General features: G+C 39.0%; 2 protein-coding genes and 1 non-coding gene across 3 annotated transcripts; 2 read left to right on the forward strand and 1 right to left on the reverse strand.

The window, feature by feature from the left end:
• The first annotated feature begins 508 nt into the window (after window positions 1-508).
• On the forward strand, window positions 509-67,399 carry LOC133237418 (glutamate decarboxylase 1-like). The gene is made up of 16 exons (XM_061399443.1): window positions 509-647; window positions 1,299-1,447; window positions 18,086-18,153; window positions 44,721-44,998; window positions 47,302-47,392; window positions 48,648-48,760; window positions 49,083-49,198; window positions 50,448-50,527; window positions 53,033-53,087; window positions 53,776-53,892; window positions 54,692-54,756; window positions 54,858-54,936; window positions 58,022-58,171; window positions 65,508-65,615; window positions 66,354-66,443; window positions 67,102-67,399. Exons 1-16 carry the CDS (start codon window positions 509-511, stop codon window positions 67,273-67,275), a joined length of 1,872 nt encoding a protein of 623 aa, XP_061255427.1. The 3' UTR covers window positions 67,276-67,399.
• On the forward strand, window positions 24,106-24,177 carry TRNAC-ACA (transfer RNA cysteine (anticodon ACA)). Its single transcript has one exon. It is a non-coding gene; the product is annotated as a tRNA-Cys (tRNA).
• Window positions 67,400-88,376: 20,977 nt separating the features above from the next.
• On the reverse strand, window positions 88,377-89,162 carry LOC133237399 (S-phase kinase-associated protein 1-like). Its single transcript, XM_061399434.1, has one exon. It carries the CDS (start codon window positions 89,120-89,122, stop codon window positions 88,631-88,633), a length of 492 nt encoding a protein of 163 aa, XP_061255418.1. The 5' UTR covers window positions 89,123-89,162; the 3' UTR covers window positions 88,377-88,630.
• Window positions 89,163-144,179: the final 55,017 nt, after the last annotated feature.

The raw sequence follows: 144,179 nt of genomic DNA on the forward strand, positions 1-144,179 counted from the left end.
CCAGGTGTGTCGGGACACAAGCAGGCACACCAAGGGGCCATCGCGACATGACTGGATGTTGGGCCGCTGCCTGGATTGAGGCGCACAAGGATGAGCCCCTGTTGGAAACGCCGGCCTCTCGACACACCAGGGAACGTCTGGACACAGCGCCCACACAGACGCGCACCTGTGACAGCCTTGGTGTCGCAACCCATTCCTCCTATCGTGACAGAAGGAACCATGTTGAGACGCCTGAACCTGTTTCGAGGCCTCTCCAATCGTCGACGCGTGACCACACCACGTGTGGTCCCTTGTCCTGGACCCGAGTGCCCCCCAGGCCCGACCCCAGGCCAGGCAGGCCCCCCGCATGGAGACACAATGCGTATCGAGCCCCTCCAGCATGTCGAGACAGAAAACCACACCGCGGCCAAACCCTTTCTGCAGCGGCACGCACACTATTGCAACCCACCACCCCAGGCTACCGCACGCCCTCTTGTGTTGTGACCTAAGGGGGCCGCGAAACAGGGAGATGCCCCGACACAAAGCCTGTTGCAACACGCACGCAGAGCCACCCGGGAGACGCCAGCACACAGCGATGTGTCAGAGCATGCCACGCGGATTGCGAGAGCGCGTCACGATGGAGGTGGTGTCACAGCGCCCCCTGGGAGGTCAGGATGGATTTTCTATGTTCTGACACGCACACATGTGATTTTTCCTTCTGGAAAAGTGTGGTCTTAAAGGCTAGGGGCTTAGCTCCAGGCAGAACCCAGCTAGGTCGCCTGGCCCAGCTAGGTCTGCCCTGTAAAGGACAGCCAACTGCACTGGGAGCCTGAATGCTGTGGGTGGTGCTCACACAGAGAGGAGCTTACCAGTGCCCCCGCTTCTGGCTCAGCTGGTAAAGCATCCGCCTGCAATGTGGGAGACCTGGGCTCCATCCCTAGGTTGGGAAGATTCCCCTGGAGAAGGGAAAGGCTCCCCACTCCAGTACTCTAGCCTGGAGAATCCCATGCGGTTGCAGAGTCAGACGTGACTGAGGGCTTTTCACTTTCAGAAATGGGCAAGAAAGACAGTGAACGCTTGTCCCAGAACTCATGAGAAGTTTGCTTTGGAGTTCCGCATTGCCAGCACCTTATTAACAAACAGAATGAACGGCTTTGTTAAATGAGTCACCCATCTGGCAACATCTCATGTAGCATGCACAGAGGTTTTCTGGTTTGGAAGTTTGTATTTACCATCACAAGGTAGAGAAGGGCTGTGTAACATCTATTATATCCTAAGTCTTAATTCTACTCAGACATTTTATTCTAATTTAAATACAGTCTCAGAAAGTCTTTATTATTTTTATCAAGTTCCCCTTTTCACCAGCGTCTCAGGAGAAGTCCACTGGGAAGAGTCCCGAGTGGCTTCGTCTGGATGGGTGGTGCTGCTCTTTAGTCACTCAGGTGTGCCTGACTCCTTAGCCGCCCAGGTTGGTAGCCTGCCAGGCTCCTCTGTCCACGGGATTTCCCAGACAGAATTACTGCAGTGGGTTGCCATTCCTTTCCCAGGAGATCTTCCTGACCCAGGGATGGAACCTGCATCTCCTGCATTGGCAAGTTAGTTCTTTACCACTGAACCACCTGGCAAGACCTTTATCTAGACCGCAACCCCATATTCTTGATTATCTGCAGAGGTGACCTACTTTTTCTTTAAAAATTTATGCCAATACCTTATATATAAATATATAAATCCTTGGTTAAAGGGGTGATAATTACAGTTTCTGAGTTCATAGCATAGGTTTTAGAGTAATTCATAAATGTATTTAGTTAATCTCTGAAAATTAACTAGGTCTGTGATTTGTGTAATTTATTATTTCAGTGAAACTGAGTATATTTATGTGCAAAATGTGTCTAATAAAAGTGTCAGAGTTTTTTAGGATGAATTTAGATTAACATAGTAAATATTTAAATGGGATTAACTAATCTTTTTCTTGGATTTATTAATATATTTCATAATATATTTTTAATAAAAGGGTGAATTCATTTCCCTCTAGGTTCCTCATGAGGCCAAAGACCCCATGGCTTAGATCTGATATTTTGTCTTGGCGAGTTAAAATATTTCATTACCTCTTATTCTTTTAAAAAAATATATTAAAAACCTACAAATTGAATTCATTTAAGATAGTATTATAGAAAGCTAGTTGAAATTATTATGCCATTTCCAAATATAAAATGCTTGTGAAAGCACAAAATGAAATCAAAGGGAACTTTTGCTTTCTACCATGATGGAATCATTGGTGCTAGGTTAGCCCTATTGTCATAATTCTATTAATATAAAATAGGAAAAAAAATGCAGGTTTTGGGCAACAGGCAAAGCAAGTCTGTGGTAGAAGAAACTGAGTTTGGAGGATATGGAAACTCTCTGTACTATACTTGAAATTCTCCTATAAGTCCAAAATTGGTCTAAAATTTAAAAAAAATTATTGAAAAACACAATTCTCTCTTATATACTACTTCGCAACTTGCTATTCCCATTATTTGTAATACAGAGTAATTTCTTATGTAATATAATCAAATTTATTGAATAACCCTTTATTGAACTTCATAGTATCCAAAATAATGTTGTAATGAAATTTGTTGTACAAGCTTTTTTTTTGGCCTAGTAGTTTGAAAGGATATACTTCAAAATGTCACCAGCAGCTACTGATGGATGAAAAGGTGAAAGTGATTTTTTATATGTTTATGATTTTACATCGCTTCTCAATTTTCTTTCTTTGTTTTGAAGATGTATTATTTCTATAATCAGAAGATTTTGTCTTGGTTTCCTCAAGTTTTTCCTCTTTCTTTTTAAAAATGTGTTTATTAGATAGAGCAATACCATTTTAAGAAATATTATATCCAGGAGGAAAAAATCAAAACAATGTAATAGATGTATTGGAATTAAGGCAATCAAGTACAATAAGCCCACCCATTACAGTTTCTGAGTTTATTGTAGTCCATCACATGGTTTTGCAATCTTTTTCAGGCAACCCTGAAGGTCCATCAGATCCTTTCAGGGGGAATGCAAGGTCAGCCCCATTTTTATAATAAAACTAGTGAGTTATTTATCTTTTTCACTGTGTTCACATTTGCACCGATGGTACAAAGACAAATAAGAATAACATTAGTGATTCCTCAGCACAAATCGAGTTACGCCGAGCGGGCCTACTAGACATGAAGACCAACCCCAACGCACGCACACAGCTTCACAAAAGCCCGAAGCAGAACAAAAGAAACAAACAAATCCTAGTTTTGCTTAGGAATGTGTGGGAGGAAGCAGTGAAAATTATTTGCCTTAACAAATTTTGGTCTTTGAATGTCATGGTGCGCTCAGTCCCTCAGTCATGTGACTCTGTGACTCCACGGACTGTGGGTCCCCAGGCGCATCTGTCCATGGACTTTTCCAGGCAAGAACACTGCTCTAGGGGATCTTCACGACCCAGGGATGGAACCCCTGTACCTTGCTTCTCCTGCAGTGGCAAGTGGGCTCTTGACCACTTTGTTGCCTGGGAGAAATAGTCTATGTAATGCAATAGGACACACACACAAAGCAGTTCTGCTGGGTAGCAAACTACCAAGTTTGCCCTAAGGAAAAGCACCCGTTCAACTGAATGGTGAGCTGGACTAGCGTCTTTTTTTGGTCTAACACTGTTTTCACTTGAAAGAATGACTGACAATCTGTGGTTCTTTTAGACTTGGGTATTTGGCAGACATTTTATTACCAATGAACAGAATGAGTCTGCCATTTAGAGGAAAACAATTAAAAAAAAAATTCTCCTACATACATTTAGGAGCCAGTCTTTCAATGTGTTTATTTTTCTATCTGGAATATTCAAAGACTGGCTCCTAAAGGTATGTAGGAGAATTTTTTTTTTTAATTTTGAGGATAAAAAAGGAACTGCTAGAAAGAAAACGCACGCACAAACACACAGGCACACACAAACACAAACTAGTTGCAAAGGAAGAAACGACAGGCTTCTTGAACTGTCGAGTTCCACAAGTAACAAACACAAAGAAGCAGGTTTTCACAGGACATATTGTGACAGACATCTCTCGTGCATCAAGCTGGGTTATTATGTAATGTAGTGTGAAGACATTTTTTGTTATGCAAAGACTCAGATAATGTATTACTTTTATTATTTTCATAAAAACAATGACACAACAGCAAGCACAACACTCAGAGATTGAATGAAGATAGAGACAAAATGCAAATACAGACAGAGACGCAGAGGCGGTAGATACGGGTGCAGATAGAGACACCGCAATAGCTGCGGGGAGACGAAAAGCTCAGTGTTATCTGATAGTCTTTTTCTTAAAACCAATTCATACAGTAAAAAACAAAGTAAAAACAGTAAAGAAAGACAGTTCATACAGTAAAAGACAGAAAGGATAGAAAACAAGGTCCCATGAAATACAAATATTGCATAAAACAATTAAACAAGAGGAATAAGACCAAATATATTCTTTTAAAATTTAAGTGTAAAAAAATAAAACATACCTGTTAAAAGATAAATGTTATTAGTGCCATGTAACAAAATCCAGATATTTGAGTGTTTACCAACAAACATTCCTCAAATACAGTGCTACAGAAAGTTACCATGAGGCATAGTTGCAGTGTAAGAGATTAATGAGAAGAAACTGGATTTGGGATATATGGGAACTCTTTGTACTATGCTTGTTATTTTTCTGTAAATCCAAACTTGGTCTAAAAAGTTTATTTTAAAAAATAGAATACTACTCCATCTACTACTGCCTTGCAACTTGCCATTGTTTTGTATAGGTATATGTTGTAGAATGTTTTCCCATATTAACAATTATAGATTTACAGTATTATTTGTAATCTTTGCAGACTAATCCATCATGTAATACAATAGCATTTCTTTTAAAAATCCTTTGTTGAATTTTATATATTTAAAGCAATGTTGTAATGCCCAAAATTCTCCAAGCCAGGCTTCAACAGTACGTGAACCATGAACTTCTGGATGTTCAAGCTGAATTTAGAAAAGGCCAGAGGATCCAGAGATCAAATTGCCAACATCCATATATGTATGTGTGTATATATATATATATATACACACATATATATATATATTCTTTTTCATTCTGGTTCATCACAGGACACTGAATACATTTCCCTGCGCTACGCAGGAAGGCCTTGCTTACCCGTTCTGCGTATGATGGTTTGCATCTGCTGTTTCCAAACTCCCAGTTCTTCCCTCCTCCATCCCCCACCTTGGCAACCGTCTCTTCTCTATGTGTGTGAGTCTGTATTTCACAGGTATGCTCATTTGTGTCGTGTTTTAGAGCCCACGTATAAGTGGTATCATACGGTGCTTGTCTCTCTCTGACTCTCTTTGCTTGGTGTGATAATCCACGTATAAGTGGTATCATACGGTGCTTGTCTCTCTCTGACTCTCTTTTCTTGGTGTGATAACCCACGTATAAGTGGTATCATACGGTGCTTGTCTCTCTCTGACTCTCTTTGCTTGGTGTGATAATCCACGTATAAGTGGTATCATACGGTGCTTGTCTCTCTCTGACTCTCTTTGCTTGGTGTGATAACCCACGTATAAGTGGTATCATACGGTGCTTGTCTCTCTCTGACTCTCTTTGTTGGTGTGATAATCCACGTATAAGTGGTATCATACGGTGCTTGTCTCTCCGACTCTCTTTGCTTGGTGTCATAATCCACGTATAAGTGGTATCACACGGTGCTTGTCTCTCTGACTCTCTTTGCTTGGTGTGATAATCTGTAGGTTCAGCCATGTTGCTCTCAATAGCATTACTCATTCCTCTCACACTAAGCTGTTTCAATGTCCTATATGCAATTCATAGATTTAAATGCTGTTACTAAATCAGGAAAATCAGGGAATTAATATCCAATTAAAAACTAGTGAAAAGTAAAATAAGTGTAAGGAAATCACATCAAAACCATGAATGATACCTAATAGTAAAAATGCTATACAGTAAGTAAGTGAAATTGCTGTCTTTGAAAACACCATTACAGTACACATCCCTCAGTGAGGGTAATTAAGAGAAAAAGACAGCAAGTCTGAATTCAAGTTTTAGTTTAAAAAATATATTTACCAAAATATAGATTATCTAACATATTAATTAATATCAACGAGAATATCTTGGTGGAATTACTATTCTGCACTCTTCAAATATGGCTAAATTTACCAAAATAGAATTAAGTCAAACATTATCAGAGTAGACTACTTTCTCCATTTTAAATGACTTTGTAATCTGGACTTACAAAGTTCTGTATTTAAGTTTACACAGACCTATAAGACTCTATCTTTTCTTTTTTTAAATTTATTTTATTAAAGTATAGTTGATTTACAATGATGTGTTAATTTCTGTTTCACCGCAAAGTCATTCAGTTCCATACATGTGTGCATGTACACATGATGCACACACATGCACATACACACATGTATTCAGTCATGTGTGAACGAATATGTGTATATATACACATGCTTTTTCATATTCTTTTCCATTATGGTTTATCACAGAACACTGAATATAATTCTCTGTGCTATACAGTGGGACCTTGTTGTGAGACTGTCTTTTCTATACATTTACTGTTTTAGATCTTAAAGGAAGAATGCTTCCCAATTTTTTCCATTAAAGTAATATAACACTGATTTCCAAACTGCAAAAGACATAGTTATCTGGCATCTCATTTTCTTTACAGAGCCATGAATTGAGGCTCACGTATATCCCCAAAGCGTGCTCTCTGCAGACCAACTCGGGGGCAAGCCAGTTCATAAACTTCTATCATCCAGTGGGTTGTGACCACACTTTTTCCAATGACGTGTAATTCCTAACACCGGGATGAGGGTCTCCTTTCAAGATTTCCCTTCCTGGAGTGTGTGCCCTTAGTCCCTGCATGCCATACAGAATTCTCTTACATTTAATAGTTACTCTTAAAGTGTTAATTGCTCAGTCATATCCGACTCTTTGCGACCCCATGAAATGCATTCCACGAGGCTCCCCTGTCCATGGAATTCTCCAGGCAATAATATTGGTGTGGGTAGCTGTTCCCTTCTCCAGGAGATCTTCCTGACCCAGGGATTGAACCCAGGTCTCCTGCACTGCTGGCAGATTTTTTACTATGTGAGCCACCAAGGAAGCCCCACTCTTAAATCATGGTTTAATAATTCTTTATATTTAACTTCTCTGTAATATTTAAATCACTACATGGCTTCTGTCTCCTGATTGGACCCAGACTGATACTAGCTACCTTGGTTTTGGTATATCATTCAATGGACCCTGTGAAAATGATTGGGCAGCATTGCTTCCACCACAGGCTTTTTCTTAAAAGACAGATTTATGGAGGTTATAACAGACATACAAACATCATATATGTTTAAGATGTGTGACTTGATGTTTTGATATGTATACATTGTTAAATGATCACCACAATCAGGCTGATTATTACATCCATCAACTCTATATAGTTACCATTTCCTTTTCATGTGTGACAATCTAGTATTAATGATAGATACCGGGCTACCAGGCTGTATATTAGATCTCAAGAACTCACCTTCAATAACTAACCTCTTTCCCTTTGAGCAGTGTCCCTCTTTCCTGCGAGTCTTTGGGAACCACTATTCCACTCTCTGCTTTTATGAGTTTGTCTACACCAGGGCCCCCTTGGGCTTCCCACATGGCTTAGTGGTAAAGAATCGGTCTGCCAATGCAGGAGGTGCAGAAGACCCAGATTCCATCCCTGGGTCAGGAAGATCCTTGGAGAAGGAAATGGCAACCCACTCTAGTATTCCTACCTGAAAAATTCCGTGGATAGAGGAGCCTGGCGGGCTACAGTCTATAGAGTCATGAAGAGTCTGACACGACTGAAGTGGCTAGGCATGCAGTCCTCGCTTGTCTGAGCTCACTCTGTCTGCAGTTTCAGTGACTCTCAATGAACCGTGATGTGATGATATTAAATGGAAGATTCCAGGAACAAATGATTCCCAAGTTTTGTATTGCATACCATTCTGAGTAGTGTGATGAAATCTTGCGCTGACCAGCTCCATCCCTTGGTGTGACTCTCCCCTTTGTCTGATGTCTCCAGGCTCTTAAATGCTTGTTATCAGATTGACTGTTGATGTATCAGTCTTTTTGTACAAGTAACCCTTATTTTACTTAATATTGGCCCCTAAAAGCCAGAGTAGTGATGCTGGCAAGTCGGATATTGTCTTATTTTACCTAATTTATAAATTAAACTTTATCATAGGTATGCATGTATAAAGAAAAACATAACATATATAGGGTTCAGTACTATCTATGGTTTCAGATATACAATGGGGGTCTTGGAAGGAATTCTTTGTGGTTAAGGGGAGACTACTGCATTTTAGATTCCATATCTAAAATGAGACCACGCAGTATTTGTCTTTTTAAAGTTAGCTACAAAAAGAGACTATAAATTATCACAAAATACGTCTTGAATTAATTGACTCTTGAGGTTTCCTCTCGTCTACCCTCCAAATTTCAATCTGTTTCAATGTCATACTGTTCTCAGTTGGCAGGAATCTCAATTTTAACCTCTCAATATTTCCAGCCCCAAATGTGTTCAAGGTCCCTGGCAGAAGGTGGGGCTATATAGTGGAGGATCTTATGGATGTAGGGCTTCTACTATTATTTCAGTGTTTTCATAACCCATATGATATTTTAGAACTGATTGAATATAAGCCCTGATTATCACCAATATTATCCCTGTAGGGAAATGTATGAATTTGGAACTAGCAGCAGGAAAGACACTTGAAGCTTAAATTTGTTTAAATAAACCTCAGATATACAAGATTTGGTTTCAGGCATGAGCTGGGGATCCTGTAATCCATAGCATTGCAAAGAGTCGGACACAACTGAGTGACAAGAAAGCCTAGTGAGCAGTAAATGGAGGAAAAGAAAATATCTATCCAGATGAATGAAATCTTTTCTCATTCCTATCTTAAGATTATAAGCTATATTTATATTTTCTAAACTTTAGTCTTTATAAATTTTCTGAGAAGCCAACAAATGTTTTTCAGTAGAGGAATTTAACTATCTCACAAGAACAGAGAAAATCCTGATCTATACAAACATGCTTTTTTGACTTATCCTTCTGGAATCCAAAAACATTAAGTGGTTAACATGTAGAATCCAGGCAACTAAAAGAAGAAAAGCTCTGTTGCCTAGTAGAAAAAAATTCAGTGCTTATAAGAGAAAAGTGGTTGGTGATTTGCTACCATGAAATCAGAAATTTCTTTGTTTAAAGACAGAAGGTAAAAAATAATCGATTGCATCATCAATAATAAGACTCACAATTGTCCATTGTTATATCTTCAGATTACTGAGAGTCAGAAAGTTGATTCATAGGATGAAGCCCATAAATGACACAAATGTCTCTAACAAAGGAAAACACCAGTCTCCCCTTCTTCAATATTCAGTATCACCCTTTGATTGAACTGAACATTCTTGTAAGTGAATAGGAAATAAGCAAAGTGATTCTATTCTTGAGGTTTCCACTATGGGCCCTTCAATTGAAATGAACTAAAGGCCAGTTTATCACTGACATAAAGCAACCAAGAAATCATGTAACCAGAAATACAGAGTACATTTCAAATAATGTTACCTATATCACACACATTGTTTCAGAAATCAAGATTCTTACTAGGAGACAGAAATGTCAGCAAGCGGTCAGCATGGGCATGTTTTGGGGATAGAAGAATACCCTTATGCTCTGCACTATTAACTCATAAACCCCATTTCTTGGAATCGTGTAAATGCTATATATTTATTGCCTTTGGATGTGGTTTTGTGAGTTCTCATCACACGGTGTTCCCTGAAATTCAATCTTAGCATCATCAGTCTCACCACATTAGAGTGAGAAAATTGTTTCTGCTACATCTCATCCTGCTGCTTTACCCAGCGCATTACCAGAGGGTGATACGCCTTATTTATGAGTCTATCTACTCATATAAGCCATTAGCCATCGAGATAAAATGATTAGTCTTAGCACAGGCCTACTCACTCACTTCATGGACTTTTAGGTCCTGTAAGCATCCAGCTGTTTTCCTTATGTATATATTAAAAAATATTTGTTAAGTCTAGAGAGGCAAAGCATTTTTGTTATTACTGACCCTCTCAAAGAGTCATCAATTTCTTATTTAAACTTTTGCAGGTGTACCTCCTGTGAAGGGAAACATCCCAGGCATTCACAATGGCTTAAAAGAAAGAGTGTGTGACTCCATGCATGTGAGAACCCTGACCACGCACTCATGAATACAACCATTTCTTTCCCAAGACATCACTGCTACACAAAGAACATTAGCAATGTGTTCCCCTTTAAGAATGTGGACATTATAATGCTTTGAAAATAAGCAAAGCATGATTTTAATCCAAGCTCCAACTCTTACTTACACGAATAGGTTCATCTTTGAGCCTTATCTTCAAAGTGAAGGAAAATGACCCCACTCTTACAGGGCTTTGAAGCCCTGTAAACGAAAAGCCTAGGGCATGTGAATGGATTCGTGTCTCAGTGGACATGAGTTTGAGCGAGCTGCAGGAGATGGTGAAGGACAAGGAAGGCTGGAGTGCTACAGTCCGTGGGGTCACAAAGAGTCAGACATGACTGGGTGAATGAGCAAGAACAACAAGGGCAGGTGGAAGATACATTCCTCCAAGTAGTGATGGGAAACGAGACACAGTGTCTGTGCATCAGTAATATCACTACAGAAGGTATCCACATTATCCCTGTGGCAATGAACCTTAGCCAATTGCCACAGGCCATTTCTCCTGTTCCATACCTAACTGATGTGCAAAGACTTAGCATATAATGATAATTACTATAACTAGGGAAAATAAAGGTAGGAAATTGAATTCCTGCACTGTGCCAGGCATTTTTCAAGGCTTTTTCTATTAAAAGTACAGTTATAATGAACTTCCATGACTTTTTTAGAGAAACAATTAATTTCCTGTCTAGAGAACTCCAACTCTTCATGAGGAAGTTGTTGTTTAGTAACTAAGTCATGTCCAACTCTTTTGTGACCCCATGGACTGTAGCCTGCCACCCTCCTCTGTCCATGGGATTTTCCAGGCAAGAATACTAGAGTGGGTTGCCATTTCCTTCTCCAGAGGACTTTCCCAACCCAAGGATCAAACCCACATCTTCTGCATTGACAGGCAGATTCATTACCGCTGAGTCACCTGGGAAGCTCAAGAGGAAGAAGTACCTTTTATTTCTCTGCGGTCTTTAGCTCTCCTACATCTGGTATATACCCAGGGAAGATCCTGAAAGAGTTCCAAGAGGGGGCAAGACTTCAGGCTTTGCTTTTCTTTCCTCTAGAGAATCATACAGAAAAGACTGAGAAATGACGTGAACAAGCGTGATAATGTCTGGGGTGTGCGTCACTACCCGGTGAAGTTTGGTAGCACTTGCATGACATTCCTCTTTCCTAAGATTTGTGGAATCTTTCCATTGTCCCTCTATCTTCTTGCCCTTGAATATCATACTTATAGGCATATATTAAAATATAATGATTATTTTGTATCAATTTAGTAGAATGGTTTACTTTGGATGAAAAAATAAATCCTCACATACTACCCATTTGAGTCATAGAAAAGTATTCAAATTTGCATTTTTCTTTACTGGATTGTGTTTCTTGGCTTCTAATAAAAAAGAATTCTAATATATAAGGTGAAGATCTCATGTTACATTGTATGATTTTTACTATTAACTATAACTATAGCAAATATAACTATTTGCTAATAACTAATTATTATTAGTTATTATATTATAACTATAATATAATATAATATATTTTCCAGGACTGGAAAACGTCAGTTTTCATTCCAATCCCAAAGAAAGGCAATGCCAAAGAATGCTCAAACTACCGCACAATTGCACATCTCAAACGCTAGTAAAGTAGTGCTTAGAATTCTCTAAGCCAGGCTTCAGCAATACCTGAACCATGAATTTCCAGATGTTCAACCTGGTTTTAGAAAAGGCAGAGGAACCAGAGATCAAGTTGCCAACATCCGCTGGATCATGGAAAAACCAAGAGAGTTCCAGAAAAACATCTATTTCTGCTTTATTGACTATGCCAAAGCCTTTGACTGTGTGGATCACAATAAACTGTGGAAATTCTGAAAGAGATGGGAATACCAGACCACCTGACCTGCCTCTTGAGAAACCTGTATGCAGGTCAGGAAGCAAGAGTTAGAAATGGACATGGAACAACAGACTGGATCCAAATAGGAAAAGGAATATGTCAAGGCTGCATATTGTCAACCTGCTTATTTAACTTAGATGCAGCGTATATCATGAGAAACGCTGGGTTGGAGGAAGCACAAGCTGGAATCAAGATTGCCAGGAGAAATATCAATAACCTCAGATATGCAGATGACACCACCCTTATGGCAGAAAGTCAAGAAGAACCAAAGAGCCTCTTGATGAAAGTGAAAGTGGAGAGTGAAAAAGTTGCCTTAAAGCTCAACATTCAGAAAACGAAGATCATGGCATCTGGTTCCATCACTTCATGGCAAATAGATGGGGAAACAATGGAAACAGTGTCAGACTTTATTTTGGGGGGCTCCAAAATCACTGCAGATGGTGATTGCAGCCATGAAATTAAAAGACGCTTACTCCTTGGAAGGAAAGTTATGACCAACCTAGATAGCATATTCAAAAGCAGAGACATTACTTTGCCAACAATGGTCCGTCTAGTCAAGGCTATGGTTTTTCCTGTGATCATGTATGGATGTAAGAGTTGGACTATAAAGAAAGCTGAGCGCCGAAGAATTGATGCTTTTGAACTGTGGTGTTGGAGAAGACTCTTGAGAGTCCCTTGGACTGCAAGGAGATCCAACCAGTCCATTCTAAAGGAAATCAGTCCTGGGTGTTCATTGGAAGGACTGATGCTGAAGCTGAAACTCCAATTCTTTGGCCACCTGCTGCAAAGAGCTGACTCATTTGAAAACACCCTGATGCTGGGAAAGATTGAAGGCAGGAGGAGAAGGGGATGACAGAGGATGTGATGGTTGGATGGCATTACCAACTGGATGAACATGGGTTTGGGTGGACTCTGGGAACTGGTGATGGACAGGGAAGCCTGGCGTGCTTGTGGTTCATGGAGTTGCCAAGAGTCGGACACGACTGAGCAACTGAACTGAATAATTGCTATTTATTAATAACAAATATTGCTATTTAAAGAATCAATGATTTAGTTTTTTTGTTACTGTTGCTGATATTCACTAGAATGTGAGATAATAAATATCAATGTCTCCAGCAAAACATAGGACAGAGCCAAAATGGATCCTTTCCATTAGAAATAATAAAATGTTGAATAAAATATAAGAACACTTAAAATATACAGATGAGGTTTAAAGAAAGAAAATTTGAGTACTAGAAATAGATAAGACCCTCTATGCCAAGTCAAGAGACTAACACTGATGATTTTGAAAGCTCTGAAAATGGGAAGTGGGGACAACAAGACCAGATGTAAAGCCTAGAAATTTGCAGCAGAGGTTCTGACTCCACATGGAGCCTTGGACTTTTAATTAAGCCTTATAAATAGATTAAAAAATCCTAAGTAAAACCACAAGACTAGGACCTTGAGATGTTCCCTCTTTAGTGAAAACGAAACAGGAAAAAAATGTTTTAACCAGCCTTGAAAAGTAGAAAGAAGCTTGTAATTTGCCCCAGGTATAGGCTGCCCTATTGGAGTGGAATATACCTTTTAAAATTGAAAACAAAAAATGTGACCCATGAGCGATGTTCAAATTAATTATCAAATGATGCAGCATATTTAATCATTAGAAAAAAGAAGAGAAACATGATCATCTCAAAAGCTGCAGAAAAAAGCATTTGTGAAAGACAAACACCTTTCATAGTAAAAGCAGGCAGCAAACGAGGCTTAGAAGAGAACTTTGTCAAACTGATGAGTGTCATAAATGAAAAAAAAAACCCACAAAAATTATAGCTAATATCATATGTGAAAGACCAGATGTTTTCCACCAAATCAGGAGTAAGACTAGGATGTTCGCTGTCTTATCTCTCTCAACAATATACTGAAAGGGTGTTGTCGGTACAAGAAAAAATAAAGGCTATGGACTGGAAAGAACAGAGTTTCTCTACTTGCAGATGACATGCCACGATTTTGGATCTAGAAAATACCAGTGAATCTACCCCACAAGTCTGTTAGAATTAATAAGAGAATTAAGCAAAGCAGCATGACACGAGATCCACATTAAAAAATCAATTGTATTTCTATAAAATAGCAATCAGAAATCCAAAAATAAAATTAAGGAAATGATTAAATTTACAATGCTATTAAAAGGAATCACATATCAATACTTGAAAATAAATTTAACAGAGTAAACGCAAGATTTTCCATTGAAAATTGCAAAACCTTGTTGAAAGAAATTAAATAGGCCTAAATACATGAAAAGCTGTTGTGTGTTCATGGATTGAATGGCCCAGTCTTGTTAATAAGGCAAATCAAACCCCTATAAAAACGCCAGCTGTTTTTGTTGTCGTCGTGAAAATTAACATTCAGATCCTAAAAATTCACATGAAAAGGCTGGGAACCTGAATTCGAGCATAAACAATCTTGGAAAAGAACGAAGAAGGAAGCCCCACATAAACAAGGATGAGGGCTAGAAAATACTTTTGAATATATATAGGAATTTTTTAATGTAATAGAGATAGCAGTATAAAAAGCAATGGAAAAGTGAAAATGTTAGGGGAAGCACACTGACTGGGACCGCCCACCCTGGCCAGGCACCGCAGTAACCACTTGCATGAGTTGTTTTACGACAGGAGGTCCGGGTAAGGAACCCGGAACTGAGAAGCCTCCACCAACCGGAAGAGGTCAGGAGAGGTCAAAAGGAGACACCACCTGTCCGACCACCTCCCAGAATCCTTCTCTCTGGCATCCATCTGGGCTGAATAAGGCGTGCACCACCAGGAAGGACTCTGAGTCAGAATGATTCGCTAAAGACAACCCGGAAACTAATCCCATCACCATAAAACCCGAGACTGCGAGCCATGTGGCAGAGCTGTTCTCCTGGGTTCCCTTCCCCTCCTGCTCTCCACCCGGGTGCCCTTTCCCAATAAAATCTCTTGCTTTGTCAGCACATGTGTCTCCTCGCGATTCATTTCTGAGTGTTAGACAAGAGCCCAGTTTCGGGTTCTGGAAGGGGTTCTCCTTCCTGCAACAAAAGATGGATTGTTTTATAAGAGTGATGTTTACTATTCAGCTATATATGTGGTTAAAAGCTTAGATCCCTGCTCATAGCATAGAGAACATTAAAAATCTGAAAGTAAACAGTAAAAGTTTAAAACTTAGAAAAGTACAGATAAACTAGCAAGAGAAAGTGAGTCAATTATGAAATCAATAAAAAACACAGGCGTTCACTGAAGGGGAACCCCAAGAGCCAATAGACAGATGAAAAACACCCGATCTTACTGTTTATTAGGGAAATGGAAGTCATGACAGCAACAAAATACCATTTTCACATAATCGGCATACCTTAAAACTCTGATAAAGTCAAGTCTTAGCTAGAACATGGTGAAATGAAACCTCTCCTACTGGGCTTGTAGGAATGTAAATGTTTGCACTGTTCAGAGGAGCAGCTGGCAATTTCTAGTGAAGCTGAGCTCTGTCTGTGTTTTGATCCTGCCATGCTACTTACAGAATTAAAATCTATTTAAAAGACCAGCATGATCATTCTAGCCTTTTTTGAAAAAGCAAAAACCAATGAAAAAATAAATGTTTATCAGTATATACAAGGAACACCTTACTATGGCGCTCTTATACAGTAGAAAGAAATTTAATTAATTCCATTCAGAATTGATAAATCTTAAAATCTAACATTGAGGTTAAAAAAGGAAGGTAAATCGTATTATGGTGTAAATCTTAGAAATACACAGAGGAATTGTGTTTGTTATTTATAGATAGTGAATATATTATAAGGTTATAAATCATAAAGAGAAGGATGTGCATGGTTTCCTCATGAGGGGACAGGTTGATGGTGAGCTAGAGATTTTTAATCCTTTTTGTAATACTTTATATAAATTTTATTTTTATATATTCAAAAATCTATAAAATGGAGTATATTATTGTTCACATATACACATTTTATAATAAATGTGTATGTATAATCCCAAAGTAAATATGGTAAAGCAATTTTAAAATCTGGGTAGTGAGTACATTGCTTTATTGCTCTCTGTACTTTTATCATGTTTGAAATCCTTTTCATAATTAAAAATAAATATATGAAAGACTTCTTTTAAAAGTAAAAAATATCACTTGCTCCTGGTACTATCCAGAACTGAGTAAGCACAGGGCATGTTTTAGTTCAGTATATATATGTAATAAAAGGCATGGCTGCTTTTTTCCCAGCTCTGAGGAAGCAGTTAAAAACCAGACTGAGTAATAATATGTTCTTATCATCTTAAGTTGCTTCTAAAATACTGAAAACCAGATATCTTTAAAATGGCCATGTCTAAAATAATATTTATCTTTTCTTTCATATGTGTAGGATTTAATTTGGATTTACCCCTGTACTAAATCTGTGGTCCTGGGTTTATGAAGTAAAGATTATGAATTTATACTTTGTATATACTAGAAGAAATGTAAGCATTCTAGGGAAACAAATGTGTGCCTATAAATCACTGCTATTTACAGAATGAAACTATTCATTAGTAACTCAATAGCCAGTACACTAATACCAATGTTTTTTTCTTTTTTTTAAAGACAATATCCTTAATGCTTAGAATGGTGAATAGCACTTAGTAATCAATTAGTTATTAATTTTTTATCAAATAAATGAGAGAATGAGTGAGTGGGAACATTATTTCATTTGACCTTCAGACTGATCTTAATGAAGGTATTAATTTCTATGAAGTTAATGAGGTTTTTCTAACTTACCCAAATTCACACCATAAATCGTTGCTTCTTTCACAGTGCCCCTTGAACCATCCTCCAAGAGAGGAATAAGGGTTCCCATCCTACAGAACAGGGTTCCTGTGGATGTCTCGGCAGTAAAATCTCCAGTCGGGCTGTTTTTTCTAGCAGGTAGAGATACTGTGACCTCCGGAAGTGGGTTCTCCTGACTCTTTCCTACAGATTAGCGGTGGGAGAATCTGAAGATTTTCTCTTTGGAGAGAGAGTCTGCCCTCATCTCTGTATTCTGTTCTTCTTCTCAGTTAAGAGAAAACTAAACACAAAATTCAATCGCTTCTATCTTCCATCATTTCATAGAAATCTATCTCCCTGAGGAGCTCAGTATGCATGCACATAGTGGGTAATTGAGGCTGTATGATAAAGGACCAATAACTTCTCTTCATCTCATATGTGAATCTCAGGTTAAGTGTTATCCTGCTAAATGGCATTCAGTTTGTTAATGCAAGTTTCAGGCCTGTGTATTTTAGTAGTAATCTTTCTATTCTCAAGCCTTTAAACAGAAAATTATATATTTACCTTGGTCAAGAAGCAATGTAGTTCAGTCTGTAAAGAATCTGCCTGCCAATGCAGGAGACAGGGGTTCAATTCCTGGGTCGAGAAAATCCTCTGAAGAAGGAAAAGGCTACCCGCTCCAGTCTTCTTGCCTGCAGAATCCTATGGACAGAGGAGCCTGGCAGACTACAATCTATGGGTCCCAAGAGTCAGACACGACTGAGCAACTCGGCACACACACATATGTTTACCTTGTCTAGTGAGGACCAGCCCAAGTGACACGGCAGGGTGAGATAGAGGCTGCTCACCTGCTGGGGGAGAGGAGAATGGGATCACAGGTCGGGGGAAAGGGGGCTGAAGATGGAAGCTGTGCAAACTGTTCCACTTCTCCAAGGAGGTCCTTGCCGGGCCTTTGGTTGGAGGCTCTCAACTAGTACCCAGAAGGACAGGTGGCTGGCTTTGGTTCTGGGGTCTCTAGACTGAGGCTTCATGACCGTGGCTCTCGAGAATCTAGCGAGGGGATGACACATGCTCATAAACGACTGTGATATGACGTGTGATATGGCAGGACACAGAACCTCCCTGTGCAGAAAGGAAGAAAATGATTAGATTTCCTTTCAGGAGAGAATGTGTGGGTCACAGGTACCAAAAGACTTGGAGATTAAGGTGAAATTTCTCGTGACTGCTAACGATTTGGCAGCGTTTTTGACGTAAGGAGAAGAAATGGGATAAAAAATGCAGTTATCTCAATCAAAAGAGGCAATTAAATACACATGGCCTGCATCAAAAAATGAGTGTTATGAACAAACTGAGGATTATTGAGTGGATAAATGCTTTCTCTTATTGTGGGAATCCTGGATAATCACATCTAAAGTGTATTTTCTCTGTAAATGTGATCTCTCCAAGCCAATACATATGTTTCCCAGAACTGAAAAACATGTACACCTGACCCATTGTAAATTTCTCCACCTAATTTTAAATACTTTTATTAATACTTTTGCTATATTTGTAAAAAAAAATTCCTGTATGAATGATTCAGCAATATGATTTTCTTAATACACTGCAAAAGTGAAAAGCGCAGGTTGGACTATCAATAGTTAAAAAGTACTTTTGTCTCTTAATACACTGTAAGAGGGAGAAGCAGCCTGTAGTGGAAGCTATTAAATAGTTAAAAAAACAGTTTTGGTAAACAAAGCGAGAGACGCGGATCTTGCCGAGTTAATTGCTTGAATCCACCCTGCACGGGCTTCCCGCATTTCCCGAATCCGATTGCAAGTCCAAGAGTGCCATCTACTTCCCATTTTCTGTACAAAATTCCAGTGTTTGGAAAACAACACAGAATGATCCAGAAAACAAAACTCTGACCTCAGATTTATGATCGACATCTGCAAAGTAAAGTAAGTATAACAAGAAAAATTTAGTCATATAATCTTTCATCTAAAATACATAATTCTCAATGTTTTCTATTTCTAAATCAGCAATATCTTTTGCTCTTTTAAGAAGATAGGTGTCTGGTATAGGTTGCTGGAAAAAAATTAAGTCTTACATATTATGACACTTTTAAAGCCATATCTGAATTTTAAGTAATTTTTGGATTTTTTTTTTTTTAATGTGGTCTCTAAAGGTTGTCACTGCTTGGAATTAGATTTACAGAAAACCTGCTCCTGTACTATGTTTATCTTTGAGATCAAATAACTCTTGAGTTGCCAGCTGTTAATTGTCATTAGTCATCTTTACTTAAATTCATCATATGTTTAGAAACAGCACCCTTTTCTAGATGATTTCTCCTAATAAAAGTAACATAGCAATTTCTTTTGATGGATTCCACTTTTATTATTCAGTGTTCTTATTCAATTTGATTTTTAAGGGTACTGATGTGTGAGGAAGAAGTTTGTGGAGTACAGCCAACTCAGTTACTTCTGAGCTTGGCCCATGGTCACTGTGCCCTAATTGACATGAATCAACAGTTTCCACTAGATAGAGAATTTTATTTTGTGATTAAAGGTATTATTTTACAGGTAAACATTTTGAGTCCTGACGAAGAAGTTCAGGACTGTAAATGTTTTTAAGGAAAAAACAATAATTGATTTATTCCAGATCATTATTAGCTACTTAATAAATAACATTGGGAGGAGGGCACAGCAACCCACTCCAATCTTCTTGCCTGGAGAATCCCCATGGACAAAGCAGCCTGGTGGGCAACAGTCCAAAGGGAAGTCATTTGGTTGTATCAGACTCTTTGTGACCCCATAGACTGTAGCTTACCAGGATTCTCCGTCCATGGGATTTCCCAGGCAAGAGTACTGGAGTGGGTTGCCATTTCCTTCTGCGTCACAAAGAGTCAGACACGACTGGGCGACTAAGCACAGCACAGCATATACCATTGGGCTTCCCTGGTGGCTCAGTGGTAAAGAATCTGCCTGCAATACAGGAGGCGTGGGTTCAATCCCTAGGTTGGCAAGATCCCCTGGAGGAGGAAATGACAGCTCACTCCAGTATTCTTGCCTGGGAAATCCTAAGGACAGAAAATCCTGGCGAGCTACAGTCCATAGGGTCGCAAAAGAGTCGGACACGACTTAGTGACTAAACAACAATATACACCATCACATCCTGGGAACCAGAGATACAGAAGTGAATACATTGAGAGCCTCACTCTCATGGGGACATTAGAGAAGGGTGTTCAGATAATAAAATCGTCAATAATCAAATGAATTTTACACTTTCCGATAGTTTTGAGTGCTCTGAGAAATTACAGCCCAGTGACATGAGAGTTACAGGTCAGAATGATGAGGAATGGGTAGTTTACAGTGGGAGCACTCAGAAGACTTGTCTGAAAATATGAGGCAGTATCAATATTCAGAATTGCACCAAAACTCATATAACTAACATCATTGGTGTGAGAACTTAGAAATTCTTATTTTCTTCTCTACAGGATGAATGCAAGAAAAAAAAATGGGAACTGACATAAGGAAAATTTGGGATTATAGCTTGGTGCTATTTTTGCATTGGATTTAACACGGCACAGTTTGGAATTAGAATGTTTTAGCAGTCTTTCAATTACCCTTTTTGGGCTGTGAAATGATTCTTAATTATGTTATTTAAATCACATGTAAGTGGCTAGTCTGAGGTCTTTGGTTTATGTTGACTTTGTGTTTTAACTAAAAGTCTGATACTGTAACATGCTTAAAGTCAGGTGAATTTAGATAATCGATATAAAAACATATGTACTATTTATTTTTGTTTTAGTTATCTACTATTTATGCTTTCCTTCAAAACAGTCTTTTACCCTGACTATTTTTTGAGCATAAAAAACAAACTGAAATTAATTGCTACTGACCACACCTACTCCCTGATAAGGCTATGAGGAAGGTTCTATTGTTCATCTGCAAACATTGTGCTTGGTATCTGTGAAGTTTCTAAGTGAAACAATTTGCTCTTCAGTCACTAAGTTCTGGACTCTTTGTGACCTCACGGACTGCAGCACGCCAGTCTCCCATCCTTCACTATCTCCCATTGATTGCCGAAACTCAAGTTCACTGAGTCAGTGACAATATCCAACCATCTCATTCTCTGTCACCCCCTTCTCCTCCTGCCCTCAATCTTTCCCAGCATCAGGGGTTTTTCCAATGAATCATCTCTTCACAGCAGGTGGCCAAAGTATTGGAGCTTCAGCATTAGCAACAGACCTTCTAATGAATAATGGCTGCTTGTAAATACAGTTCTGTAAGGTTCATGGCTTGCATTCTAAGGCAAGAGAAGTCTAAATTAAGCCCCAGTGTTTTTAATAGATGTTGAAATTGCAGGTTTATAAAAATCATGCTGCAGTCCTTTCATGAAAACCAATAACACATTCTATATTTTTCTTGGCTGATAAGAAAATTGTAGCTAGTCTCCAAAATAACTGTAATCCATCATGTGAAAATTGGAGGTTTCAAAGGGAAGATTAATTCAGTATTTTCACTTTTGCAGGCAGGATGAAGTTATTTGGATCCCAGAGAAACTAACACAAAGGCAGATTCTGGTTTAAGAGAATATGATGTATCATTTGACACAGATACTTCAGAGGAGATGCTGTATCTTTGGTAGAGTAATTAAATGAGATGATCTCATGATGAAATGTATTGCTAACTTATTTATACTATAGATGATTGCTATAAAAATTAAGTTGAAAAACTTGCTGAGTTCTTTGCTAACATCTTGGCTTTCTGTGCATCACTGCTAAACAGAAGTACAGAAACAGTTAGAAAGGAGAAGGAAAGAATGGCTTTATTACTTTCCAGGCAAAGAGGGAACACAGCAGCCTAGAGCCCCAAGAACTGTGCCCCTCTCCCTGGTGAGGAAGGAGAGGTTATATAGTCAGGCAAGGCTATGTGATAAGGATCAAGGCAGTAACAGTAACTTTGCATTCTTTCTGCTGCACAGTTCCAAAAGGAAGAGATTGCTGACAAGATTAGAATGTGTAGAGTCATGCAAAATGCCAGGCTGGATGAGTTACAAGCTGGAATCAAGATTGCTGGGAGAAATATCAACAACCTCAAATATGCAAATGATACCACTCACATGGCAGAAAGCAAAGAGGATCTAAAAAGTCTCTGGAGGAGGGTGAGTGGAGAGTGAAAACGTTGGCTTAAAACTCAACATTAAAAAAAAACTAAGCCCATGGTATCCAGCCCCATCCCTTCACAGCAAATAGAAGGAAGGGGAGGTGGAAGAGGTGACTGATCACCTCGTCTCGGGCTCTAGGATCACTGCGGACAGTGACTGCAGCCCTGGAGTTAGAAGACGATTGGTTCTTGACAGGAAAGCTACGACAAACCTAGACAGTGTAGTAAAAAGCAAGGACCTCACTTTGCTGACAAAGATCCGTGTAGTCAAAGCTATGTTCTTTCCAGGAGTCGTGTATGGATGTGAGAGCTGGACCATAAAGAAGGCTGAGCACTGAAGAATTAACTCTTTTGAATTGAGGTGTTGGAGAAGACTCTTGACAGTCCTTTGGACAGCAAGGAGATCAAACCAGTCCACCTTAAAGGAAATCAACCCTGAATACTCATTGGAAGGACTGATGCTGAAGTTGAAGCTCCAACACTTTGGCCACCCGATTTGAACAGCTGATTCATTGGAAAAGACCCTGATGCTGGGAAAGACTGAGTCTGAGAAGGGGGCAACAGAGAATGAGATGGTTGGATGGCATCACCGATTCAATGGACATGAACTTGGGTAAACTCTGGGAGACAGTGAGAGACAGGGAAGCCTGGTGTGATGCGGTCCATAGGGTCCCAAAGAGCTGGACATGACTTGAGTACTGAATACACAACACAGAGTCTTGGGTGATGAGTCTCCTAATCTTAATGAGCCTCCCTGGCCTTTTTAATCTTGCCCCAGGTAGTTTCGTTGCTGGAGCTCCCTTGATTAGCAACTGATCTGCCCCTTGGAACTCAGGAAAAGTCATGGAGGCTGGAGTCTTGCCTGCGAGAAATGCAGGACATGCCGGGAAGTCCAATAGGGTACTGCTCAGCATCAAGTTGATATAAGCCATCCAGTCGAGTTATTCGAGTTTATTCTGCTCATTACTATTCTCTCTCTCTCTCTTGCTGTCTTTCTGGATACAAGTCTTCAAAAAGTAATGGAAAATAAAGTCAATTTAATTATAGGATATTAATGCCAATTATTTCTTTCAACTGGAAGACACTGTACTTCCTTTCCATATGGTAAATTTTATAAAAGAACAAAGGAATAGTTCAAACAATACTTGAATGAACAGTAATTGAATTTCACGCCCCATCAGCCAAATTTAAGGATATTCCCATTGTCTCAGAGCACAAAGCGTGGATTTCATTATATTCAACATAGAACAATATCCTTTAGAATGGGCGACTTTCTGAATTTTGGGAGACTGTGGGTGTTTATGAGTGCTCAGTTGTGTCCGACCCTATATGACCCCAAGGACTATAGCCCAGCAGGCTCCTCTGTCCATGGGATTTCCCAGGCAAGAGTACTGGAGTGAATTGCTGTTTCCTACTCCAGAAGATCTTCCCAGCCCAGGGACCCAGCTGCGTCTCCTGCAGCTCCTGCAGTGCAGGTGGATTCTTAGCCTCCGAGCCATCAAGGAAACCTGCTAACCTGATCTTTGAGAGGCTAAATAAAGACAAATATATTTTGTAAAAAGCAAGTTTCTTTCTGACAGTTCATCTCACAATAGCTGCTGGTAAAATTAAACTCCACCTAACATTCAACTTTCCCACACATGACCCTGAAACACATTAGATAAATACCTGTACTTTTCAGCATTAGCAGTAATTTGGAGGTAAAATAGTTATGCTTTAACTCAACTCTCTGAGTGCCCACGTTGTGTGTGCATGTGTATGTGTTAGAGACTGAATCACCTGTAGTCACCTTCTTCTTGGTTTTGAAGAATGGTAAGAAATGGTAAGAAAATATTTGGCCCTTGGTCTTGACAGAGCAACCTACTCCCCCTATGGGGGAGCCTGGAGGGCTGCCATAGAGTCAGACACGACTGGAGCGACTTAGCAGCAGCAGCCGAAGCCTCTAGAACTGAGAGAAAATAAGTTCCTGTTGTTTAAGCTACTCAACCTATGGCAATTTGTTATGGATGCCCTAACAAACTAATACAGATTTCATTGGTCCTTATAGAAATTCGGCCTTCCCTGGTGGCTCAGACGGTAAAGCGTCTGCCTACAATGCGGGAGACCCAGGTTCGATCCCTGGGTTGGGAAGATCCCCTGGAGAAGGAAATGGCAACCCACTCCAGTACTCTTGCCTGGAAAATCCCATGGACGGAGGAGACTGGTTGGCTACTGTCCATGGGGTCGCAAAGAGTCAGACACGACTGAGTGACTTCACTATCACTATAGAAATTCAAAACTTTTCCAACTTCAAAACTTCCTCTATTTTTGAACCCATATGATTCACTTTTATCACACAATTTTTTTCTTCCTCTTGAGAATCAGGCTTCTTAACTTGTAGGGCATTTTACCTGTGTTTCCTCCACTTTTAGTCAATTATTCAATTCGTTTCAATTTGCATTCTACCTCAAAGGTATTGAAACTTTTTTCCTTTCTTGTCTCTAGATTTTAATCCTGATGACCACTCTCTCCTTTCTCAAATGCTTCCTTAACTTGTTTTTTATAATATCATATTATGTTGATTTTCTCTCCACCTCTTACTGATGATCACACCATCTTCAGCTCTACTGGGCTCCTGTTTCTCTTTGATATTTGTTTATTTAGAGTTCAAGCCATGACTCTCTTCAATTCTTATTTTACTTTCCACGCTCATCATTTCAAAGTTCTAGTTCAAGTTCCCGGGTTTTAAAGTCATTGGGAAAATAAACTAATATTCTAAAATGACATATTTAAGCCAGGACTCATTTTCTGTCCTTCCTGACCTTTCTCCTATTCCTGTGAATAACAGCATTGTATATTCACTTTCCCAGATGAGAAACGTGTTGACCCTTACTCCTTCTTCTCCCCAACATCTCCCATTAAATAGTTAAGTACTTTTGGCTTTTCTTCTTCAATAGTTCTATACTTTTATACTTCTCTTAATTACATCTCTATTATCTTCATTCCCTAACTTCCATTCTTGACAGACACTGCATTTATAGTCGTCAGTTTGAAGCATTAATATGACTTTAAAGTTATCCTACCTAAAATCTTTCAGTGGTACAAAGGCCCAAATTATTTAGTATGATATATAATGTCCTTTCTGGTTCTGTCTATGCCACCAAGTTTAACACTTCTCTTTCCCCAGCCTTCATAGTCTATTTTCAAGGGGAATCTGTTTAACACAATTTCACGTTCTCTGATCTGGTCCATTTAAAATGTAATCCCTTTAGTCTGCATCCTCCTCCCTCACCCTTTGCTTAGCTAATTGGTATTCATCCTTCTGGTCATAAATTCCACATTTTCATTTTCTGTAACTTCCCAGAGCATACAAGACGGAATTAGGTTCGCTTCCTATGCAATTCCTTGGGATTTTATGCTGATATGTTTCAGTATGTAGATGGGGAAGCAGTCACGGCTGCTTTGAGGTGATCATTTGTCAGTGGTCTTTCAGTTTACATCAATTTCTGGACTTCTTAAGAGACAATAAATAGCTATTAAATGAAATAATAAGTCAATGCTTGAGTTTTGCATTAGAGGATATTTCTTAAGCAAAACTCATGCAGCTTGTAAAAAAAAAACAACATCTATTTTCAACATTTCCCTATTGTGTTCCACACAGCATGGAGCTTGGCATATTATAAATTTTCAAGGACAATATGAACTTGATAAAAACAAAGAAACCCTAATAAATATAACTATTTTAAAATTAGCTTCCCTGCTTCTATATTAACAATGATATATATTGTTAGGAAATAATTGACAAAATATTTTGGGAGAAAATTATTGAGAATTAGCAGTGACATTTCTTAAACACTCTACTCTGGTGTTCCATTAATAATACCCTAGACACAATCTTATTGTGCTCTTTTCCTCTGTTTTGACTTTGTCAGTCTTATATTTGTGTCTCCTAACATGTCATTGTAGATAAAATAAATAGCAACAAGTCTCTTATATGACTTCAAAAATCCATTTTTCTTAAGTAGAGGCACGTTCATAAAACTAGGCTGTTTATGATGGGTAAAGAAAATTGCTAACTTTAAATCTTAACATAAATTCAAAGAGCTAGGGTGTGTCAGTGACATCCATGAGAAAATGTTTTACAAAACAATGTAAATCTTCCGATAAAAGAAAAAGAAATGTATTTACTTAGCTAAAAACATGTTATAAAAATAAAATACACACCAAAAATAAATACTATAAGGCGTGGCAGCAATAGATTCCAGACTTTGAAGGAGTGAATGGAGACAGAATGACAGTCAGCAGCCAAAAACAGTCAACAAAGAAGCAGCAGGAAATGCTAAATATTTGCAAAGCTATTTACATACATGAGCAATCGAAACTACAGAGACTGGTGAGTTTTTGCAAAACCTTTGAGATGCAGTTAAGTTTCTAAAACTCTTAAAGTCAAGTTTCTCATTGGTGAGATTGGTTTAGTAATAGTTGCTGAAATCTCAGAAAATCACACAAAATTGTGAATATCAAACTAAATAATCTGTGGATGCTCTTAAAAAAAAATACAAGTGCAAGAAACAAACATCGCCTACTATGGGCCAGGATAACAGGCTAAATTATGGGAGTAAGGGTGAAAAACATCTGCTGCTGCTGCTGCTGTTAAGTCGCTTCAGTCGTGTCCGACCCCATAGACAGCAGCCCACTCAAGGCAAGAACACTGGAGTGGGTTGCCATTTCCTTCTCCAATGCATGAAAGTGAAAAGTGAAAGTGAAAGTCATGTCTGACTCTTAGCGACCCCATGGACTGTAGCCTACCAGGCTCCTCCGTCCATGGGATTTTCCAGGCAAGAGTACTGGAGTGGGGTGCCATTGCCTTCTCTGGTTCTAGAGGCTAGAAGTCTTGAGATTAAGATGTCAATAAGACTGGTTTCTTCTGAGTCTGCTCTGTTTTCTTGGCTTTGTAGCTGGCCGTCTGTCTCTGTCTTACTTGTTCTTTTTTCTGTGTATTTCCGTGACCTGATTTCTTTTTCCTATAACAACACGAGTTATATTGGATTAGGATCCATCCTAATAACCCCGTTTAACTCAATCAGCTATGTAAAGACCCTATTTCCAAACGCAGTCGCATTCTAAGGTACTGGGGGGAAAGACTTCATCATATGAGATTTGTGGGGACACGACCCCACCCACAAAACATTCTGTTGGAGCTATGTTTCCTGTAAAGGGGAAGGAGTTGGAGTCAGAGGAGAAAGAAGGGAATCAAGAGGGAGTGCAGTCCCCATGGGAGATAGGATAGAAAAAGATGCAGAAGAGGATCGGGCATCGAGGAGGGGTCATTAAGGTAACAGAAACCGAAAGCCAGATAGATGCAGGTGCCCTTAGTGTGCAGAGATACTGGAGCTCGATGGTTGCTATCACTGCAGGAAGAAGAAATATGGTAGAGGAGTTGGGCTGAAATTTTGAGGAAGATCTACTGGGTGTGAAAGAGGCTAGAAAACAATAAAGCAAGATGTTGAGAATATTGACAAGACTACAGTAATGAACCATGGGGCCTCTGCTAGCTGGGGAAGGGACTAAAGATAGGAAGTAGTTAATGGGAAGGTATTAAAGCAGGTGTTGAGAACTTGAAGCTCTCAAGATTTAGTATTGATTGATTTGAAAAATAAAATCTATGGGATTTTGCTTTTCCTAACTCTTATTATTAGCTAAATCTATCAGTGTTTTATCATCTTCAAACATCATTAAACTCTCCATGTAAGAAAGTTGTTTGTTCTTTCATAGAGGTTAATACAATCACCCAGTACCTCCTTTTATATCAGGTATGGCTTATTTACAGTACAAAGCATATTTGCTTACTATCTTATGATGTTTTGAAAGACATTGCCCTTGGATTTAAAAACATAATACTTATTTTGAAGGAATAGAACTGAGGGTTAAAATGTCCATGACTACTAATGAAAATTGTTTGCTGCAAAGGATGAGAGATTGCAGAGGGCACCTACAAGTGGAAAGCAGAAAAATAATTTGTTAAGAAATCTCTGGAACAGAAAACAATGGTGGGTGTGGGGTGGGGGAATAAATCTCCCCTGCAGGAGCATCAAAGTAAATAAAACGAGAGCTAAAGAGAGTGACATAATTATGGCTGGGTTGTAAATATCTATTTTAAGTCTGCTTCATGTAGTTTAAACAGTTTTTCAGCTCCTTACTTGTTAGTTAGTACTGCACAATATTAAAGTCCGTTAAAATTCATACCTATAAAGCAAGAAAACTAAGATATGAATTTATTAAGCATTTAGGTCAAGTGCTGCTGCTGCTGCTGCTAAGTCGCTTCAGTCATGTCTGACTCTGTGCGACCCCATAGACGGAAGCCCACCAGGCTCCCCCGTCCCTGGGATTCTCCAGGCAAGAACCCTGGAGTGGGTTGCCATTTCCTTCTCCAATGCATGAAAGTGAAAAGTGAAAGTGAAGTCGCTCAGTCCTGTCTGACTCTTAGCGACCCCATGGACTGCAGCCCACCAGGCTCCTCCATCCATGGGATTTTCCAAGCAAGAGTACTGGAGTGGGGTGCCATCGCCTTCTCCGTTAGGTCAAGTAGTATATTCTTTAAAATAAAATTTATTTTCCAAAAGTACAGCTAGTGTGTCATGTGATACAAAAATCCCACTGATGATTCGTCACTTTGACCACCTTCACTGCTGGCTGACCACTATTGCTCAGATCAGATCAGATCAGATCAGTCGCTCAGTCATGTCCAACTCTTTGCAACCCCATGAATCGCAGCACGCCAGGTCTCCCGGTCCATCACCAACTCCTGGAGTTCACGGAGACTCACGTCCATCGAGTCAGTGATGCCATCCAGCCATCTCATCCTCTGTCGTCCCCTTCTCCTGCCCCCAATCCCTCCCAGCATCAGAGTCTTTTCCAATGAGACAACTCTTCACATGAGGTGGCCAAAGTACTGGAGTTTCAGCTTTAGCATCATTCCTTCCAAAGAAATCCCAGGGCTGATCTCCTTCAGAATGGACTGGTTGGATCTCCTTGCAGTCCAAGGGACTCTCAAGAGTCTTCTCCAACACCACAGTTCAAAAGCATCAATTCTTCGGCACTCAGCCTTCTTCACAGTCCAACTCTCACATCCACACATGACCACAGGAAAAACCATAGCCTTGACTAGACGAACCTGAAGAGGAACTAAAAAGCCTCTTGATGAAAGTGAAAGTGGAGAGTGAAAAAGTTGGCTTAAAGCTCAACATTCAGAAAACGAAGATCATGGCATGTGGTCCCATCACTTCATGGGAAACAGATGGGGAAACAGTAGAAACAGTGTCAGACTTTATTTTTCAGGGCTCCAAAATCACTACAGATGGTGACTGCAGCCATGAAATTAAAAGACACTCACTCCTTGGAAGGAAAGTTATGACCAACCTAGATAGCATATTCAAAAGCAGAGACATTATTTTGCCAACAAAGGTTCGTCTAGTCAAGGCTATGGTTTTTCCTGTGGTCATGACCACTATTGCTGGTGTGATGTAAACTCACAAATATCTCTCATGAAATGTGAGTCTTCCTTCAATCTCCTGACTTTGCAGTTTCACTCCTGCTCCATCTGTCCCTTGATGACAAAGAAATAAATTATTTGATGATTAAAAAATGGAATTAAATGAATTGTACATGGTTATGCTCATCCAGTCTTTACCTCAAAGAGTTCCACTCTTAGATTCCTCACCCTTTTTCAGATTCCTTTCTCAGCTACATTCCTTCAGCCTTCCATGGATGCAAGGATCCTGCTGAGATGGACTTAAGTGGAATCTGAACCTCAGAGTGAAGTAACTTTTGAGCATCAGCGTTAATTTAGAATTTGGATTCATCAGCTGGACTTATTCACATTTGCTTTACGGGGACCAGTTTGAGCAGATGGAAAATCTGTTTTGGGATGGATGGAGAAAGCCAGGTAAAATTCAGTAAAAAGAGGATGACGTAGGGATCCTCCTCACAGCTTATTTGAAAGTAAGCAATCCAGTTCTGATCCAGCTCTGAGGCTGAAATAATTGTTTTGTTCATTTGAAAAGTCTTAATTGAATGTGTACTAGGTCCTAGGCATATGCCAGAGCCCTGAGATATGGAATAAAGCAAGCGCTATTCCTGACACTGAAAAGGCCGCAGTTGAGTCAAAGATATTACTTGGTTTGTGCTTACTGGTTGCCATGGCTCAATCAATTACACACTTGTAGTGGTTCATACTGGAGAAGGAAATGGCAAACCATTCCAGTGTTCTTGCCTAGAGAATCCTGTGGACAGGGGAGCCTGGTGGGCTGCTGTCTGTGGGGTCGCACAGAGTTGGACATGACTGAAGTGACTTAGCAGCAGCAGTGGTTCATATGTATCTTGGGAGGAGTAAGCTGTTAGTAATACTATAAGAAGTAGGGAATCTTCATAGATAAGATTAGAACTGACTTTGAAGTATAAATTGGCTAGGTATGAAAAAAGGAAAACATTCCAGGCAAAGGGAATAATACAGAGACACACAGAGAAGTGTATAACTGTTCAAACATAGTTTACATCTGCTCTGAATAGGAAAGTCTTTCCCCCACGATTTTTCTCCAGAAAGAAATAACTAATCTTTATGTCCCTTTTAAGATTAAAGAAGTCCTTACGATAATTCGGTTTTGAAGAATTAAGCATAGCAGAAAAGGGAAATTGATGAAATGACATTTGTAAACAAGCATCTTCAATTGTATTGTTTTATAGTAAATTACATCAAGTATGCAGCCACGGGGCTTCCCTGGTGGCTCAGTGGTAAAAGATCCGCCTGCCAATGCAGGAAACTTGGGTTCGATCCCTGGGTCAGATCCCCTGGAGTAGGCAATGGATATCCACTCCAGTATTCTTGCCTGGAAAATTCCATGGACACAGGAGCCTGGCGGGCTGTGGTCCATGGGGTTGCAAAGAGTCGGACACGACTGAGCGTGCCCACACGCACGCTTCTCTGGAACTTCCTGCCAGTGGAGAAGGCACTGGTGTGAATCTGCACGGCAACCTTACTCCTGCTGTTCCTGACAACCTCCCACAACTGTCTTCCCTCAGACTTCCAACACATTCTTTTATCTTTAGCTGAAAATGGTATTTAAGGTGGTAGCTTGGGCCATTTGGGGAGTTACAAAGGTTTTTCTGGCTAAATCTTATGTATGCAGAAGGTAAACAAGTTATTAAACTTATTATTGTTTTGACAGGGATTCCTGGCATGCTCCGGTTCATGGGGTCGCAAAGAGTAGGACACAACTGAGTGACTGAACTGAACTGAGTGACTGAACTGAACTGAACTGAATATGTCTTTATTACAGGTGAGTCTCAGCCAACAACCTGAAATTTCCTGGAAACAAAAACATTTTTTCCTCCCCTACAGACACATTACAGTCAATAAATGTCCTTTGGAGAAATCAGTGAACTAACATAACACTCACTTTACTGTGGTTTTTAAGCATTGAATAAAATTTAATTAATGTTACTTTGTTCTGAATTTTCCAAATCTCCTGTAAATGTGTATACCTTCATAATTTAAAAAAGAAAAAGAAAAAAGAAAGAAATAAAATTACAGAGAATAAATTCAGTTAGGAAACTTTTGAAATCTTGCTGGCAACTTAGAAGAAAATGAGACAAAGATATGATTTAAATTGACTTCCAGAAATGGAACCTTGGTGTCACAGATACTGTAGATGCTCAATTCTAGGTCTATATTTTGCATTTATTCCAAGACTTAAAAGCATGCATTTTATATTTCTTCTTTCATGGTAAGATATAACATGTTCTTAAATTCTTATTCAATAATAATACAAAATATAAAGATGGTATTCTTGATGCTTTATTTCCTTGGTTAAAATTTAATTTTTGTTCCGCACACCAGGTGATTTGGACTAAGCTGATAGAATTTTCTGAGGTTGTTTAATTCACTTCATTAACACCAAATAACCATCTACTAAGTTCTCAGTTTTGCACTACATCAATACAAAGGTGAGAAAGACACAATAGCAGTTACTTCAAGAAACTGATAACGTAGGCAATGAAGCAGAACATATAAAAGCAAATAATTACGTTGCAAGATAATCAACACCCTCAGGTAAAAACCCAGAATACTGAAAAAATATTCTGTATCAATAATAAGGAAACAGAAAACTATTTTATCTTATGGTATTGAGAAAGAATAAGTGAGTCCTGTAAGAATAAGTGGGACTTCAAATAATAAAGGATATTTGGGGAAGACATGCAAAATTGAGTTAACAGCAAAACAAATACATTTAATAATTAATTAACTCAAGTGACTGAAGTCCTCTCATCTTGTATATATACATCACACTGGAGACTAAGTGAATGACAATTAATAGATGAATAGAACTCCATCCTCATTCCTACTGCAAACTAGAAAGATGAGAGATAAATGTATTGTCCTCTGCTCTTTTCTGGTTAATCATGGCTATCTCGGACAGTTTTAAAGCTTTCTAATGTGTAAACAAGAATCAGGCTACTATCTCATTTTCAACCAGTGTTAATTATACAAATCTCCGTCTTTTTATTAGCATAGTGGTATCCAGCGATTATAATGGGAGAGGATTTTTAAAAACTATTCGAATGTCATTTATACAAGGAGCAACATTTTTGTATAAAGCCTATTCTACAAAAAGATGCATAGATAAATAATTCTATGAGTTTATTCATTTGTTTTATCTATAGAAGAATTAATGCACTAATAAATATTCATGAGCCAATTTGTGTTACTGGTTTATTTCATGATATCCAGATGTTATCTTTTCCTCTTTGTGTTCAGTAATGATCATTTGAGATGCAAATGCAAACACTAGATGAAGTTGGCATACCTGTCTATCATTAAGAAATGAATAATACATCTTCATGAGGAAAAAAATAACGTATTGCCTCCTTTTCAATAAGACAATACCATTTGAAATCCTGTTGTGTATTTCACAACAACTTTGTATCTACATTGAAGTTTACAAACACAAAACTTTATAACTTTCTGGTCTCAGGATCCCTTTACATACAGTCTTAAAAATTAGTGAAAACCTCAAAGAATTTGCTTTATGTGGGTTATATCTAATAATCTGGTTCTACTAGAAATATTCCAAATTAAAATTAGTAAATTTAAAATATTTATCAGTTTATTTAAAAGCAAAAATTGTAAATCTATTATATATATTGCACTTCCCTGGAGGCTCAGATGGTAAAGAATCTGCATGCAATGCATTATGTATTAACAGAAATAACATGGTTTTTATAAAAAATAGTTCTATTTCCCAAAACCAATCTAAAACTCATCATAACAACTATTTGTAGCAAACTGGATACTATTAACACTTAGCTGTTTTCCGGCTTTCATGACTGGGATAATTTGAGATTTGCCTTTGTTTTCTAAAGCTGCTGTCAGTCAGTTAGTACAGACGTTATAGATCTGGTTCAGGCCAGGTTACACTTTAACTCTGTGAAATTCAACTTGGAATTATTTGTTGCTGTTAGTCCGTATTCTAAAATCATGCTTCAAAATGTAGGCTTTGAGAAAATGTAGGAACTTCTGAGAAAAGAAACATAAAGTGCATGTGTTAACAAACAGAATGTAGCAAAATGAAATGGCCATTAATTTCCCCCAATGAGGGGCTTCCCTGGTGGCTCAGATGGTAATGAATCTGCCTGCAATGTAGGAGATGTGGCCTTGATCCCTGGGTTGGGAAGGTACCCTGAAGAAGGGGGTAAATCAGGAATTTGGAAAGCCAAGGATCAGTATTACTTTACATATTAATATTTTATGTTGAAGTGAAAACACACACCAACTGAACACAATATAAAATATTAATAACATGATAGGCTATATTTTAAAAAGTCACTAGGTGGAAAGAAATGGAAAATGGTATGCTATGTTGTTTTAATAAAATAAAGAGAATAAAGTTGGAAGATCTGCGTTTTGGTCTGGGGTTGCATCTCTGTTCTGAAAGTTGTTAGTTATACTTTATAGGGGCAAACTCCCTAAGTTTTCTGTAAAACAGTTTCTACACTGTTGGTATTTCGTTAGAATTATATATCTGAATAATGGGAATGGCATTTGTTTTGCTTTGCTACAAAAAACAAAGCACAACAAAGAAGCTCTTTTTCTGCTTTACAAAGCAAGCTGATAAAAGAAAGATGTCCTGTAGTCTAGACACAAAAAGTACAAAGAAAAATATTGGCTCAAGTATGTTGAATGATTATAATCTTTTCTCCTTACAATGTGTAAACAGCAGGTTTGCAAGTGCTCACAGGAAAACTACAGTGAAATGCAAGATGAAAGAATCACATTATTGTAAAGACCAGAACGTTCCAGAAAGCAAGAGCTGTCCTCTCTGTCCTTTGTATATTTAGAGTATTATGCTTCATGGTATTGTTAGAATCGTTTCTCAAAGACGAAAACAAATTCTCCCAGAAGAAATTAGTGACTAATGAAAACAAATGAAGTCAAACCTTACAAAGTAAACACACATCAATGTCTTCTGGGAGTTATTTGTATCTTTCTATTCCACAGTCTTAATTATTTACTCTGTCTTCAAATTTATCTTTCTATTTGAACCCAGATAATCAGACATTATATGGAAAGAAAAGCTAATAAATATTTCCAGTGAAAAGGGTAACAAGTCTTCTTTGGACTTTGTAGTATGACTAAACATCATAGAGGTATGAAAATAATTAAATGATTTTCTTTGAAAGTTTATGCAATTTAAGGGGTAGAATATCAACACAGGAAAAGTTAAAAAAATAATAAAACATTAAATGGCAATGATCCATACCTTATTTTTTTAACAATATATTGAAATTACAAACATCCTTTCTATCATGGTCCAAATATCATTTTTTTTTTCAACTCTACTGATTAAAAGCTATAAACGTGCCCAAGGTGCATGATCATTTTGTGTTTCCCATGACTTATCTAAAGGAAGTTCTACAGTAGTATCTGCGCATGGCATAGACTGTTAATTTTTCCCAGTATCCCTCTTCTCTTCTTTGTTTTAGAAATGGAAAACCCCCCTTCCCCCACTCCCCTCCTCCTTACCCTATGCACAAAGTGTTAGCAAAGAAGTTTGTTTAGAAGGTGACTATAGTTTCTAACTTTGCCTCCCAGCGGTTCTGTATGACCAGGTCAGCTATCTCTGACCATGGAACTAAGATCTGGCCAATGGGATGTATGTTAAATTCTAACTCACACTTTAAACAGTAGCCTAATTTCTTTTATCTCCTTTCGTCCCGTTCCTTGGTCTAGAACTCAGGTACAGTGCTAATAAGCGAGCTTTGTGGATAAAAAGTAGGTAAAAGAAACAATCTTGACTTGTGCTGTCCAGTTCAGTGGCCAGTGGCCACGTGTGGCTTTTGAGTACTTGAAATGCAGCTAGTGTAATTGAGATCAATTTAAAATTTTACTTCCTTACAGTTAATTTAAATATAAAAACTCATACTCAATTTAGTTATTGGAAACTTTTAAGAATCTTTGAAACAATTTATGTATGTTCATTTATTTTTTAATTGAAAATTTCATGAAAGCTAAATACAGACTAAGTATTTCAGATGAAATTTAACATTCTCATTGAGAAGCAGTTCATGCTTGAAATAATAAAACTTAAATATATTATTATTTAATTCACCTGTTTTTTTAAATTGTTAAATATGTAACTTTTCTGAGCATTTTTTTCTCTTACTTTTAAGTGCCATATAAAATAGATAGCAGAGATCAAGGGAATGTCTGTGCCACAAGAAGAAAGGAACTCAGGTCTTTGGATGAACTCATACACTCTGAACACCTTCCATCCACTGCAGATTTCTTTGTAAAAGAGAAATTTGTTGAGAGGATTGAATGAATTAATGCTCCAGAAGGGCTTAGACTAGAGCCTGCCATACTAAAGCCCAGGGCTTTCCAGGTGGCTCAGTGGTAAAGAATCCGCCTACCAATGCAGCAGATCCAAGAGATATGGGTTTGATTCCTGGGTGGACGATCCCCTGGAGGAGGAAAAGGCAACCCTCTCCAGTATACTTGCCTGGAAAATTCCATGGACAGAGAGCCTGGTGGGCTATAGTCCACGGGGTCCCAAAGAGTCGGACACGAGTAAGCCCACACGCACAGTTTACTACAAGTTTCAAGCGTATAAGATTTATCCTTCTTAATGTATTTCCAAACAGAAATAAATTTCCTCCCTCCATAATCCTATAGCCCGTTTTATATATTTGTATTACGTAGTGCCATCATCATTCAATTTCATGCCTTTGATTGGGATTCATTTTGAAGAATTTGTCAGAGAGCCTACGCTCCTGCTTCTAGCATCTCTGCTGGTCTCACAGACAATTAAAAAAAAAAAAAGAAAAACTCTTGCTCTAAGTTTTACCAAGAGACTGACCGTTTTCAATCACAATCCCTTCACAATTGTTTCTACAACCAGAAGGAAACCACGATCACGTCATTCCACAGCCCAGATCCTTGTGTGGTTTTGTAACGCTAAACGCCAAACACATTTATGTGTCTTTCCCACTTCCCCTGTCGATAACTGCTCCCTGTTGGTTTTCTGGGGTGTCACATACACTTATTTTTCCTTATTTCCTCAATTAGCATCTCAAGATATTGTGCATTTTAAAAATTTTCTCGAATGTGATTTTCCTGTCTCATCACCTAGTTAAATTCACTTAGTTCAGATTTCAGCTCACACACACCCTCTTCAGAGAGCTGCAGATGGCCCTTCAGACCATTAGTCTTCTGTGAATTCTCTCAGAGCAACCTGGTGGCACATTCATGGACCACCCTTTCCCAGGTCACTACTATAATGCTTGATTATAATTTTATTATGTGTGGCATTTTTCACATCATTCAAACATGTCGAGTTTTGTCTTGTTTGTTACTCTCCTTTCTGCTAAATTGTAACTTCCTTGAGGGTGGATTTGATGGTACTTTTTGTACCTCCCCTCCAACACCAAGATAGAACTTCTAATAAACACATTAAACTGCCAAAGGAGCTGTGCAAAAGTTGAAAAAACGTTGCTGTGATAATTCAGAGGGAAATAAAGATCACTTCAGCTCAGTGGTGGAAATATGCAAATATTTATGGAGCTACTAAGATATGACAAGAGGGTGTAACAAGAGAGCGGACTCTACAATGAGAATGATCAAGTCTGAATCCTGGATCTGCCACTTACTAGCTGTGTGGTCTCTGGAAAAGAGCTTGACTTCTCTGTGCTTTAGGTTCTTCATCTGTAAAATGAGGGAAGTAAATAGCAGTGTTTTTATAAGGCTGCAGGGAGAATTAAATGAATTAATGTGAATCTATCTTACAAGAGTGCTTCGCACATAAGTACTCAGTAAACGTGTGATATACGGGCTTCAAATTAGGAGAAAGAAGGAGAGAAGTCATTTAAAACATATGAAGTTGCTCTATATAAAGTACAAGGAAGTAAGAAGAGGTGATGTCAATAGGAGAGCGTGAGGGAACTATTTTTGAGATGCAGAAGGTTTCTGTAGGTGAGTGGTAGGCGGTAAGGCAGGAAAAGGGTCAACTTAAGAACTTTATAGTAGATATCATCATTAGAAGTTTTTGGTCAAGGCAATGGCATTATCAGAATCATGTTTTGATTGTTTTTGTTCTGTCTGTCAAGATTGTCAGGAAAAATAATTCATAGTTTGCTATAAACACTTCAAAAGCATCATCTCTTTTTATACTGAAAGCTCATGAGTAGGTATTACTACGGTGCCCACTTTATTGATGGGAGGACTGAAGTAAAGGAAGATGTGAAACAGAACACAACAGTAATAATATCTAAATCACTGAAGCTACTATGAGGAGTCAATATATGAAATATGTTTAGCACTGTATTAAATACAGTGAGTGTCCAATAGGAAAAAATCTATGGGTTTAACCTGAGTGACTGTTTTCTAAGAGTATTATCCCCATTTCCTCTTGAGGTCCTGTCTAATATAGTGTAATATAATACAAGAAATCTTGCACATGCCTTGTAGATAAAAATTATTGAGTTTTCATTTCAACTTATATATGTTTTATAAATGTATATAATTAGAATCAAGTGAAAACAACAGCAACATTAATTTCCCCTTGGGTTGGGGAGGGTCAGCTTCACGCTGTGTGTTTAGAAATAAAGGTCTCATTGTCAGGACATGAAGGGGAGGAAACAGAGTGACAGAGAGGACTCTGTGGGGGAGACCCGATTCCTCAGAACCGGGATTGACCGAGCCCGTCCGAGCGCAGAGTGCCCGTGGTTAGTGTGTGGGGAAGGAGCGGGCGAGGAGGAGGAGGAGGAGGACGAGGAGGAGGAGGAGGAGGAGGAAGAAGGTAGGGGACTTGGTGGGATGAACTGTGTAGGGAGAGGGTTCTCACAGACCAAGCAGGGCAGGGACAGAGCTGGGTTTATGAACAGAAATGAGCGGGGGTCCAGGAGTCAGGAGCAGAGCCGATTTTCAATGAAGATAGTGAGATAATCTTCCCTAGCGGATGTGGTGACGCGAGCGGTGAAGAACCCGCCTGCCAGGTCGGAAGATCCCCTGGAGGAGGAAATGGCAACCCACTCCATCTTCTTGCCTGGGGAGTCCCACGGACAGAGGAGCCTGGTGGGCTCCATCCGTGGGGTCGCACAGAGCTGGACGCGGCGGAAGCGGCTTAGCACGGCCCGGTGGATGTGGCGATGCTCTTAGCACAAGCAAGGTTTGCTGACCATCGAAGGGAACGGAAAAGCAGCTACGGACTCCGGGAAGCTTATGTTGTCTATTTTTCCCTTTTCTATGTCACAATCATCAGTCAATTTCATTGGAAGCAATGAAAGGAGGAAGAAAGACACAGAGAAAAATGATTTTCAAATCATCCAATATGTTTTTTGTTTATTTGTTAGAGGCTCTAGTGAACTCCTTGATGAGGAAAAGATTGTAATAATGGGTCCATATTAGGTTGAAGTTTGTCAATGGCTTTTGACAACCCTCATTTTTCCCCCCTTTCATTATCAGAATGAATTAGACATCACCGAATCTTTTTATTCTGGAGAAGGAAATGGCACCCCACTCCAGTACTCTTGCCTGGAGAATCCCATGGAGGGAGGAGCCTGGTAGGCTACAGTCCAGGGGGTCGCAGAGAGTCGGACAGGACTGAGCGAAGACTGCACCAAATGCACAGAAGAGAAGCTAACATATTTCCAGATCCTTTTGTTTTGTGAACCACCGATCTTCTCAGGTTCTTCCATTAACATGCTCAAAAGATGCTTAATTTTAAAAAATAGCAATGTTGACCAGCACGTTATTTAATCGTTGTAAATTCCAAAGGACAGAAATGGTATGGACCTAACAGAAGCAGAAGATATTAAGAAGAGGTGGCAAGAATACACAGAAGAACTGTACAAAAAAGATCTTCACGACCCAGATAATCATGATGGTGTGATCACTCACCTAGAGCCAGACATCCTAGAATGTGAAGTCAAGTGGGCCTTAGAAAGTATCACTGTGAACAAAGCTAGTGGAGGTGATGGAATTCCAGTTGAGCTATTTCAAACCCTGAAAGATGATGCTGTGAAAGTGCTGCACTCAATATGCCAGCAAATTTGGAAAACTCAGCAGTGGCCACAGGACTGGAAAAGGTCAATTTTCATTTAAATCCCAAAGAAAGGCAATGCCAAAGAATGCTCAAACTATTGCACAATTGCATTCATCTCACACGCTAGTAAAGTAATGCTCAAAATTCTCCAAGCTAGGCTTCAGCAATATGTGAACCGTGAACTTCCTGATGTTCAACCTGGTTTTAGAAAAGGCAGAGGAACCAGAGATCAAATTGCCAACATCTGCTGGATCATGGAAAAAGCAAGAGAATTCCAGAAAAACATCTATTTATGCTTTATTGACTATACCAAAGCCTTTGACTGTGTGGATCACAATAAACTGTGGACAATTCTAAAAGAGATGGGAATACCAGACCACCTGACCTGCCTCTTGAGAAACCTATATGCAGGTCAGGAAGCAACAGTTAGAACTGGACATGGAACAACAGACTGGTTCCAAATAGGAAAAGGAGTTCATTAAGGCTGTATACTGTCACCCTGCTTATTTAACTTCTATGCAGAGTACATCATGAGAAACGCTGGACTGGAAGAAACAAAGCTGGAATCAAGATTGCCGGGAGAAATATCAGTAACCTCAGATATGCAGATGACACCACCCTTATGGCAGAAAGTGAAGAGGAACTAAAAAGCCTCTTGATGAAAGTGAAAGTAGAGAGTGAAAAAGTTGGCTTAAAGCTCAACATTCAGAAAACGAAGATCATGGCATCCAGTCCCATCACTTCATGGGAAATAGATGGGGAAACAGTGGAAACAGTGTCACACTTTATTTTTGGGGCTCCAAAATCACTGCAGATGATGACTGCAGCCATGAAATTAAAAGATGCTTACTCCTTGGAAGGAAAGTTATGACCAACCTAGATAGCATATTCAAAAGCAGAGACATTACTTTGCCAACAAAGGTTCGTCTAGTCAAGGCTATGGTTTTTCCTGTGGTCATGTATGGATGTGAGAGTTGGACTGTGAAGAAGGCTGAGTGCCGAAGAATTGATGCTTTTGAACTGTGGTGTTGGAGAAGACTCTTGAGAGTCCCTTGGACTGCAAGGAGATCTAACCAGTCCATTCTAAAGGAGATCAGTCCTGGGTGTTCTTTGGAAGGACTGATGCTGAAGCTGAAACTCCAGTCCTTTGGCCACCTCATGCAAAGAGTTGACTCATTGGAAAAGACTCTGATGCTGGGAGGGATTGGGGGCAGGAGGAGAAGGGGACGACAGAGGATGACATGGCTGGATGGCATCACCAACTCGATGGACACGAGTCTGGGTGAACTCCGAGAGTTGGTGATGGACAGGGAGGCCTGGCGTGCTGCGATTCATGGGGTCGCAAAGAGTTGGACACGACTGAGCAACTGAACTGAACTGAGCTGAACTGAAATTCCAAGGGACTAGTTGACGAATTCTTGAGAAAAGGTTCACCTGGAAATGGGGCTCAGAAATGACGATCATTATGTACTTTTGGATTATTTTAGAATTTTCAATCCAAAAGTAGAAAATAATTCCTGTGTTACAAACATGTGAATTATACTATTAATATGCCCATGCATTATTTTTGTTTGTACCCTAGAATATTAATATACCTGATATATTTGTCGATCTATAGATAAAAGTTGTAATTGTTAAAGGGAAGTTGAAATTCGTTTTTTTTTTTCCCAGTAAATCATACTTTTAAAAAGCAAGTGATGTTTAAACACCAATACAAAGAATTATAACTTCCGTGGTAACTCAAATAGTAAAGAATCCACCTGCAAAGGAGACCCAGGTTTGATCCCTTGGTTGAGAAGATTTCCTGGAGAAGAAAATGGCAACCCACTCCAGTATTCTTGCCTAGAGCATCCCATGAACAGAGGAGCCTGGCGAGCTACAGTCCATAGGGTTGCAAAGAGTTGGAATGACTGAGCAACTAACCTTTACATACAATTCTCTCTCAGTAAATTCTCTAAACAAATAGGAGCATTGTATTGCAGCCTTTTTCAACAAATAATGGAATTGCTCCAAATTTCTATGCCATCAAAAAAAAAAAAGAACCTTGAAAGGGTCCCTTATAAATTACAGCAGTTACTCATCTTTAATAGTCAAGTTCTTTTCATTACATCAAAGCGCGCTCTGGCTACAGGAATTCTCTCAAAGTTGATATTATTTTTTCACTGTACATGGACCTCAAGGAGTGTGGATATAGCCTGGCAAGTAAGTCGAAATTTTGTGAGAAAAAGTGAAAATTAAAAGTTCAGACTCTCGAGTCTTGTTTATTTTCTATGATTATTAGTTATTAACATATTTTGACAGAACATATTAGCAATCTTTGTCTTACTCACGCATTTAAAGCAAGCATTTTGTTATTAAATATTAATTTAATTTCAGGTTGTAGATCCAATGCATGGTTGAACTATTAATGGAGTATAATTCTTATTCCACTATATCAAATCTTTTAGTTGCTACATAACTTTTTAATAAATGTTCTGTAATACTCTTTCATGTATAGAATTTTTTTATTTCACTTTTCTTGTGATTTTTGTTTCCACTATATATAAGAAGTGATGCATTTAAACCTTTAGTACTTTAAAATGTATTTATTATCAATTATCACTCATTGTCTATAGCACTGAAACTTGGAAAAAGCAATTTTCCTCTAGAAAAAAAATTGTACAAAACATTAATTTATGTCTACTGGATCACCATGTAATATGAAAATCTGTTTTTAAGTACACTGAATTTTCTGCAAATTCATCTCACATTTCTATAATCTATGCTGTCTTTTCTTATGTGCAATTTTCTAATGTATTATTGTATTCTATTGTATTTACAGAGAAAGCCACACTGAAACACTTTTGTCTGTCATACATAAACATTTAAAATGCTTGTTTTATAAACTGATAAATGTATCAATGCTTAAAAGTTAAACCAAATTAATCTTGCTGCAGTCTTAACAAATGCAATCTGGATTATATAGGGGAATAGCTTATTTTATTTCAAGAAAACTCAATTAGAACTTGAAACAATACTACTAAGCTTACAAAATAGAAGCTACAAAATTTAGCCATACATCATTTTCTGATTTGCTGTTGTTTTTTAGTCGCTAACTTGTGTCTGACTCTTTTGTGACCCCATGGACTGTAGCCCACCAGGCTACTCTGTCCATGGGATTTCCCAGGCAAAAATACTGGAGTGGGTTCCCATTTCCTTCTCCAGGGCATCTTCTGATTACTTCGTGTTTTTTCTATAGAACTATTGGCAAACAAGTAGATTTTATAAACTACAGTTTGTACTTTCTTTTTTCTCCTACATTGTTCAGGACATGAAATGATATTAACAATGAAATAGCTTGCTTGATGGGATATTTGGTTTAACAATTTTATTGAAGAAGACTCTAAGACTTATTATTTTCAAATATTAATTTTTAAAGAGGATAATATATTGATCTTTGGATTCAAACACTTGTCTATAAATTCCAGTCCAACCATATATAAAGCTATTTTTGTTAATAATAGTATCCATATCATAAGCCTATATTATGAGGATTGAATAGAATGACACATGTGCAGTACTTAGAACAGTGCCTGGGCCATAATAAGTGCTCAACAAGAGTTAGTTTATTACTGTTACTTAACTTCTTTAAATCTGTTAATCGACATACTGGGGAAATGTTCCTATATTGTATGGTTACTGTGAGGATCAAATTGTGTGCACAGAACTTAGGACTCTTAATATGTAGTAGATATGGTTGCTGCTGCTGCTAAGTTGCTTCAGTCATGTCCGACTCTGTGAGATCCCATAGACAGCAGCCCCCCAGGCTCCCCAGTCCCTGGGATTCTCCAGGCAAGAACACTGGAGTGAGTTGCCATTTCCTTCTCCAATGCATGAAAGTGAAAAGTGAAAGGGAAGTCGCTCAGTCATGTCCGACTCCTAGTGACCCCATGGACTGCAGCCTACCAGGCTCCTCCGTCCATGGGATTTTCCAGGCAAGAATACTGGAGTGGGGTGCCATTGCCTTCTCCGAGTAGATATGGTTATATGTACTTAAATGTCAATACACATGGAAGGCACTTAAGGATCTTATCCTGTAGCAGGATTGTTATTTATAGTTAAAGATAACAGGTCTTCCCTAGTGGCTCAGACAGTCAAGAATCAAGTTGCAATGTAGGAAACCAGGGTTCAGTCCCTGAAGAAGGGAATGGCCATCCACTCCAGGATTCTTGCCTGGAGAATTCCTTGTGGGCTCCAGTCCATGGGGTCGCAAAGAGTCAGACATGACTGAGTGACTAACACTTTCACTTTACTTTCATGATAGGTCTTTATTATTAGATTATTAATCCTCTATGCTAAGCTGATATGAAGCTAACATGAGAGTTATATCATTGCTCTCTGTGTGGTGATAAAAGAACCTTACATAATTTCAGTAGAGTTCATGCTTCTCTCCAGTTTATCCCTCTCCACCAGAGATCACATGTAAATAAAAATTTCAAATGTTATGAGTTTTTTTGAGGCATCTACTTGATTACAGATTTGATTACAGTAATACATTTTATTAGCATATTTTAATAATTATAAATATTTTCTTTCTCAACTTAGATAGAAAACAGATGAGAAAAAAATCCATTCATCCTTGTCAATCAACTGACAAAGATGTGATAAAAGAAGCTCACGCTGAGAATGTAATGACTAATTTATCAAATGCTTATGCTTCAGGTATGAATGCTGTTAACAAATGTTATTTGTTTTATTTTTTTAATAAAATTCTATGTTATCTACATATTACTGAAGTCATTTTGATTTTCTTAAGATCTATAGACTAACTTTTATAAGTATACTTTAACTGACTTTTAAAAGTACAACTTACCAGCTCATTTTTGACGACAGTCAAATAAGGACCACCTGGTAGAGCTTAAAGGCCAATTAATTTCATGGCGTTAATCTAAAGTGGCTTACTTTTTGGTGAAAATTGTTATTCAGTGGGACTTCAAATGAAGATTATTTGTAGGATTTGGCCAGATGCTGCTTTATTTAACTATTTGGCATGGCCTTCAAATATCTTTAACTTTCTATGATCAAAATTCTATCTGATAATGAGTTTCTTTGACTGTTTAGAAACCGACCTTGTTGTTTATTTCTTTTTTCTCTAGATTTGTTGCCATCCAAGGAGGGCGAAGATTTAACAAAATGTTTTCTGCTGCGAGTGGTAAATATTCTTCTGCACTACATTGAGAAAACTTTCAGTGATAAGAGTAAAATATTGGACTTTCATCATCCTCATCAACTTCTTGAAGGTTTGGATGGGTTTGACTTAGAACTGTCTGACCATCCTGAATCTCTGGAGCAGTTGCTGGTTGATTGCACAGACACCTTAAAATATGGGGTAAAAACAGGTAATTTTTAAATTTGTTTGTCCGAACTGGAGACTGAATGAGTAGCCTTAAGTTTACATTTGCATTGAAAAATACCCTAATTTCATTCATTTTTATTTAAAACATTTGTCTAGTTTATTTTAAACTGGTATTTTCATATAGAATTGTTTATTAATTAACAGAGAAAGTAAACAAAATGATTTTGGTTTGGAGGGATATACCCCAATGGCAAATAACATACAGTTTTTATTTACCTTTTTCATTTTTTGCTTTATTTGATCATATTCATTACTGGATGCTTGATTTATTATCTCTGTACTTCAATAAAATATAGAACGCTAAAATTAGATATATGTATAATTTATATATACAGCCTATATTTTAGAAAGTGTTTTCTGATTAAAATGACATTATTGTAACTTAATTCTTAATCTCTTAAAACAATGGTACTTCCAGGAGCAAACAACATTTGAACAAAACTCTAGAGGCAAAACAGAGATTCACAAAGAGCTATCACACACATTATCTTTAAGATAGAGTGTAAAATTAGTGCCCAGAACAATCCATTGTGGAGCTAAGGAGGAGAAGCTTAATTTAAACTGAGTTCAATATAGATTGTTCAATTTGACAAGCAATGTTTGGTGATTCTTCCTTAATATAAAATTTTGAAAGATCATTATAAGAGGAACCTGATATTTTTATAGTTGAAATTATTTATCTTTTTTTGCTGCCTGTATTTTTAAAGAATTCTTTTCCATTATGGTTTCTTACAGGATATTGAATATCCTGTGCTGTACACTAGGACCTTGCTGTTTATCCATCCTACATGTAACAGGCTCCATCTGCTAACTCCAAACTCCCAAACCAGTTCATCCTCCACCCCCTCCCCCTTGGCGATCACAAGTCTGTTATCTGTGCTTGTGATCCTGTTTCTGTTTTGTAGATAAGCTTATCTGTGTCGTATTTTGGACTCCACATATTTGTTGTTCAGCCGCTAAGTTGTGTCTAACTCTGCGATCCCATGGGCTGGAGCACGCCAGGCTCCTCTGTCCTCTATTGTCTTCTGGAGTTTGCTCAAATCCATGTTCATTGAGTTTGTGATGCTCTCGAACTATCTCAGCCTCTGCCGCCCCCTTCTCCTTCTGCCCTCAATCTTTACCAGCATCACAGTCTTTTCCGATGTGTTGGCTCTTTGCATCAGGTAGCCAAAATAATGGGGCTTCAGCTTCAGCATCCGGAGAAGGCAATGGCATCCCACTCCAGTACTACTGCCTGGAAAATCCCATGGACGGAGGAGCCTGGTAGGCTGCAGTCCATGGGGTCACTAGGAGTCGGACACGACTGAGCGACTTCACTTTCACTCTTCACTTTCATGCATTGGAGAAGGAAATGGCAACCCACTCCAGTGTTCCTGCCTGGAGAATCCCAGGGAAGGGGGAGCCTGGTGGGCTGCCGTCTATGGGGTCGCACAGAGTCAGACACGACTGAAGCGATTTAGCAGCAGCAGCAGCAGCGGTGGCTTCAGCATTAGTTCTCCCAGTGAATAATCAGGGTTGATTTCCTTTGAGATTGACTGGTTTGACCTCCTTGCAGTCCAAGGCACTCTCGAGTCTCCTCCAGCACCACAGTTGGAAAGCGTCAGTTCTCTGGCACTCAGTCTTCTTTATGGTCCAGCTGTTTCTTGCTTAGTATGATAATCTCTAGGGACCTTCTATTTCACGCAAAAAATGTATAAGCAGCTTTGGAAGGAAAATTATTTCGTCTTCTAGGTGATCTTTCCCCCATCCACTGAGGTAGCTTCCCACACCCCACCCTCGGTCTTTCTACTTCAGTTGGGTTCCTCACTCTGGTATTTGAGCCCTTTCTCATTTTGGTGCCTTCTTACAGCTGCTCCTCCTCCTCCACTGTTTGGAAATAGACTTAAGACCTTCTCTGAAAGATCACTTCCTCCAAAAGCCTTCTCTGGAGACTGCCTCTCCTACTCCTGACCCCTTAGAAATGGTCTTATAACATCCTGATCCTTTGCTTTGTAATTTTTGCTTTTTACTGTACTTAATTGCATTTGTGTCATTATTTGATTATGCCTCCTTCTTTCAATAGTAAGTGAGATCCCCATGTAGCAGCTATGTCCACCCTGTATGACCGCTGGGCCCTAATACCCAGAACAGTCCCAGCATATGATAATCGCTCAGGAATGTTCACTGAATGAAATCGTGTACTCGATCCATAACACCTGTTCACTGAGAAACTGCTATGAAATTTAACCACATTTCAGCCGTGTGTTTACACTTTGACCCATGTGTGATTTTGTCTTTTTTCCCCAGGACATCCTCGCTATTTTAACCAGCTCTCCAGTGGGCTAGATGTGATTGGACTTGCAGGGGAATGGTTGACAGCCACTGCAAATACCAACATGTGAGTATCCTTCTGGGTCTAAGGGACGTGGGACTGTGAGACATGGAGCCAGGGTGTAGGTGTCAGTTGTTGAAGTTCCATTTTGCTGGACAGGATGTTTGCTCCATCGGAAACAAATACGTGATACCAGAAAGAAATGCAAAGATGGTTCCTGTTCCCTGGGGACATTTTAACGGGTCCTCTGGACTGTCTCTCCTCTCTAGAAACTCTTAGGATCTGAATTTCCTGGTAAATAGTAAAGTTCAGTTGATTAGTCTGAGTTATTAGTGTGCAGACTGGGAGTCCAGCTCCGGGACTGAAATCACTGCAATACTACCCAGAACAGCCCGGAGCATAGAATCCAAAAATGACACACGCCAGGATAGGAAAAGTTGCCTGAGTGTTAATTGGAACTTCAATCTGCTCAAAGGTGAAGAAAGTAAACTATTAAAGTTAAATCGAGCTCCAATGTGATTCCTTAAAAATTTTGACCTTTGTCAGAACAAAACTTGCAGGTATACGAAGTGAGATACACTGCTGTAATGTTTTGAAGTAAAATTAACTTTAGGGCAATGTATTTCAAGTTTAAAGGAATAGGGAAGTGATTGGACATGCAATTGGAAGGAACAGTCTGCCTCAGATGTTAATATATAACTATAATCAAAAGAGATAGCTGGTAGAAGTTTAAACTTTAAAACCAGGAACTAAACATTATGAGAAGTGACTGCTTCACTGTGTAGGAAAGCTGTGGTTTATTTTAACTGTTTAGTTGTCACGGGGATCTTAATGGTGCACAGGGTTTTATAAATGTGAAATGCATAGAAAAACAAGCTGCACAGTTTATTGCTAGTTTTAGTTTTCATTGCTTGATTGTAGCCCTTTATTTGAACACACATAGAGTAACACTTTGGAGAGCTTCTCTGATAGCTCAGTTGGTAAAGAATCCACCTGTAATGTAGGAGACCCTTAACGAACCTATATCGTTTGTGATATATAAAATGTGATGCATTTTATTACATAAAAATCATTTTACAAATCTTACTCCATTATTTGGAATCCTATTGCTGTGAAACAATCATTCTCTGTTCAAAGAAAATATAGATTTTTGGTTTAAGTAGAGAAATAGTAGAAAAATGCAAAGAGAAAGGATGTAAGAGATGGTTCTACACGTTTGAATTATTCTTTAGTCAACGTATGTGAATACCTAGCACATGATTTTATTTATCCTCTTCCATGTAATATAATTCACAGTGGAATTTCTATACATATATTATAGGTTTACCTATGAAATAGCTCCAGTATTTACTGTCATGGAAACAGTTCTTCTTAAGAAAATGTGTGGAATTATTGGCTGGAGAGAAACAGAAGCAGATGGAATATTTTCACCTGGTAAGAAAAAGGTTTATAAGTGAAAAGAAATAATAGAAGAAAGTAAAAATGTATTTAAATTAATATGATTGTTTTTGAGTCATTGAACTAATGTGAATGTTTATAAACCATATTGTTGGCTATAATCATAAACAAAGTTTTTTGAAATCTAAAAGTTGTGGATTTTGCTGTTTGTGATTTCTTTAATACTTTCAAGGAAGACTATTTTAAAAATGACATCAGTAATTTGGCACCATTTTACTTTCAGAAAACTCTCAAATCGTCTCAATCAACATTTCAGATTTTTGAAATTAGATTAACAGTCACAATTTCTTTTCCATAGGTGGGAGTATATCAAACCTCTATGGTATATTAGTAGCTCGTTATAAGCAATATCCAGAGATAAAAGCAAGAGGCATGGCAGTCCTTCCGTGCATTGTATTGTTTGTTTCTGAACAAGTAAGTATCAAGTCTAGATTTTTCTAAGCTTTAAGAATCTTCTAAGATATACCGATAAAGTAATTTAAACATTGAGAATATTAGCTTCACTTTTATGGTAAAAACACTCTGTAATCTCTGTTTGGATCTATATATTGATATTGGAAAGGAGAAAAACAACTTTCCAGCCTATACAGACTATATAGATTAGCAATACAAATAATTCAGGAAAATTTTATTTCAATATAGGAGAAACTAACAGAAAAAAGATATGATTGTAAATGTAAAACATTCTGCTATCTTTACCAAAAAACAATCATTAAGTGGGATTTGCCTGCAATGCAGGAGACTTGGGTTCCTGATCCAGCAACTGAACCCTAGTCTCCTGCATTGCAGGCGGATTCTTTACCACTGAGCCACCAGGCAAATCCCACTGCTGCATACTTAATGTAATTTACTATAAAACAATACAATCAAAGATACTTGTTTATAAATGTCATTTTTATCATTTGACATATACTTTTTCAATATTATGAGCAAATAAGCTGAAATCCCATAATGTCATTTAAAAAAAAAACATTTCCTGTTTAATCTATGTATTGATATTCTCCATTGAAAGGAAAACATCATAAGGGTTTTAAATTTCCCTTTTCTCTCATATATGTGGTCTTTTCCAGGCAGCTAAAAATTACCCAGGAATAGTTTATCTTTGAGCTGTCACCTCCATCTTACTGATTCTGTTTATATTATCAAACTATGCCATGAGATAGTAGTCACCCAGAAGGCAAGAAATCAAATTTGATATCAAAGTTAAAATTAAAAACTACAAGCAGAGGAAAAATTGATTCCTTTCTTTAGGCCTCTCTTAAAAAAAAATTGCAAATTCAAGACTTAAAGCTGTCCATAACTTGCAAGGATTTACCTGGAGGATATTGTCAGTAAATGTATAAGTGACACGATTCATGTGGATACAGAAAACTAGAATAAGAATCACAGTCCTGTGTTTAAAGTGTTGTCTGAGTGACAGCGCCTCCTAGAAAGAGGTGCTACAGCCTTCTTCATCTCAACTAACGTCATGGTAAGGGTCTGGAAGTATGCCTTGAGAACCTCACTTCTATATGTGTGTGTGTGTATATATGTACATGTATTTATATATGCACAAATCCATTCAGAGGTATGCATATATGCCCTAATTTGAGTGATGCACTAGTGTAAGTGATGATTTAAGGCAGGAAAATTAATGCCTTTCCTGTTTTCATTTTTGCCCAAGGGTCATTATTCCATAAAAAAGGCTGCAGCAACTCTTGGTATTGGAACAGATAATGTAATTGAAGTAAAATGTGATGAAAGGTATGTTTCTTAACAGTCTCAAGATTTTTATTATCATTATGCTTCATATAAAGATTAAAACCCCATTTTTCTATTATCCCAATTTTTAGCAAGAATATTTTCCCAGATTAGTTTCAATAATTTTAACTGGAAGTAATTATGAAAGAAACACCAAAGTTATCCTATACAGTATCCTATACTGAATATAGTCCTATACAAGTGAGAGTGTCTCATACCTTTTCTTTGTTAAGTATATTGAAGTAGCAGTATAATGATGTCTGGAGACGAAAAATTCAGATGCATCAGAAATCTACAGAGTAAAAATATATTTCCACTTCTCTTGAAATGAATAAACTATATTATAAATACATATATTCTGGAAGATCATTTTGATGCATATTAAATATATGTATACATCTCAAGTTCTGTGTTACAATCTGCAACTTATTTTGTAAATTTTTTTGGCTTTAGAGTATATCTTAGAAACCTTAGCCTGTGAATGTATACAGACTTTCCTTATTCTTTTTTAATTATTTTGGAGTTTTCCATTTTGTAAATATAATTTCACGTATCTTATTTAAAAGGTTTTCACCTAGATTTAAGTATTTAAAGACAATGATTAAATGAATGTGTGTGTGTGTGTGTGTGTGTGCTCAGTCGTGTCTGACTCTGACCCCATGGACTGTAGCCTGCCAAGCTCCTCTGTCCATGGAATTTTCCAGGCAAGAATACTAGAGTGGGTTGCCATTTCCTCTTGAAGAGATGTTCCTGACCCAGGGATTGAATCTGAGTCTTTTGGGTCTCCTGCATTGGCAGGTGGATTCTTTACCACTCACAGTACCTGGGAAGCCCTGATTTAATGAATATAATTATACAAGTATACTTGAGTGTCTATATTTGAATATTTCTCACATAAATCCCTAGAAGTTCAATTACAGGTTCAAAGATTGTCTGCACTTTAAATTTCATATAGATTTTTATTTGCCCTTCAAATATTTTTGAGTTAACTGATGCTTATCTACTGGGAGAAACTTGAATATTATCAATACTTCTGTACTTGAAAATTCTGATAAATGAAGATGACCTTCAGTTGTTTGGAACTATGTATGTCTAGTATACTGACCAACCAGCTGTGTGTTACAGCAATATGTCTGTTCATTTTCATTTGCCAATTTTTTATTGGTAGTTTATTATTTATTGGCTTGTAAAAATATTTATATATTGAGATATTTTTAAATGTAAAATATATGAATATAGAACATTTTGCAAATATGCTTTATAAGTTTGTCATTCTATATGTATTTCAAGTTGTTTGGTTTTCTTTATATAAACCCTGTACATTTGCTGAGAATCTCTTTCCCAGATATTTTGTATCTGTTTTTACTACTATGAATAGGATATGTTCTATGTTTATTAAGAACAATTAGTTTAAAAAAAAATAGGAACCTAATTTACTACTGTAACCCTCCCATTGCTCAACATTCTTATAGTTTTCAAAAGTTTTTCAATAAGCAATGTTAGGTATTCCAGGTGTACAACCATATGTACTTGAATTAGGGATTTTTCTTATTTTCGTTTCTGTATATCATCTATTATCATCATGATTACCTCCCTAGATAACAGGTATTTCTTCAGAAAAAGGATGCTGTAATATTGATGGTGATAGGCATTCTTACTTGATTCCGGACTTTAAGAGGAATGCTTACAAGAAGAGGGTGTTTCAGTCTGATAACGGGGTGGAGCAGGAAGATACTGGCTTTTGTTTTTTTGTCCCAGAAATTTGCTGTGAAGAAAAATGTGAGACCACCTGAATTTTTGCCACATTCCCCCCAACAATTTGTATCTTTGATTTTTATGTCTTAATGCCAAGAAGTCCTTATGAAAGTGAAAGTCACTCAGTCATGTCCGACTCTTTGTGACCCCATGGACTATACAGGCCAGAATACTGGAGTGGGTACCTGTTCCCTTCTCCTGGGAATCTTCCCAACCCAGGGATTGAACCCAGGTCTCCCACATTGCAGGCGGATTCTTTACCAGCTGAGCCACAAAGGAAATCCAAGAACATTGGAGTGGGTAGCTTATCCCTTCTCGAGGGGATCTTCCCGGCCCAGGAATCAAACTACTGGGGGTCTCCTGCATTGCAGGTGGGTTCTTTACCAACTGAGCTATCAGGGAAGCCCTAAGAAGTCTTTATAATTAGAGGTTAATCATTAGAGAAAAAAAGGAAGAAAGAAAAGGAAGGAAGAAAACCATTATGTATCTTAGAAAAATCAGAATCTTCTGATATGTAAATAATGCAGATTTTAAGATGATTGAATAGTAAACTTAGCTTCCTTTAATTCAAATAACATGATATTTTATCTTGGTTTTAGGGAACTGCTTATTGCTTGTTTTCCACACCTATAAATACCTTTGGGAGTCACTAAAAACTAATTTTTTAATCTTGAATATTATTAATTCTTCTAACTGGTAGAATCGATATGTTTATTCACTCATAAGAAAACAATGTGTATTTGACTTTTTAAGGGGAAAGATGATTCCAGCTGAGTTAGAGAAAAATATATTACAAGCTAAAAGAAAGGTAAGTTCTGAAGTTCCATATTTAACTTGCAAATGCATCTTTATTTTCTTTACTGACTTTCATTAGTGGCAAGCAACTGATAAGAACTGCTACAGGAAATAAAGTAATCTCTAAATGTAGGAAATTTCTTCTAAAGCTGAAGTGAAATAATTAAATGACATTGCAATATTTCCCTGACCATTATGTTCCTGTTAAATATCAAAAGACAAGTTATCACCAAAAGTAAATAAAGTGGTTTATTTACTACTAAAGGAGTTTAGTCGTCTTTATTGTTGTGGTATGATCTTCTGAAAATAAATTCAGAGAGAAATAACAATAAATGGGACTCAGAGGCAATGGTATTTGTTCATCTTATGGTTAAGCTACTTTTTCCATTACTGTAGGTGCCTCTAAATATTTGAAGTTATTAGTTATCTAATGTCCTTAGTCAGGGGCTTCCCTGGTCGCTCAGCAGTAAAGAATCCGCCTGCCAGTTCAGGAGACATGGGTTCAACCCCTGAGTTGAGAAGATTGGCTGGAGTAGAAAACAGCAACCCACTCCAGTGTTCTTGTCTGGGAAATCCCATGGAAAGAGGAATCTGGTGGGCTATAGTCTGTGGGGTTGCAAAAGATTCGAATGTGAGTTAGCAGCTAAACAACAACGGGCTTCCTGAGATTGTAAGAATGATGCAGCTTTTGTCCTCCCCAGGGCCAGACTCCTTTCTGTGTTGTGGCCACAGCTGGCAGCACCGTGTTCGGGGCCTTCGACCCGCTCCATGACATCGCAGATATTTGTGAGACACACAAGCTCTGGATGCATGTGGATGTAAGTCATGTCCTAGAGTCTGGCTCATAATTTCCCTTTTTAAAAAATGTTACCTGTGAACAATCCTCATAATTTCTTAACTGACATTACTAGCAAGACCAAAATTTCTCTGTAACTCTAATTTTTATAATGAATAAATATCAAGAAAAAATAGTCTCATTTGCATAAATTACCTTAAAATAGACAATGCACTACCATAGAAAGAGCTATGTATGTATCAATATTTTTTTAAAAGTCTAAATGCCTATCAATATTCAACCAACAATTTAGAAGATCAATTTGAAGAAAGAGTTAAACCTGATTTTAAATCAAAGAAACTTAGCCCCTTACTCTAATATATATTTCTTAATTAATAGCTGTTATGGAAGTCAAAACTTTTGATGTTATTAGTATAATGACTTTGTGCAAAAATGTCTTTGGCTTTGATTAGAGTTGGACAAATGTAAAGTTATATAATATGGTAGATATTTTAATTTTTCTGTAGTATTGCCAAATCTGATGCCAACTTTTAAAAAATTCTGTCTCTGGAAATTATACAGAAGGTGTCTCTTTGCATTAGTTATCAATAGAGACCTAAACCTTTACTATGTCATGAAGAGATAATGAGAATTCCTAGGAGGAAAATTTTAAATGCATGGTTCTTTTAAGTGAGACAATTATAGCCAAGTTTGTAATTATCTAGTATAGCAATTAAATCCTCATCAACTTTTGAAATAAATATAACATAGGAAAGAGCAGTCAGTGCTATGTAAAAAGAAATCGTTAATGTAAACACACAAATCCTTTGTGTCCACTGTAGGCAGCTTGGGGAGGTGGATTGCTGTTGTCCAGAAAGCATTCCTGTAAACTCAGTGGCATTGAAAGGTGAGAACTGGGCCGCTGCTCATGCAAGTGGAAGGGCCTCTTCGGGCTTCTGTTTGTCTCCTTAGCCCGTGAGCACTAACAGGACTTGTTTTATTGCCTAGGGCCGACTCCGTGACCTGGAACCCCCACAAACTCATGGGTGTGCCCCTTCAGTGCTCTGCTGTCCTGACCCGGGAAAAAGTAAATGATCTCTGTTTTCGAGTAGTGATGTGATGGAGACCTTGGTCATGACTAGGTTCATTGTGCATGTTCAAAACCAAAATCATTATGGCCTCATTGAATTCATGTAGTGCAGGACCCTTTGGCCTGTAGAGGAAAGCTGCTCCTTAATTAGCAACCACGGGGCTTCCCTAGTGGCTCAAATGGTAAAGAATCTGCCTGCAATGTGGGAGACCCAGGTTCGATCCCTGGGTCAGGAAGATCCCCTGGAGAAGGAAATGGCAACCCACTCCAGTACTCTTTCCTGGAGAATCCCATGGGCAGAGTGCATGGAGTCGCAAAGAGGCAGACATGACTGAGCAGCTAACACTGGCAGTGGGTAACTAAAGTGTCACAAAACCCCGTGGTGTAGGGCCCCAGGTAGTAAGTTAATGTGTGGATGAGATCAGGGATAAGACAATAGACAGTGGTGAGAAACAGAATAGGTGATAGAAAATGTGGTCACTCGTGACCTCCCTTCTAAACACACCGTGAACAAAGGTAAGGTCTCTTTGGAGTCAGATTTGGCCTGCTGACCAATTTGTTACCTCAGAGAGTAAGGCCAAAATAAGACTTGTTTTAAGTAGGGATAACTATCAGTAACGATGATGTACGTTTAGCATAAAAAGCAAAAAATTATGGGTTGTATGAAATTATTTTTTGCTTATAAGTTTGTGTGTTTTATCTCTGCCAATAGTACATGTAATGCTCCGTAAGGAGATAAGCCCATGATCTCCTGCAAGAAGAGATACAATTACAAAGTTCAACTTGAATATTCCCTGTCTCTGCTTAGCTGTCAGAGGGGCAGACACACTTCACGTGGCTATCATTTATAGCTTTGTTTTCTTTCTCTCTTACTCACAAGCAATCCAGTGATTTGAATTTAAAAATAGAGTGCTTGTCTTCCCATTATCAACTGCCTGACCTGGTACTCCCCACTTTCTGCTGAGCGTTAAATACACGCCTCTTCTTCCCTAGCTCTAAGACAGTCTTTGTTCTCTCCTAACCCGAGGCGTTCTCAGCAATTCAGGCTGGAGCCGTTGGCTCTGCTCCAGCTTCTGCTCAGTTGGCTGCGTGGCGACAACCCCTCCACTTTGCTGTCGGGTCTCCAGTCCACTTGCAGATTTCTGGTACTTTTATGTTTAGGGCTCAAAAACAAATTTTCTGCAGTCTTTCTTCATTTCTTCACTCAGTGACTATGTCGAAGTAGCCCTGCCCTTCTCTGCTCAGCCTCCTACAACCCAGACTGTAAACTCAACAAGGCTAGAGTTTTTCCTTACTACAAATCCACAGTCCCAGCACACAGTATGACAGATTTTAGGTGCTTATTTTTCACCTTAGAGGCTTCCCAGGTGGCACAACAGTCTAAAGCATCCACCTGCCAATGCAGGAGATGCCAGAGATGTGGGTTCAGTCCCTGGCTTAGGAAGATCCCTGGAAAAGGGAATGACAACCGACTGCAGTATTCTTGCCTGGGAAATCTCATCGACACAGGAGCCTGGTGGGCTATAGTCCACGGGGTTGCAAAGAGTCAGACTCAACCGAGCACACACACAGTCTTTATCTAAGAACTATAGTTAAAACTCACATTGTTTACACTGTTTTAAAATATTTTAGTTCCTAGTTCCTGACAAAATATTAAAGTCCAGGTTTGAAGTAAACTACAGGGAAAATATTTCTCTGTGTACATTGGACCCTGTGGTGTGTAGCGTGTTAGTCATTCAGTCACGTCCAGTTCTTTGTGACCCCGTGGACTGTAGCCCTCCTCTGTCCGTGAAATTCTCCTGAGCCAGACGGTAAAGAATCTAAGAATCTGCCTGCAGTGCAGGAGACACAGGAGCCATGGGTCAGTCCCTGGGTTGGGAAGATCCCCTGGAGAAGAGAAGGCTATCCACTCTGGTATTCTTCTACTTTAATATTTTGTTAGATAGGAGCTGGAGACTAAAATATTTTAAAACAGTGTATGTAGTATACATATATACATATATGTAGTATATTGTGTATACACACACACACACAAAGTCCTCTCCTTTGCAAGGTATCGTTTCTTCTCTATTTCACCCCAGTCCTTCAAATCTTATCACCAGTTGTGATCCTTTCCTTAGACCCATAAGCCGCTCCAAAATAAGAGTGTGAGTTTTCTTCCCTTGGAAATTGGATTGCCACAGACTCCCAGACGAACTACCCTCTTGTCTCAAACTTAGCACTGTACAGATATATGATCTTGAAAATTCCTTACCGTGGTGAACTTTCTGTCTCTTCAATCTATAAAAATGATATAACAGTAGCACTTACGCCCTAAGTCTTCCATGAGGATCAGATGGTATATTTGTGATGTCTCCAGCATATAATAGGCACGTGATAAATATGTTCTTATTTGCTTCATATTCAAAAGGTTATAGTTGGTATAGATTTAAACTCTACCCAGTCAGTGCGCACAGGTTTAGCCTTTGTTATGCTGTGGCAATGCATATCTTTTGAGAAAAGCCTCTTTTCATCTGGTTGATGGAAACATTTCTTTTTTCTAGTGGTTATTATTTAATCATTCAAAAGGAGTATTTCTCCATTCTTCAACACCAAGGAGGAATGTTTTCAACACCTTTTATGTAAGAGGAAATGGCTAGGAAAGGGCAAAATTAAATAAATGGACTGTTTTATTCTCTGCCTCCCGTGGCCATCAGAGCCGTTTGCTTGACTGGTGTCTAAACGGTTGATTCATGAGAAAGTGTAGTTAAAATGAACCAGGCACTCAATTCTAATTAACTTCAATGCAGGCTGGTCACATAATTTCAAAAGAGCAGCGAAACTTCAAGGTTTTTAAGAAACGTTAAAGAAATATAGACAACTGGTAATCTAATTACACCATCTACTGTTCCAGCTAAATCCAAAGAACAACTGAATCCATGAAAATCCTAAGAAAGTAACATTTTTATATAAAATAAACAAAAGTTCTATTTAAATGTGCCTGTAAGGTAGAAATGCTAAGTGAACTGAAATGAATAAGTGGTTGTGGCTTCTTACTGAGATGTGGATGGCTTACACAGTAGATGTATCGTCCCTTTTTCAGGGTCTTCTGGGAGCGTGCAACCAGATGCAGGCTGAATACCTCTTCCAGCCTGATAAAGTCTACAATATTAACTTTGACACCGGGGATAAGACGATTCAATGCGGCCGACATGTCGATGTCTTTAAGCTCTGGTTAATGTGGAAGGCAAAGGTAGGAATTTGCCATCTTTTATTAGGTCCTATGTACTTGGATACCCGATGTAACTAGTTCCATATTTTAGAGCTTACTTTGGATGTCTTTCCCCAAATTATAGTCCTTTTATTTTATTAAGTGTTTCCCTTTTTTGAAGTTTATTTATTTGTGTTTGGCTGTGCTGGGTCTTCACCGCTGCGCAGGCTTTTCTTTAGTTGCAGCGAAGCGGGGCTGCGCTCTAGTTCCGGGGCTTCTCCCGGCAGTGTCCTCTCTGGCTGCAGAGCGCAGGCTCTGGGGCGCATGGGGCTTCGGTCGGTGCGGCGCGGGGCCCGGTAGCTGCAGTTCGCAGGCTCCAGAGCACAGGCGCAGTAGACGTGGCACACGGGCTTATTTGCTCCGCGGCAGGTGGGATCTCCCCAGATCAGGGACTGAATCCCTGTCTCCTACGTTCGCAGGAGGGTTCTTTACCCTTGAGCCCCCAGAGAAGCCCTATGGTCCTTTTATTTTGTTAAACTTCTGTCGAGGAAACTGCTCTAACTGCAAAGGCAAGCTTCGTTCTGAGCTCGAAATTCTACTGAGGTGGAGAAGATTTTAGCTTGTTTTACCATTAATGTATATTCTATCAAATGGTAGGAGTAAAATCTGTTAGGAATATAAATTAGCCTGCAGGTTTAAAAAAAAACAAACTTTTTTTTTCTAATTGGAATTGGAAATAGGTCAAGCCACTTAAAGTTAGTATAGATTCCCAGATGTGAATACTTATTAATTACCTGAACATTCGATCTGCCTTAGAATCAAGCTCAGGGCTTCCCAGCTGGTGCAGTGGTAGAAAATCCATCTGCTAACGCAGGAGATGAAGAGACCCGGGTTTGATGCCTGGATTGGAAAGATTCCCTGAGGAAAGAAATGGCACTCCACTCCAGTATTCTTGCCTGGAAAATCCCATGGACAGAGGAGCCTGGCTGGATACAGTCCATGGGTCGCAAAGAGTCAGACACAACTGAGTGACTAATACACACACACACACACACACACAGAGTCAAGGACAACAGATACATTCTCTCCGAAGATTGCAACAGCAGGACATGTGCTACACCCTCCCTCTGCTCCTTGTTTATAATTTTTAGCTTAAATAATGGAAATGTTTTTAGGAAGCTATTTCTATTACCTCCTTCCCAATCCTCTATAGGAAGATAGGCAGTAGGTCCTCTGAGGATGGAAGCTTTGACATGAACCAGCAGCTTCTTTAACACAGTGGTAAGCTGATCCTCCACAACACATCACCCACCCTCTGCATCGCAAGGGGACTCTTCTGGGTATCACAGGTAGTTATCCTTCTCCAGAAAAATTGCTTACATTTTTATTTGGTGGATATAGAATTCCGAGTACAAAACACAAATAGAAAAACATGTTCTGTAACATGAATCATAGATGCAAATTCATGATCCTTATTTCAGTTCAGTTCAGTCGCTCAGTCGTGTCCGACTCTTTGCGACCCCATGAATCGCAGCACGCCAGGCCTCCCTGTCCATCACCAACTCCCGGAGTTCACTCAGACTCACGTCCATCGAGTCAGTGATGCCATCCAGCCATGTCATCCTCTGTCGTCCCCTTCTCCTCCTGCCCCCAATCCCTCCCAGCATCAGAGTCTTTTCCAATGAATCAACTCTTCGCATGAGGTGGCCAAAGTACTGGAGTTTCAGCTTCAGCATCAGTCCTTCCAAAGAAATCCCAGGGCTGATCTCCTTCAGAATGGACTGGTTGGATCTCCTTGTAGTCCAAGGGACTCTTAAGAGTCTTCTCCAACACCACAGTTCAAAAGCATCAATTATTTGGTGCTCAGCTTTCTTGATAGTCCAACTCTCACATCCATACATGACCACTGGAAAAACCATAGCCTTGACTAGACGGACCTTTGTTGGCAAAGTAATGTCTCTGCTTTTCAATATGCTATGTAGGTTGGTCATAACTTTCCTTCCAAGGAGTAAGCGTCTTTTAATTTCATGGCTGCAGTCACCATCTGTAGTGATTTTGGAGCCCCAAAACATAAAGTCTGACACTGTTTCCAGTTTCCCCTTCTATTTCCCATAAAGTGATGGGACCGGATACCATGATCTTCGTTTTCTGAATGTTGAGCTTTAAGCCAACTTTTTCACTCTCCACTTTCACCTTCATCAAGAGGCTTTAGAGTTCCTCTTCACTTTCTGCCATAAGGGTGGTGTCACCTGCATATCTGAGGTTATTGATATTTCTCCTGGCAATCTTGATTCCAGCTTGTGTTTCTTCCAGTCCAGCGTTTCTCATGATGTACTCTGCATATAAGTTAAATAAGCAGGGTGACAATATACAGCCTTGACGTACTCCTTTTCCTATTTAGAGCCAGTCTGTTGTTCCATGTCCAGTTCTAACTGTTGCTTCCTGACCTGCATACAGGTTTCTCAAGAGGCAGGTCAGGTGGTCTGGTATTCCCATCTGTTTCAGAATTTCCACAGTTTATTGTGATCCACACAGTCAAAGGCTTTGGCGTAGTCAATAAAGCAGAAATAGCTGTTTTTCTGGAACGCTCTTGCTTTTTCCATGATCCAGCGGATGTTAGCAATTTGATCTCTGGTTCCTCTGCCTTTTCTAAAACCAGCTTGAACATCAGGAAGTTCACAGTTCATGTATTGCTGAAGCCTGGTTTGCAGAATTTTGAGCATTACTTTACTAGCATGTGAGATGAGTGCAGTTGTGTGGTAATTTGAGCATTCTTTGGCATTGCCTTTCTTTGGGATTGGAATGAAAACTGACCTTTTCCAGTCCTGTGGCCACTGCTGAGTTTTCCAAATTTGCTGGCATATTGAGTACAGCACTTTCACAGCATCTTCTTTCAGGATTTGAAATAGCAACCAGAATTCCATCACCTCCACTAGCTTTGTTCGTAGTGATGCTTTCTAAGGCCCACTTGACTTCACATTCCAGGCTGTCTGGCTCTAGGTCAGTGATCACACCATTGTGATTATCTGGGTCATGAAGCTCTTTTTTGTACAGTTCTTCTGTGTATTCTTGCCACCTCTTCTTAATATCTTCCGCTTCTGTTAGGTCCATATCATTTCTGTCCTTTATCGAGCCCATCTTTGCATGAAATATTCCCTTGGTATCTCTAATTTTCTTGAAGAGATCTCTAGATCCTTTTTTAGTAATCTATAATACATTGGCAGCATTTTCTCTTACAAATTTATCTTTTATCACCTGCTTTTTCCTAACCTTATAATCACCTTGTTTGAAATAAGCATTAAAAAACCCACTTTGAATAGTGTATATATATATTGATAACTCACCTTAAATTATTTCAATAATAAGGCATTGAAATAATAAAAAATCTATTCAATAGTATAGATCTTCAGTAGTCATGGGTTTACCATACGTTGAACATAGATTAGGCTACAAAGCTTTACTTAGGTAATTTAGCTTACATGTCCCAACAGTTGAGCTGGTTATATCTGGTAAATAGGTAAAGAAATTAACTTGCTGATAGATGAAGAGAATTTAATCTAAGGAGCACAGCTGACTCTCAAATTCAAAACCTATTTTCCCACAAATCCATATTATCTTTCTTAACATAACTCATAGCACCATGGGAATGTAAAACTCATCTGAAGTAGTGATGAAAAAGCAGGTTTATCACCTTTTGCATATGGAAACTATGTTCCAAAAAAAAGGTGTATAAACAGATATTATGTAAGCAAGGCCATTCCTGAGAGTAGGGAAACAAAATTCCAGCAGAATGGAAATTATTTTCATATTTAAGAGCATTTTTATATGTTAAAATGCAAGTTCAGGTAAATATCCATGGCAGGCTTGAAAGGGAGGAGTTGACTTGCAAGTTTGTTGCATGATCTATAACTACTAAATATTTAAACATTTGCTGGGTGAGTCTCCATCTGTACTCTTGACAAGATGATGGGAATTAAGAAGAAAGTCTAGAGATATAAGTGAAAAATTTATATTTTTTCCTCATTTGCTGTAATTACAGAATGAATACTTCATTGATTACAGAAAAGAGGATGCATTTTTAATGAAATTCATATTTCTTTAAAGTAAAATTAATTCCATAAAATACTGTGGTAGGTTATAAAACTAAGTAATAAGAAAATCATAGAAATATAAGATTCCACGAACACTGATTATTGTCCAAAAGCAAATCTAATGCACAATCTTCTCTTTTTGGATGGATTTTCTACAAAAGTTGGACTAGTTTTATATTCATAAAATGACTCTGTTTGGCCAGGAGAAAGCTATCGAGCTTAATTGTTCAAGAGCCCCATCTGCTTCTTCTAAAGTCAGATTGCATTTGCCCTGAGGCTGGGCTTCCCGGTTTTCTCCTGTCAGTGACTGGCAGTGCATGGCAGGGAGGCTAAGGGATACCACTCCTGAGAGACAGGAGACTGTTCCTAATAGCTGAGCTGATGTGAAGAGGTCTTAAAGGCCTTCCTACATCTTAGATTTCATTGTAGTCTAGGATGCTTCCACTCCACCTTTGCCCATCTTTTTCCTTCACTTAGAGTCATATTTGGGCTTGCCTGGCGGCTCAGATGGTAAAGAAATTGCCTGCAATGTGAGAGACCAGGGTTCAATCCCTGGGTTGGGAAGATCTCCTGGAGAAGGGAATGGCAACCCACTGCAGCATTCTTGTCTGGAGACTCCCAGGGACAGAGGGCCACAGTCCCTGGGGTCACAAAGAGTCAGACATGACTGAGCGACTAACACACACACACACACACACACAGCCATATTTTTTCACAGTCTGAAAGCTTTCCCAGTCTGCCTAACTCCTTCCTACTGTCTTTCACACAGGTATGTGTGTCCACACAGGTATGTGTGTGCGCTCAGCTGTGTCTGACTCTTTGCAGCCCCAAGGACAGTAGTCTGCCTGGTCACAAAAGCTTAAGTATTGAGAAGGTGCTGAATGCTCTACATTGCATACCCCTAAAGTAACCAGTAGTGGGTACCCTCAGCAAAGAATATCTGGGATGTACAGGCAGAAGCAGAGATCATTAGAAAGCAAATTCAGTAATGCAGGAGAGGGTGATTGGGCCAGTATAGTGGCAACAAATAGGTCAAGATATATTAGAATTTAATTACCTTTTGAAGTTAAATCCAGTGGAATTTTCCAAAATATTCTACTGGGTGTGGGTGTGAAAAAAGAAGAAAGTCAAGGATAAGATGCTGATGGTTTGGACCTTAGCAACTAAAGGATAGAATGGAGATTGGGAACACTGGGAAGTACAAGTTTGTGGAGAAAGGTCAGGAGTTCGGTTCTGGGCATGTCATTTTGAGATGTTAGTTATATTAACAGGGAATCAAACATGAATCTGAGGTTCAGAAATGAGGTCTCAGGAGGAAATATAAGTGGGAGAGTCATCAGCCTTTACATATTGCTTAGAGCCATGAGACAAGTGGCAATCACCAAGGGAAAGAAGGCGAGTGGAGACAGAGATGGGTGGGTTTCTCCGTGCCTTCGCATCCACTTTATAGCGCTCTAAGAGCGAATTAAACCAAGAGCACAAAGCACTGAGCTACATGCCTGGGCTACAGCTAAAGGTCAACAACTCTCAGTTTCAGGATATCCTATGCCAGCCAATATGCCAAGGGCTTTATTTGTCATATTTCTTCTGTTTCTCACTGCATTGTATAAAATTTTTTTAAAAAATTTGCTCTGCATACTAGACATAAAAAATTAGATGTCAAGGGCTTCCCTGGTGGCTGAGTGGTAAAGGACCCACCTGCCAGCGCAGGAGACATGGGTTCCACCCCTGGTCTGGAAAGATCCCGCATGCTGTGGAGCAACTGAACCTGCGAGCCACAACAGCTGGGCCTGCGCTCTAGAGCCCGGGAGTCATGGCTACTACAGCCCACGCACCCTAGAGCCACGCACCCTAGAGTACATGCACCACAGAGCATACTCACCCTAGAGCACACTCACCCTAGAGCCACGCACAGACTAGAGCACACGCACCCTAGAGTACACACACCATAGAGCACACTCACCCTAGAGCACACTCACCCTAGAGCCACGCACCCTAGAGCACACGCACACTAGAGCCACACGCACCCTAGAGCACACGCACCCTAGAGCACACTCACCCTAGAGCCATGCACCCTAGAGCACACTCACCATAGAGCACACTCACCCTAGAGCACACTCACCCTAGAGTATACTCACCCTAGAGCACATTCACCCTAGACCATGCACCCTAGAGCACACTCACCCTAGAGCACACACACCCTAGAGCACACGCACACTAGAGTACACTCACCCTAGAGTACATGCACCCTAGAGCACACTCACCCTAGAGCACACTCACCCTAGAGCCATGCACCCTAGAGCACACTCACCATAGAGCACACTCACCCTAGAGCACACTCACCCTAGAGCCACACGCACACTAGAGGACACGCACCCTAGAGCACACTCACCCTAGAGCACACTCACCCTAGAGTATACTCACCCTAGAGCACATTCACCGTAGACCATGCACCCTAGAGCACACGCACCCTAGAGCACACGCACACTAGAGTACACTCACCCTAGAGCACACACACCCTAGAGCCACGCACACTAGAGCACAGTCACCCTAGAGCACACTCACCCTAGAGCACACTCACCCTAGAGCCACACGCACCCTAGAGCACACTCACCCTAGAGCACACGCACACTAGAGCACACTCACCCTAGAGCACACTCACCCTAGAGCACACTCACCCTAGAGCACACGCACCCTAGAGCACACTCACCCTAGAGCACACGCACCCTAGAGCACACACACCCTAGAGCACACGCACACTAGAGCACACTCACCCTAGAGCACACGCACCCTAGAGCACACGCACCTTAGAGCACACTCACCCTAGAGCACACTCACCCTAGAGCACACGCACCTTAGAGCCCGTACTCTACAGCGAGAGAAGTCTGCACCCCACGACTAGAAAGTAGCCCGAGTCAGCACAGCTAAAGAAAAAGCCCTCCCAGCAGGGACAACAGCACAGCCAAAAACAAACAAATAAGTAAAAATATTTTAAAAACTCATGTCAAAGTATCTATCACACATTTGTAGATCTAGGCAACAGAAGCGTAACAAGGCTAAGTAACTTGCCTCAAGTTCAGCAGACAGTAGGGAGTAAAAGCAGATTGAGAAGATAGAGATAAGAATGCAGTGAGAATAGAGGATATCTACAGTTAGTAAGATAATAATCATATTTATTTAAATAAGTACATTTAAATGGATTTAATACATTTCAAGAGCTTCGTTAGTTTAATTTAAAGGTACTTACTTGAGTAAAGCATTTGATGTTTTTTTTTTTTAAACTACAGGGAACCTATGGGTTTGAGGTACAGATTGACAGATATATGGAACTTGCAAAATACTTCTATAAAGTTTTAAAGAAAAAAGATAACTTTAAGCTTGTATTTGATGCAGAGGTAAGGACTCTATTAGTGGGCTTTTTTTGGTGGTACTTTAATGTATCTATTCTTTCTTTGCTGAGTACTTTTTCTTGAATCTATTATCTGTCTAACACTTTGAGATAATTCAAAAGTTACATGCAATAATTATCATACACATTTTATTTTATCTAAGTGCCGCAAAACATTTAGATCTTAAAAACTTTTCCATTAAATTCTCTTTTTTTATAGGCCTGGGGCCTAATAGATTAATTTAATAGTTGCCTTGCCTTTGTGTGTGCTTAATTGTGTCTGACTCTTAGTGATCCCGTGGACTATATCCCACCAGGCTCTCAATTAAAAAAAATTAAGATAAAACTATTTGGTTATAATTGCTTTTCTGATTTTGATGGCACTTAATCGAGAGAAATTTAATTTTTCCTAGCATTTTTCTTGTAAGTTTGACTATGCAGTTGGGTTTCTGGAGAGTAGGTGACATAAGAAAAAGTGGTCTTTTAAGTTACCTAATAATCCTTGGTAATTACTATTAAGGTACTAAATTATAGATATTAATGATAAAATTGAGAGTTTTGCTAGTATTATATCCATCTTCCTCTTCAAGGGCCAGTCACCCCTTGGCAGCCTGATGGCATGGGTAATTAAAATACTTCTGGGATAATTAAGAAATTAGGTAGGGCTTTAAGAATATTCATAAAATTACTAAAGAAGTAAATGAAACTTTAAGAATACTTGTAAAGTGTTAATTTTTGATTTAAGCCTGAGTTCACGAATGTCTGCTTCTGGTATTTCCCACCAAGACTTAAACATATCCCAAAAAGTTTTGAAAGAGATCAAGAACTGCAAAAGGTAAGTCTGTGTGTGTGATGTGGGGTTATGACTTTAATACTGCATTAGGTAACGTGTGCACGCCCTCTGCATGCCCCAAGTCTCAGCACCACTTTGCTCTATAATATCCAGTGACCCCAGAGTGTTATGTGATCTCACGCCACCTGCGCAGTGTTGTTTTAGGAGCTGTGAAAGACATTAAACAGGTAGAATTTTCCTCTGTAGAATTTACGAAAAAACCATGTTTCACTGCAAAACAGTGACCTTGTTGAAAAACTCAAGTTGTATTGTAATAATTCAGAGAGTGAAAGTTAGAATATCAGAAGGTATTCCTATTTTTCCTTTCTCTAGTTCATTTTACCTCTCTCCCAAATATGGCTGTCTATATTGACATATAAATGTAAACAAAATGTCATACAACCTTCTTTAATGTATTCTAGTACACTTGCATTATTTTATGAGTTTGGTAATTGTGAATCATGGACTAGCAAGAGCATTAATATGTGTTTAGAACAGGCTGCTTTTTTTCTGTAGTAAGCTGCCTCTTAAAAATTATCCCTGACAGTTTTAAATTGCCTGCAATTTACCTCAAGCTAATGATAGTCATGTAGTCATCTAGGAGGTAGAACAGTATTTATTTGTAAGCTTTCTTTTTAATGATATTTGCGTTTATACACAGATTGCTCCGAAGATTAAAGCTCAGATGATAGTGGAGGGTACAGCCATGCTCAGCTACCAGCCCTGTGGGGACAAAGTAAATTTTTTCCGAATGGTCTTTTCTAATCCTGCCACAAGACAAACAGATGTTGACTATCTTATTGATGAAATTCAAAGACTTGGGAAAGATTTATGATACTGCAGTATAAACTGGAATAACAAATGTAAAAACCAACTTGAAAAATCTATTGCTGAAGACAATAAAAAAGGGATATTATAAATGGTATCCTCTCTTTAGAATGTCTGATTCTTCCTTATCCTGTGTTGTGTAAGGTGATGACGGGAGTGGGTTCACTGGAGACAGATACAGAGATTCAAGTTTCTTTACGTATTTGTTGTTTTCACTAATTCAGTAAAATTTATGGAAAGTCACAACTCTTGGGCTTCAAAATCACCGCAGATGGTGACTGCAGCCATCAAAATAAAACACGTTTGCTCCTTGTGCGAAAAGCTATGACAAATCTAGATGGCGTATTAAAAAGAAGACATTACTTTGCTGACAAACGTCCATCTAGTCAAAGCTATGGTTTTTCCAGTAGTCATGTATGGATGTGAGAGTTGGACTATAAAGCTGACTGCCAAAGAACTGATGCTTTTGAATTGTGGTGTTGAAGAGTCTTGAGAGTCCCTTAGACTGCAAGGAGATCCAACCAATCCATCTTAAAGGAAATTAGTCCTGAATATTCATTAGAAGGACTGATGCTGAAACTGAAGCTCCAATACTTTGGCCACCTGATGCAAAGAGCTGACTCATTAGAAAAGACTCTGATGCTGGGAAAGATTGAAGGTGGGAGGAGAAGGGGACGGGATGACAGAGAATGAGATGGTTGGATGGCATCACCGACTCAATGGACATGAGTTTGAGCATGGTCCAGGAGATGGTGAAGGACAGGAAGCCTGGTGTGCTGCAGTCCACGGGGTCACAAAGAGTCGGACATGACTGAGCAACTGAATAACCACCACAGCTGTCAGGGACATTTCTTGGTGCATTAAAATACATCAGTAAATTAAAAAGACAGAAATCCCTCCTCTTATAAAGAAAGAAATTCCATTGTAAAATTTGGTAAGTTAATATATATTTACATGATTGATTTCATTGCATAAAGACTTGCCAAGTTCAAATCATTTTCAGTATCATATGGTAGTATTCTGTCTCTGTAAAAAATAAAGTAGTACATATGATATTTCTCTATTTCAATAAATCAGATGAAGAAGTGTTCTCTATTTTGGAGAGTCAGAGAAGAGAATGACAGGGCTGACAGATTGGCCTTTTGATCCTTGCATTTTTATTTAGAAAGAATTGTGGCTTCTACTGGAGAAGGCAATGGCACCCCACTCCAGTACTCTTGCCTGGAAAATACCATGGATGGAGGAGCCTGGTGGGCTGCAGTCCATGGGGTCGCTAAGAGTCGGACACGACTGAGCGACTTCCCTTTCACTTTTCACTTTCATGCATTGGAGAAGGAAATGGCAACCCACTCCAGTGTTCTTGCCTGGAGAATCCCAGGGACGGGGGAGCCTGGTGGGCTGCCGTCTATGGGGTCGCACAGAGTTGGACACGACTGAAGCGACTTAGCAGCAGCAGTGGCTTCTACCAAGCTTATATGCAGTGATTCAATTAATTGTTTCTGCAATGCCATTTTTAATGTCTCTGAAGATCAACAACAGTGATAGCTAATGTCCATCTAAACATATCTATCTCTGTTCCTAATCCAAATCCCCAGCATGATGTGGATACAAATTCAATAAATATTTTTACAGAAATATCAGAGTTGATTTTCCCAATCTCACGTGAGGCTTCTCATCTCTAGGTCCCCATTTTAGTTTTCCTTTCACAAATACAAGAATAGATGTACATTAGATCTTTCTGACCTTCACTCTCACATGGAATGTCTTTTCACGTAAAAAAAAAAAACAAACAAACTTTGCAAGACACTCCTTGATAAAGTAGTGATAGTGGCTATGCTGATATGTTATTTAAACTCCATGTAGGAATAATAGACAGCCCAGTACACCACACCTGTACACTCTCAAACTAATGAACCATTTATGAGAAGCATTGTTGTGACTTAAATTCTGCAGCTCATTGGATATTTAAACAGTCTTACCATCTAGCAACTTCCACTCAGTATTCTGAATGATCCTATAAAAAATGTCTTTTAAAAAGTAGCTTTGGTGCACGTGCATGCACATCTGGGCGTGTATGTGTGTGCTCAGTCATGCAGCCGCTTAGTCATGTCCAGCTCTTTGTGACCCAGTGGGCTGTAGCCCACCAGGTTTCTCTGTCCATGGAATTTTCCAGGCAAGAATACTAGAGTGAGTTGCCATTACCTACTCCAAGGAATCTTCCCAGCCCAGGGATAGCACCTACATCTCTTGTATCTCCTGCATTGACAGGTGGATTCTTTATCACTGGCACCGCCTGGGAAGCCCAGATGCATACCTTACCGTGTTTTTAATTATAAACAATGGAATATTACTCAGTCATTAAAAAGGAGCACAGTTGAGTCAGTACTAATGAGGTGGAAGAACCTAGAGCTTGATTATACAGAGTGAAGCCAGTCAGAAAGAGATAAATATCATATATGAATACATATAAATGGAATCTAGAAAGATGGTGCTGATGAACCAGTTTGCAGGGCAGCAATCAAGAGACAAACATAAAGAACAGACTCATGGACACAGGGAGCCGAGGGGAAGAGCGGGTCAGATGGATGGAGGGAGTAACAAGGAAACATACGCACTGCCATATGTAACATAGTCAGCGGGAATTCGCTGCATGACTCAGGGAGCTCAGCCCGGGGCTCTGTATCAACCTGGAGGGGTGGGATGGGGTAGGAGCGGGGAGGGAGGTTCAAGAGAGAGGGAACATGTGGATACATGACAGAAACCAACACAATATTGTAAAGCAATTATCCTTCAATTAAAAATAAATTTAAAAAATTAAATTGGCTGTGGTCAGTAAATTCTAGCAGTATTTTAAATTCTAGCAGTACTTTATGAAGCTAAGGTCCCTGAAAGCCAAAAAAATAAAACAATTTTCAATTATACTCAGGTTTTATAATTTTATTTCCTAAGTGCAAAGAACATCACCTTTCTTATAAAATGACTGGACTTTATCAGGAAAATATAATATTAATCTAGAAAGAAGAGATATAACCGTATCAGGAAAAGAAGTTTTATACAAATTTTATCCATGAATTGTCCATGACCTGTGTGATTTTTCCTGGCTGTCTCCTGTATGTAGCACATGCATGATCTCGGTGTCTTAAAGGCTGAAATTCAGCAAGAACAAGGTTACTCATGTGAATTACGGAGACATTTATGAGAGTTGGAAATTTTTGAGACAGCCAGTAACCCACGTGGATCAAAACAATGACTGTTATGTTTGTTGAGGTTGGTTCTGTATCCCAGGCAGACCAAATAATCTGGCTGCAGAGGTATCTCACACATTTGGAAGTTGTACTTGGAACTGACCCACAATTTCAAATTTTCTCTCAGCAACTCTGCGATCTTGACAGTATTTTACCATCGTGGTCCCTTGGGAATATTTTATGGCAAATCTAGCTTTCCACAGGTAGTAGACACAGTTTTTCTGTCTCAGCTCCTATGTTTCCATTTGTCAAATCACTTAAACATAAATAGAAATAGAAGTGAAACCATACCTATCCAAATTATCTGTGGTTTATTCAAGGTCTTAAAGGCCTTCCAGGGGGCACTGATGGTAAAGAACACACCTGCCAATGCAGGAGACGTAAGAGAAGGGGGTTCGACCCCTGGGTTGGGAAGACTCTCCAGGGCAGGGCAACCCACTGCAGAGGTGTGACATAATTTATTTGTGCGTGCTAAGTTGCTTCAGTCGTGTCTAACTCTTTGCGACCCCGTGGACTGTAGCCCACCAGGCGCCTCTGTCCATGGGATTCTCCAGGCGAGAATACTGGAGTGGGCTGCCATTTCCTCCTCCAGGGGATCTTCCCGACCCAGGGATCAAACCAGCGTCTCATGTCTCTTGCACTGGCAGGTGGGGTCTTCCCCACTAGCACCACTGGGGAAGCCTGGCATAATTCACACTTTACATTAATTCCCTTTGCCCAGATCACAGAGCTGGGAATAACTTGCATAATTAAAACTAAAACTTTGTTCAAACAATTTAACTTTAGGACATGTCCTTTATTTCAGTGATTTATGGATAACTTTGAAAATCAACATTACTCAGCCCCTCTCAAATGCTATGGATTGATCCTTGTATAATTACAGCAAATGCATTCAGTAACTGTGTTATAAATTAAAATTTCCTTTGAACAGATAATTTATCATGATCATTCAACTGTGCTTGATTTTTGTTACAATGACTCCGCATAGAAAAGTTAAATGTCTCCTGCAAGTAAGTTGACAAAAATGTGAGAATGCCAACTATATAGAGTTGTTTTATTCCTTTATTAAATTTGGTTTCTATTTACTTTTCCCAGGGCTTCCCTGGTGGCTCATATGGTAAAGAATCTGCCTGTAATTCAGGAGACCTGGGTTCGATCCCTGGAGAAAGGAATGGCTACCTACTCCAGTATTCTTGCCTGGAGAATTTCATGAACAGAGGAGCCTGTCAGGCTACAGTCCACTGGGTCGCAAAGAGTCAGACATGACTGAGCAGCTAACACACACACACACACACACACACACACACAAAATCCACTAATACTCCAGTAGTTTTGTTACCATAATTTTTAAATGCCTCCAGGATGTGAGATGACAAAAATGTGTGAATGCCAACTGTATAGAGTTGTTTTATAGCTTTATTAATTTTAGTCTCTGTTTACCTTTTCCTTGACTTCTAAAGCAAAGAACGTTTCTGTGGGTTTTTTCTTCTTAAATAAGAAGAACAACTTCATATCATTTTGCTTTGCATTTTATTCTTACCTTTCACCCTGTAACTCCAAGACCATTACAGGTAGGGTTTCCTAACTGAACGCTGTGAGGCAAGAGTCAGTCTCAGTTCAGATCAGTCGCTCAGTCGTGTCTAACTCTTTGCGACCCCGTGATTCGCAGCACGCCAGGCCTCCCTGTCCATCACCAACTCCCGGAGTTCACTCAAACTCACGTCCATAGAGTCGGTGATGCCATCCAGCCATCTCATCCTCTGTCGTTCCCTTCTCCTCCTGCCGCCAATCCCTCCCAGCATCAGGGTCTTTTCCAATGAGTCAACTCTTCGCATGAGGTGGCCAAGGTATTGGAGTTTCAGCTTCAGCATCAGTCCTTCCAAAGAACACCCAGGACTGATCTCCTTTAGAATGGACTGGTTGGATCTCCTTGCAGTCCAAGGTACTCTCAAGAGTCTTCTCCAACACCACAGTTCAAAAGCATCAATTCTTCGGCACTCAGCTTTCTTCACAGTCCAACTCTCACATCCATACAAGCATAGACTGGGAGAAAAATCATGTTTCCAACAAAGCACATGTTTCCAGATTATATAAGAACTCTCAGGATCCAGCAATAAGAAAAAGAAGTAACCTGATATTAAAGAACGGGCAAAAGATCTGAACAAATACTTCATCAGAGATGGCTACTAAGCACATGAAAATATGCTCAACATAATTATTCATTAGTAAAATCCCCATCAAAACCATAGTGAAATATCACTTCAGACAACCAGAATGAAAAAAAATTGGCAATACCAATTGCTTACCAGAATGCAGATCAACTCTAACTCTCCTGCATTCCTAATGGGAATGGAAAATAGTGCCAATTTGACCTTTTCTTAGGCATAGACTTCTTATAAAACTCACTTAATTCCACTCTCAGTTATTTGTCTAAGAGGAATAAAATCTTGTTTGTGTAAATCTTGCAGGCAAATGTTTATTTATAGCAACTCTATTTCTTATCACCAAAAAACAAGAAACAACCCAAACGTCCTTCAACCAGTAAACAGATAAACCGACTGTGGTGTATATCACATTGTATACTCTCAGTAAGAAAAACTGCTGGTTCCTGTAACAACACAGATGACTCTCCAATGCATTTTGTTAAGTGAAAGCAATTATGCATGAATTGTAGGAAAAGGCAAAATTATTGGAGACAGAGATCAGATGAATGATTCTCAAGAGTTGCAAGTCGGGGGAGATGGTCTCTGAAAGAGACGATCAAACTATTTTGTGTAGAGACAGTAGTGGTGGATGTGATACTCTATGCCTTTGTCAAAACCCAGAGAACTGTATATTGTAAAAAGTTAATTTTACCCTTTGTAATTTTTAAAATAAAAAATAACAATCTGGAAAATTAAAGCGAAGTAATAACTACTTTGTCCTCCGTTGCACTTCTGAAGTAATACAATGATTTGACTCAATGATTAGAGAGTCAACCTGAGACAAACGGTAGTCACAAAATACCGAACACTGGTAAATATTTCAAAAATATTACCCTGCCACTGTACTGCTGAGATTGGGGGATTTGCCATGCTTGTTATAGTCATTTTACCAGATATATTAATTATTTACCAGATGCATTAATTATAGCTTATAACATGGATGGACTTTATTTTCACTCCATTCCATAGGCAGAAACTCCTGGATGCAAAGTAAAATGTTGGAATCCAAAGGTTCATGAGGGATTCATCCATTCATCCAAAAAGTAATATCTATTTTAGATACTATTGCCATTGGGTTTATACTTGCTTCTATTACTAAAAAAAAAACAAAATTTGCAAATCTATTAATAGATTTTTTTAAAGTATAATCACTAATGATAAGATACATGGAGACAAATAATTGAGTTGAATATTTTGTAAATAAAGGAGGGAAAGAGTTTACAAATAGAATTAAAAGTATGTTTTACAACTAGAACCATGTGGAAAACTTCCACTCTGGCATAAAATCTGCATGTCTACTTTGACAGATGATCTGAAGTCTTAAAATAAGAGTGAGTCACAAAAATTAGGGAAAGACCAGTATTTAATAGGGCCCCATTTAATGGGCTTCTGGCTGATTCTTCTCGAGCAAAGGAAAATAGAGAAACTCATATCCAACTTTCTATCCTTCATTTCAGGTGACTGATCACTCAGTGGGTCTTCTATATTTGTTGCCATGACAACAGAGATGTGGAAATGGAGAAGCTATTAACTATGTCTCTTTAGAAACTCGATTACATGTCTGATAGGGGGGTGTGGTTAATCAAAAATGGCAGCACGACACACCGCTCCTAACTCCATCTGAATCTCTTTGTGCAGGCTGACTTCTGAGCCATTCCATCAATGCTTATGATGTCAGACCTTGGCAAACTGTTTCCTCTTGATCTTGTGGTCCTCATAAACTACTGCTTCTCTGGACTGTGTGTGTGTGTGTGTGTGTGTGTGTTAGTTGCTCCAGCATGTCTGACTCTTTGCGACCCCATGGACTGCAGCCTACCAGGCTCCTCCATCCATGGAATTTTCCAGGCAAGAGTACTGGAGTGGGTTGCCATTGCCTTCCCCTTCTCTGGACTACATACATTTCCACAATATTCTCCATTGATGACCCTACTGCTGCTGCTACTGCTGCTAAGTCGCTTCAGTCATGTCCGACTCTATGTGACCCCATAGACGGCAGCCCACCAGGCTCCCCTGTCCCTGGGATTCTCCAGGCAAGAACACTGGAGTGGGTTGCCATTTCCTTCTCCAATGCATGAAGGTGAAAAGTGAAAGTGAAGTCACTCAGTCGTGTCCGACTCTTAGCGACCCCATGGACTGCAGCCCACCAGGCTCCTCCATCCATGGGATTTTCCAGGCAAGAGTACTGGAGTGGGGTGCCATTGCCTTCTACAGATGACCCTACTACTGTGCTCAATATACTGTGCTTGATATACAATTATTACCAGCTTGATGGTTTTCCGGATGCTTGTTCATCTGCAGCAGAAGAGAAAGTTCTTGCTCAACTGGCCTGGGGAGATAATCAACCAAGCTATGAATCTTAATTCTGTCTTTACATATATATCCTTATTTATAAGATTTTTTTCTAAAATAGTGTTTCTTTCAATAATATATACTTCTTATATTCAACTAGACAATTTTCTCTACAAAAATGAGGATGACCTATAGGACTACCATTTTGTAACCAGGACCAATTATATGAGTGTCGAGAATATAATTGTAAGAAAAGCTATGATAAACCCAGACAGAATATTAAAAAGCAGAGACATTTATTTTCCAACAAAGGTCCACAGAGTCAAAGCTATGGCTCTTCCAGTAGTCATGTACAGATGTGAGAGTTGGACCAGTAAAGAAGGCTGAGTGCTGAAGAATTGATACTTTCAAAGTGTGGTGCTGGAGAAGACTCTGGAGAGTCTCTTGGACAGCAAGAAGATCAAACTAGTCAATTTTAAAGGAAATCAACACTGAATATTAGAAGCTCAATACTTTGGCCACCTGATGCGAAGGGCCAACTCATTGGAAAATACCCTGATCTGGGGAATGTTGAAGCCAAGAGAAAGGGGTGACAGAGGATGAGATGGTTGGATGGTTGCATGACTCAACATGAACATGAGTTTGAGCAAACTCTGGGAGATAATGAAAGACAGGGAAGCCTGGCATGCTGCAGTCCATGGGGTGGCAGAGAGTCAGACATGACTTAGTGACTGAACAACAGTAAGAATACAATTAACATACATTTACTGACATGGGTAATACTGAATGCATGACATGGCATTGATATGCTTGGCAAACTGGGTCTCTCACTGGACAGTAACCTCTTCTGGGCCAAGGATGATGCTATTCTTCGCAAGTGATGGGTATGCAGCAATGCCTAGTACACTGCTGTGTCATGCACTTATCTGTACGAGGATGATGCTTCAAGGGTTAGATAACTATAGTATAATGAAATTTAGGACTGTTTTTCTCTATGGTATAACATGTGTCATTTCTTATTCCCTGTTCTGTAGAGAAATGGTACAGAAGAAAATGGTACAGAATAATTTAATGCAAAGAGCAAATACCACATAAACCACACACATATAAAAATTACATAAAATCAGGAGCAATTATATAAAACAAAAGTTAATTCATTCATTATTATAGATGGCCGTAAACAAGACTTTAGTATGTTGAATTCCAGGGCTATACCTGGGTGTATCATGAGGAGGCAAAGCCAGAATTTTTAAAATATAGTGACATTATTTGATTACTCTTCACACATTATATTGACAAGGACTTGGTGGCATTCTTTCTCATTTTTTAGTAAAACACAGTTTTGTACAGTGTTCTATTAGAGACAGATTACTTGGCTGGAATTTAGCACTTTGGGTGTTTGAATCTTATTTTGCCTCTGGTAGTTTTTAAATTCTGGGTCATGACCCTGTCTGTTCATTCAACTCAGTTTTCTCTGGGGGAGTTTTTTTTTTTTTTAATACAATGCAAGGAGTCACCAAGACAAATTAAATGAGAACTTTTGGGATTGTGGTCAGAATAGTTTTTAAAGCATCCCCAGTGATTCTAATAAACAGTTATAGTTGAGTCTCTGACTTATCAGCCAGTAACATTAAACAGAGAAGTCTGACCTCACTGAGTTCTATTCTCTGTACAGCCATCAATACACTGGCTAGTTTTTTGAGGGAATGAATGTACACATTTATTGTACACAATGTTTTGCTCTACCACAATGTTTAATGAAATGTCATGAGAAATACTGGGCTGGATGAAGCACAAATTGGAATCAAGATTGCTGGGAGAAATATCAATAACCTCAATATGCAGATGATACCACCCTTATGGCAGAAAGTGAAGAAGAACTAAAGAGCGTCTTGATGAAAGTGAAACAGCAGAGTGAGAAAGTTGGCTTAAAGCTTAACATTCAGAAAACAAAGCTCATGGCATCCAGTCCCATCACTTCATGGCAAATAGATGGAGAAACAGTGGAAACTGTCAGACTTTATTTTTTGGGCTCCAAAATCACTGCAGATGGTGACTGCAGCCATGAAATTAAAAGACACTTACTCCTTGAAAGAAAAGTTATGACCAACCTAGACAGCATATTAAAAAGCAGAGACATTACTTTGTCTCTTTGCTTTAAGCAAATTACCTTTGCTTACAAAGGTCCGTCTAGTCAAGGCTATGGTTTTTCCAGTAGTCATGTATGGATGTGAGAGTTGGACTATAAAGAAAGCTGAGAGCAGAAGAATTGATGCTTTTGAACTGTGGTGTTGTAGAAGACTCTTGAGAGTCCCTTGGACTGCAAGGGGATCCAACCAGTCCATCCTAAAGGAAATCAGTCCTGGGTGTTCATTGGAAGGACTGATGCTGAAGCTGAAACTCCTACATTGTGGCCACCTGATACAAAGAGCTGACTCGTTGGAAAATACCCTGATGCTGGGAAAGATTGAAGGTGGGAGGAGAAGGAATGACAGAGGATGAGATGGTTGGATGGCATCACCGACTCCATGGACATGAATTTGAGTAAGCTCTGGAAGTTGGTGATGGACAGGAAGGCCTGGCATGCTGCAGTCCATGGGGTCAAAAAGAGTCAGACATGACTGAGTGACTGAACTGAACTGAAAGTATCCAGTTGACCCAAAGAGCTCATTATCTGAGCATTTAATGTATTCATAGAAAGAACTCTGCTATTTGAATAGATGTCTGGCTTCCCTGGTGGCTCAGACTATAAAGAATCTATTATTCAGGAGACTGGATTTGATCCCTGGATCAGGAAGATCCCCTGCAGAAGGGAATGGCTACCTACTCCAATATTCTTGCCTGGAGAATCCCATGGACAGAGGAACCTGGTGGGCTACGGGGGAAAAAAAATAAGGATATGGCAACAACTCCTCTTCTCTATATAATTTATTCAACAGGTAGAGTTGCCTCAGGATTTTTTTTTTCCCTCTAGACAAAACATGCAACCAAAAAAGAGTGAATCCAATTTTTAATTTCAACTAGCATTTCAAGAGCATTTTGGAAAATATCCTTTTATTTTCAAGGTATAAAGAATAAATCTAAATTGGAGAAGTCTGAAATGTATGTCATCAGTCTGTGTCTAAAGGTCAAAAGTTTAATATGAGGTTTTGATAAAAGAAATACTTATATAAAAACTTTTACCTCTAAAAATTCTTGACTTCTATACTGCTGATATAAGTTTAGTATTGAAAAAAAAAATTCTTTTGCCAAATGATATATTCTCCTCATATTCTAGATAAAGAAAACAAACTTCTGGCAAAATGATCAATAAATGAATACAAGTACATGTTAACACTTAAGATGAAACAGAGCCTCAAATACAGATTTTAAAAATGATAATAAAATTCAAAGCAAAAACTAATGTTAATAATTTTGAAGAACATATTACCATAATACTCTCAGTAAGAAGTATAAAAATAGAAGAAAGTAAAAACATTAAATCAGTTGACACAGTAAATTTGCTGCCCTATAGTGGAGACAGACATCGGGTCTTGGTATTTTTGTAGGTGGGTTTTTTTATAGCCTCAAGAAACAGATAGTATAATTTCATCACAGAATAAGAAAAGAAAGTAACCCCTAATTCCCAAATATACATGTATTCTAACTGTTTTAGTAAGACCAAAATAGAATAGTATAATAAAACTACATTTTATACCAAACACTCTTGTGACCACTGAGCTGTATATTTAAAATAAAATACCATCAGATTGTATTCAGCAGTGTTTGCTCCCCTAAAAGAAGACTCAGTGTCTTAAAACGGAAGGTTTTCTTAAGTAATCTTTACATTCAAAGCAGTTTCAATCAAGTTCTCAACAGATGTTTTGTGTTTGTTTTTCAAAACTTGATAGCCTGATCTCAAACTTCTGATAATGGAAAAAAGAACCATGAATACCTAAGTCATTCTGAAGCATAAGTATCAGCATAAGGAAGAAGAACTTGCCTTACCGAATATCAAAACTTCCTGTAAAGCTCAAGTAGTTCAGACACAGGTAATGACAGAGGAGCAGATCAGCATCTTACTGGATGACTGGAGCTGAAAGTGAGAATTCATTTATATGTAATAGAGAAGTAAAAATATGGGTGAGCAGGATACACACCAATTTCAGGATTAATAACTTCCTTCTTGACACAGGAAACAGTCCAAATAGCATTTCAACAAAACATGGAAACTGATGTTTCTTTTTTTCCAGTTTTATTGAAAAATAATTGGCATATATCCTTCTCTAAGGTTTACAGCATGATGGCTTGATTTACATACATTGTGAAATGATTACTAACATCCATCATCTCATGCAGATACAATAAAAAGAAAGGAGAAAAGGAAAGGAAAATTTTCTACTTTTGATGAGAGCTCTTAGAATTTACTCTCAATAATTTCCCTGTATATCATGGGGCATTGTTAACCACTGCAGGAAGGTGGTAAAAAGTCTAAACTTCCAGTGGGAAGCGCTAGGGATGTAACGTCGGACAGGATATCTACAATTAACACTGCTGCACGGGGTGCAGTGAAGACACCAGTTACACTTCTTGACTATCAAGCAAATGGAAAAAACAATATTAAGCTTTGTTTATCTGAATGATGGGTGAATGGAAATTTGTTAAATCATCTTCTATATGATTAAAATATTTCACATTTAAACAAATTAGAAACTCATTTTGGAGTAGTTGGAAAATATGAACTGAAAGTCAGAAAACTTGAATTTTCATCCCTTTTCAGCCTTTAATTATCTCTATAACTGAGCTGTCAAGGATCAGTGTTCTCATTAATAAAATAAAGCCACTAGAAGAGGTCTGTGCCTTCAGCCACCAAATGGTAATGTCCCTGGCTGCTCTAACCCATGTATTTCCCAGGAATTTCAATGAGCTTTGAATTGTAGCAGAATTTATCAGCCAGCCTGTGTTTGTCAAGCAGGTGACTACAGTTCTTAACTCCTGCTCCTTAATTCTCCGAGGAGCAATTATGATAATATCATCAATGTAACTCACTAACTGGCTCTTAATGTTTATCATTTCCAAGCCCTTCCTCATCTAATTATGACAAATGGCCATGTATTCAAATATCTCAGTGGGAGAATAGTAAATGTCTACAGAGTTCCATCCAAAAGAATGGAAAGTGGGCCTGGCTGGGCTTCAAGTTTGCACTGAAAAGAAGACCTTAGCCAGATCTGTGAGGACACAGCTCACTTTGAGTCATTCATTCTTTTTCCCATTCCATAGAACGGGAGCCAGAAAAGACATCGCCTATGTGATTCTCCATACTCTTAACTTCCAGAGTGTCTGCTTTACTTACTGACCAGACAAGCCTGTTAAGAGGGGATTTAGTGGGACTTCCCTGGTGGTCCAGTGGCTCAGACTCTGAGATCCCAGTGCAGGGGCATCGGTTTGATTCCTGGTTGTGGAACCAGATCCCACATGCAGAACCTAAGGCCTGGCACAGCCAAAGAAATAAAGAAATAGAAGTATTTTAAAGAGAGGGGGGTTTAAAAAAGATACGAAACAATACTTCTGCTTCAGTCGTTTTTTAATAAGAGTAGTGATCTCTTGCTGCCTTCCAGGCAGGTCTCAACGTGGTCATTTAGTCTGGTGAGTTGGAACTAGGCACAGGGCGGAACTAGACCACAGGAAAGGAGCGGACAGCACGGCTGCTCACTCACTGTGTCTGCCCCACTCACGCGTTTGGAAAAGGCAACGGGACTTCAGGGTAACCTTTCCAGCTACATTTTCTTTGCACTGTGTGACACAGTCCACACCTTTCTATCCTCTCCAGCACTGACTCGCCATCCTGGACCTCCCCTCTCCATCACCGGGCCTCTCAGAACGTCATCGCTGCCCCTCGTGGCCACAAAGCGGAAGCATTTTGCCCATGACGCTCCCTGCCTGCTTCACTCAGAGGGTGGCCTGGGATCCCCACCAGGGGTAGGATGGTTGGCCAAGCAGATCATGGGCTCTGAACTTTTTTTTCAGATTGTATCCCTTAAAACTGAGACAGTGAACTCAGCTCTGGTTCAAATATTTTTCATTCCAAACTGAAATCCTCACAGGTGGATTTGAATTCCTTGTCTTGGAGGTATAAGGAGAATAGATTCTGTCATCCTTTTTTGGGGGGGTTGTTTTAATTAATTGCTGCTGGGCTTTAGTCGACTTCCAATGCTGTGATAGTCTGTACTATACAGCGAAGTGAGTCTGCCACATGTATACACACACCCCTCTTTGGGGATTTTCTTCCTTTTAGGTCCCTGCAGTGCCGGGGACCAGCCCTGGCTGATCCAGGGTATTCGAAGGAGAGACGGCGTAGGCGAAGATCAGGAAACAATTGCTTAATTAAACGTTAATTAAGGATATAAAGAGTAATAGAATGAGGATAGCTCAGTAGGGAAATTCAGTGGAGAAAAGAGGCTGAATAATTCAGCCAGAAGGTAAGAGAAAGAACGACATGGTGAGACCAAGTTCCGGTGAATAAGGCCCGCACTTTATTTTCCAAAGTAGTTTTTATACCTTAAGTTATGCATAGAGGATAATGGGGGAAGGGGTAGAGTCATGCAGTAAGCCAGGCTTTCTTCCTGCAAACTTATCATATGCAAAAGCTTAGGTGATTTGCATCATCTTCTGGCCCGGAGGCCTGTTAACACTTTAAGACCCTTTCTTCAGAAAACTTATTTTTCTCTAAAGGTGATTGGTCAGATGCCACCCTCCAAAAGCATTAGATAAAGTTGCATTCCTACAGAGCAAAGGTGCAGTGGGCTATAACAAGAAAAAGAATTAACTCAAGGGTCCCAGGTTACAAACACTTACACCAATTATATTAATCAATACACTGCCAGGGACACAGCAGGTAAGGGATATGGAAACTTAGCAGCAAACATTGGCCCAACAAGTGAAAATCCCTTCACCAATACAATTTCTAATCAATCTTTTAACTACTCAAAAGAATCTGTGTTTATAAAGTTTAGAACATCTCCTGCCTCTCACAGTTGGGAGGCTCTGAACAATCACATGTGGCCGGAAAAACCTATTCAGGCAGGCTAGAGGATTTCCAAAGGAGTTTGTAGGTTGAAACACTGTCACACCCAGGAATTATTAACTGGAGCTGTAAGCTAACTCTTTTTCAGAGAGAGGTAGTGGGGGACAGCCCCCTGTAAAGTCAGAGGTGTAGGTGAAAGCACAAAGCAGAAAGTAGGCAGACTCTGGTTTTGGGGGTAGATGCTCGAGGATTTCCAGGGGAACTCCTGAGGCTCGATCCGGCCTTTGCGTATGCCGAGCCTCCTTCCTCATGACCTTTGTCATGGGCGGAGTTCCTCACGCTGGCTCCCGGCAGTGATAGAATTCCAGTTGAGCTATTCCAGATCCTGAAAGATGATGCTGTGGAAAGTGCTGCACTCAATATGCAATATGCAATATGCACTCAATATGCAATATGCCGGCTCCCGGCACTGCAGAGCACTGAGCAGCTTCCCTGTCATCTTCATTGATAGAGCGCTGAGCTTTGTGTGGACAGGCACTTAGGTTACTGGAGTTACTCTGTCAGGCCTGAGAGTGGACACCTGGCTGTCTTTTTTCCAGGACTTTAAAAAAAATATTAAAAAAGGCAAAGGAGTATAGTTTCATGAAGGTGCCAGCAGATGTCAGCAAAAGGCAAGGCAATCACACTTGACTTTTGTATTGGGACATCAAATATTGAAGAATCAAAGTCAGAGCTTAACAAAACAGATCAAGTTTTTATTTTTATTTACTTTGCATTTATATTAAAAAATGGGGGGAGCGGGGAGTTGTGCTTCACAGCACACAGGATCTTGGTTCCCTGACCAGGGATGGAACCTGAGCCCCTTGTAGGGGTGGTGGTGGTTTAGTCACTAAGTCGTGTCCAAATCTTGCGAGTCCATGGGCTGTAGCCCACTGGACTCCTCTGTCCATGGAATTCTTCAGGCCAGAATACAGGGTGGGTTGTCATTTCCTTCTCCACAGGATCTTCCAGGAATCGAACCTGGGTCTCCTGCATTGTAGGCAGATTCTTCACCGACTGAGCTACGAGGGAATCCCTTATAGTGGATGGAGTCTTAATCACGGCCACCAAGGGAGTCCCTCAAGTTTTCAAATGCAGTGACTGTACCTTTAATTCCCGTTTTGGGGACAGAGGACAAAGGGGATAGCAAAAAGAGAAACTTGATCTTCCAGGGTAGAAGTTCTACTCTTTGATGCCAGAAAACTTGCTACAAGTCACTCAGTTATTCTGGCCGATTGTAGAGCTCTGAGAATTCACACTGAGAAGGCATTCACAAAGAACTCTCACACCTGGAAGGGGCCAGCATCCACGATACCTTATACCTGACGAAGCTGTCTGAAGTTTCCCTCAGTGAGACTAAACTTTAGATAGACTTCTTCCTGATGCTCAGTCAGACCCTGACTTTCCTTCTCTGAAAATATTCATTTTAGAAAATTTGTAATTGCAAATTTGTCGACGAACCCTTTGAATATAAATCTTTTTAAAACTTCTTGCCATTTTTACAGTCTAAGAATGTCTTTTGCAAAGACCTGGGAACCATGCCTTTGAAATGTCATGGAGTAAGCTTACTAAACATTTCTTTAAAGCACATTTTAATATTTAAGACTATTAAAAAAGTCATAGCAACTTTTCAAAAGGCTCTGTTAGATGGTCATGATAAAATGGCTAAGTTATCTTTCAGGAAATTTTTTACTTAAAATTTTTTGAAATATAATTATTAATATTTTATTATAAAATGCTGATGTATAAAGATCTCTCAATACAAAACCACACATCCATAGACAGTGTATTCCTGAATTAGATATAAAATCTAAGACTTTAACTTTTAATTTGTCTCTATAAGTGACTAAGCAATGTATAAAATTATACCAGATAATAGCAAAAAATACTTCCTTAATCATGTAGCTAAGAAAGTTCAGCTGGTATAAGAGCTTGATTGTGAGCACAATAATTCCTTAAATCAGTTAAAAGTTATTTAATAACCTATTTGAACAAATAAAACCAAAATATTCTCTTTTTACCAATGCCGAGTCCTACTCTAAGGGCCATGAAATTGACAAGATAGATGTGCTTGAAAACTGTGGCAACCAGGTTAGGAGATAATTACAGCTGAAAAAATGCGTTTAATTCTATGTGGATGAAAATAACATTCCATCAGTGTAAAACCAGGCATTTTGTATAAAAAGCAAAACAATGTCTGAATAAAAATATCAAGTATAACTTGATATGGGCTATTACTTAAATTTCTAATAGTTCAAAATGATGTTATCAGAAACTCTATTTGTTTACATTTTCAACCACTATAAAACATTTCAAAAATGCCTTTGATTGGAGTAAGGCATTGTTTCAAAGACAAAGCACTGTTTTATTTGCTGATATTGTACTAGGTGACTGAAAAGTTAGGAGCAGTGGGAGGTGCATGCCTGTGTGCTGAGCCGCTTCAGTCCTGTCTGACTCTTTACGACCCTGTGGACTATCGCCTGGCAGGCTGTTCAGTCCATGGGATTCTCCAGGCAAGAATACTGGAGTGGGTTTCCATGCCCTCCTCCAGGAGATCTTCCCCACCCATGGATCCAATCTTCGTCTCCTGTGACTCCTACGTTGAAGGCGGATTATTTACCACTGAGCCATCAGGGAGGCCCAATGGTAAGTCTCCTTAAAGAAATGAAGAGTCCAACTGGCTCATAAATCATGGTAAATGCAAGTTTTCCAAAGTTATTTTACCCATTGTATTGAAATATGAATTTGTACACATTAAATATAAAAGTAAGCTTGTTCTTTACATAAAAAAAGAAGATAAAGAATGAAAGAATGGTAAGCAGGTTTGGATGCATGGATGTTCTACTATTAGTTTGCTAGTTTTTCATATAAAACTATGGAAGTGATCTGTTGGACTTTGAGGACCACATGGTCTCAGTCACAATACTCCATCCTCCTGCTGTAACGTGAAAACATCAGAGACAACATGCAAACAAATGGGCGTAGCTGTGTTCCAATAAAACTTTGTTGACAAAAATAGCTGGTAAGCTGAATTTGGCCCAGAGGCCAGAGTTTGCCAACCTCTTTTCTAGACTAAAATCAGAACGTGCCATTTGAGTAGCCATTTATCCAAGTCATCTCAATATGGTATGGATAGTTCCTCACCTAAACTCAGATGCCCATTAATACAGTGACTGATTTTAAATGTAAAACAAAGAAGAAATCTAATACATTCCTTAATGTGGGTAAGCAGTGAGTTCTCTATTCTTTTCTATTGGTCTTTCCACTGCTCTTTATGCTGTTTTATACTATATTTGCCTTATTTAAATGACACTGCTCAATATTGTAATCTCTTATGTTCTGTAATATTAAATTATAGTAGAAGACATAAATTTGGTTTTGGTTGTTTATCCATAGAAAAAGTATAGTTCAGTTTATGTTGCTTTTCCTTCCAAGGAAATCAAAGCAAAAAGCATATTAATTATTTACAGGAGAGAATTTATTTAGGGTGTCTAAGGGGACTCTAATAAGGATATTTAATTTATAACTTTTACAGATTTAAAGAATGATCTAAAGATGTGAGAAGATGCATGATTGTACTAAATGAGCATAAATATTTTTAAAGCCATGCAGGCAACATTATAGATCATATAATTTATATCTGTCCAGAAATACACTCTGAGAACAGTATTTGAATTTATATGGGAAGTGAAGGCAACGCCTACAGGGCTGTGGGGGAGGCAGCCAATAAAAGATCTCTCAGCGAGCCAGCCACCACTGTGAGCAAACAGACCTTAATTTAACCCCACTGGGACACAATCGAAATCAACAATCAGGGACTGAGGGCTGTCCCTAGAATGTTAATTCCCCAGGACCTCTGATGTGTGCACGCTAGTCAGGCTCCAGCAGCGAGATGAGCCCCTCAGGCAGAGGTGTACTGAGTGCTCAGCATGAGTCTTTTCAACCCCTTGGACTGGAGCCCCCCAGGCTCTTCTTGCTTGGAATTTTCCATGCAAGAATAATGGAGTGGGTTGGCATTTCCTCCTCTAGGGAATAGGTGCTGACAACAAGGAGTGAGACCCAGGGCACGCCGAAGTGGAAGGTGAGGGGGTTTAGCGGGGGCACTGGCAGTGTCTACTATGGTGCATCTAACTCAGGGATGGACACCAGCTTTTGCTGCTTAGAATATTTTCAATGTTATTTTTCCTATTCTTTCGGACTGAGTTGAGAGCAAGTTTGTCTAATGAAATCTTTTTATTTTCTTATTTTTTTAAGTTCCTGTAAGTTTCATTATTAAAAACACTGATCACAGAGCATCCAAGAGATGTATTTTCCATTTGACTTGAAGTTGCTTCTCCACTCGCAGCTCATTTCCAAAGCTTCATTTTCTTGGCTTAGTTGGGAAAGGACTTTCTTGTTGGGGAGGACTGCCCAGGTCAATGCACTTACAGTGGCAACGGGCTGAGGAGTCCTTCAGAGCAGTTCTGCAGAGAGCACGTCTTGTGGAGATCTGAGAGCTGGCAGAAGTGAACTTCGCCAGCACAGTCTCCAGACTGGACTCTGAACCTGCATCTACAGACCCTGCCCCCTTGAGCTCATCAGAGTCACCTGTCAGAACCACTTGCTTTGGGTGTTGCTGGTATCAGTGCGTCCAGTTTTTCTTCAACACACTTAAACCACAAGTGCAGCAGAGGAAGAAATAAATTAAAAGCTAACCAACTTGAACCATTAACTTATTACTATACTTTTTTCTTTATAGTAGATTTGAAGAATCTTTAAATAAAAATTAATAGGGAAAAAAATAAGAGTCTTGATCTGATTCTTGAAGACCTCTGACATCAAAGATCAGGTGACGCCTGAGCCAACAGAGGATAAGAAATAGCAAGAGAGATACAGTGGAAAGCAGAAGGGTGTGATGTCATTGAAGCTAAGGGAGGAAAGTGCTTCTAGGACAATGGAGCTGTCAAAGTGTTCCGAGCTCCTAAGAGATCGTATACGATGAGGGCTAAAGAAGAGTCATTGGATTAAGTAACACGGTGGTCACTGCTCATAACATACAGTTCAAAACTGAATTTGTTGTTTGAAAGAAAGGAGTCAAGTATTCACCGTGAATTCATTAAAAAAAAGATGAAAAGAGTCCCAGGATGGAATATGGGGAAGAGATAAGAAGATTACTCAAGATCAGGAAAACAGTATCCCTAGAGAGGAGCACAGAATTGAAAATGCCCAAATAAAAATAAAAATTCTGCTGAAATGTAGACCCCTAGTCCCACTCAAGGCAAAAGTGGACGGTTTTTATAATAATGGAGTGGGTTGGCGTTTCCTCCTCTAGGGAGTAGGTGCTGCAACAAAGAGTGAGACCCAGGGCACGCCGAAGTGGAACGGGAGGGGGTTAGGGGGGCACTGGCGTGTCTACTGTGGTGCATCTAACTCAGGGACCGACACCAGCTTTTGTTGCTTAGAATATTTTCAATGTTATTTTTCCCACTCTTTCGGACTGAGTCGAGAGCAAGTTTGTCTAATGAAATCTTTTTCCTTTCTTTTCTTTTTATTTCTTATTTTCTCAAGTTCTCATCCTTGGTTAAAATTGTGCTATGATTTCAGAAGAAAGACAAAAGGGTGGGGAAGGCCATTGTGAAGATCTTCTTAAATCGGTGGTCTTGAATCTCAGCTGACTAGGCTGCGATGTGTGCAAATGAGGACTCTGAAGGATATAGATGAATGGACTGGATGAATAGAAGGAATTGTGATTCTGTTTCTTGAATAAGAGATTTGGGAAGTGGAACAGTTTTCAATAATAGCAAAAAAAAAAAAAAAAGAAGTACAGAGTAGGTATGAACTTAAACGAATGAAAGCATTTCGGAATTCCAGTGCCTCCACCAGTTACGACTGCAGCAGTTACTCTCAGGGGCCACATGAGAAGAGTCCACTAGGAAGCGAATTATTGACAACGGCATTGCATTTTGTAGGAATTTGAGAAAAAAATTTTGAATAAATTTGATCAGAAATTTTGAGGGGAAAAAAGATATGGAAAAACATGAAATATAAAGAATACTCCTTGGTTGAAAACATCATTTGTTCAATCCTTGTCCGTTGAAATTTGAAACAGATTATTATAATTCCAATCAAATCTTTCCTTAGGTTGATTCATAAATTGAAACAAAATATTTTGTTTCAAGGAAGGAGATAATTTACAGTAAATTTCTTTTTTTTTTAAATTCTATTTCAGAAGGTTTTTTGCAAGTTGCTTTATTTACAACACCAACTTTAAAAGTTACTGAACTAAAATTAACTGGACGATAAACTAGGCAGAAATTGCTTTACAAAAAGGGAAAGCCCAAAATGCCGCTTTCTATAGGGAACCCACAGTTCAATTTTATTCAGAGCAAAGAAAAGAAACTTTCAATCACACTAGAAGAAACTGGGCCTTAAGTTTGGGAACTGTACTGAAACTACACATGCAATGAGGACAACATTCTGCTGATACAATTGACTTGCTGCTGCATTTGTTGACTCTTTTTCTAATATTAACAATTATAAACAAAGCAGTGCAACTAGTATTTGGAATAATCCTTACAGTGTTACAGCGTTAGACACGAAATTTCACTTCTCCTCACACCACTGGTTCTCTTTTCGTACCTGGGCTTCCTCTTCTTCAGTAAAATCATTTTTGATATTGAATGTCTTTCGAATCTCCTCAGGAGTTTTGCCCTTGATCATAATAGCAACAGTCTTGCAGGTAACATCAAGCAAACCTTTGATGTCTAAGTAGTTTGCTGCCAATATAAGTTCAAAGAGTGTTCCTTGGTCAACTTTCAGGAATTCTTGATCCCAAACAGGTATATCATCTGTTCGTTTTTCTTTGTTCTCATCATCCTCAGGAGGAGGAGGATCATCCTTGTGGTGGGTGCACCACTGAATGACCTTTTTCAATATTGCTGCATTAACATTTGGCAAGGGGACTGGATCATCATCTCCTTCATCATCCATTCCCAAATCTTCCAACATAGTCTTGATGGTCACAGATTGTTTTGCAATTTCAACATCAACTTCGAATATCTCTCCATCAGAGCTCTGCAACTTAATTGAAGGCATGGTGTTAGGTCTCAAGGAGATGGCGGGCCAGAGGCTGAAGTGAGCAGGGCAACGTCGTCAATCAGCAACACTGAAAAGCGGAGAACAAGGCCACTACAGCCAGTAAATTTCTTATCAGTGAAGAGCAGGTAGGGAAAAAGCATGTCCTATGTTGAAAATACAGTGTATATTTCTGCATGTAAAAAATACAAAAAGAAAGCACTTTAAACGTAAAACGAAATGTGTGAATGAAATCAATCTTGGGGTTTTCTTTAGAAAACAATTTTATGTTAATTAAATCACTTAGATTTTAACTTTCAAGTTAAATAATTAACAAAATTGGAGTGTCAAGTCTAGGTAAAATTCAGCCATATGTATTTATGTATTTATGGGATTTCATCTTAAAATCTATGTATTTATGGGGTTTCATCTTAAAATTCTTTTAACCTTAACAATTAGATTGTCTGTGACTACAGACGATCTAATCAGCAATAGCCACAATGTCCTAAATGTAATCTTCCCATCTGACTGATTAAATCTGTTCTTTAGTCTACAGAAGCACAAAATAGATTTATTTTTGAAGCTCTAGAGCATTTGGTTGATTCAACATTGGAAAACCAATTAATGTCATCTGTCATATCACCAGGCTTAAGAAGAAAAATCTTATGATCATATCAAAAGATGCAGAAAGAGTATTTGACAAAAGCCAACATTTATTCATGATAGAAACACTCCACAAACTACGAACACAGGGCAACTTACTCAACTTGGTAAAGAACTTTTACTCTATAGCTAAAAAGAATGAGAAGAAACACCGCAGACAGTGAAAAATAAATTTGGAAAAGACATATCTGTGGACTCTTAGCCAAAACATGCAAAGACCCACACCCTGAGGGGATGGAGACGAAGACGCCACAGCGCAGTTTCCTTCCATCCCGTGGTCTCAAAAGCCCTGCTCGGGCCAAAGCCAGCAGCAGTTTCTCATTCTTCCCTTTATCTTCCTTTTCCACAAGATGGCGCCTTTTCCCCTAGTAACCTTCATATTGGCTTCTTATTGTAGCTTATGTTCAAATGGAAGTCATGTATGATTGCATGGTGTCTTTGTTTGCAGAAGTTCTATGTATGTACAATGGATTCTAAGAATTTCAAAAGAAACAGAAGAGCATGGGTTTTTGTGTACCATTTAACCAAAATTCCAATAAATGAAATAATATTCAAAGGGTTGATAAGCCAGAACAATTACCTGCTGTGGAATGCCCAATTTGTTTCAAGCCATAGGATTTTATTTCTCATTAAAAAATGAGACTATTAATATACTCCTTGTAATCTTCTCTTGTGAAAATTAACTGATATTATGAATGTAAATTAAATGAGACTCAGCAGTTAATGCAGTTTTCTTAAGTTTATCCTGAAAACTGACCAATAGGGGTTTGGCACTACTTAGTAGAACTTGTTAGATATATTTGGGGTGAGTTCGCAACTAAGATTATGGCATCTGGTCCCATCACTTCATGGCAAATAGATGGGGAAGCAATGGAAACAGTGACAGACTATTTTTGGGGGGCTCCAAAATCACTGCAGATGGTGACTGCAGCCATGAAATTAAAAGATGTTTGTTCCTTGGAAGAAAAATTATGACCAACATAGACAGCATATTAAAAAGCAGAGACGTTACATTGCCAAAAAGGTCCGTCTAGTCAGAGCTATGATTTTTCCAGTAGTCATGTATGGACGTGAGAATTGGACTATAAAGAAAGCTGAGTGCCAAAGAATTGATGCTTTGAACTGTGGTGTTGGAGAAGACTCTTGAGAGTCCCTTGGACTGCAAGGAGATCCAACCAGTCCGTCCTAAAGATCAGTCCTGGGTGTTCATTGGAAGGACTGATGTTCAAGCTGAAACTCCAATACTTTGGCCACCTGATGAGAAGAACTGACTCATTGGAAAAGACCCTGATGCTGGGAAAGATTGAAGGCAGGAGGAGAAGGGGATGACAGAGGATGAGATGGTTGGATGGCATCACCAACTCAATGGACATGAGTTTGGGTAAACTCTGGGAGTTGGTCAGGACAAGGAGGCCTGGTGTGCTGCAGTCCATGGGGTCACAAAGAGTCGGACACGACTGAGCTACTGAACTGTACTAAACTGAGCTGCACTGAACTGAATGCCACTACTTAGAAACTGATCTTTTTATAGTTTGAATTGAATATGCTACTTTATTTACTAGACTTAATACCATCCCTTTACTACTTTCCTTACAGACCACACACACATACTGCTGCTGCTACTGCTGATAAGTCGCTTCAGTCGTGTCTGACTCTGTGTGACCCCATAGACGGCAGCCCACCAGGCTCCCCCGTCCCTGGGATTCTCCAGGCAAGAACACTGGAGTGGGTTGCCATTTCCTTCTCCAATGCATGAAAGTGAAAAGTGAAAGTGAAGTCGCTCAGTCGTGCCCGACCCTCAGCGACCCCATGGAGTGCAGCCTTCCAGGCTCCTCCGTCCATGGGATTTTCCAGGCAAGAGTACTGGAGTGGGGTGCCATTGCTACAGGTACCAAGAAATCTTCCTTGCATTTATTTAATTTGTCCACCAGATGGCATGATCAGCCCAGAGGCTATGAAATAGTCTAGAAAAAAGTTATTGCAAAACTGACATTCTTTATTTGTGAGGAATTAGGCAAACTATGGGCTTCCCTGGTAGCTCAGACAGTAAAGAACATGCGACCCAGGTTTGATCCGTGGGTCAGAAAGATCCCCTGGAAAAGGGAATGACAGTCCACTCCAGTATTCCGGCCTGGAGAACCCTATGAATAGAGGATCCTGGTGGGCTACAGTCCATGGGGTCACAAAGAGTCAGACACTAATACTTTCACTTTGATTTCATGGGGAAAAGGGGGCAGGGAAGGCAGGAAGGCTGGCTTGGGATTGGCTAATCTGAGTAACTTCAGCAGGTTCTGGGGGGTGGGAGCTGTTCCTGCTTGTCTGGGACCTGGCCTTGGGGCAATGAAGGAAGTCCTTTGGGATACAGACTTAAGCTACTGTTCAGGAAGGAGAACTGATCTCAAAAGAGCCAAGACCACACACACACACACACACACACACACACACACACACACACAGAGTCAAGACCAACACACACACACACACAACTACATTTTGTAAGTGTCCTTAAATATTGTAGTAAGTCCCTTCATATTTCACACAAGTGAAAACGTTTTTCTGTTCTGTTGAAAATTGGTACTCCGTCCATTTATCCCTTAAGCGCGGTTCCTGAAGGAGTTCCGTCCATTTATCCCTTAAGCGCGGTTCCTGAAGGAGTTCCGTCCATTTATCCCTTAAGCGCGGTTCCTGAAGGAGTTCCGTCCATTTATCCCTTAAGCGCGGTTCCTGAAGGAGTTCCGTCCATTTATCCCTTAAGCGCGGTTCCTGAAGGAGTTCTAGCAGCCCCTGTGCAGCCTCCTCTGCCTGAGCAGTGTAGCGGAGTCAGCCTGGGAGTCTCCCTTCCTGGAGGGGAAGAGGGGGCTGGTCTTTGCTTTCATTTTATTTACTTCTGGTGGCTCAGATGGTAAAGAATCTGCCTGCAATGCAGGAAACCTGTGTTTGATCCCTGGGTCTGGAAGATCCCCTAGAGAAGGGAATGGCAACCCACTCCAGTATTCTTGTCTGGAGAATTCCATGGACGGAGGAGCCTGGCGGGCTGCAGTCCAAGGGATCACAGAGTCAGAACAACTGAGTGACTAATACAGACACACACACACCTTCCACACTCACTTTTACCTTTGTGTCCGTTTTTCCCTGTGTATAAAATTGAAAAGCTGAACTAGGTAACAAAGATTTCTTCCTTATTTACGTCAGGATATTTGATGCATAGAACTTGAGAGTCTGGGAAAAAAAAAAAAGGCAGGGAAACTATGCAAGTCCTGATTAGTGAAAATCAATTAAATTATCAAGTGTTACATAATAGAAAGCAAAACTTTGTGGATCCTGGTAGCAAAATGATTAAGAAAGGGGGAAGGGGCAAAATGCAAATAGAAAGAATAAATTCAGGCAAAAGGCGGTATGTTGACAATTGAAAACTGAAAGCCTAGAAGCTTTCAGTCCAAGTCTAAATGAATACCCCAGCCCTTTTTCGTCACTCCCTAAATCAGAGAAGGCCCCCTTCCCCATGCAAAAATAAGTAATCGCCTGGCAAGAGGACCGTCTCTGGAGGTTCGCCACTCTGTCTGTCGGGCTCCTCTGTCCATGGGATCCTCCAGGCAAGAATACTGGAGTGGATTACCATGCCCTCTTCCAGGGGATCTTCCCACCCAGGGACGGAACCTGCATCTCTTATGTCTCCTGCATTGGCGGGTGGGTTCTTTACCACTAGCACCACCTGCGAAACCCCTCTGGCTGTTACTCTCCAGGAAAAGAGGTGATGAAGGGAAGCAGCTCAGGACAGGGGAGAGCGCTCAGATTCTGACCCGACAAGCCCTTTCTCCAGCTGCTATCAGCTGGATGACGGATTTGCGAGGCAGAGCGATCAGACAGAGTGACCGGCCAATTCAATATGAGCTGTAAAGAAAGAACAGGCACAATATTTTAGAGACTGTAGTACTGTCGTGGGGCATATATAGTATTTAAAGTGTAGATATCTACCTTCTGTCTAATATTTTCACATGTTCACTTTTTAATTACATCTCACAATTTGCAGTTGAATATAGAAATTTAAAATTCTTTTAAAATAGTTCATTGAGAGTGCAGGTTTTGTTTTTGGTTAGGGTTTTTATTTTCCCTTTTCTATGTTGTTACCTTGTGATTTGGAATCACGTGGAATGCATTTTCCAGGGAGGACCGAGCCTACAATGACAAGGCTTTCTTAATAAGTCGGGTAGACTTTTTAGACACAGACACACCATCCTATCCCAGCTGTAGTCACCCAAATGGAAAGGGAAACTGTATATATATAGAAGTATATCTAAGCTTTTTTGCCGGCAAGGATGTTTGTCTCTTTTGTTCATTTCTTATGTTTGTTGCTCAGAATTGAGCACAGTGCTACTAGAGCTTCAATTCACTTGTTTTGTTGAATGCATTAGAACCAATTTAATTTGTTCATAAATTGCTGTTTTGAAGGAAGGGAAAAAAAAATCAAGGTTGAGTCGCATAAATTTCTCAAGAGGAAAATGTATGCAGCTTCAAATTGCATGCGAGAACTAGTGTTTAGAGGGTGAAAACTACAGTCTTTCAAAGCTGCAGTATAAAGGAAGAAAGATTCTCAGTCAACTCTACTAAAAAATAAAGATAACTGAACTGGTGCAGAAGTTGGTAAGGATAGTGTTGCTGAAAGTGTTGAACATATTTCCTTTAGAAAAGGCACTTGGCTGTGTGGTTGATCTATGAGACTATTTTTTAAAATAATTTAAAAAAAAATGCATCAAGAGTATTGATCAGTTGGGAATAGCTAAGAAAGACCAAGATGCATTGTTTGGATTTTCATTTTATGTCATAAATCTCTAGTTTTTAAAAATCACATATGACAATCTTTTGTACTTCATTTAGCATATCTTAATTTTTTTCCATTTCTTCTAGACCTGGGTATTTCTGTACTGATGGATCTTTCCCCTAGTATTGTGACAGCTTTTCTCTGAGGCCAAGGCCAAATTATATATGCATCTTTAAAAAAGACAATAGTTCTGTAGTTGCAGAGTAATTACTTTTCTAACTTCCATGGTAAATTTTCTCTTAAAACACTATCTACAGTGTGAAATTGAGTAGACATCTGATGGAGCTCAACCCATTTATTTCTCCCCTCAGAAATCATTAAGTTTAAGTCACACTGAAAGCTGTACTGACATTAAAGAATGCATTCTACTGCTTTAAATTGCTTTTCTACCTAACATTGTCCAGGGACAAAGGCACCTCACAGTCCTCCACAATTTGAGCTTGTGTGTTTTAAATACATGCATACACATTATCGCTTTATAATTAATAGGTAATAGTAACGCAAAAACAGAGAGCAACCTGACGTAGTTTGGCTTCTTGGGTTGCAGTAAGCAATTCTTGTGTGCAGCACATTATCGCTTTATAATTAGTAGGTAATAGTAACACAAAAACAGAGAGCAGCCTGACGTAGTTTGGCTTCTGGGGTTGCAGTAAGCAACTCTTGTGTCAGGGGTACAATTTGGTACTAACGTTCCAACAAACGTGCTTGTTCCTCATAATTTATTTTGCCTTTTATAAATTCATATTAGTTATGCAGAAAATGTTAGCACTCTCATTGACTTTTAATTAGCATATTCCAAGAAGAGAATTTAATCCCAGTAGGGATATAAGGATATTGATTTTCTGCCTTCTAAGACACAGGGTCAAGTATAACATGGGTGTTTTTTGTAGTAATGTATATTCCTAGCAATAGCATTGAAATCTGTCACTCTTCTTGATTCTTGTTTTAAAATAACCAATGCCCATTGAGTTAGGCAGAAAAGTGATTGGGATAGATTTAGTGCTTGCTTGCTATGACTCACAGTCAATACTTGACCTATTGAACAGACCTTCATATATTGTACTTTATGCATACTCATCAAAGTATAAAGCACGCAAAAGATGCAGTGGATGTATATCTTAGAAGCGGCTTGTAGACCGCCTGTCCTGTTGGTTATTTCTGGTGGATTTCCAGGGGTGCGCGAGAGAAGCTGTGCGCCGGGGTAAGGGTGTCTTGCAGAGCATGTGTGCCAGAAGCTATGGTGTCTGAAATAGTATTATGGAAATGTCTGGAGTTTATAAGAAAATTCCAAGTACCCTAAGGGTGTTGGATATAAAAGAGTTTCTAGATTTCCATAGACAACCGTAGCAGTAATGACAATATAGGTAGGATATGACTAAATTTGAAAATTCAGCAAACATGGATCTGAAAACTTACGGTGTGATATAGTCTATTTCCTATTTCTCAACAAATATTAGATTTTATCAACTATTCTAAAATTATCCCGTCTTCACACGAACTCAGGTCTAGAAGGAAGAGATACCCTACCTTAAGAACTTTCAGAAACTACTCACTTTGGGTTATCCCTGGTTCTAGGTAGGCCTCTGTGTTCATTTAATACTGACCTTACTTCAGACTCTTAGATTTAGCCTTTCGTCTTGTATCACACTACTTCATTGCATCTATGGCCTTGGCACTAACTAATATTCTGGCTTGTCCCTATTTTCTGTGGCGAACCCTAGGGATTTTACATAGCTTCTCCTTGTTATGGCATGTCGGATGCCCACATGAACTTGATTTTACAACTTCCCGTGGTTTTGCACAGGGAAAAGAAGAAAACGTACTTTCTGTCTCTAAGTAAAGCATCTGAAGGTGATTCCAGAGAAATGAGCAAATTTCAAACACCTGAAATTGGGGGAAAATATTCTATGCTTCAAGGCATTCCCAGGTGATGCAGTGATAAAGAATCTGCCTGCCAATGCAGGAGACGCAAGAGATGTGGATTTGATTCCTGAGTCAGGAAGATCCCCTGGAGGAAAAAATGGCAACCCACTCCAGAATTCTTGCTTGGGAAATACAATGGATGGAGGAGCCTGGCAGACTACAGTCATGAGGTCACAAAGAGTCAGATATGCTTGAGAGACTGAGGCAGACACACCTTCTTTTCTAGAGCTCCTGTGGTTTTTCTTGTTTCTTGAGAGAAGTGTAATTGGGGAGAAAAATTAGTTGATCTTTAATATGTCACCTTGTCTCCAAAGATTCATATCACTAATTAGTATAGAGATGATTTTTGACTTAAATTCTCTGTTATACTAATGTATGAAATCTCTCACTATGTTAGTAGTTCAATCTAATTTCATTGCAAAGTGAAATTTCCAGTCTTATGGTTGTAGACAGTTTGGGACCTGTGAAGCACTTGGGTAACTGGTTAATAAATATTTGAGTCTGGCTTGAATCTTAAAGCATTGTATTCTAAAATATTTAAGAATATTGAATTTAGTTGTTCTTGGATGAATTTCACTCCGTACGTCTCAAAAGTATTAATCTTTCCAGTTGTACCCTTTTAAAAAAAGATTTTGCCTTTAAAAAAAAACCACAAAAATATGGGGTTATTGATCAAAAGCCAGCCTTTGGAGTTCACCAACCTTGTTTTAATACCTGATTTAACTACTTAGTGACTTAGAACTTTGGCAAGTCAGCCCACTTTTCCAAGGATATGTCCTCATATCATCAGGGGATGCAGATCCAAACCACAGTGAGATGTCCCCTCACATCTGTCAGGACAGCTGTTATTTAAAAAACAAATGATGATGTGTTGAAGAGGATGTGGAGAAAAGGGCGTCCTGATACGCTAATGATGGTATTAAACTGGTACATCCATTAGGAAAAGTGGTATGGAGGTTCCTCACAGCATTAAAATATAACTACCATATGATCCTTCAATCCCACTTCTGGGTGTTTATGTGAAGAACTGAAGTCAGTATCTCAAAGAGATACCTGCACCCCTATGTTCATTGCATCAGTATTGACCATAGCCAAGATATGAAAACAACTCAAGTATCCTTAAGCAGACTGATGGATAAGGATAATGTATATATGCACACAATAGAATATTATTCAGTCTAAAAGTGAGGATATCCTTCCAGCTGTACATGGATGAACCTGGAGAATACTATGCTAAATAAAATAAGCCGGCCGGAAGGACACATACTGTATGGTCTCAGACTCATAGAAACAGGGATAGAATGGTGATTCCCAGGGGGCTGAGGGTAGGGGAAGTGTGGAGATAATGGTCTAAATACATTGTTAGCGCTGATAGCTAATAATAATGTACTTAAAACTCGCTAAGAGGGTAGACCCTATGTTGAGTATTCTTACTACAAAAATAATTAAAAAGTTGTAAGTCAAGCTTACAAACCCTCAAGTAAAATATATTTGTTGATTGAATATTTATTGATTCAAGACATCTCTTGCAATCTACATGACATTTGAAATGTTTTAATACTTGTTAATAAAAATAAAATAAAAAATAGATAGATGCCAGAAAGAGGAAATTTCCACTGTGCATAGGAACTTTTTTGAATATTTCATGAACCCAGATGTCACTGAAGACCAACAGCTATTACAAGACACTATGAAATATTAGACAAAACATTACCCACCTTTTGGCCCTGTGTCCCTTGGAGCTGCTCGGTTATAAGTTTTGAAAGCCTTATTAACATTTCCCTGTAAGCGCCAGAGTGAGAGATTAAGTAATATGTGTTGGAGGAGGGCATGGCAACCCACTCCAGTATTCTTACCTGGAGAATCCCATGGACAGGAGCCTGGCGGGCTGCATTCTGTAGGGTCACACAGAGTTGGACATACGTTAAAGCGACTTAGCATGCACACATGCATAGAAGAGCAAAAAGTCATTTTTAGTCCAACAATTGGCCCTAAGAAATTGTATTTATACTTTGAAACAATGAAGCTTTCTAACCTCTTTAGGAAAAAATACTCCATGGTTCGCTTAGACATGTACTAAGGTGATTTTGTTTGCTATACATAAGCAAATCTTAGGTTTCATAAACTCACACATGCACATACATGCACATGCATATTACATTTCTACTGTGTGATCAGGTTATACAAATTGATAATTAGGTGGACAGAGAGAATATCCAAGTCCCAGGTTTCATCCAAGGATAGATGTGTCATTATTATTGGGCTACTGACCTCTGCATTCTCTGGGTTGGCCATCTTGCCAGACACAGGGAGGCCCCAATTCCATCAAGCTGGTTCTCTGTGGAACTCGATATGCGGCCATCATCCCGTGTAGACTCATCTTCTTCCATCTGGGTCTCGATGAAATCTGATAATTGTGTTATTTTTTTGAGGGAGAGAAAGCCATTTCACAGCACCCTGGGAAGGGAAGCAGTGCATTAACACCTCAGAAGGCTGATCTCCTGGCCGCACTTTTCTCCTGGACTCTGGGGCGTGCGTGCTGGAGTACCAGTGTGCTTCGTATGTATTTGCTGATTGCAGTTCATTCCTGGACACCACGATTCATAGAAGGTGTCAAGTCAGATGTCTTTCTGAGCTTCAGCAGCTGTAGCTTTTCCAAGGCTCTTCACATGATGAGAACTTATTTCAAAGTCACACTTTAAAAGGAAAACAAACTCAAATGCATGGTAAATAGCATTTATTTTTCTGCAGGAGAATAATCACTCAAAAATGGTGATTATTTAAAACCCTGAAACCATTCAGCAATCATTGAACAGGTTTCAATCTTTTGATATTAAATAGAGGGCAGGATCTAAATGGCATTAGGAAGAATGAAAAATGTCGTAGTTGGCGTAACGGTTGTTTTTGTATCAATATTTCAATGTCTACAAAGATTACAAAAGTCAAAATAGCAAACTATGACCAATTAAGCTTGAAAATTGTAAAAAAGAATTATTCCAGATTTGCAATAATGAGAATTAAAATGAAGGTTATTTTGTGTATTTTTTATGCAACATTCCTTGTTCCCTGGGCTTTATACATCATCAAAATCAGAATAAAAAGTCAAGAACATTTCCGGTCATGGCCAGTCTCATGCTGATTTTATTTTAAGCAAGTGCAAAAATCTGTGCAGTTTCTTAAATTCTAAAAGTTGTTCTCAGGCACATCTGCTCTACAGTGTTTACGACAAAAAGTCTAGTTTATCAAATATGCAAATGTTTATTTTAATTTGATGTGTTTCCAATTCAGTTAAGAGTTTCCCGCAAGAGTGAACCGTTTCACAAATCAGTTCTGATGCTTGCTCATTTCCTATCTTGATATGTCCTTGTCTCAGTGTCCTTTAAAGCCTGAAGTGAGGTCATCCTGGAGCAAACGGAGGTGGCGTGTACTATTCAGGCCACAGCAGTCCTACTATTTAAAAAAGCTGTGTTTGTTTCTTTGTTTTTGGCTCCACGGGGTCTCCGTTGTGGCGCATGGGCTTTTCATTGCAATGACTTCTCTTGCTGTGGCAGGCGGATTCTTAAACGCTAGGCCACCAGGGAAGTCCTGTCTTACCATTTTCCATATCACAAAGTGCTCTGAGATTCTGATGATATTTATGTGAGTCTATGGATCCATCCCCTTGATAACACACAATAAATGACAGTGTTATATGCAGTTTCAGCGAATCTGTGTCTTTCTGACTGAATTCACGGGCTGCAGTCAGGAACCTCCATTTATTTGTTCCCATATACAGTGACGAACATGAATTTGAGCCAGCTCTGGGAGGTGGTAGAGGACAGAGGAGCCTGGAGTGCTACGGTCCATGCGGTCACCAAGAGTCTGACATGACTAAGCACCTGAGCAACAAATGTTTAGTGAATGGGGCTTCAGAATATGCAAACAGGAAGCAAGTGAGCTGTGACCTCTGCAGAGTGATGATAGCCTCAGCCGCCTGCACCTGTCTCCTTTCTGGGAAAATGACTGTTGTGTCTATTAGCATCTATAACACGCAGCCTCCTCGGTCAAGCGAGGACAATAATTCTAATCTCATAGTACTGCTGTGAGGATTAAAGAAAATAATATGTGTGAAGTCCAGAAGGCAGTACCTGACCCAGACTGATTTTCTACAAATGTTATGTCATCTCTCTATATAGTTATATAGCATATAACTGACTCATGTTTAATTTAACTTTTCAAATATATAGGTAAAACATATGTATGTACACGTTACCTCTTTAGTATTGAGGATGGAAAAAGTTAAAAAATGATAAAAACCTGTTAAAGTAGAATTTTACTTCTCCAATTGTGACTTTTAATCTGATGACTAGCTATCCAAGTGTACGCTAAGATTGGGAAAATAAAGAGACAGAGGATAAAAATTTATAGTTATAGTTTAATATAAATAGTACACATTTGAATCTTGCAAACATATTCACTGTCGCTAACAATAATGCTCCTGTCAACTCCAGAATGTGTTTGTCATTGAGACTTTGAAGACTTGTGCATGTGCTGATATGGATACAAAAATCCTTCCTCTATTTGGCTTCTTCTTCAACTGGAATAGATCAGCTTTTGTGAAGGCAAATGGTTTCTCAGGAAGAGTTCAGGTAAACGGCATTGTGGAGGCCACTGCCCAGACTCAACCATAGGAGGACAGTCTTTTAAAATCAGCAATATATTTTTTGAGCAAAACTCTGAGGAAGGAACACTGAAGGGAGACATTGTATTCTGTTAACTAATAAAATTCAGGCTCTAACCATGCTCTGACAGCCAGTGTGAGACCTGAGCACAAATTTCCAGCTTATGTATATTTTCCACTTATTCTTGACTCTAAAATTCAGTTCACAGATTTACAGCCTAAATGTGCTTAAGAGAAAACAGTTCAGAAATTTTAGTCTAGGTGATGTATTTCTGCGTTCCATGAAAAATCTGAATTTCCTTGTCGTTGAAAATCAGAAATATAAGATATAATTTTGTTTTAGTATCTGGTTATATACTTCTTTCCTTGGAAAGGACTGTTAGTTCTATATTTCTTTGGATAACTCCAACACCTAACTGTTAAATTCTCCCTTGGGACTCTCTTTGAAACCATTTGACATAAAACAGATTTGTTCAATGAATCTCAGTAGACTCACAAGATATTTTCCTAGCTCAACAACTCAACAAAAAAATATTTTTTTTGCTAGAGGAACGGTGCTTTTCAGAGGACAAATAAGGATCTAGACTTATTCACTAAGATATGTTAGTAATTAGTGGCTATTTACAGAAGCAGACCTTCATTGACATTTGGGAAGGCATGTCTAAGCAGACAGTTCCAACTGACTTCAAAATGCAAACTGGACCCAGGGGTGAATTGCTGAATTATAAACCTCATCTCCTTCACCAAGATGACTTTTATGTAAACATCCTGGACATCTTTTGAGGAGGCCTGGCCTGCAGAGAGCCTGCCTAATTCCAAGGCTCTGCAAAACTATATAATGCAAAACCCCTTGCTTATTCTAAAAATAGTGAGTATAATTAGTCTTGAAAATCATTTTCCACTCATTAGGATGACAAAATAACTTGTTAAATAGGTGCTTAATTTACATATCCAAGAGTCTACAAAAGCTTGTCTACCATTTATTTGATTATATTCTTTTAAGAGGGAAAAAAAAGTGCAGTTCATTGGCCAGCTGCCACTCTCTAAAGTATAGGAGGTAATTACTACCATTCTGTTGTCATGTTGTGATAGCAAAATGCAATCTGCTTTCAGAGTGAATATGCCATTATCTTATCTGGAACTCCTTCATTCATAATTATTATGATATTGATGCCTAAGGCTGAAATTTAACAAAATATAAATAAATTGAAAATGCACTTCACGTGTAATATCTTGTGATTAATTCAACAAAAACTTTGGAAATTAAAATAAATGTGTGTATATATATATATACACACACACACGTATATATGTAAAAATCATTTAGTTTTTTGCATAGTAAAGGACAAAAATAGTGTGCAACAATGTTATCTTTAGCGTAATTAATGCCAATGATATATCCTTAACTATTTTTTTCGAGTGATACGAAGCAACAGCAATTAAGAGAATGTCACTTATACTAGAATTGAACCATTATTAAAATATTTTGATGGCCAAAAACAGAAATCTACCAAACTTATGAGAAAATATGAAAAATTTAAAAGAAGGGGTGAACTTTTGTGTCTGCTATTGTATTTCTACATTTAACTTTGGATGTGAGTTACTTTTTTTTCCCCTCATTTTAAAACATAGTTCTTACGGCATTTATTTATTCCCTTAAGAACCAAAGTAATATTCAGCTGTCTAGTTTTCAGTCATCATGTTCAGTTCACTCAAATCTTTTGTGCATAGTAATTCTTACTCAATCATCTGATTACCAAAACCAAAAATGTTTCATGCTTTAAAAATTTTTCTAGTAACAAATATACTTGTCTAGGTGAAATATTTGAAATCATTGGTAGCAGTACATTTTTTCCTGGTTGATAGATCTACCTGGGAAGAAGTTCATTACAAGAAATTAGCTTTAGTAGTATGACCTTAGAATCAAGGATGATATTTAGTTTTTTGACATAAGGATAAAACAGCATCATAATATAGTACTATTTATAATGGAAAATATAAATTTAATTGCATTTAAGATCAGTAAATAGTTGTTGAATAGATGCATTGAACTGGCCTCCTGTGTTCCAGAAACGATTCTAAGGGTTGAGAAGCCAGTGATGAATAAGCCTTAAACGGGCACTTCCCTTACAAAGCCTATATTTTAACAAGGAACAGAGAAGACCAAGCTTTATTTTAGGGGGTGTGCAGTACCTGAAGATACCTAGTAGAGGGGCCAGGCTTTTTCAGAGAACCTTTAAGTTTTCTCTGAGAATATCACCTATAAGCCAAGCCTGAAAGAGCAGCAGGAGTTTAAGAGAAACACGTGCTTTTCTTGGGTTAGCTGATTTTTTAAAGTTTTATTTTAAATATTGCATTATGTTTAGTTTAAATTACTATTTAGCCTACTTAATACTAATAGCTTAATAACACTTTTGGATTATTTGGAATCATTAATTAAACATGATAAAATGTATTTAATATCTGAAGTTTGGAGAACGCATGATTTTTTCTAAATAGAATGTGTGTAACACAATATTCTCATACGTTATGATTACCTGAAGAAAAAGGAAAGGGAACCAAATCATTTAGGAAGTAATTATTCTACAATAAGCTCTTCCTAGGAATTATAGCATCAGAATAAAATAGCACAATGACAAATGTTATTATTTTTATGAATATACATGAATAATGTTCTTTTATGTACAAATTATGTGGATTATAAATTATGTATTACAAATGTGTAATATAATAAACACAAATACTATTTTTATTTGATAGGAACTTTTCATAGATCATATAGATGAGAATTGGAATAAATAATCTCAAGGAAATGAGGACCAGTTTTCCATTTCCAATCAAGTAGTCAATAACATCATGTATCTGGAATTGTCACTATGTGCATGGCTCTATATTAAGTTTTATAAGTTAAAAATAAGTCATAAATCCATTTTTCTATATATCCTACTTATGACTATCCTTATGCTACAATTAGCTTAATTCATTTTATCGACAGATTGTGTCTACTTTGTGGTATGCCTTGATATACAAAGAGTCTAAAACCCTAATACAGTCCCCAAATAGCTCAAAAGAGACAGACAAATAGTGATCTACATATAGTTCAGGAAAGAGCAAAAGCTCTGGTATTTGCAATCTCATTTGATCCTGGAAGAAAAATATGGGAAACAAGAGAGAGATTTTTAATAACATTAATTTTAAAAGGGAAGCTTAAATGAATTCCCTGTTACCATGCATTTTATAGATTATAGAAGTAGATTATGCAGCCACAGATTAGAGGGACTCACAAAGTTAAATAAAACCACTAGCATTAAGTCCAAAAATCAGAATAAAATACAGAATTTGTGGTTAAAATTTTTATCTACATAACAACCCCTCATGCAACTTCTACCAATTCCCCACTTAAAAAAAAAAAAAAACACAAAAACCAATTAAGAAATGAAAAGAGAAGACACTGAGTGACAATTAGCTATCACCAACACCTGGGGCTGGAGGAGGACTTCATTAATTATAAGATGTGTGGATCCCAACTAACAACCATAATCAGAAGTGATCATTCATTCATTATTGAAATTTACTGCTTGTAAGACATCTTGTTCTTTCTTAAAAGAGAGGCAATGATATGACTTAGTTTTTTCTCCCTACTGTTCTGGATCTGTTTTTCTTTTTTTAAAAAAATAATACCAACATCTATGCTAAGCCGTAAACTGGACAGCTAGTCCTTTCTTCTGAAATGGTCAATGTGAATTGTCATTCTCAACTTTTCAGAGATTGCCACAACCCAAAACAGAAGGGCAGAGAGTGTGAATGAGTGTCCATTGCACTGCTGGGTGAGTGGGAACAAATCCCAACGTGGAGGTTGCAACCCCAGAAATAAAGTGGGTGGAAGCAGAAAAAAGAGTCCGGTATTCTTTGGTTTCTTTCTATTCTTTTCTACTTAATATCATCTCAAAAACTAGCACTAATGCAAACACCTAATAATAGGAGATAATATTTCTTTCCAGCGATATTCCACTTATCATATGCTCACTCACGTCACTCAGGGTTTCCCTGATACCTCCGTCTCTTCATTCTTTCTGGAGTTATTTCTCCACTGATCTCCAGTAGCATATTGGGCACCTATCATCTTTCAGTGTCCTATCTTTTTGCCTTTTCACACTGTTCATGGGGTTCTCAAGGCAAGAATACTGAAGTGATTTGCCATGCTCTTCTCCAGTGCACCATGTTTTGTCAGAACTCTCTACCAGTGGAGAAATAACTCCAGAAAAAATAAAGGGATGGAGCCAAAGCAAAAGCAGCACCCAGTTGTGGATGTGACTGGTGACGGAGGTAAAGTCCGATGCTGTAAAGAATAATAAGAACCTGGAGTGTTAGGTCCACAAATCAAGGCAAATTGGAAGTGGTCAAACAGGAGAACTGTTTTGAACTGTGGTGTTGGAGAAGACTCTTGAGAGTCCCTTGGACTGCAAGGAGATCCAACCAGTCCATCCTAAAGGAGATCAGTCCTGGGTGTTCATTAGAAGGACTGATGCTAAAGCTGACACTCCAGTACTTTGGCCACCTGATGCAAAGAGCTGACTCATTTGAAAAGACCCTGATGCTGGGAGGGATTGGGGGCAGGAGGAGAAGGGGACGACAGAGGATGAGATGGTTGAATGGCGTCACCGACTCAATGGACAAGAGTTTGAGTAAGCTCTGGGAGTTGGTGATGGACAGAGAGGCCTGGCTCTGCTGCGGTTCATGGGGTCACAAAGAGTCGGACATGACTAAGCAACTGAACTGAAGTGATAGCTTAGTTGGTAAAGAATCTACCTACAATGCAGGAGACCCTGGTTCGATTCCTGGATCAGGAAGATCTGCTGGATCTAGTAGGTGGGCTACCTACTCTAGTATTCTTGGGTTTCCCTTGTAGTTCAGCTGGTACAGAATCTGCATGCAATGCCTGAGACCTGGGTTCGAACCCTGGGTTGCGAAGATCCCCTGGAGAAGGGAAAGGCTACCCACTCCACTATTCTAGCCTGGATAATTCCATGGACTGTATAGTCCATGGGGTCACAAAGTGTCGGACACGACTGCGTGACTTTCGTTTTCACTCGTCTCATTCAGGTCACATATGTGGGAATGCTCTGTGGTCTAGCTCTACCATCAGAAATAAAAATCAGGCCAGGTTCAGAAACACCCCTCTTTCCGTTATAAAATGCTTGCCCAATTCTAGTAACACCCAAGTGGGTGTGAGCAGGGACAAGGGGAATTCATATATTCTGAATGAACCACATCTTAACAGATTGCTTTTACTTTAGAGTAAGTAAACATATGAAAACACCCTTGAATTCTGCTTCTGCTTAAGACGCAGAAAGCTTCAAGAGAATATCATTTTCAAACTTAAGATGGAAGAAAAAGCGCCAGGTAAACTACACAATCATTACTTTTTATTGAGCTCATCAGAGACTTGAAGTCACAAGTCAAGTAAACCACATTCCCGAGAGAGGCAATGCTTTTCAGTGAGCGATGAGGCACAGGAACTGTTTTATGTTAGAGAACAGAAGAAAGATGTGAGTGCCAGACAAACAAGTTAAAAAAAAAAAAAAACATTGGCTGGAAGTGCCACGCATTATGAAAGAACAAATGTGGGCTGGCACCAGATTAGAATAGCGAAAATCCTCAGACCCAAGGGGCGTTTATGCTCATTTACAATCTCTTTTGAGTAGCTCCCCAACAGGTGCTCATGAGAAAGCCTAGGGAAGCTGGGGGCTTCCCAGATGGCACTCATCGTTAAGAACCCACCTCCCAATGCAGGAGATGTAAGAGATGTGGGTTCAATCCCTGGGGAGGGCATGGCAACCCACTCCAGTATTCTCACCTGGAGAATCCCATGGACAGAGGAGCCTGGGGGGCTACAGTCCATGGGGTTACAAAGAGTGGGACAGGACTGGAGAAGCTGAGCACGCACGCACAGCAGGTGTTGGGGGAGACAAGGAGGGGCACCCTTTGGCGGTGTAGGTATGGGAGGTACTTAATGCTGGGGTACAGATGCAAAACCCTGCCAAACTTCCTTGACCATTCCCTGCTATGAAGTATAAAATTTAAAATCCTAGGATATCAGTAGCAATCATTGACATCCCAGGGCTGTTTAAAAATTAATTCTGAGCAAGAAATAGAAGCAAACCGCCTCTATCTTTGGATGAGGGTAGGAAGACCTGTGACTCAGGATAGAGTGAAGATCAGTTGCCTGGAGAAAAACCTTCTGCACCTGGAGGGGGCCAGGAAACCCCGGTGGGTTCAGGATTCTACATCCGTTTCAAGCAGGAGTCTTTTGCTGACCCTGGAGGAGGAGCGGGAGCCTAAGGCAAATCGCAGAATCACATCTGAGCATACTGACAGAGCATCCCCAGGGACCAGATAAACAGAGGCTGCCTAAGATAGAGGCTGACCAAGCCACAAACATATATCTGAGTGAACTGCTTCCACTGGGGAAGGAGCAGAGAGAACCATTCTGCAGCACAACTGGGCAGGGACTGCTGAAAGCAGAGAGTGGAGCTGGAAAACTGAGAAAAACCCTCCAGACCAAGCCCTGCTCTACACACAGGTAAGAGCAGCGTTAGAAGGCTCTGATGCACTAACAGAAGAGTGGCAAGAGTGAAACCCAAACCCACATCAACTCCTGACATTTGGAGCTGGATCTCTGTATGTGATACGTTTCTTGCTCATTTTAATATCTGTTATTTGTTTCTTGCTCATTTTAATATCTGTTATTTGTTTTGGAGTTTCAAGAATTTGACTGTACAGTCATCTCTGGGTATCTGTGGGGAAATTAATTTCAGGAACCCTGCTGCTGCTGTTAAGTCGCTTCAGTCATGTCAGACCCTGTGCGACCCCATAGACGGCAGCCAACCAGGCTCCCCCGTCCCCGGGGATTCCAAAATCTCCGGATGCTCGAGTTCCTAATCGCAAATTGTGTGGTAGATTCAGCCCTCTCAATCCACAGATCCAACCAATTGCAGACTGGTTACTGATGGCTGATTACGTCAAAGTGTTTTTTGTGTTTTTTTGAATTCTGATTAGAATTTGCTGAGATTCTTGGATCTGTGGGTCAAAATTTTTTCTCTATTTCAGGAAGTCCTCAACTATCTTCTTTTCAAACGTACATTATTTTCTGGATACCTTATTTTTTTCTCTTTTCTTCAGGTCATGCTGTGCTGAGTTGTTCAGTCGTGTCTGACTCTTTGTGATCCCATGGACTGCAGCCCGCCACGCCTCTCTGTCCGTGGGACTCTCCGGGCAGGAATACTGGAGTGGGTTGCCACACCCTCCTGCAGGGGATCTTCCCAACCCAGGGATCGAACCCAGGTCTCCCACATTGAAGGCAGATTCTTTACCGTCTGAGCCACCAGGGAAGGCCTTTCTTCTGGGGATTCACACAGAATGTTAGACTGAAAGTACTGACAACAGATATTAGACACTTTTTTCCGTGTGTTTTGAACTTTTTTTGTGTTTTAGTTTGGATTGCCCCATCTTCAAGTACAGTGATTCTAAACAGCCTTCTATTTAATCTACCAGATAACCTCTCATATTTGATATTGTTTTTTAAATTTCTAGCATTTCTACATGGTTCTTTTTGCAAGTTGCCATACTTCTGTAATTACCATCTGTTTGTGAATGTTATCTACTTCTTTCAGTAGATTCTTTGGCATTTTTTCATAGTTGTTTAAAATTCCTGACGTAATTTCAACAACTGAGCCATCTCCAGATCTCCTTCTATAGACTTTTCCTTATCTTGTCTATATGTCACATTTTCTAAATTTGTTCATGTAGATTTTAAAATTTGTGATTATGTGTTATCATTTCCAAATAAAAATGCAGATGATAAATGATATTTACTTTCTGCATATCCATCTGATCTATAGTTTATCTGCGTCTGGGCTTTGTTGCTTATTGAGTTTGAGTCCATTCTCCACTGATTTCGAATGTGTTGAGAGTTGGATGGAGACTTCCTGTCTGTGGGACATGGGGCTAAGAAGTGATGGGGCCAAGCACTCTGGCCTGTGCTGGCCACCTAAGACATCTCCGCCCACTGCACAGCCCGGCTGCAAGGCTTCCGGGTCACCCGAGTGTCCCATCGCCTCCCCATTCTGCCCCTTGTCTTCTGTGCCTGCAGAGATCTCCAGAGTCCTCCTCTCTTCCTTCAGAGAGAGCCTCCCGGAGCTCTGTGACGACTCTGAATGTGTGTGAGTTTCAGGTCTTCTCTGCCTCCAGGCTTTGGTTTCAGAAATACTGGGCCCTTCCAAGGTGGTGCTAGTGGTAAAGAACCCACCTGACAGTGCAGGAGATGTAAGAGCTGCGGGTTTGATCTCTGTGTTGGGAAGATCCCCTGGAGGAGGAAATGGCAACCCACTCCAGTATTCTCATCTGGAGAATCCCATGGACAGAGGAGCCGGGTGGGCTACAGTTTATAGGGTCGCAAAGAGTCGGGACAGGACTGAAGTGACCTTACGCTCACCCTGCCTCCAGACTGTGGTGATTAAAAGCCCCAATTCCTTTAGGTGACCTCCTCCGTCTACAAGTGCAACTCTCAGATTTTTGGCAGTTGAGAACCGGGGGGCTGGGGGGATGCTTTCTAAACATTCCTGCCTCGCCCTTCTCAGAGCAGAAAACCCCAGAGCATCTTTGACAGATGTCTGCTGGTCCCTGCCCTCCCCCAACTTTCCCCAGGGGACTGCTCTGCAGCGAAGGCCACAGGCACCCTAGGGAGGCGCTTCCTGGGCTCTTCGTATGTGTCCCAGCTGCTGACATGCTCCTCCCAACTGTTTGGTGAAGTTCTGTGGGAGAATGCTGATGTTTGAGAGCAGGCCTGCTCTGCAGTGGGGATCCTTGCCCTTCTAACATGACTCAGCCCGCACGCTGATGTTAAAAGTTGTGACGAGTTTATCCTTTTTCACTGTATCATCGTCATCACCCTGACGTCATCGGTGGTGGATTCCTCTCTCACCTGCTCCTTTGCCAGGGCTAAGCTCAGCTGTGGGTCTTATATCTTCTGTAGAGGATTTGCCACTGTTGGGAATTAGATCCTTTAGGACTAGGGTTGTTTGAGGCCTCAGCAAACTGCTGCTTCTGTCTCTTGTGCTTGCTGTTTTACTTTGAATAGCTTCTTTTCACTAGATCTTTTCATCTATAAGGATTTACTAGAATATATCATTCAGTTGTTATTATTAAATGGTGACCCTTAAGTTTTTCCTCGCCCTTCACCACCGCATGCAGTCACTACATCTTACATGTCCTATTCCACAGAAAAGTGAAAAAACTGATAATAGTTCAGTCGTGTCTGACTCTTGCAACCTCATGGACTGTATCCTGACAGGCTCCTCTGTCTGGGGATTCTCCAGGCAAGAATACTGGAGTGAGTAGCCATTCCCTTCTCTAGGGGATCTTCCCAACCCAAAGATTGAACCCAAGTCTCCTACATTGCAGGCAGATTCTTCACCACCTGAAAAGGGAAGCCTTTTGTCATATTCCATTACCGTACTTAAATTATATTTTCTTTATAGTCTTCTCACTCTGTGAAGTCATGTTTTGATATATATGCCTACTTATTTGTTATCCAGGTTTCTCCCCAGAATATAATTTACGTGAGGGAAGGCACTTAGACTGTTACAGTTTCAACAAACAAATTTTGGGTGGGACATAATTTATTCCATAACAAATATCTTTTATTTTACTGGCTATTGGGTCTTTCTTTAGAAGTGTTACCTCAAGTGTTTTGCTATTTTCTTATTGGATTTTCTGCTTTTCTTTTCTTGATGGCTCTTTATAAATTCTGCATTTTTGTGCCTTGTTAAATATACATATTACAAATATCTTTGTCTTATCTGCAGCTTGCCTTTCACTCTTAAATGCTGTCCTTTGATAAAGGGATACTTTAAGGTGTCAAATTTATTCATGTTTTTCTTTGTATTTTTTTCTATTTAAGAAATACTTGCCTATCCAGTGAATGACAATTTTCTCCTATTTATTCTAAAGCTTTGATTATTTTATCTTTCTTTATTTACATCTGCAGCCCACTGAAACTGATTTATGTATACCATGTGAGGGAGGAGTCAGGGATAATATTTTCTATGTGCGTATCCCATTTGAGTCAATAACATGTATTGAAGATGGTAGCATTTCCTTATTTCTCTGCAGTGTCATTTTGGCAAAGATCAGATGACCACTTACGTTGGGGTCTGCCACCCAGGGAAGTGCACCTGATTTTACTTATCAGAGATTTTTCTGGAGGTAGTTGCATAAAGATGGATGACTGCCTCTGGGACTGACCTTAGTGCCAGCGCCTTTAGAAGCTGAAGTGAAGCCACGAGGCCCAAAGTTCCTGCCATAAATCACACTGTTAGCATAGACAGTTGGGTGTGGGCTGCAGTTCCCAGGAAAACAGAAATACTTCTTTCAGTTAGGACATTTCAAGAATTTGCAGGTTACTTCTCCGGAGCTTGAGACAAAGGGCCAAACTTTGCTTTGGGAAAGATTAATCTTTTAATAAACAGTTCTGTATAAGCTTCCCTGATAAGATAGCTCAGTTGGTAAAGAGTCTGCCTGCAATGAAGGAGACCCCAGTTCAATTCCTGGGTGGGGAAGATCTGCTGGAGAAGGGACAGGCTACCCACTCCAATATTCTTGGGCTTCCCTTGTGGTTCAGCTGGTAAAGAATCTGCCCGCAGTGCAGGAGACCTGAGTTCGACCCCTGGGTTGGGAAGATCCCCTGGAGGAGGGAAAGGCAGTATTCAGGACTGGAGAATTCCAAGGACTGTGGGGTTGCAAAGAACTGGACATGACTGAGCAATTTTCACTTTCTGTATAGGCATTTATTCAATCAGGTAATACAAACTGCACATCACGTAGATATACATGCTTCTTTCTCCTTTATTTTTGCATGCTGGTCTGTAATAAACAATAACAACAAAATTCATTACAGAAATATGGCAAGTTGACACAATAGCTTTCTGATTTGGGGAACAATTTACCATTTCATCCCCTCATTCCTTTTATTTTTTTCTGCAATGGTTTCAAGCTTTCAACTAATCAAATGAAATGTTAATAGAATGTAGCTTTAATAAAATTTTAATTTTCATAAAATGTAATTTTATTAGTTGAAAGCTTGAAATCACTTCAGAAAAATACATGAATAATCAACATTTAAGGGAAACTTTGCAGAGCAAATACTAACAAATGATGCTTAGAATTCATTTAGACACATGTTTTTATCTGAAGAGTCAAGCAAAGAAATCTATTATTTTTACCACTTTTCCAATTTGCACTAGAACTATTATTTATGGCAATTAGAAGATAATGCATTTTAAATATATACAAATCATAGAAAAGATAACAAAATCTTTTATATTGGTATCATTATCGCTTATACTCCATAATTCAGTTATACCCAATATTACCAGTAGTTACTTTGGGATTAGGTATCTAATTTATTAGTCATGAAGCATATTTTCTCAACTCTGAGCATTTTCATATTATTTGTACTGTATTTTGTGCAAAGAAATTTGAAAAGACAAATAACCAGATAAAAGGCTGCATCCAAGCTAAAGAGATGTTCTTAGGATATCTAATAAAATATTTGCTGTTTTGTTTTCTTCCAAAATTACTCATCTACTCTATGTGAGTAAGTAGACAGTATCTCATTTGAATATAGTATCACATTTGGATATAGTATCACAGTCCATGTACATAGTATCACAGTCCATGTGTATAGTATCACAGTCCATGTATATAGTATCACAGTCCATGTATATAGTAACACATATTCATGTATATAGTATCACATATCCATGTATATAGTATCACAGTCCATGTATATAGTATCACAGTTCATGAATATAGTATCACAGTCCATGTATATAGTATCTCAGTCCATGTATATATTATCACAAAGCCATGGATATAGTATCACAGTCCCTGTACATAGTATCACAGTCCATGTATATAGGATCACATATCCAAGTATATATTATCACATATCCATGTATATAGTATCACACTCCATGTATATAGTATCACATATCCATGTATATAATATCACAGTTCATATATATAGTATCACAGTCCCTGTATATAGTATCACAGTTCATGTATATATTATCACATATCCATGTATATAGTATCAGATATCCATGTATATAGTATCACATATCCATGTATATAGTATCACAGTCCAGGTATATAGTATCATAGTCCATGTACATAGTATCACGGTCCATGTATATAGTATCACAGTCCATGTATATAGTATCACATATCCATGTATATAATATCACAGTCCATGTATATAGTATCACAGTTCATATATATAGTATCACAGTCCCTGTATATAGTATCACAGTTCATGTATATATTATCACATATCCATGTATATAGTATCACATATCCATGTATATAGTATCACAGTCCAGGTATATAGTATCATAGTCCATGTACATAGTATCACGGTCCATGTATATGGTATCACAGTCCATGTATATAGTATCACATATCCATGTATATAATATCACAGTTCATGTATATAGTATCACAGTCCCTGTGTATATTATCACAGTTCATGAATATAGTATCACAGTCCATGTATATAGTATCTCAACCATGTATATAGTATCACATAGCCATGGATATAGTATCACAGTCCCTGTATATAGTATCACAGTTCATGTATATAGTATCACATATCCAAGTATATAGTATCACATATTCATGTATATAGTATCACATATTCATGTATATAGTATCACATATCCAAGTATATAGTATCACACTCCATGTATATAGTATCACATATCCATGTATATAATATCACAATCCATGTATATAGTATCACAGTTCATATATATAGTATCACAGTCCCTGTATATAGTATCACAGTTCATGTATATATTATCACATATCCATGTATATAGTATCACATGTCCATGTATATAGTATCACATATCCATGTATATAGTATCACAGTCCATGTACATAGTATCACAGTTCATGTATATAGTATCACAGTCCTTGTATATAGTATCACAGTCCATGTACATAGTATCACAGTTCATGAATATAGTATCACAGTCCATGTATATAGTATCTCAGTCCATGTATATACTATCACATAGCCATGGATATAGTATCACAGTCCCTGTATATAGGATCACATATCCAAGTATATAGTATCACATATTCATGTATATAGTATCACATATTCATGTATATAGTATCACATATCCATGTATATAGTATCACATATCCATGTATATAATATCACAGTCCATGTATATAGTATCACAGTTCATGTATATAGTATCACAGTTCATATATATAGTATCACAGTCCCTGTATATAGTATCACAGTTCATGTATATATTATCACATATCCATGTATATAGTATCATAGTCCATGTACATAGTATCACAGTCCATGTACATAGTATCACAGTCCATGTATATAGTACCACATATCCATGTATATAATATCACAGTCCATGTATATAGTATCACAGTTCATGTATATAGTATCACAGTCCCTGTGTATATTATCACAGTTTATGTATATAGTATCACATATCCATGTATATAGTAACACATATCCATGTATATAGTATCACAGTCCATGTATATAGTATCACAATCCATGTATATAGTATCACAGTCCCTGTATATAGTACCACAGTCCATGTATATAGTATCACATATCCATGTATATAGTATCACAGTCCATGTATATAGTATCACAGTTCATGTATATAATATCACAGTCCATGTACATAGTATCACAGTTCATGTATATAGTATCACAGTCCATGTATATAGTATCACATATCCATGTATATAGTACCACAGTCCATGTATATAGTATCACAGTCCATGTATATAGTATCACATATCCATGTATATAGTATCACATATCCATGTATATAATATCACAGTCCATGTATATAGTATCACAGTTCATGTATATAGTATCACAGTCCCTGTGTATATTATCACAGTTTATGTATATAGTATCACATATCCATGTATATAGTAACACATATCCATGTATATAGTATCACAGTCCATGTATATAGTATCACAATCCATGTATATAGTACCACAGTCCATGTATATAGTATCACATATCCATGTATATAGTATCACAGTCCATGTACATAGTATCACAGTCCATGTACATAGTATCACAGTCCATGTATATAGTATCACAATCCATGTATATAGTATCACAGTCCCTGTATATAGTACCACAGTCCATGTATATAGTATCACATATCCATGTATATAGTATCACAGTCCATGTATATAGTATCACAGTTCATGTATATAATATCACAGTCCATGTATATAGTATCACAGTTCATGTATATAGTATCACAGTCCATGTATATAGTATCACATATCCATGTATATAGTATCACATATCCATGTATATAATATCACAGTCCATGTATATAGTATCACATATCCATGTATATAGTATCACATATCCATGTATATAATATCACAGTTCATGTATATAGTATCACAGTCCCTGTGTATATTATCACAGTTTATGTATATAGTATCACATATCCATGTATATAGTAACACATATCCATGTATATAGTATCACAGTCCATGTATATAGTATCACAGTCCATGTATATAGTATCACAGTTCATGTATATAGTATCACAGTCCATGTATATAGTATCACAGTTCATGTATATAGTATCACAGTCCATGTATATAGTATCACATATCCATGTATATAGTATCACATATCCATGTATATAATATCACAGTCCATGTATATAGTATCACAGTTCATGTATATAGTATCACAATCCATGTATATAGTACCACAGTCCATGTATATAGTATCACAGTCCATGTATATAGTATCATTGTCCATGTATATAGTATCACAATCCATGTGTATAGTATCACAGTCCATGTATATAGTATCACAGTCCATGTATATAGTATCATTGTCCATGTATATAGTATCACAATCCATGTGTATAGTATCACAGTTCATGTATATAGTATCACAGTTCATATATATAGTATCACAGTCCCTGTATATAGTATCACAATCCATGTATATAGTACCACAGTCCATGTATATAGTATCACAGTCCATGTATATAGTATCACATATCCATGTATATAGTATCACATATCCATGTATATAATATCACAGTCCATGTATATAGTATCACAGTCCATGTATATAGTATCACAGTTCATGTATATAGTATCACAGTTCATGAACAATTTTTGTCTTACAATTTTACTGCAGAAAAATTGTCAAGTGAGAGTTTCTTCAATTACTCAAATGCTCAATAGATACTCAATAAATACTCATTCCAACCCTGGATGATAAAGCTAATCTAAAGGACAGCCAGTTATAAACAGCTGGAAAGGTTAGGTAACTATGAGGAAAGTCAATGAAAGACAAGAAAGATGTTTCTTGTCTTTCTGTTCTTGGGAAAGAAAATCGTCCTAATGGATCCAGAACTGGAAATACAGAAGAAGGATTATTCTTAAAACGCTTGTCTGGACTAGAGGCTGAAGCCAATCCAAGTTAATTTGATCTGTGATCTGAGCTGATTCAACCTACTTTTATGATTTAATTTGTAAATACACGAGCCCTCTGTCATAAGAACAGCTTCACCCTCTCAAGTACCACCAGTGTAAACTTAGAACTGGCAGATACTCAAAAGCATTAGCAATGAAGCATGAGCTTCCCATGGTGCTAGCGGTAAAGAACCTGCCTGCCAATGCAGTTGACCTAAGAGAGGCAGGTTCGATCCCTGGATCCAGAAGATCCCCTGGAGGAGGGCATGGCAACCCACTCCAGTGTTGTTGCCTGGAGAGTCCCATGGACAGGGGAACCTGGTGGGCTACCGTCCATGGGGTCACAAAGAGTCGGACAGAACTGAAGCGTCTTAGCATAGCATGAACTTCCTAGGTGGTACTAATGGTAAAGAATCTACCTGACAACGTAGGAGACACGAGGGATGTGTGTTCAGTCCCTGGACTGGCAAGATACCCTGGAGAAAGACACGGCAACACACTCCAGTGTTCTTGCCAGGAGAGTCCCATGGACAGAGAAGCCTGGTGGGCTACAGTCCATGGGGTCACACAGAGTCGGACACGGCTGAGCAGCTGAACCCAGCACACAGCAGTGAAGCTCAATCCTTTGTATGAATAATCTAATGAAACGGCATTTTAGAAATAAATTCTATTATCTAAATATTATAAAATTTAAAAGTTCTTTTATTTTTCAGACAACTAAAAATGGACATATCATCAGTGCAAGATTGACTGGATAAAATTCTTATATATTGGGTGTAGGGGACTGTCTCCATGGCACAAAATCTAGTACTCATGATTAACCACATAGATTCCAGTTCTGATTAAAAGAAGTACGAGGACATGTTTCTTACCAAAACGTGGATATCCTAATTACTGCTGGAATAAAAGGAACCATAATTTAGCATTTGTAAGTATTTTTCTATTTCCCAATTCTCACTGCAGTGATACTTATTGCTATTGAGTTTGATTTGCATTAATTATGTTCTTCTTCACAAAGGGTGATATTTTTGGTGACATAAAAAGGAATCATGTAGGTCTACATCTTCTGGTAGGTATTAATAGTAATTTGAGATCAGTAATTTTAACGTTAACAGATGGAAAAGAGACTACCTGTACATGAGCAAACATTGATAGTTTACCACGAACGGTGTGAATCTCTGAAGATTTAGCTTCGGGACCAGGGACCAGGCTTGATCACTCAAGAGCTTTTGTGTAGCAGAGTTTTATTAAAGTATGAAAAGGGACAGAAGAAAGCTTCTGACATAGACATCAGAAGGGGGAAGGAGAGTGCCCCCCTCATGTTAGCAAGGGCATTATATACTTTTAAAATTAGTTATTGAAGTGAAGTCGCTCAGTCATGTCTGACTCTTTGTGACCTCATGGACTGTAGCCCACCAGGCTTCTCCATCCATGGAATTTTCCAGGCATGAGTACTGGAATGGGTTGCCATTTCCTTCTCCAAAATTAGTTATTACAATAAACCAAAAGAATGTCTCAAGGTTGAAAAGATCTTACCAGACCCACTCCCACAATTTACATTTTAAGATGACAGGATTAGAACTAACAATAGAAAGATCTTGCCAGACCCACTCCCATAATATACATTTTAAGATAACGGGATTAGTCAGAAGGTTTTCAAGAAGGAGAAACCATCCTCAAGCAGGATAAATTGTTGCTATATAATCCTTAGTCCCATCACTTCATGGCAAATAGATGGGGAGACAGTGGAAACAGTGGCTGACTTTATTTTTGGGGGCTTCAAAATCACTGCAGATGCTGACTGCAGATGTGAAATTAAAAGACCCTTGCTCCTTGGAAGGAAAATTATGACCAACCTACACAGCATATTAAAAAGCAGAGACATTACTTTGCCAACAGAGGTCCGTCTAGTCAAGTCTATGGTTTTTCCAGTGGTCATGTATGGATATGAGAGCTGGACAATAAAGAAAGCTGAGCACAGAAAAATTGATGCTTTTGAACTGTGGTATTGGAGAAGACCCTTGAGAGTCCCTTGGACTGCAAGGAGATCCAACCAGTTCATCCTAAAGGAGATCAATCCTGGGTGTTCATTGGAAGGACTGATGCTAAAGCTGAAACTAACTCCCAATACTTTGGCCTCCTGATGGGAAGAACTGACTCATTTGAGAAGACCCTGATGCTGGGAAAGACTGAAGGTGGGAGGAAGAGGAAGACAAAAGATGAGATGGTTGGATGGAACCACCGACTCAATGGACATGAGTTTGAGTAAACTCTGGGAGTTAGAGATGGACAGGGAGGCCTGGCGTGCTGTGGTCCATGGGGTCACAGAGTCGGACACGACTGAGTGACTGAACAGAATCCTTAGTACAAAGTTTAAACTGAGCTGTTTTGTTGTGTAATCATCAGCTCCAGGCATAAAGGGAAAAAAAAATTATGTGACTAAGACTAAGGAATATATATAGAAAAAAAAGAGATGCTTGTTCTTTTGTCCTTGAGAATCCCAGACTCCTATCTGCTCCTCAGGGACCCTGGACTTGTTATCAACCTACCTAGAAACTTACTCTGTCAACATAAAACACCATGAAAACCTCATCCATTTTGTCATACCCTTCAGATCTTATTAATATGTGAATAGAATCCATTAATGTTTACTTTTGCTGAATACTTTTTTCCTTCATACAACTAATGGTATAAATACTGAAGGAAATATTATGGACAGTATAATATTTTTAGACACACTAATTCACATGAGTGATACACTTAAGAATAATTAATCCATGGGAATTTCCTGGTGGTCCGGTGGCTAAGACTCAGCACTCCCAGTGCAAGGGGCCTGGGTTCAAGCCCTGGTCAGTGAAGCGGATCTCACTGCAATTAAGAGCTGACATGATGCAACTACAGACCCTTCACGCTGAAACCAAGGCCTGCTGCAGTCAGATGCATAAATAAGTACTATTTTTAAAAAAGTAATCCAAAAGATTTTTTAAAGTAAGAAAGTGTAACTATTTTTTAATTCTTAAAATGCTCAGATTTTTCCAACATTAAGATCACTACCCCCAGCCTTATGATATGCTCTTGAATATATCTTATTTCAATCATTTTTTTTTTAATGTGGGAAAACTTTTGAAATTTGTAGTTCTGCTATTTGTTCTCCTATTAGAGAACCAACACATCTCTCTACAAGGCATATAAACAGGATTTTATCTGGGGATTTATCTAAAGAAGAATTGAAGGAGACAGGAGACTCAGATTATCAGAATTAGCAGATTATGTAATTTTTATTAACATGTTCAAATTCCGACTAATTTCAGACTTGTTAAGAAAACAAATTCATTTGTTTAGTTTGTAGTACTCCCCACCCCCAATCATTTTTTATACTATCAGATATTCGAACATAAACTAACTGCTAATAAGTGCTCTCTAAAAGAACAGACCAAGCACAGCCTTACTGGCCATACAGTTGAGGACACTCGTCTTCATCCTAGCATTGAAAGAACGTACATAAACTGATTTTTGTATTTTTTGTGTAAAATATTTTCCAAACCTACATTTATTTAGAAAATTCTTTTTTGAAAAAACTTGTCAAATGATCTAAATATCTGAGAAGAGTTTAATTTTATGCACCTTTAATCTGAAGTTTAGCAGGCAACATTTACATAAAAATGTTATTTCATGAAGAATCCATTATTTAATTTCATGTGTTTGCATATTTCCCGGGAGGATTAGACAAAATCTCTATGGCAATAAGTACTTCAGAAAGAATGACATATTTACATCTGGGGAAAAAACTTCCAAATGTTGTACAAACATATATGAATTAAAAAAAAAAAACTTATTGAAAATATTTGACTTTTTTGTAGAATTAAGCAAGATTGAAGAAAAATCAAAACCCTAAATATACAGAGGAAGTTGTAGTTGTATCTAGGTGAAATTATTAATCATCCTTAGACACAGTTTTTGACAAAGATGAAAGTAGAATTTTTAAAATTATCATTGGACTCTTGTCCATATGATCAATTTATATTCAAAACATAATTCTAAAGTGATCCATAGAGTTGTCAGGATTATGTGAATATATTTTGAAATTATAGAATGTAGGTTATAAAATGAGTATATATATATGCATGTCCCTTTGGAAGCAGTCAGAGGCCAATTTTCCTAAATTTTTTGTGGCTTTAGGAATTGGATATTTTAAGACTATTCCTAGAGATACACTGAAATAGATTGCTATAGCCCAAAGAGAATTTGAAAGTGGCATTTTTACTTACAGGATTCAAGCATGTAAATAAAAGCATGAAAGCTTCTTACTGCTCATGGAAGTCGTTGTTTTATACAAAAGATGCTATCAATACTTTCACTGGCAAAATCAGCTGCAAAAGGTGGTAGAAGACACGGCTCCTGATTTCAAAGAGCTTTTCTATCACAATACATGTACCTTTCAACATGCCTCACCCACCACAGATCCAGTTCCTCATCAGTAAACAGTAGCTAAACCAAGAAACTCTTGTGAGGATTAAATTAGAACATGTCTGGAAGACATCATTTTACTTGTTAATAAAATGAAACTGCTGTTATTTTTAATGATTTAGAAATCTTTACAAAAGAACCACTTAGGTACTGTCTGTTAGCATATGATGTCAGCCAAATATTTAATTGAAGTTTCCTAGTAGCCACATAGAAAAGTAAAAAAGAATGTGGGAAAATTAATTTTAACAATATATTTTATTTAATTCAAAATATGCAAAGTGTTATCATTTCAAGTTTCAACATTCAAATTATTAACGTGATATTTACATTCTGCTGCTGCTGCTGCTAAGTCGCTTTAGTCGTGTCCGACTCTGTGTGACCCCATAGACAGCCTCCTACCAAGCTCCTCTGTCCCTGGGATTCTCCAGGCAAGAGTACTGGAGTGGGGTGCCATTGCCTTCTCCAAATTTTGAACCCTGGTGTGTATTTTATGCTTACAGAACATTTTAATTCTCACTGGCCACATTTCATGTTTTCAATAACCACGTGTGACTAGTAGCTAGTAATGAATAGTGACTTAGACATTGAGAAGCATTAGTATTACTTTGTCCTATGGCAAGAGCGATGTCCCAAAGCAATCCTAAATGTATCCACTTCTGTCCTTCCTGATATTCCCATATTTCTTCTCTTGTCTTTTCCCAGTCCTGGCCATTGAGGTAATCACTCACTCCAGTAGATTTATTGAGCATCTATTATATGCCAGTGGAGAAGAAAATGGAAACCCACTCCAGTATCCTTGCCTGGGAAATCCCATGGACAGAGGAACTTGGTGGGCTACTATCCATGGAGTGGCAATAGTCCGACATGATTACTCAGTTCAGTTCAGTTCAGTCGCTCAGTTGTGTCTGACTCTTTGCGACCCCATGAATCGCAGCACACCAGGCCTCCCTGTCCATCACCAACTCCTGGAGTTCACTCAGACTCACATCCATCGAGTCAGTGATGCCATCCAGCCATCTCATCCTCTGTTGTCCCCTTCTCCTCCTGCCCCCAATCCCTCCCAGCATCAGAGTCTTTTCCAATGAGTCAACTCTTCATGTGAGGTGGCCAAAGTACTGGAGTTTCAGCTTTAGCATCATTCCTTCCAAAGAAATCCCAGGGCTGATCTCCTTCAGAATGGACTGGTTGGATCTCCTTGCAGTCCAAGGGACTCTCAAGAGTCTTCTCCAACACCACAGTTCAAAAGCATCATTGACTAAACAACAATTATACACCAGACAGTGTTCTAGTTACTGGAGAAACAAACGAAAATAATACCACCAGTTCTCTGTCGCCGTCATGCTTATGTTCTACTGGTTACATCACTAGTTTTGCATCAAGGTTGGTCAGAGCAGCACAGTTCCCATTAAGGTACACAGAGTAAGCATTCATTATAAAGATGAGACGTCACACGGTGGTGGGAGCTAGTTGTTTCTATCCTGTGTTTGGCCTGAAGTCAGCAGAGCTGGCAGTCGGGAAGAAAAGATGGTAACGCTGGGGAAAACTGACACCCACGGAGAAAAACCAGAATCATGAAGTCTCCTTCGATCCTGATGCCATGGGTGATGGATAAGTTGGCACCATGCACCACAAGGCAGCACAGGCACCTGACCCGAGACTCCTTGAGTCTAAAAGAAGACATGGGGGGGGCGGGGGGCTGGGAGAACGTGGAGTCCCGGGGCTGCCCCACACCCACACGGCGAGCAGCACGTGAGCGGGGCCGGAAGCAGGGCTGCGGCGCCTCTGCGCACCTGTTCCCAGCGGACACAGCAGAGCGCTCTTTTCTGCCTTCCAGCTTTTGCACTAATTCCCTCTGTGGCCAGCCTTAACCCAGAGTCATAAAACAAAGGGGATACTATGAAGAAGAGTTTGAAGGCAGCGCCTCTGACACAGTGCAAACCCATCACAGTGTCTATCTCACGGGGGATTCCCAACATCGTCCTTAGAAACATGTATATTTGATTTTCCTCTCTTTTACCCTATAGTTATCAAAAAACTTTGAAATTTTAAATGTAGAAGAAAACACCGGAAAACTAAGCACTTTGAGCAAACAAGGTTTATGTGTACTAATTTGCATATTTTCTATAATACTTAAACACGCACAAGAGTCCTGCAAACAGTAAGAAGACTTCAGTTAAACTGAATCACAGAGAAGGAGGTGTGCCACATGAGGAACCATTTCAGATGTATCGAGGTGACTGTCTTAAACTCATGAAAACTAATCTTTGCTTAATGAGGGTGTCACTTAGTGGTCACTTCTGTGCTCTAGTCATCGATGCTTTTTAGAGAGCCTATATCATTTTCCCTTATCGATCAAATGAGAAGGTACTTCTGAAGCAAAGTCGAAGTGGGTGAAATTATTCTTAAAAATTATTTCTATACAGCTACTTGGAAATTCATTGGAAAGAAAAGCAGCAAAGATGTAATACCTAAGCTGGCCAAGAAGTCGTTTTGATTTTGGGAAATGGCACGCTGGCTCACCTCTCTGCTTCCACGTTAACTGAACACATAAAACAAGAACGAACATCTGAAAACAGGAACTGTGCTCAGCTTATATAGTTTTGTCACACACAGCAGATTGCTTTCCTAACATGCATTTTAAGAATGTCAATCCTACTTCTGTTACTTTCTTTTCATTCCATCAGTGGCGAATAGTCATCTACAATATTTGCTGCAATCAGTAAGTCTGTTTCTGTGGATTCTCCCTTAGTTACCTTCACTGTAAATCTTCTGTAGGCAGGGAAACTTAATTACTATAATTTGGAGGAAAATTAACTAGGCTTATTAATATATCTCTAATGACATTGCAGTCTTCCCCAGTGGTGCTATTGGTAAAGAAGCTGCCTGCCAATGTAGGAGACGGAGGAGACGGGTTCGATTCCTGGGTCGGGAAGATCCCTTGGAGGAGGGCATGGCAACCCACTCCAGTCTTCTTGTCTGGAGACTTCCATGGACGGAGGAGCCTGGCGGGCTGTCGTCCATAGGGTCACGAAGAGTTGGGCGTGACTGAAGTGACTCAGCACGCACGTTTGGAATGACAATGCAAAGGCCTTTTTCTCATGATGGACGTGGTCACATTGATCTCTGCTGTCCAGATGTGTGTTTTACTTCATTTGTTTTCTCTTTTCTGTGTTCGATTATGTTCTACCAGATAAATTGCCTCTGGAATGATAACAAGATAGGAATTAGTTTATTTACATATGTGGAATTTATGTGTAATTACATAAAACATCATTAGTAGCTTTAGTGTCTTGGTTTCTGTCATTATCCATAACAATTCCAAATCCTTTCATCACTAATCATTAAAAGAGAGTGTTTGGAAGAGATTTTAATGATAACATTGACAAAACACCGTGAGAAATCACTTCCAATTCAGTGTTTGATTTCTTATGTTTTCTTATGTCATTCTTCCTGAAGTGAATACCATTTTTTCCCATTCACAATCTAATACATGATGAAACATTAATGAGTTATTTCTTAAGATTACAACAAAATTTTAATCATCCATTTGAAGGTGGACAAATCTTTTTGATATTTCTAACTACTATTGACGACATCTTATGGAATTAATTCAGTGCCAATAATATGTCTTCTGAATCCTGATAAAGTGGGTGCTCATTTCACCCTCTCAATTCCACTTGTTTAATCATTTGCACTTTTTATTTACTTAAAATTGTGTTTTTATGGCACTGATTACAACCAGTCGAAAGATGTTTTAATTATAAAAGAAGTATTTATAGAACATTTAAGTTACTCTTGTCACTACACATAAAATGTCTAAAGTCCTCATAAGAATTAGGCAAATTCAATGTTATTATCCCCTTTCCCACTCCAGTATTCTTGCCTGGGAAATCCCATGGACAGAGGAGCCTGTCAGGCTACATAGTCCTGGGGTCGCAGAGAGTCGGACATGACTGAACAGCTAACACTTTGACTTCTGATCCCTTTTTTGTCTAAAAAATTATTTCTATATATCATATAACTATATGAGTCAGACCTAGAAACTGAATTTAGTTCAATCTGAATCTAGGTCTTGTGCTCTTTCCTTTATGGAACATTGCCTTTCTTTTTTGGCGAAGAAAAGAAGCTTGTCTAAGAAAATAATCTATATATTTTTATACAGATGGAAACATGCACCAAATAACATGTAAATGCAAACACTTATAATGCAAAAGGGACATAATAATAGTTTGATTTTATCACTAGGGCTTTGGGAAATTAGCATTCTGTATTTTTTTTCTGTCTATATAAATAATTATATGTGGCTGTGTGCCAAGCCACTTCAGTGGTGTCCTACTCCTTGTGACCGCTGGACTGTAGCCCACCAGGCTCCTTTGTCCATGGCATTCTCCAGGCAGGAATATAGGACTTAAAAATTTTTAATGTCTTTAAACAAATGCAAGTCTCAAAGTTATTTAGCAGTAAAAGGCAGAATAAACTGGTGGAAAAGAACACAGACTCATTATATTTGTGATTATACTTCCTTACTTAAAAATAAAGGGGAAAATCAGAGATTTATAAACTTCATGGCACGTGTGTGCATGATAAATTGCTTCCGTCCTGTCTGACTCTTTGTGACCCTGTGGACTGTAGCTCGCCAGGCTTCTCTCTCTATGGGATTCTCCAGGAAAGAATACTAGAATGGGCTGCCATGCCCTCCTCCAGGGGATCTTCCCAACACAAAATTGAACCTGTGTCTCTAATGTCTCCTGCATTGGCAGGAGGGTTCTTTACCAGTAGCGGCACCTGAGAAGCCCTTTATGACCCATAGATCACTGGAATAATATAGAATTGTATAAAAAAGAAAGTTTGCTAGATATCAAATATTGATACCAAAGTGTTAAAAACTTTTACTTTATGGGACGTGTTTATGAGATGAGTTATATACATGTGGTGTCTTTCACAGCACAGTTGTATCTGCAACTTTGGTACATACGCTTTCTTCCCAGTTCGCCAACATTTTGCTATCTAATTGACCATTCTACTTGCAATTTAGAGTCACATATTTTGGTGATATAGCTAAACAAATAAATTCACAACTATTAATTTTTAAAAATTCTTCTTATCTTCACCCCTCAAATCTTTCATTTTCCTTGTTGTTAATTCTCCTGGTCATACCAGAATACTTTAAATTGTTGATAACTCTGATCAGTGTATCAGGATACACAGATGTATCAGGATAAAGATGAAAATATTATAGAAGTTCTTGAAATTTTTCAAATCCTTTTATTCCTTGTTAGAAACATATTGAATAATACATGCAGTTGGCATACATATATGTAGTAAAAATGTGTTATGCAGCTACCGGTTGCTAAGAACACTGGGATTTATGGCCCCTTGGATAACACAGACATTTATACCACTACTCGAGGTACGAGGTGGTGGTTTATTATGGGGTTTGGGAGAGCAATGTACAACCATGGATGGACTACTTAGCTACTCAGAATTAAGGGAGACACGTGGTTGTGGGAAGCCTTTCCAAGAGGGGGTTGGGGCCTTGTGAGAGCAGCTGAGGAGAAGGCTGTCAATGCAGGACGGCGTCTGGAAGGGTCATGCGCGCTGACATAATTTGGGCATCAAACTAAGCAATAATGATGATAAACTTTATCATGGTAAATACTTAGCACTATTTAGTAACCTATGAGGGGGACCCCGTGGCTCAGTGGTAAAGAATCCACTTGCCAGTGCAGGAGACGTGGCCTCAGTCCCTGCATCAGGAAGATCCCTGGAGAAGGAAATGGCTACACACTCCAGTGTTCTTGCCTGGGAAACCCCAAGGACAGAGGAGCCTGGTGGGCCACAGTCCATGGGGTCGCACAGCTGGACACAACTTAGCAACTAAACAACAGTAATCTGTGAACTTATATTGCTATAGATAACAGAATGAGTGAATAAGAGAAAGCTCTTTCTTACGAGAGAATACTAATAAAAATAGAAACAATAAGATAATTATAAAAAAATCACCATTTGGTAGCTGTCATAATTATACACTTTTTTAGGCAAGATTCTTTATTTTATTTAGGCAAGATTCTTTATTTTATTTAGGCAGGATTCTTTATTTTTCTATATTCTTTTATTTATCTTTATTCCTTATTCATCTGCTAGGTGAATTTTGATCAGCTAGAGATGAAATTAAGATACAAGGTGAGATATTTACATAATACCAAAGTATCTCTGTATATTTTTTTAATATATATGGAAAATGAGAAATTTTACAGTGAAGGAACTGACAGATATCACTTTATTTAACTACTTAAAGCTAACATCAGTAGTAATGGAACACAGTGAAATTATAAAGCTCCAGAGGGATATAAGAAAAATGTAGAATCTCTCTGGAGGATTCCTGTCAAAAGTGAAAGCCTTAATTTAATCATGCGGAAATAGCAGAGAAACCCAAACTGAGGGTCATTCTACAGAATAATTGATCTGTAACATTCCAAATAATAAAATCACAGAGATCTGGACAGGACTGAGGGACTGTTCCAGAGCTGAGTAAATAAGGAAATATACTGAGGATAGTGAGAATCAAGTTCTTAAGTAGAAAAGGTAGCTATAAATATGACAATGAGAAAAGCTAGAATGAACCTTATGTTTTTTATTGGAATTGGCGGTGACACTGTGAAGCCATGTTTTTGATGAGAAGGTTAAATGGATAAGCAATAAAATGTAAAGATGACAGACAGACGGATACATACATACACATACGTATATACGTATACACATACCTACACACACATACACATATTGAGCAAGTCAAAAGAGACATGCTTGATCCTAGACTGGATCATTCTGCACAAAATAGAAACAATTGGATAATTGACAAAGTTTGCATGGGGTATATGGATGAAAGGAATTCAGACTTTCTGAAAACTTATGGTTCTTTCAAGATAAAAAGTTTTTTTTAATTTGAGAAATTTCATACAGGATAAACAACCAATATGTTGAATACTGTACTTTGAAATGGGTCAATATATTCAAGTTAGTGTGCTTTAAAGTACAGCTTTCTGTTTTATCGATACTATGTAATTATATGTTCTAATTATACAACTAATTCCTGTAAGTATACTTATATAATTAAATGATATAATTACAGAGAGTAATTGCATAATTATTGTAATGACATAATTATAGTAACTACTCAATTTCAAAACATTCAATGTGCAAGTAAAACAACCAAATTAATCGCTTTAATAAAATATCTCCAAAAAGGCCATTTTGAATTTTAAATGGAAATTTTATTTACAGCATATTTTAAAACTATAATAGATACATATAAATTTTAAATGTACTCAGTTTTTTATCTTTATCCACCATTTAAAAAATACAGACCTAGTCAAGAAAAATATTGTAAATTATTATTTAATGTTTACAGTGAATTGATTTCCTAAAATTTACTAAACTGTTCAGTCCATTATTTTCTCACATTTACTTCTAAATATCTGTGTAGAAGTACGGAAAATGCTTTTGAAAGTAAACCATTTTGCTGATATTTTTCTTATTGATTCTTAACAAAGATTCTCCATGTAATGAGAGATGCATTTTTTTTTTTTTTATTAATCTCAGGGCAAATAGGAAATTCATAGTATGTATGCAAAAGTGAATCCAGACACCCACATTAGAAAATTAATTGTATAAATCACCAAGATGAATGTTCTCTGAAGACTCCTGGACATGCCTCCCTTTACTAACTTTTCATTTGGATGAACATGTGAATGTGTGTGTAACCCACCAGGAACGTGGTCCTTTTTTTACTTCTGTCAGTACGTTATCTTGTTTAGCTTGTCACTGCCTCCCTTTGCATAGCGCTTTCTCACCAGTGTTTTGCAGAGGTAACTTTAGGTTAGCAAGCATACAATGTTCAGTCTCCTTTAGATGATTGTGTCACATAAGTTTGTGCTTTCTCTCAACCTTACTAGGAAAGAAAGAAAGTGAAGTCGCTCAGCTGTGTCCAACTCTTTGCGACCCCATAAACTGTAGCCTGCTAGGCTCCTCTGTCCATGGGATTCTGGAGTGGGTTGCCATTTCCTTCTCCAGGGGATCTTCCCCACCAGGGATCAAACCTGGGTCTCCTGCACTGCAGGCAGACTCTACCATCTGAGCCACCAGGGGCTTACCTTACTATAGAAACAATTTTTCCCTCTAGTATTCCTCTGTATTATTTTTAGGACACTAAATATTTGTGTTTGTGTTTGTCATTTTGCTCTGATGTGAATTTAGGACATTTGGTCATGGGTATTTGCCTTATACCTATGGTGTATATGGGTATAATGCAAATATACTCTTTTCTGGAGGCTCAGTGGCAAAGAATTAACTTGCAATGGCAGGAGACACACTCCCCCTGTCAGGGAGATCCCTTGGAGAAGGAAACGGCAACCAACTTCAGTATTCTTGCCTGGAGAATCCCATGGACAGAGGAGCCTGGCGGGTACAGTCCACAGAGGTTGCGAAGAGTTGGACACGACTGAAGTGACTTAGCACATTTGCATTACATTCTTTTATTTTTGATTCCTTGAAAGCCTTTGACTGGTGGAGCAATCAGCATTTTTTTTTTTTTTCCTGTGAGAGAAATGGTTTGATAGAAAAAAAGAATAACTGGTATTTCAGAGAACATAAGTAATTGCCCCTTTTCAATATTTGTTTTGATGCTAAAAAAATCCTGGCACCTAAACATGTCTCTTGAACTGAGAGCATTTTAGCCCCATGAAAGAGAGAGTAGTAGATATAATTTCTGAAAGAATATTTTTTCCACATACATCTGTGATATTTGGTCTATCTTAATTTTTTCTTAAATGCCATAATTAAAATTATAATTCAAGTTCTATTATTTGCTTGAGTAGTTGAATTTTTTTAGATCAAATTTACATAACATAATATTAATCATTTCAAAGTGAACAATTCAGTGACATTTCTATTTCCAAAACATTTTCATCACCTTCAAATATTTTCATCACCTTCAAAGAAAACCCAGCACCCATCACGGCTGCTGAGAACTATTTGCAGTCCTAGTTCCTACTGTCCTACTGGCATATTTTCCTCCAGTTGGAATCAGTTTCCTTAAAACTTAAAAAGCACGTCTTTGGGCATGCTCACTCAATTGTGTGTGGCTCTTTGTGACCCCATGGACTGTAGTCTGCCAGGCTCCTCTGTCCGTGGGATTTCCAGGCAAAAATGCTGGAGCGGGTTGCCATTTCCTCCTCCAGGGGATCTTCCCAACCCAGGGATCGAACCCCGTGTCTGCATCTCTTGCATTGGCAGGCGGATTCTTTACCACTAAGCCACCAGCGTGTCTTTGCCCGTTCCTAAATGCCATTACTAAATTCTTCCATAGGCCGCAGACCTCTGAACCCTACCTTATCGGGGCTGACTTAGACTCAGATCCTCACCTTAGCCCTCAGGGTTACAACTCCCTGCCCCGTGAGAGTCCTATTGATTCCATACAAATAAGGAGGTCTATTGGGCTTCCCGGGTGGCTCAGAGGTTGAAGCATATGCCTGCAATGCGGGAGACCTGGGTTTGATCCCTGGGTGGGGAAGATCCCCTGGAGAAGGAAATGGCAACCCACTCCAATATTCTTGCTTGGGAAATCCCATGGATGGAGGCGCCTGGCAGGCTACAGTCCACAGGGTCACAAAGAATCAGACATGACTGAGCAACTTCACTTTACTTTATTGGGTTTCTGGAGTTGTAAATGTACTGTTGTTAGGGAAGGAGAGAGCAAGCCTGCTGTGAGCTGGTGGCAGGAGCCTGGCAATCAGCAGGGCCTCGTCCTCTCCCTGTCCTTGAAGGAATGTGCACCCCCTTGCTAGATGCTGCCCAAGGACACATCCTTGAGATGGTGATATGTTGAGATCATCTGGATGACTTATGTGACTGAGCCCAATTAAAGATTATATTCATATAAACTATTAAGAGTCTAGTAGATTGGTGAGGAGATCGACTTAATAGGAAGGCCAGACAGATTCCTATTAAAATCAGGAGTAAGACAGGGACTTCATTCTCACCCTCAGACCACTGCTTTGTTTGATTTATATTGTCTGTCATGTTAAGAAACTGCTCATGTATTTCCAACATGCTTAAGCGAGTAAACAGCTAGGGAATAGAAGAGTTAGACATGGGGGATGACACAGACTTCAGTAGAATATGACTTTCCAACACAGTGAGGAGTTGGTAAAACTTCACTTTGTGTGTGTGTGGGGGGGAATAAGGGTTTCTTTCAATGCTGCTTCCATTGGCTCCTGCTGCTCTATTTTAAGAGGTCAACATGCATGTACTTCACTTAAAACCTCCTGATCTATCTTCTGTGCTGTAATTCACAGAAGTTCCTACAAGGAAACTCTTGTATGATGTTATATCCTACTTCTGTTGAGCTGTGTAAACCCAATTACCTAGAAATCAATCTAAGAAGTTAGGTGATTTTTCCTAAATTGTGATCCTCAAGTAACTTGTGTGAATTCAAAACGCAGATTTGGATTATGGCAAATCCCTAGCCTCACCTCAGATCTACTAAATCACAGGATCCATGCATGGCAACAAGGAATCCTCTTCTAAAGATAAATAAATAAATAAATCCCACATTACTCTTAAGGACAAGACAGGTTGAAAATATTTATTTAGATGGGGTGTATTATAATATAAATCTTGTCTAGTAAAGCCCATTTATGTATATTTGCCAGGATTATTCAATGAAAAAAATTGTTCTGAAGTTTCCAAAATCCTCTAGCTCATAAAAGACCATCACTTTTTCCATCAGCATCTTCAGACAAAAAAAAAAAAAAATAGCATGAAGGGTGAAAATGATATAATAGAAATATTAAGAGTGTGCTCTTAACACTGCTAAAAATATTAAGTAGCCATAAGGCTGGGATCATGTAGCAGTTGTCTAGGTTTCTACTGTACCACACACTTGAACAGTGTGGAGGTTAGGGCTACTGACCCTCTTTGCAGTAGAAAATCTGCTTGTAGAAAATCTGCTTGTAAAAAATCTGCTTGTTTTTAGTTCCTCCATATCTGCGATTCCTCTGTATCCTTAGATTCAATCAGCCTTGGACTGCATAGTTTCATAGTATTTACTATTGAAAAAAATCTGTATATAAGTAAACCCATTAGTTCAAACATTCCTGTTCAAAGATCAACTGTATATTTTTGAATAGATACATAATCTGTTGGAGAAGGAAATGGCAACCCACTCCAGTACTCTTGCCTGGAAAATTCCATAGATGGAGGAGACTGGTAGGCTACAGTCCATGAGGTTGCAAAGAGTCAGACACGACTGAGCAACTTCACTTTTTTTCTTTCTATAGTTCCTTTTGGAGAAGGAAATGACAACCCACTCCATTGTTCTTGCCTGGAGAATCCCATGGACAGAGGGGCCTGGTGGGCTACAGTCTATGGGGTTGCAAAGAGTCAGATTCAGCTAAGCAACTCACACAACACAAGAGAAGACTCTATACATGGACATCATCAGATAGTCAACACCAGACTCAGATTGATTATATTCTTTGCAGCCAAAAATGGAGAAGCTCTATATAGTCAGGAAAAACAAGACCAGGAGCTGACTGTGGCTCAGATCATGAACTCCTTATTGCCAAATTCAGACTGAAATTGAAGAAAGTAGAGAAAACCACTAGACTATTCAGGTATGACCTAAATCAAATCCCTTATGATTATACAGTGGAAGTGAGAAATAGATTTAAGGGCCTAGATCTGATAGACAAAGTGCCTGATGAACTATGCACAGAGGTTCGTGACATTGTACAGGAGACAGGGATCAAGACCATCCCCATGGAAAAGAAATGCAAAAAAGCAAAATGACTGTCTCAGGAGGCCTTACAAATAGCTGTGAAAAGAAGAGAAGTGAAAAGCAAAGGAGAAAAGGAAAGATATAAACATCTGAATGCAGAGTTCCAAATAATAGCAAGGAGAGATAAGAAAGCCTTCCTCAGCGATCAATGCAAAGAAATAGAAGAAAACAACAGAATGGGGAAGACTAGAGATCTCTTCAAGAAAATTAGAGATACCAAGGGAACATTTCATACAAAGATAAAGGGCTCGATAAAGGACCGAAATGGTATGGACCTAACAGAAGCAGAAGATACTAAGAAGAGGTGGCAAGAATACACAGAAGAACTGTACAAAAAAGAGCTTCATGACCAAGATAATCACAATGGTGTGATCACTGACCTAGAGCCAGACATCCTGGAATGTGAAGTCAAGTGGGCCTTAGAAAGCATCACTAAAACAAAGCTAGTGGAGGTGATGGAATTCCAGTTGAGCTATTTCAAATCCTGAAAGATGATGATGTGAAAGTGCTGCACTCAATATGCCAGCAAATTTGGAAAACTCAACAGTGGCCACAGGACTGGAAAAGGTCAGTTTTCATTCCAATCCCAAAGAAAGGCAATGCCAAAGAATGCTCAAACTACCGCACAATTGCACTCATCTCACACGCTAGTAAAAGTAATGCTCAAAATTCTCCAAGCCAGGCTTCAGCAGTACATGAACCGTGAACTTCCTGATGTTCAAGCTGGTTGTAGAAAAGGCAGAGGAACCAGAGATCAAATTGCCAACATCCGCTGGATCATGGAAAAAGCAAGAGAATTCCAGAAAATCTTCTATTTCTGCTTTATTGACTATGCCAAAGCCTTTGACTGTGTGGATCACAATAAACTGTGGAAAATTCTGAAAGAGATGGGAATACCAGACCACCTGACTTGCCTCTTGAGAAACCTATATGCAGGTCAGGAAGCAACAGTTAGAACTGGACATGGAACAACAGACTGGTTCCAAATAGGAAAAGGAGTACCTCAAGGCTGTATATTATCACCCTGCTTATTTAACTTCTATGCAGAGTACATCATGAGAAACGCTGGGCTGGAAGAAGCACAAGCTGGAATCAAGATTGCCGGGAGAAATATCAATAACCTCATATATGCAGATAATAGCACCCTTATGGCAGAAAGTGAAGAGGAACTAAAAAGCCTGTTGATAAAAGTGAAAGTGGAGAGTGAAAAAGTTGGCTTAAAGCTCAACATTCAGAAAACGAATATCATGGCATCTGGTCCCACCACTTCATGGGAAATAGATGGGGAAACAGTGTCAGACTTCATTTTTTTGGGCTTCAGAATCACTGCAGATGGTGATTGCAGTCATGAAATTAAAAGACACTTACTCCTTGGAAGGAAAGTTGAGACCAACCTAGATAACATATTGAAAAGCAGAGACATTACTTTGCCAACAAAGGTCCATCTAGTCAAGGCTATGGTTTTTCCAGTGGTCATGTATGGATGTGAGAGTTGGACTGTGAAGAAAGCTGAGCACCAAAGAATTGATACTTTTGAATTGTGGTGTTGGAGAAGACTCTTGAGAGTCCCTTGGACTGCAAGGAGATCCAAGCAGTCCATTCTAAAGGAGATCAGTCCTGGGTGTTCTTTGGAAGGAATGATGCTAAAGCTGAAACTCCAGTACTTTGGCCACCTCATACGAAGAGTTGACTCATTGGAAAAGACTCTGATGCTGGGAGGGATTGGGGGCAGGAGGAGAAGGGGATGACAGAGGATGAGATGGCTGGATGGCATCACCGACTCGATGAACGTGCATTTGAGTGAATTCCGGGAGCTGGTGATGGACAGGGAGGCCTGGCGTGCTGCAATTCATGGGGTCACAAAGAGTTGGACACGACTGAGAGACTGAACTGAACTGAACTGAAGCAACTAACACACACATAATCTATTGTATTAATACTATTATACTTTTTTTATATGCTCCAAAGAAAATATTCTAGTAGACATTCTTATTCAATGCCATAGACTTGTTTAGTATTTAAAAAAGAAATGATAAAACTTGCCAAGCTGCATCTTGACAATAAATTTTAGAACAAAATAAGCAATCATGTCAATGAGCCTTTTAATAACTGCTCATGATACAACACAGCATTTTAAATTATCATGAAGTAAGCACTTCATTTACATTTAACTAGGCATGGATTGTATACTAATTAAACCATCACAGTGAGAGATACACCATCATGTGTTAAAAATACACGGATAGTTCTTAATTGGAATTCTTATACAGGCTTTAAAAAGAGGAATGGAGATTGCATTTTAATTTTAATTTATTTTGTCAAGACGCGTGTTCTGATAGTTTTAAGAGACAGCGCTTTCAATCAGAGCTGGACAGACCCGCGTCACCTCCTCCAGTCCACAACCTGCTTTGTAAGTAAAGTTTTACTGGACATTGACACCCATCTCTTTACTCACTGTCTGTGGCTGCTTTTATTCAATTCTGAGGCCAGAGTTGAATAGTTGCTACAGAGGCTGTACGACCTGGAAAAGCCTGAAGTCATTACAACCTGGTCCTTTATAGAAAAAGTCTGCCGACTTCTGCTTTGGATGAACTCATTCCATTCTAGGGCACACTGTATGTTCTCGGATAGTTTATTAAGCTTCTATTGGTCTCATTTTCTAATGAACAAAATGGGAATTAAATGGCCTAAAGTTTATAAAGTTCGTGGTGCGTGTAATTATTAAGGGAATTATTCTTAAGGGAATGCTCGCTTACACTTTCTCTATGGCCTTGTATTCTGCTTATTTGGCCCTGTTCAGATTTTGCCTCACAAATTACTAATATTATGTAACCAGGCCACTCATTGCATGAGTCCACTTCAAAAACCTTTTTAGAGCAGGTGCTGAGTTAGAGCCTCAGGATACAACTATGAACAAGAAAATGTGTTCCTTGTCTTTAAAGTATTTATTTATTTATGTGGCGGCATTGGGTCTCAGCCGCATCATGCAGCACCGGGGAGCTCCGCGCCCGGAGCGCACAGCTCGGAAGTAGCGGGCCATGAGCTTCGTTGCTTAGTGGCACGTGGAATCTTAGTTATGGGACCAGGGATCGGACCTGCATCCCCTGCATTACAAGGTGGAGTCTTAACCTCGGGACTACCAGGGAGGTCCCCGTTCCTTAGTTTAATGGGATTTCTAGCCTAATAGCCGATAAGAACCATTTAAATGAGCAACTGCATGACAGCCTGTTAACTTCCTGATTAGAACAGACAGAACAGAAGCACCTCACAGTTTTGCCACACCATTAGTCTTCTAGGGCTGTGTAACAAAAGCACCACAAATCGGGTGGTTTAAATACTAAAAGTTTACTTTCCCACAGTGCTGGTTCTCTTCTGGGCTGTGAAGGATCCGTTCCGAGTCTTCCTTCCCAGCTTGCAGATGGCCATCTCCTCTCTGGGTCTTTGTATTATCTGCCTCTGTACGTGTGTTCAAATTCCCTCTCCTTAAAAGGACACCAGTCATACTTGACTAGGTCTCACCTTGATGACTTCATTTTAAGTGAAGAAGACCCTGTCTGTGCTTTAAAGACCTTATCTTCAAACGCAGTGATATTCTGAGCTATGAGGAGTTAGAACTTTAGCATATGACATTGTGACCATATGTTTAGATTTTCTATATCCTTACTGATTTTATTGCTATTTATACTGTCAAATTCTGAGGGATGGATGTTGAAATCTTCAATTATTATTGTATATATCAACCTATTTCTCTTTTTACTTCTATCAGTTTTTGCTTTACTGTCATTTGCAAACAGGTCTGAAAGCCAAGCATGACTATTCCATGGTTCTTTTAGTGAATGTAGCCTATGTACATTTGTAAAGTATCCTTCAAAATAATCTCAATAAAAGCCATTACTCCTATACCATGTATTTCCTTGATAGCTCCTGAGAGATTCCTAAGATGCTAGGTGAAACTCCAAATTATGTTTCCTAATTGGCATATGATGTCAAATTTTTAAAAATGAAGCTTTGGTTGATAAGGACATACACTTGGCTGTGGATCTAGGATGTTCGGCCTATGTGTTGCCCTGCTATTTTTGTCCATTTGTATTCCTAAACTGCACACAAGATGATGATACTTTAAAGTGAGTGTTTTTCTGTTTTATTTCTTTTATGGTTATCTAAGTTACTCTATTTTTATAGCAAGTAACTATAACGTTAGGATTCCCAGTGGCAAAGAAACTCCCTGCCAATGCAGGTGACCCAGAGACGCGGGCTTGATCCCTGGGCCAAGAAGATCCCCTGGAGGAGAAAGTGGCAAGTCACGCTAGTACTCCTGCCGGGGAAATTCCATGGTCAGAGGAGCCTGGCGGGCTACAGTCCATGGGGCCACAAAGAGTCAGACACGACTGAGCACACACACACACACTTGTCCCCTGAAGATCCTGGCTAAGCTAAGTTACTGCCGTTTGATTTGAGACATACAGGTGCCAGTATCGCATGAACATGTGAAACGACATATGAATGACACGAACGCCTCTCTCTGGCGCTTTGAAAGCAAAGCTGTATAACTTAATGGCCTTTACAAAAATGGGACATATTTTGTAAAATATCAAATTACCAAATTTCTTTGGATTATGTTTGCTTTCTCTTTGCTAAGGTCACTTAGTATCTTACACAGTTACTGCCACTCCCCTGCCCCCTAAAATGAGTCTTAATCAGTTTTTACAATATCAAAAGAAACCAAGCATTGGTGAATATTTCAAAGCTCTAGATAGTGAGAGAGTCGAGCAATATATTTGTGCCTCTGTTTAAGGACATAACAATGTAATGCCACTCATGCTCATTTAAAAATTCCAAGTACACATAAATGTTAACACCATGACATCTTAAAATATTTTGGCTTTTATTATGTCACAGATTATTTTATTTAATCTCAGATGACTAAAATATATAAAAATTATAGCTTTCTAAATTTAAGTTAATTTGACACAAAAATCATTTAAAAAATGTTTTGTGAATTTCCTTATTCCATTCAGTTCAGTTCAGTTCAGTCGCTCAGTCGTGTCCAGATTTTTGCAAATCCATGGTCCAACTCTTTCCACGCCAGGCCTCCCTGTCCATCACCAACTCCCGGAGTTCACTCAAACTCACATCCATCACAGCCATCTCATCCTCTGTTGTCCCCTTCTCCTCCTGCCCTCAATCCCTCCCAGCATCAGAGTCTTTTCCAATGAGTCAACTTTTCGCATCAGGTGGCCAAAGTACTGGAATTTCAGCTTTAGCATCATTCCTTCCAAAGAAATCCCAGGACTGATCTCCTTTAGAATGGACTGCTTGGATCTCCTTGCAGTCCAAGGGACTCTCAAGAGTCTTCTCCAACACCACAGTTCAAAAGCATCAGTTCTTTGGTGCTCAGCTTTCTTCACAGTCCAACTCTCACATCCATACATGACCACTGGAAAAACCATAGCCTTGACTAGACGGACCTTTGTTGGCAAAGTAATGTCTCTGCTTTTGAATATGCTATCTAGGTTGGTCATAACTTTCCTTCCAAGGAGTAAGTGTCTTTTAATTTCATGGCTGCAATCACGATCTGCAGTATTACACATTTATAAAGAGTACAATTTAATAGAATAACAGATGACAGAAAAAAAATTATGTAGCTATCATGTTGTAGAATTCTATTGAGCTTAAAGTCATTAAAACATAAGCCATTTTAAGAGTAATGTCAGTGTACTGAATTGTACAGTATACAATTGCATATTATGCTGTTTTATAGAAACAATGTCATATCATTTTTCAGTTAGAATGTCAAAGATTGCAATCTATAAATGTAAACAGTTTGCCCCACTCTGTTGTAAAGCAGAAACATGACAAATGGAAATATGTATCATAATCCACTGAAAACACTGATATTTCCCATATTTTAATTCAGTGGAGCTAGTGATTTATATGGAGAAGGCAATGGCACCCCACTCCAGTACTCTTGCCTGGAAAATCCCATGGGCAGAGGAGCCTGGTAGGCTGCAGTCCATGGGGTCGCGAACAGTCAGACATGACTGAGCGACTTCACTTTCTCTTTTCTCTTTCATGCATTGGAGAAGGAAATTGCAACCCACTCCAGTGTTCTTGCCTGGAGAATCCCAGGGACTGGGGAGCCTGGTGGGCTGCCATCTATGGGGTCGTACAGAGTCGGACATGACTGAAGTGACTTAGCAGCAGCAGTGATTTATAAGGCTAAGTAGAGATGGTGAAAGTACACATATTAGAGAAAATACTCATGTGAAACTGGAATTGCTTTTCTTATGGAAACAAATGGCAAGTTTATTTTGTAAAGATTTTGTTTTTAAACTTACTTGGATTTTAAAAGATAGGTGGAAAAATTATTTGCTACTAGCATGTCATATAATTCAGTACTTAATAAAAGAAACAAAATAAATTTACCAATAGCTACAACTTGTTAGTTACTTTTGAAAAATCGGATATACAGTATTTCGTTATGTCTTCTAGCAGTATTTACTTAATAACTTCATGTCACATTTGAAAAAAATGCATAAATTGAAAAGAAACTTACTGACAGGTAATCCATCTTTCAACTGATGGCCATGTCTGTTGAAATATTTCCTTTTAACCAATCTTCTTGATATCAAGAGGCTCTCAGGGCCAGATAGTGAGTTCTGCTCATGACCAGCTTATGCTTGGGTGCATTTCCTTTGCAGCTAGCCAACAAGGAAATGGTCAGTCATCAGATTTAGCTTCCCTTTTATTATTCTAGAAAAATGTGTGCTTCCTGACTCTTAGTTCACACAGAAAACAAAAATAATTAATCTTGACATATTTGAAATTCCTAATGGTATTTGCTTGGACTGCAAGGAGATCCAACCAGTCCATTCTAAAGGAGATCAGTCCTGGATGTTCTTTGGAAGGAATGATGCTAAAGCTGAAACTCCACTACTTTGGCCACCTCATGCAAAGAGTTGACTCGTTGGAAAATACTCTGATGCTGGGAGGGATTGGGAGCAGGAGGATAAGGGGACCACAGAGGATGAGATGGCTGGATGGCATCACTGACTCGATGGACGTGAGTTTGAGTGAACTCGGGGAGTTGGTGATGGACAGGAGGCCTGGTGTGCTGCGATTCATGGGGTCACAAAGAGTCGGACACAACTGAGCAACTGAACTGAACTGAACTGAACTGAATGGTATTTGCTAGAAGCCAGAAAGTGAAAATCAGAGGGATTCTAGGCAGCATATAAGAACAGCAGGAAAGGACTAATATTGAGCATGTACTGTGGTCAGAAGCTTGCGTTATTTCCATGTTTTATAATTGCCATTGTGCAACACTATCGTTCTTTTTTTCCTGGGTAGAGAAGAAACCAAAGTTTGAGGGAGTGAAATAAATGATCTGATATTACACAGAAATGTGCAAAACTGGAACGTGAATATCATTCAAATCACAACATTGTCTCATTGAAGCAAAGCAAAACTATCATGTGAAAAAAATTCTGAAGACCAGCATTTACCATAAACCTCCACTTTAAGGACACCAGAGTTTGTCAGCCATAGATTCCTCTTCCCAAACGCTGATTTTCCACCCCATCCTAATGGCAGCTAGAGATGAACATACTCTTCCCTGGGAACCTTCTTATGGAGCAACGGAGCCTTTTAAGGACTCACTTGTGCTGTACAATTGCAGAGCTTCCCATCTAAGACCTTGTAGTATGTGCTAATGGTGAAAAATGAAGAGGAGTGACCTCATCAGTGAAGGACGTCATGTTTTCAGTTTTTCAATTTTAAACGCTTAATCTGTATTCTTGAATATCAATTTCAAGTTTGTTTTCAGTTAAAATGTCCTTTTTAAAACATTGCTCTACATTTCAAAGTGAAGTGATCTATATATAAATATACATGTATTTTAATTAAGAAGTATTGAGACATTTCGTAATTACTAAACAGCATAATCTATTTTCCTTAAAAAATAATGCCAAGGATATTATGGTGAAAATGCTACAGGATTACATAAATGCTGGAGACAGAGCATATTGGAATAAGCTTTTTGTAAATGGATTTGGTAAAACCAAATTCAAGCAGGCTTGTATCCAGTCACACATAACCTTTCCTGTGACAATAAATGAAAAACAAGAATCTGCACACATTATGTCCCACTTACATGGTGAAGGGTTAAGCAATAGCTTAGCAATAGCTAAGCAATAGTTAGTTTTTGCAATGTGCTTTTCAAGTTTGTCAATAATGATTTTGCATGGTGGTAAAGCCAAGAATGGTTATTTCCACTGTGGTTTTCAAGAAAAATCTTGATAGGGGGCTGCTTACCTTTACTTGATGAATCCAAAGGCACAAACTAAACACTTAGTTCTGGGACTTTCTGTAACCCTTGACCTTCCTTAATCATTGTTCTTTCTCTCAGTTTTCCTCATTCCTCTTGCTGCTGCTGCTAAGTCACTTCATTCGTGTCCGACTCTGTGCGACCCCATAGATGGCAGCCCACCAGGCTCCCCCATCCCTGGGATTCTCCAGGCAAGAACACTGGAGTGGGTTGCCATTTCCTTCTCCAATGCATGAAAGTGAAAAGTGAAAGTGAAGTCACTCAGTCGTGTCCGACTCTTAGCGACCCCATGGACTGCAGCCCACCAGGCTCCTCTGTCCATGGGATTTTCCAGGCAAGAGTACTGGAGTGGGGTGCCATTGCCTTCTCCATCATTCCTCTTATATTCTCTCTTATCCATGAAACCGTGCTCACAAGAAGATACAAGGTGAAAAGTTAACAGAGTCTCAAGCCATTCAATCCTAAGAGCACTTTCCATCCCAATAGCTACTTCCTACACCCTCAAATTAGGCTGGTTTTCTCCTCAAATTATCCACTGTGGTACACAGTTTATTATTATTGGCATCACTGATTCAATGGACATGAGTTTGAGTAAACTCTGGGAGTTGGTGATGCTGTAGTCCATGGGGTCACAAAGAGTCAGAGACAACTGAGCGATTGAACGGAAATGAACTGACAGGGGACATGCAGAAGAATGCTTAGTTTGCAAATCCCAAATCCCAGATCCCAAACTCAGGTATGGTTACTAAAGTTTTGTGATATTCAAGACTCAATAACTAAGGATTGCACAAAGCTTCTAACTCTATGAATCTTAGACAAAAACTCATTGTGCAAGTAGACGCCATCTCTAATCCCAGTTTACTGATATAAACATGTGTTAAAGGTGTAGATAGGTGTGCATACTCTTCCAACTCTGGCATGAAAACACTTGTGGAAAATTCTGTCATAATGTAAAAATCAATAGAATTGTTCCTAGACTGTCAACTATACAGTATTTACTATCAATTAACACATTCCACACCATGCTTTCTAATGCCACTCAGCATGCGTTCATACAGTATAAGTAACGTTACCTATGATTGCACATTGTGCCATTTAAAGTCAGCTTCCATTACATATTCTATATGCTGAAAGTAAATGATGATGTAATTCAGAATCAGACTGTAGACAGATATCAAATCATACTGGGATGTCAAGTCATAGGTCCTCTACATTAAATTTCCTGGTGGCTTTCTTTTCATGCATTAGAGCTGACCCAAACACCTGAAGCTGGAAGGAATAAATAATTTAGGAGGCTCCCTTAGAGGATTACATATGCTCACACACACACACGTTTTAGTCCCTGAAACCTTCTGTACATGTATTCATCACTCTTGTTATCCATAGCAGTTATGTTCCATCAAGTCACCTTGAAAAATGAGTTCATGAATACGGGAGCATTGCTCCTAGCCCAAATACCTGGGAGTCTCAGATCTCATAAGATCAGTACACAACCTTGCTTTATATGGGTTTCTGTTTAAAGACATCTTATTTAACATATATTGTTACTCCATTGAGTTTCCCTGGTGGCTCAGACAATAAAAAATCCGCCTGCAATGCAGGAGACCTGGGTTCGATTCCTGGGTCATGAAAACCCCCTGGAGAAAGGAATGGCTACCTACTTCAATGTTCTTGCCTGGAGAATTCCATGGACAGAAGAGCCTGGTGGGCTACAGTTCACGTTAACATTGAATTCATGACCAATACACTGCAACTCATGTTAGATGAATGAAATGTATCTAACGTGTATTTTTCCACAGGGCACATCACAGGCTTCACCAGCTTAAGGACTCTAGGTAGTGCCCAAAGCTATCCTTGGGGTGGCGGGGGGTGAGGGGGGCGTCATTTTAAACTGAGAAATTGCCAACAAAAAAGCACAAAAATGAGGAAAACATAGCACTTAATAGATCATGAACAGGACACTTGAGTTTGTAGTCTCAGAGCTCAAAGAAGAAAGCAGAGAACAGCCTTGTTTGACTCCAGCTGGGAACATACGTAGCAAGAGACTGGGGCTTTTGTTGTTGTTGCTGTTGTTGCTTTGTACATGCCCATGAAGGATGCAAAACAGCATGCATATTAAAATGTCATTGAGTAGGCACAGAGGCAAATAAGGAATCTACAATAATGAACATTGGCTGTGTATGTTTATGTGGTGGTTATTTAGTCACAAAGTGATGTTTGAGTCATTGCGACATCCTGGACTGTACCCTGCCAGGCTCCTCTGTCCATGGGATTTCCCAGGCAAGAACACTGGAGTGGGTTGACATTTCTTTCTTCAGGGGATCTTCCCCATCTAGGGCTTGAACCCAGGGCTCCAGCATTGCAATCAGATTACTGACTGATCCTCCAGGGATGCCCTACTGTCCTGTTTTTATTGTATTTTGATATTAACATATTCTACTTGTAGACCACCACCGATAGTCCTTAACGGACAGCTATTCCCATGGAAAGTCTCCAAAATCAGGGCAGGAAAGTCATCCCAACAGGAGACGCAGCCATAGAAGTACACCCAACAGTGACAGTAAACACAGATTTTTGCAGAGATATAATTGTAAAACTCGATCTGAAGGACACCTAAGCATGATCTAATTATTTTTCAAAAATAAGGAAGGAGAAGGACAGGATCACATTGCTTTACCAGCAATGTCAGGATTAGAATGCAGCCGTCTCTTCTCCCAGGGCATTTCTTTTTCCTGCAAAATCACCCGAGCTTCCAAAGCTCCATTCTGGGATTTTCATGCTGATAGTTCATTGCTCAGC

This window comes from Bos javanicus, chromosome 24, assembly GCF_032452875.1.
Source record: "Bos javanicus breed banteng chromosome 24, ARS-OSU_banteng_1.0, whole genome shotgun sequence".
Classification (NCBI taxonomy): domain Eukaryota; kingdom Metazoa; phylum Chordata; class Mammalia; order Artiodactyla; family Bovidae; genus Bos; species Bos javanicus.

What these genes read in the sequence shown, in the direction of transcription:
- LOC133237418 (XM_061399443.1), top strand. Translation starts at nt 509, where the DNA reads ATGCCCCGACACAAAGCCTGTTGCAACACGCACGCAGAGCCACCCGGG. An exon ending in AAAATATGGGGTAAAAACAG is followed by an intron (nt 44,999 to 47,301) that starts GTAATTTTTAAA and finishes TTTTTTCCCCAG; the next exon opens with GACATCCTCGCTATTTTAAC. An exon ending in GAAGTAAAATGTGATGAAAG is followed by an intron (nt 50,528 to 53,032) that starts GTATGTTTCTTA and finishes TGACTTTTTAAG; the next exon opens with GGGAAAGATGATTCCAGCTG.
- LOC133237399 (XM_061399434.1), bottom strand. Translation starts at nt 89,122, where the DNA reads ATGCCTTCAATTAAGTTGCAGAGCTCTGATGGAGAGATATTCGAAGTT.